The sequence below is a fragment of the Haliotis rubra genome, unplaced genomic scaffold (assembly GCF_003918875.1).
Source record: "Haliotis rubra isolate DU_JTF1 unplaced genomic scaffold, ASM391887v1 Scf209, whole genome shotgun sequence".
Lineage (NCBI taxonomy): Eukaryota > Metazoa > Mollusca > Gastropoda > Lepetellida > Haliotidae > Haliotis > Haliotis rubra.
Genome location: NW_025766103.1, coordinates 1,043,421 through 1,187,599, shown reverse-complemented (window position 1 = coordinate 1,187,599; position 144,179 = coordinate 1,043,421). Strand labels below are relative to the sequence as shown.

At 40.1% G+C, this 144,179-nt stretch overlaps 1 protein-coding gene across 1 annotated transcript; it reads left to right on the top strand.

Moving 5' to 3' along the window:
- Positions 1–44,026: 44,026 nt before the first annotated feature.
- Positions 44,027–114,042, top strand: LOC124276408 (pyrokinin-1 receptor-like). Its single transcript, XM_046712049.1, has 4 exons — positions 44,027–44,608; positions 101,571–102,104; positions 112,026–112,157; positions 112,562–114,042. Exons 1-4 carry the CDS (start codon positions 44,266–44,268, stop codon positions 113,128–113,130), a joined length of 1,578 nt encoding a protein of 525 aa, XP_046568005.1. The 5' UTR covers positions 44,027–44,265; the 3' UTR covers positions 113,131–114,042.
- The last annotated feature ends 30,137 nt before the right edge of the window (positions 114,043–144,179 follow it).

Genomic DNA, 144,179 nt, shown 5'->3' with positions numbered 1-144,179 from the left:
TACTTTGTGTATCAGTTTACCTATTCATACCACCAGACAGTACAAAAGAACTACTGCTGGTCTCCTTATTTGCTTCCAGAGAAAAATTAGTTATCTAAATTTGTTTTATACATTCAGCAAATACAGGGCCATGCCATGTACAATTATTTATGTAGTCTAAAAGTATTTTTATATCAAACAATTAATGAAATGTCCTGGGTCAGTTTGTGGGTAAAATATCATATCAATAGGGTGTACAGTTTAGAAATCAAGTAACCGATTTCATTTATCTATCGGATATACGTCAAATATTCATCAATAGGAAGATATGGTACCAAAAATGGCCAAAACAATTTTTCCGTATTAGATCAATAAAGTTTAAAATTCTAAGTTTAAGGTTCACATTCCGGTAAATAGATATTATTTTGTTTTTCATATTTTTAAACAATTATTAAAAATTAGTTTAATATTTTTTTTTCTATCACTATTAACTCTGATTAATTCCTGTACAAAAACAACCGTATTTCTCACCTGTTAGGCATAATATTCCCAAGAGGACGAGGAGAGCCGACACGAGACAGCACATAGCACTCTCCATGAGTAGACTGACCACTGTCACTTGTCCATACGAAGTGACCCGGATCAGGTTAAACGGGGCTGACCTTACGCTGGTCAGGTGACTGAAATCCAAGGAGTGAAGGCTAACGAGATGACCAGTGGACTATGGGAACGCTGGATTGGAGTGGACACACAGATGTCTGAAGTGACGGTAATCCGCGAGTGAGGAAGTGTTACGTGAGAGGCGAGTTTCAAGTGCCAGGCTCTCCCTTGATTTTTTACTATAGGCGATAACGCTTGACTGATTTGCGTCAAGCACTAAACTTGAGCACGCCCTTGTACGTCATCATTTTATCATTTGGTGAGCTAATAATGTTTTTGCATTTTTTTACTCAACTGTTTACTGTTTTTACAGTTATGTAACATCTGTATTTTTCAAATGAAAAGAAAGTTATCACAATTTCGTATTCATCATCTTACAAATGAAGAATTAACTCCATTTCTTAATGATTCAAACAGAGGTGTAATTCTATGTACAAGAAAAACTATTCTTAACCGATTACAATATAATCACATTGTAACACATGTAGTGTACGCGCGTTCTTTCAAACTATATATGGGTATAGGTCATTATAGAGACAATGTATACGGATTACCCTTCCGTACAGCTTATAATATATGTGTTAAATCTAAAGATGACAAAGCCACATTCTTTATTCTGGTTATGGCAAATGTGTTAAACATATATATAGCAACAATATTGTTGGTTATACAGTCTCTTAAAGCCACGAGTCGTACTGAATCACAATCGAAAACAATAATGAATCGATCTTAACTCGCAATCAAAATACATAGTTTGTCTTTTCACAAAATGAAACGAGATTAGAAACTATACTGTGTCATTGTTTTCTTCAGTAATCTCATGCTTAATACCCAGAAAAACTATTTGATTTGTATAACCATTCTGTCAAATATTACATAATAAAAGAACTGTATGCACTCGAGAGATTACTTTGGAATAGAACCATATACTTTAGAAAACTATTATAACTTTAAGGATTACTTATAATTCAACATTTTTAAAAAATAAGGTTATAATTGTTTAAAGGAAATGTAACACGTTGATGACTCTATGACCTAGGCCACGTCTTGACCGTGTCAGACTATCGCTTTATGGATTCGTTAGCACCTGTTGACTTTACTGATGTTCAGTAAATTATGTATATAGCTTTCCCATGTTGTATGTATATCTGTATATAACTCACATATGTTGCTCTATACCTTTCCTTAACACGCAGATTTTTTAAAAGCATTTGTAACCATACAGTGTCTTATCTCCACCCGTATAGAATTATCCAATGTTGCTTGTGCACGCTATATACATATACATGTTGTAACCATCTGAAACAAAACTTCACAGGTTGTCTCTCCACCTCTATAACAACATTTTATGATGTTTCAACGGATGTATATAGACATCCATTTTTATCTTTTTACCTGTATATAAGCCTTCTATATTTTCTTTTCACCTGTATATTCATCCTCGATAATCTCCAGGGTATACGTTACGATCACTCTCCACTATACCCTGGATGCATCCGCGATGATTTCATTACCTCCCTTGGCTGGCTCCGCATTCTCACAGTAGCCAATCAGCTAAGCCGCCGTTACAACCGAGCTTGCCAGTGTCTACAAAGGTAGCGGTCGCAGTCGCGAAGGTTTGTTCGCAGTGCCACTCAGATTTTTTGGGAAATAATAAAGACAAATTCACAGATCTGAAACTTTAAAAAGAATATATGAAAGAACTCCTTCTACTTCTTTCAGAGTACCTCTGCATCAATTGTGTTGCCAAGTTTAAACGGTTAGATAATTTAAGACGCGAAAGTGAGTAGTGATTGGAACGCTCAACTTCCCAGCGTAGGCACCTGACTGGATAAAAAGTCAACCAAGGGAGGTAATAAAACCATCGGGCCAAGCCGTGGATGCATCCAGGGTATAGTGGAGAGTGATCGTAATGTATTCCCAGGAGATTATCGAGGATGCTGTATATTAAGCATCCCATGCCGTTTCTTCACCTGTGCACAACTCTTTCCTCTTATGTTTCGCCAGGACATAACCCTTCTATATTCTCTTTTGCATTGCTCATAATCCTCCCATGTTGTCTCTGTTCATGTACATTTATCTCACATGCTGTCTATATACCTTGTTAACCATCTTTCACATCATATAAAGTCACATATGTTGCATTTTCGCATAGAACCAGCCTATTTTGTCACTTCACCCTCATACAACTCTCCGGTTTTGTCTCTTAACCTGCATATAGAACAACCATGTTGTCTATTCGCTTGCATATATTCACCAGCACGTTGTCTCTTCACCTGCGTACAAACCTCCACTATTGTCTTTTCACCTACATATACCCCCTCCCCATGTAGTTCCTTCAACAACATATAACTCCCCTATGTTGTTTCTTCACCTACATACAACCCTCCTATGTTGTCTCTTCACCTGCATATAACCCTAACATGTTGTCTCGTCACCTACACATAAGCCTCCCATGTTGTCTCGTCACCTACACATAAGCCTCCCATGTTGTCTCGTCACCTACATATAAGCCTCCCATGTTGTCTCGTTACCTACATGTAATCCTCCCATGTTGTCTCGTCACCTACATATAACCCTCCCATGTTGTCTCGTCACCTACATGTAACCAAGCCATGTTGTCTCGTCACCTACATATAACCCTCCCATGTTGATTCGTCACCTACATATAACCCTCCCATGTTGTCTCGTTACCTACATATAACCCTCCCATGTTGTCTCGTCACCTACATATAACCCTCCCATGTTGTCTCGTCACCTACATATAACCCTCCCATGTTGATTCGTCACCTACATATAACCCTCCCATGTTGTCTCGTCACCTACATATAACCCTCCCATGTTTTGAATCGTCACCTACATGTAACCCTCCCATGTTGATTCGTCACCTACATGTAACCCAGCGATGTTGTCCCTTAACCTGCATGTATCACTCCCTTGTTGTCTCGTCACCTACATATAACCCTCCCATGTTGTCTCGTCACCTACATAGAACCCAGCCATGTTGTCTCTTCACCTACATATAACCCACTCATGTTGTCCCTTAACCTGCATATATCACTCCCATGTTGTCTCTTCACCTACATGTAACCCTCCCATATTGTCTCGTCACCTACATATAACCCTCCAATGTTGTCTCGTCACCTACATAGAATCCGGCCATGTTGGCTCTTCACCTACATATAACCCACTCATGTTGTCCCTTAACCTGTATATATCACTCCCATGTTGTCTCGTCACCTACATGTAACCCTCCCATGCTGTCTCGTCACCTACATATAACCTTCCAATGTTGTCTCGTCACCTACATAGAACCCAGCCATGTTGTCATCTCTGTTTGACCTTCATGTTTACCCCATAAGGTCTCTCCAGACCTACATAAACCCCCTGCCTAGTCATCTCTGTTTGACCTGTCCATGTTTGCCCCATAAGGTTCTCCAGAAAACAACCTCCCACCGCTGCAAGTATCTGTATTAATTTGGACAACTCTTAGGTGGCAAAACTTTTTATTCTGTGTCATCTGAATACAACTACATCATTTTCCGACACCATTGCTGCAACTGCTCCTGCTACTGCTGCAAGTTGAAAAACCGTGTTGCCCCACCGTGAGAAACCAACTGAAAAACAGCATGACATTCCATGCCCCTGTCACCCGGTTACCTCCCCTTTCACAGTCATGTGACTCACGCCACGCCGTTTTTAGCTATATCCCAGCAATATCGCGGCGGGGGACACCAGAAATGGGCTTCACACACTATACGCATGTGTGGAATCGAACCCGGGTCTTCGCCGTGAAGAGCGAACTATTAGGCCACTTCACCGCCCCACCAGATCACAATATCTTAATCGAAATTAACCTTGCGAACCTAAGCATTTGACCGCAACACAATGCAAAATTGACCTCAACAACAAAGAGCAGGCCGACAGTGATATATAATATATAATATTTCCCGTAAAGATCCGGGTTAGAATTGATCTTCAGTAACCCATGCTTGTCGTAAGAGGCGACTAACGGGATCGAGTGGTCAGGTTCGCTGACTTGGTTGACACATGTCATCGGTTCCCAATTGCGTAGATCGATGCTCATGCTGTTGATCACTGGATTGTCCGACAGACTAATCCATTGTCTGGTCCAGACTCGATTATTTACATACCGCCGCCATATAGCTGTAATATTGCTGAGTGCGGCGTAAAACTAAACTCAATCAAACAATATATATTTCACCATGTCTCCAACAACATAGGAAAACACGCAACGTGCGTCGCCTTTCCGTTCCCTTAATCCGTGGTCCTTGAGATCACTATCTGTCAGCCTCAAGGTCACAAAAAAGGACAGTATGCCTGATTATTTTGTCGGCGCACTTCAAAGGATTGCCGCTCGTCTCTGAGGTCATCAGCCGGAAGACTGACCGGAGGTGACCGATCACTCGTGATTGATGCTTCTTTCACGCTCTTTGTTATCTGAGACGCTACATCTATTTTCAGAAATACGGGAATCGTAATCTTTATGGATTACCTATTTTGAGGTTTGGGGACTTATTATTATTACTTACTACACGTTATTAAAGCATGTACATCTTTCTGGTTTTCCTGTTTTGAACAATCAATCATATTACGTTAGTGAGACGGTTTTATGTGTGTTTGTTTGTTCGTGTCAAGCGAAATAACAGCATATAAGTGACTGATATCTAGAACATTTGTTTTCGCTGTAAAACACCACATAAAATTATGTTCAGATTATATTCCTTTGGTATTTTTTTCTACTGTAATAAACAGTTGGGATTATGACTGATATTAATTTGAAAACGAAATTGGAAATCTTTCAAACGCAATATATATGTTACTGTTTATTTTTCCAAGAATATAGATACTGTGATAAAACAATGCTGAAGGTATTTTCCAAATATTATAATCAAGTTTAACTTTTACGAATTGTTTTTGCACGTTTCATTCCAAGTAAATATTCCAAGTATTGCTGGTATTTGTCATGCGATTAAAGACTCAAGCCCGAAACGATGGTGTATACACTTTCAATTCACAGTGAATCGACGCATACTACTAACGTATACAAACCGTGAAGATCCGGGTTAGAATTGATCTTCAGCAAAAAATACTTGTCGTTTGAGATGACTCACGGGATCGGGATAACATGTCATTATATCCCAGTTGCGCAAATCGATGCTCATGCTGTTGATCACTGGGTTATCTGGTCCAGACTGGAATATTTGCAGACCGCCGCCATATACCTGGAATATTGCTGAGTGCGGCGTAAAACAATAAGCCAACCAACCAAAGGGTGCACGTGTGAGACTGTGACACAGCCATACATCTGATTGAGGCTTTTGTGGTGCGTTATATAGTCTGTCTCACAGTCCCTGAACCACATTATTTTCCCTACTGCCAATCCCTCTCTGCAGTGCTAAAGCCCTAAATAAAGCAAGACTAGATTCCCTCTGGTTCTCAATCTCTGGTCTCCCTAGGGCTCTTTTTCAATTTAAATGGGCTTGTTTGTTACTATCCAAATTATATATTTTCAGAGACTAACCATTAGTCTATGCGTTACATTACTGCACGGGGTATGCCACGTCAATACGGGACCGAAGTACGATAGGGAAATCATCACATTTTTGCACCAACGATAGCTATTTCTTCAAGGGTTTGTTATATTAGTTCATATATAATCCTTCCAGACATCACCAGATGTACCACGCAACCCTTGGCAGCACTTCATTAAGTCAATCGTCATAACAAAAAGTGAAACGCGGCATTTCAAAGTGTGGACTTAATCATCAATGAGGCTTCAACCTTGGCAGTATGTTTTCCATCATTCAGACGTTTATATGTCTGAGTATATTTCTGATCACGAACGATCAAAGAGGTGATGAGAAATAATCTATTTCAGTGACCCAAGTGAAGTACAGTTATTAATTGCCAGGATATGTACACTCAACTCCACAAGAGTTTGGGGCTACCTGTCGTAACATAACGTCACAACCCTATCACTTCAAACAGCGATGATATACATAATTATAATTGTTTGATCGGCATTCTGGGAGTTCAACTCTTTTCAACTCTATTTTTTCTGTTTTGTTTTCTCTTCTTTTTTGAACAGAGAAGTAGTCCATAGAGTCGTATTCTTCATTATTAATATATACTCTATAAGTAGGGGACATTCATATTTAATTTACGATTGAAACGATTGAGAGATATATCGGAGTCAATCAATGGTATTATGATAATAATGAATGTTTTGAGAGTGCAACACCTCCTGCACTTCCTTATGACCACAGTAATCGCTCTTGAAATATCATTGGTGTATGACGTGAAATTTGCATGTGGACGATTTTCATTTTGAAACTAACAAACAAACGGTAAGAAACAAACACTAAGAACTGTGTGATCAACAGGTGCAAGATGATTGTCAAAATTAATGGTCCACAGTGATTTATCGACCTTCTTGAAAAGCGTCAACACCAAGAATGACACTCCATGCACGTGTCGTGCGTCCATAAGATGTCTGTCTTTGAAAAGTTTGTTATCCTATCCAAATTGAAGAGTATACATATATGAAATGACAGTGGACATTTCATGAACAAACGATAATTCACGATATTCATGACAATACAAAATGGCATAATCAGTTCCAGTCTGATACATATCTAATGGACAAACACACTCATGCGCCCCCTGTGATATTCCCATAAAATCAACCGACGTAGCCATGCGTGTCCGTAAGCCGAATTATAATTTCATACATATTGCTGCGGCGTCTGGGTAGCCTAGTGGGTAAAGCGTTTGCTCGTCACGCCGACAACCCTGCTTTGATTCCCCACATGGGTACAATGTGTGAAACCCATTTCTGGTGTCCTCCGCCATGTTGGAATATTGCTAAAGCGACGTTAAACTATAACTCACTCACTCATACATATTGTTATGTTCTCTCCGTGTAACCCGAGAAGATCCGGGTAAGAATTGGTCTTCAGCAAACCATGCTTGTCGTAAGAGGCGACTAAAGGGATCGGGTGGTCAGGCTCGCTGACTTGGTTAATACATGTCATCGTATCCCAATTGCGTAGATCGATGATCATGCTGTTGGATTGTCTGGTACAGACTCGATTGTTTACAGACCAAGTTCACACAGCTGGAATATTGCTGTGTACGGAGTTAAACAACCAATCAACCAACCAACCAACAATCCATCCTCGATATTCTCCTGGGTATACGTTACAATCACTCTCCACTATACCCTGGATGCATCCACGGCTTGGCCCGATGGTTTTATTACCTCCCTTGGCTGGCTTTTTATCCAATTAGTTGTCTACGCTGGGAAGTTGAGCGAACCAATCACAACTCACTTTCGCTTCTTAAATTGTCTAACCGTTTAAACTTAGCAACACAATTGATGCAGAGGTACTCTGAAAGAGGTAGAAGGAGTTCTTTCAGATATTTTTTTGAAGTTTCAGATCTGTCAATTTGTCTGTATGATTTCCCAAAAAATCTGAGTGGCACTGCGAACAAACCTTCGCGACTGCAACCGCTATCTTTGTCGACGCTTGCAAGCTCGGATGTAACGGCGGCTTAGCGGATTGGCTACTGTGAGAATGCGGAGCCAGCCAAGGGAGGTAATAAAATCATCGCCGTGGATGCATCCAGGGTATAGTGGAGATTGATCGTAACGTATACCCTGGAGATTATCGAGCATGCCAACAATCCTCTCCGTGTGGGAAGGTGCATGAACCTGAAGCGCTCGTAAAATGGTGGTAATGGCGCACTAAAGCGTGAGTGAGTTGGCTTTAAAGCCAGATTCACATGGAGGGAAGTCTGACGTTGTACAGGTTCAGGTGTTTACTATTTTTGCGAGACCTGCATGAAAGGCTATGATGCTTATCATCACGATGAACCGGGCTTGTGGCGTGACCAAGGGACGCAACTCTGAATTTCGGCCTTCGACAATTGGGTCGACGGTTTGGTTGTTGCTTATTCCAGCTTTACGACGGTGATCTGTAAATGAGCAGCTAAGGTCAGATGCCTCATTAAACTTGATGGCTCGATGATTCATGATTTTATTCCATTGTTTCTGAACACTTATTGAAAACGCAATGAAGACCTTGTCTTTTGTAAGGATCGTCTATTCGAGACAGGTCGAGATAGCTACAGCTCATACGGCATTGTGTACCAGTTTATACACTCCTTGAATATACTGCTTCTACGGAAAATACAGTTAATACATAGCGGGGAGGCAAGAAGCTGTAGTATTTAAGTCGAGATTGGCTTTCGTATCATCTACCCGTGAAGATCAGGGTTAGAGTTGGTCTTCCAGCCTCAGAAAGGCGAATAACGGGATCGGGTGGTCAGGCTCGCTGACTTGGTTGACACATCATATCCCAAATGCGTAGAACGATGCTCATGCTGTTGCTCACTGGATTTTCTGGTCCAGACCCGAGTATTTCCACACCGTCTCCATATAATTGGAATATTTTTGAAAGGGTCGGTGAGGTAGCCTAGTGGTTAAGGCGCCGAAGACCAGGGTTCGATTCCCCACATAGGTACAATGTGTGAAGCCCATTCCTGGTGTCCCCCGCTTCCCCGCCGTGGTATTGCTGGAATATTGCTAAAAGCGGCGTAAAACTAAACTCACTCACACACTCACAAATGCTGTAAAAGATTATACGCGTTGATTGTTACCATTGGTTGCTGTTTCTTGACTTTTAGACGTTAACAGCCGCAGAGCTTTAATGTTTTATTTTTAACTCTTTAAACTTAACCGTCTCTTTGGCCATATTGACTTATATGCACTCTGTGTTATCCTCTGGAGCGCTCGTATACTTCCCCTCCCATATTTTATGTTAGGGAGAGTGTTCAACTGACTTTAATGCGTTGATTGGAGCTCGTTGATGCTACTCGCCATTAAGGTCTTTCACATTTATTGACTGACAGGCTGACTGAGTTTAGTTTTACGCCGCTTTTAGCAATACTCCAGCAATTCCACTGCGGGGGACACCAGAATGGGCTTCACACATTGCGCCCATGTGGGGAATCCAACCCAGGTCTTCCACTAGACTACCCTACCGCAAACCCCCACCCCCCCTCCCCCCATTTGTTGATATGCACCGACATATTAGGACGTCCTCTTAACGACCGTAGTTTTGTATGTATGACGCGTTACTGTATTTTGATTTTCATTGACATGTTAAAAGTACGAAAAATATATATTTTTTATTCCAACCTGATACACGGAATATACAAAAGACTTGAAATAATGCTTCTGTAGAGCACGTCCTGCTCATGATATTAATTAGTGATATCAATTTGCACCTTGTTTATGAAATGTCTCACATACAGAACCTCTCTACGGCAGGTGACAAGCATAATCCTGTTTTCCTAAGATATTGTGACCGCCTCGTGGTGTACTGGTTAGAGCGTCCGCCCGGAGAGCGGAAAGACGCGGGTTCGATCCCCGGCCGCGTCATACCAAAAGACGTTAAAATATGGTACTTGTTGGTCCCTGCCTGGCGCTCGGCATTAATGGGTACAACAAGAACTGGTCGGTCGGCTCGGAGTCAGTATAATGTGTCTGAGTGGGGTATTCATGCTTCACTGCGGCATGGTATCTCAGTGGGCTAGCACTATAAAACCAGCTTCAGTCTGGGCTAGTACAAGCAGCTGCACATACGCATACACACGCATGCACGTCGTCATATGAGCGAAATATTCTCAAGCACGACGTTAAACCCAATTTCACCTCACCTAAGATATTGTAGCGCGATGTCTTTTGAAACTTCTCTATCCACAGAGTACATTTTGGTTGGTAAGTTTGTTGTTTAACGTGGTACTCAGCAATATTCAAGCTTAATGACGTTGGTCTGTAAATAATCGAGTCTGGACCAGACAGTCCAGTGATCATGAACATCATTCTGCGCAATTGGGATTCACCCAAGTCAGCGAGTCCGACCACCCGATCCTGTCAGTTGCCTCTTACGACAAGCATGGGTTACTGAAGACCAATTCTAACCCGGATCTTCACGGGTCAATACACACATAACACTCGTCTAAGTGCGAAGACAGCTTTGAAGATAGATGTCCTGCATGACACGTTTGTTCATTCACAAAAGGGATTGCCAACGATCAACGTACGGAATGCCATGCATGCAATAACTTAAATTAACTTTCCGCTATGATACCGTTCACAACTGAAAGATCTGGGTTAGAATTGGTGTAACGGTATGGAGGCGACTAATGGGATCGGGAGGTGAGGCTTACTGACTTGATTGCCACATGTCATGACATCCCAGTTGCGTAGATCGATGCTCATTATGCTGATCACTGGATTGTTTTGTTCAGACTGGACTATTTACAGACCGCCTGCACATGGCTGGAACGTTGCTGAGTGCGGCGCTAAACAGGAAACAGAGCAAATCCTTACTTCTGCGTTGACATTACAGGTTTGTCGACAAAGCACCTGTCTGAAGAGCTGCGACAAAAGCAAAATACCCAAAGAGATGGTACTTGTTATTTCCTTGCCTGATGCTGGAGCACTAAGGGCACTAAGGAGCACTAAGGGCTGGAACAAGGGCTGTAAGTATATTGTTTCTGACTGATATGCACGTTATATATTGATGGCATCGTTCACTTCCTCCGCAACCGCATGAACGACTGTAAGAGCACCGACTTGAGTCTGTCGAACTTACTGACAGATTCCTCCTCGGGTGTAATTCCCAGTGTGACTGTGTGCAGAAAGCTTATGTCATTAACGGTTGTATCTAACGAAACCTCGTCATAGCTACCGGAAACCACGGCATTTCTCGCGGTATAACCACGTGATGTATGGACAGGCATGATATAGTCATTAGCATAATTTGAGGCTTCGGACTCCTCTGGTATCGTGACGTCAATCACGGCAGGTGAGGTAGTATTTCTCGCAGCTGTTTCACATGTGACGTCATTTGTTGCTGTGTTGACGTCATTGGTATTGGTGTCAAGGTATACCTGTGTACCGGTATCTTGATAACGCCTGCGTGGCACTCGAGGCTTTACCTTTTGTCGTTTAGGTGGTATACTTACAACCTGTGTGTATACATCGCTCACGGTTCGTAGTGCAGCACGGAGCGACCTCCTTGGGGGACGAGGCCGTGGGGGCAGACGGGGAGGGGGTTTCGGCGGCGCTGTGGAGGGTATAGAACTTGGCGGCGGAATGCCAGGCATCAATGCCCGACTTGGAGGTGTAGGGAGAGCTGGTAGCGGCAGGACGGAAGGGGAAGTACCTGTCGTATTGATAATGTCATTAGCACTGACTTCTTGCTTCTTAGTAAACTTCTTTGAATTGTCATCTTTCGGTATTTCTGGCAATTTTCTTACCTCATTTTTAGATTTTTTCAACCAGTTCCATATTCTATTCGTATTTGAGATATTGTCCTTGATCTTTTTCGTGTTATGGACTACATACATGGGATTATTAGCATCAAGGCACTGAGATATTATCGGAATGTTTCTCTTCTTCCGTGTCGGTAAGACGGGCACCTCGGCTATCTCCGGTAAAGGATCGGTTACTTCCGGCAAAGGATCGCCATATATCTGTGTCCCTACGCTGGCCTGACTGGCCACGGAGTTCAGTCGACCGTGACGTAACTGAGTCTCGTGGCCACAACATGCGTTGCTTTGCACGTGTCTGTGGTTACATGTACTGTTGCCATGGTTACAAGTGTCCCCTTGGCACCAAATATTATTTCGATGGTGGCGACAGCAGCTATTCCTTTGGAGAGCATTCAGCTCTTCGCAAACCGACTGTAGAGCTGCACGTGAATCTAAAACCACATCTGGTGGTCCTCCAGGCGCGACATTTGGCTGACCGCGCGAGCTGCACGTGCACGTGCTTCTCATGCTCTCATTCCGAGAAGGACTCGACACAATGATGATATTCGCATCGTTTTGGGCATTGCGATGAATATTTCGGAGGTGAGACACCTGTTGAACAACGTTGTTTAGATGCGCCGCGTTGTGTGTAGCAGGTGACGATGTTGTAGATGACTTCGAAGACGTGTCGCTGCTGGAGTCGTCTTTGGCATCCTTGTTGTCTGTGTGGACTCGGCGTAACCCGATCTTCTGGGATCCGACCCTCGACAAGCCGGATCTGATTTGTTGTTTCGGGGAGCTATGGACCTTTGGGAGAACTTTCACAGACTTGATCTTCTTCAAATGCCTCCTGAAAAAGGTCAGCACATTAGGCTAGACATGTTGTTGTAAATTAATCTGTGTGATCATTACTCACGATGCTTCCATTACATAGTGGAGATAGAAAGGGTACATAACCCTTATAAATCCGCCGTTAAGCATTAAGAAAATAACAAAGTTCAGAGACTGTCATTAATATATATAATTATGTCGTCTCCACAGAAATAATGATTTGGCCTCAACGTAGAAATTAATAGATTTTAGTTTAGTTTTTAATTCTTAAAAAATAGTACATTTATTTTTAACTTTCTTCCTTCAACTTTATAATTATAAGCATCATCAATACACACCGTTTATACATCACAGCGCCGAAAACCAGACACGATAGAACAGTCAGAACTGCAGCTATGCCTGCTCCTATGATAGGAGTTTTCTCAAAAACTGGAAAATAATGAGATTTAGAACTCATATCAAGGACGTTCCCAACAATATATTGTTGCTAATGGCTGTGATCAAAGGATATCAAAGACAATGATAGTGAAATGATGGATCACTTATAAGTATTGGTGGAACGCATCATGAAGATGATATAAAATCTAGGAAAGGCTTAAACGGAAATCAGAATGATACAGATTGGAGTTATGAGATAAGTACTGATTTCCTGTCTCTGACTAACATACTTATTGAACTTATTATTTCTAGTAAGTTATATAAGGGAAATGGCGGGTCTCTCTCTCTCTCTCTGTCTGTCTGTCTGTCTGTCTCTCTGTCTCTCTCTCTCTCTCTCTCTCTCTCTCTCTCTCTCTCTGTCTGTCTCTGTCTCTCTCTCTCTCTCTCTCTCTCTCCTAACGTTATTCTCTCCTTCCATCCACTCTCCCCCTCTACTTAACTCAAAAGTACTCCCAATAGCAGATACTTACACAGAATTCTCATCATTTCGACCATCACACCGACGATCCGGGGGTAGCGCTTAACGGGTTTGGGGTTGAAGTGGTCAGGCGAGGGGACGTCTGGGACAAGATCTGTATCATGACAAGTCACATACCTTTATGAACCTACAAACGCGGACGACCATGTCATTGGTTACATAGTACTATAGGCACATATGACACAGTGCTGACTGTACCACATCCTCGATAATCTCCATGTGACACATGGTTTGCATGTTGTTTAACCCCGCACAATGTCCCAGCTATAAGACGGTTTAACCCCGCACAATGTCCCAGCTATAAGACGGCCACATCCTCGATAATCTCCATGTGACACATGGTTTGCATGTTGTTTAACCCCGCACAATGTCCCAGCTATAAGACGGCCACATCCTCGATAATCTCCATGTGACACATGGTTTGCATGTTGTTTAACCCCGCACAATGACCCAGCTATAAGACGGCCACATCCTCGATAATCTCCATGTGACACATGGTTTGCATGTTGTTTAACCCCGCACAATGTCCCAGCTATAAGACGGCCACATCCTCGATAATCTCCATGTGACACATGGTTTGCATGTTGTTTAACCCCGCACAATGTCCCAGCTATAAGACGGCCACATCCTCGATAATCTCCATGTGACACATGGTTTGCATGTTGTTTAACCCCGCACAATGTCCCAGCTATAAGACGGCCACATCCTCGATAATCTCCATGTGACACATGGTTTGCATGTTGTTTAACCCCGCACAATGTCCCAGCTATAAGACGGCCACATCCTCGATAATCTCCATGTGACATGTGGTTTGCATGTTGTTTAACCCCGCACAATGTCCCAGCTATAAGACGGCCACATCCTCGATAATCTCCATGTGACACATGGTTTGCATGTTGTTTAACCCCGCACAATGTCCCAGCTATAAGACGGCCACATCCTGGATAATGTCCATGTGACACATGGTTTGCATGTTGTTTAACCCCGCACAATGTCCCAGCTATAAGACGGCCACATCCTCGATAATCTCCATGTGACATGTGGTTTGCATGTTGTTTAACCCCGCACAATGTCCCAGCTATAAGACGGCCACATCCTCGATAATCTCCATGTGACACATGGTTTGCATGTTGTTTAACCCCGCACAATGTCCCAGCTATAAGACGGCCACATCCTCGATAATCTCCATGTGACATGTGGTTTGCATGTTGTTTAACCCCGCACAATGTCCGAGCTATAAGACGGCCACATCCTCGATAATCTCCATGTGACATGTGGTTTGCATGTTGTTTAACCCCGCACAATGTCCCAGCTATAAGACGGCCACATCCTCGATAATCTCCATGTGACATGTGGTTTGCATGTTGTTTAACCCCGCACAATGTCCCAGCCATAAGACGGCGGTCTGTGAATAATCGAGTCTGGACGAGACAGTCCAATGAGCATCGATCTACGCAACTTGGATACAATATGTGTCAACCAAGTCAGCGAGCGACACATAATATAGGGCGAGTGAGTGAGTTAAGATTTAAAGTAACATCGGCATTATTTGAGCCTTATCGTGGCTATGAGAGTTGAATACATGAAAATAAAATTAAACAATATAAATATCTGTCGACAAAGGACTGTAAAATAACTGTACTATCACGTAAAACTAGCAATTTATCATAAAACAATAATTATATACATGAAATAATACAATATAAAAATGGGCTATACATCACCAATAACTGAAGACTGATCACCATACCAGGGACCATAGGGACTTACAGTACCTTTGCTACCAGCATGGACCCTAGCTGGATTTACATCATCCCTACAGCCGTTTGCGATTGAAGTCATATTTAGCCAAACATTAAAATGACACATTTTCTGCAAATACGTAGTATAACAATACTTTCAATGAAATTAGACTTACATATTACCCTCCCAGGGGCACAATCAGTTTACGCAGCACATTATATATGGCTAAACGTAACAGTGCCATATGGGATCACAGCAATACAGACAGATATAGTATAGGGATGACATGTACCAGAGACGACACAGGGGTCATAACACATGGAAGGTACAGGGATGATAGTAATCTAGACATCTACAACGGAGGCGCAAAAAGCATGGCATCACAAGGCTCACAGGGATTTACATGATGCCTAATTCCTACGTATTTGACTCTACAATTTTGTAAAATTCCCCCAAAATATTTTCATACCAGTCACAGCTGACGCAATGTGTTGTGTGTTTTATTTGAATAGTGTACATTGAAACTTGAATTCGTTGTAACACGTTAAATTATTGTCAATATAGTATTAATCAATGGGGTATTTTTCCATTTCACTGTATTCATGTTTGTTATGAATTAATTGATTAATTGATATAGGTAAGTGCACTGCTTCAGATACTTACAACAGAGAACAGCTTCGCAAAACATGCTTTCACAGCCCTGCGTTATTGAGGATTAATAATTGACTATGTTATGCCCTCGCAAATTTAGAAATTTAGACTCCCAAAGACAGTAACTGTTACTGTCACCAAGACTCATATTTGTGCAAGTATATGTAAAACCATGGGTTCATATTCACTGTCCATATTTTACAGGCAGTACCTTCATATTTCAGAAACGAGACTGATATGTCAAACAGCATAGTATTTGTTTGCACCACTGTGTTGTCTATAACATGCAGTAACATATTACCTTCCATACATGATGGTGGGCTTCTATCCTCGTCAAGGCCACACTTCAGCCGTAGATTCCCTTGAGAAGCTGCAACGGATGAAATGCATCCCGATATTTACCATATGATCGGTACAAACATATTTGTTCACAAACCAGGGTATAGTTAAAAATCCAACTTAACATTCTCGATAATGAATGTTTCCAAGAGATATTGTCTGGAAGCCTTTCTTGGTGCACATTATTTTTAATCTTACTAACGATTCGTTAATTTGGAAACAAACGTATGATTCGGTCGTTTTTACTGAGAGCTTTATCGGTACAGAACGCTTGAGGCTTCGTTGAGGAGCTTCGTTTGCTGCTTCAGCTATTTGTTTGTTTCTCAATAATCACCAGCGATTGCACAGAGACCTTGAATCTAAAGTTGTGATCTATTGAGAGCAATTCATGTTTACAACCTGGGATATTTCAATTAAGAATGTATAAGACTGTTAAGAGCTGTAGCATAAACCGCGATAGGTTTTATACATCTCTTAATATTTTTAAGAAGTAACAGATTATGGATAATTGTGTTGGAAGCTTGAAAATGTCATAATTAGTCGTAAAAGTTATTTTATGTTATTGGAGACCAGATAATGGAATTCAGGTGGAATTATATAAATGACATGATTCGGTGTACCGTTCCACAAGCGGTTGATTAAATTAACTGACAGAAGCTGACTCTATAGTTTCCAGAACTGAATTAAAATGTATCACTCTTTGAGTACTTACACTCAAAATGTAACCAAATATAATCAGGGAGGGAGAACTTGTTGAGCATGAGACGGGTGAGGATGGGTGTGGTCAGGTTGACGAGGGGTATGAAGGAATGAATGAACCCCTCTCCCGGGATCGTGGGAGTAGAGACGGTGCCATGAGTCTCGCGACCCTTGGTGATCGACAGCTGAGAACATCTGTTGTTGGTGCTGCGCCTGAACCGGACGTCGATGGCGTACACCTGCACGTCAATGACGTCCAAGGAAGCCGACTCGACGCGACAGTAGCAGTTCTTGTCGTACAGCACGTTGAGTCCATTAGGCTTGAAGACTGCCGAGACGGAAGGTCCGGTTATCACATCACGTTGACAGAAGTTCCCGATGACGGATTCTGAAATGAAGCAATGGTAGGTTTATAACAATTGCATTTGTTGATGTTATGCCTTTTAAAACTGATACCTTTCTGCATGCCATATTCACAACCACCCGACCCCGTTAGTTGCCTCAGTTACGACAAGCATGGGTTGCTGAAGACCAATTCTAATCCGGATCTTCACGGGTGAAAGAAGTGTGAATAGCAGTGGTACAGGTCGTAATTGATTAACACTTTGGGGGCAACCTTGAAGAAGACTACGCTCACAGATTAGAAACTTATGTATGGTACTTCTTGTGCTCAAGCGGGTAGAGGATCTTTGAGTGGACAAGGGAAGCAACTCCGCATAAAGCGGTGTCTCCTAAACCATTGGACCACGTCACAAAGGCTTCGTTACGTACCACTAACACATCCATAAGCCAGCGTTGAAAAGCTAGCTGGTTCGCTCTTGGACATTGAATAGCAGGCATCTGTGACACTTATTGGTGCAATTTTGCACGTGGATCTTCCCGAACATTGTTCAAAGATCCTGTGTAGATGCTGTTCCCTGTAGGACAAGACACAGTCCCGATCTCTTTCCTCCGAGCAGCAGAATGAGGTGTTAAGGCTAAGGCAGTCAATACCGGGTCCCTCGTGGAAGCACATGTCGGAGTAGGGCTTGAACCCGTGTGCGGCACTGTGGAGAGCTATGCGGTGGTTTTTGGGGCAGCTCAGCCAGTGTAACCCACACTCGCCCTTCAGGTAGCAGGCGTTGGATTCATAAACTTGAAGAGCACCGCTTTCTGAAAATATTCAATGATTATTAATAATGATTATTTTGTTGTTTAACACGGCACTTAGCAATTCTCCAGCCATATGACGGCGGTGTGGAAATGATTGAGTCTTGGCCAGACAATCCAGTCATCAACAGCATGGGCATCTATCTACGCAATTGGGATACGATGGCATGTGTCAACCAAGTTAACAGAACAGAACAGAACAGAACATTTTATTCTCTAAAACCCACCCACGGTGGTACATGAGAATATAATGATGTACAATTTAACATAAATATACAATCAATATGGCGGGTACTAGAATAGTTAGATAAATTAGTATTATCACAATTCGTTTACAATTTCAGTGCGTTTGACAAGGCATTTAGAAATTTAGCGAGGTTTTTCAAATGTTTTGTTTTCTTTATTGAAAAGAGCCGTTTAAGTTTAAACGGATTAGGCCATTCATAGAAATAATTTGGAATATACATATATAACGAGCTTGACCTCCCAGTAGTCACCTCTTAAGATAAGCATGGATTGCTGATTACTAATTCTAATCTGGATCTTCATGGCCCTCTTATAGTGCAATTTAAGTTCAGGTAAATAGGTAGTTAAGATTAATCGCAATCCCTGAACTGAGTGAGTAGTTTGGCTGAATATTCGACAAGAAACGGTGGCATTCGTATTGAGTATAATACCCGTTAGCACGGTATGACACTGTGGAACCAACGGTTATAACTGGAATCTGCGACGAGTATGTGGAAAATGCCAATGGCTATCTCTGCAGCTTATTCCTAATGTGTTAAATAAAACGTTTAACCCTGAATGCACCTTAAATAGAATTTTTTTATATTCAAATTGAAAGCCGTAAATATAAAACATTTGCTGTCATATACTTCAAACGTGCAAACTCATTGAGGAATGAACAACACAATGAACCAAATTATATTTTACATCCATTTAAAACATCCCCTACTATCAACATGTCATTGACTTACTGCTCACTACAACATAATGGCCATTCTAAGCTTTCATGCTGAACCTACAAATTGACGTACGGGGACTGCTGACTGCATGTAGCTGCCTCCCGAGAAATGTCTGGTGCCATGGGACAAATAAAAGAGCATGAGAATCGCTGCCGGATGAGTGATCACAGCTTCTGCACAACAAAGTGGGAACCTTAGGAAAATACCTCCAGCTTCTTGATGACACCCCATGGTCTCATTGTGACGTGGTTATGTTCTGTCCAACATGATTTAAGTGAACACTTATAACATTAGGTTCCGAGTGTTGAACTGAAATACCATTTTCCCATCTCTTCGCATTTTCTTGTAAATAACACCATAATTTGTGATCAATATTTCATCATACAAAAACATGCCCATATCATGCAACAGGTGACACAGAGACACCACACAAGGAGGTGTGGTTCAACAGCTCAATAAAAAAAATCAGTATCGTTCGCGACCACCAGTTGCGTAGGTTGAGGATAGACACTTCAGTCTTGTATGATCATTGGAGGCACTAGGTGATTGAAAACTTCCTGGAAGATGTTTTTCAATTGTCAACCAAACATGGGCCAAAATGATCGAGCTGCTTCATATCCTATCGTAGGCGTCGTTCCATTTAGACAGACATGTTCTACTGGGAAAGGTCTGGAGGAAAAGATGGTTCGTCATTTACATCGTCATTATCAATAACGTTTAATACACTTAATACTTTTAATACACTTTCAACGATATTCCGTAACTGCAACAACCGAATATGGAAGTCTGGTTGACTTCACGTCATACGTGGACTGATTTATAAAGTATTTATACATTTATAAATTGTATGACGCGTACAAACACCATAATTTTTAAAGAAAATAAAACACCGCAAAAGGAGAAGGTTTTTGCAAACTATGAACTTCCACACTGTTTGATGGTATGCGGGAGCATACGCCCATATTATGCATACGTCCCTTCAACTATACATGATGCAGAAAACGAGATTAGAGAATCGTTAAAATGGTGGTAATTGTGAATTGTTTCAGCGAAGATAATGTAGTTATTTTAATAACACTAGTGTTTCGACGTGCAATGCATGGAACACAAAACATGTTTTGATTTTGATCCGGACCATGTCGCATGATGGAACAAAATATAACGTTGCATCAACACAAGATCAAGATACGAGATGTCCCACTAGGAAATCATATAATTTTAAAAGCTGTCTGTTTGTATGAATGCTACACAAAGAATTACGCAAACAAATATATAAAATACTTTCTTCCAATTGTAAGAAGTTTAAAAGTACATGATATAAACTAGATGGAAACTTATGTTGGTCATATTCAAGATCACCCAGACCACATCATCCTTTGTGCATCAAACTAGTCTATTGCGAATACATCGTCAACATCATCCGTCATTACGTCAGCTGTATCAACATAACATTACTCTTATATATAAATGCTTTACCTAATAGTACTGGTCATCACTTGCCTCATAACGGTGTTACCATCTACACCGAAATATTCGCGTATAATGTAGAAGTATCCCCCGTGAAGGTCCGGGTTAGAATTGGTCTTCCGCAACCAAGGCTTGTCGTAAGAGGCGACTAACGGGATCGGATGGGCAGGTTCGCTGACTTGGTTGACATATGTTATCGTATCCTAATTACGTAGACTGGTATTCATGACGTTGCCCACTGGATTTTCAGGTCCAGACTCGATAATTTACAGACCTCCGCCATATAAACTGGAATATTGCTGAGTGCGGCGTTAAACATTGAGCTATCCCCCTTGTCATTTAACTGACTTCTAAATGCCACTGAAGCAAGCTCTACAATAAATACTTTGCTAATAAGAATTTTTCACGTAAATAAGATACTGGAATATAAACTGATATGTGAGCAAAAGATATAGCTGATTCAAACAACTTCGTGTGAAAAGTCATCTGGAAAAATGTCCATAACGATATCAGGGGCGGTGGGGTAGGTTAGTGGTTAAAACGTTTGCTCGTCACGCCGAAAACCTGGGTTCGATTCTCCACACGGATACAATGTGTGAAGCCCATTTCTGGTGTCTCCCGCCGTGATAATGCTGGAATATAACTAAACTCACTCACTCGCCCCAAATCGATGTTTAATATATCTGAGAAACTGAACAGACTGACAAGGAGTCTCTCGACAAATACCATGTGCCCACTGACGACTCAACATGATATCATTACTTTCAGGGAATGGTTCATAACTGGTTTTATCAGCATGATGAAATTGTACATCATTGTTGTAGACGACAACCTATGACAAAAAAGTCAGACAGAGCATGTGTTTATCACTGAACACAATAGGACTGTCCAGGTGTTTTTACCAACTCTAAGCCTGAAGCCAAACGTATGCCAATCCATTATCTGATGGTATAAGACGCATATATCAGTTTCTATACAATAACCTAATCAGTTGCTATGGCAACAGTTTGTATCTTTCGCAAAAGTCATCACGGAATGCCTGTAAGGGGCGTAAAATACTAAACCTGAAATAAATCCTAATCAAGGTTCTGGAATTTTAAAGATTTTCTTTGCGACTATACATTAAAAAGTTTATTGTTGATGATGTTTGGAGAGAATATTAGTTCCCTTAAGGAATATTCAGTTTTTTAAATATGCGTGTTTTCGGAACGAGCTTACATTATGTCCAATATGTCTGAGAAACATATTGAACAGACTTACAAGAAATCTCTCGACAAATGCCATGTATAGCACTGAGCCCCTTCACGATTCAACATGCAACCATTACTTTCACGCAAGCTGGTATTATCATAATGATGAAATTGTATATAATCTTCGTGGACTATAGCCTATGACAAAACACATGTCGTCATATCCCAAATATGTAGATCGATGCTCATGCTGTTGATCACTGGATTGTCATGTCCAGACTCGATTATTTACAAACCGCCTCCATGTTTCTATCATTAACGATACCGCTGGCATGAATTAAAATTATCAATGATGTATTGATATCTCCGCATGAAAAAAACAGTTTTTAAATTTCACAACTTACTCCGGTTGGTTATGGGGTACGTCTGCTTGATTTGTCCTGATATCTGAAAATCTAAAAATTAGATTTTTGTGTTAAAAGTGTTAAGACAATTTGAAATTCAATGATAATACTACCTTGTTTTTTATTACATATACAAACGATGGCCATTGAAAATATTTTCTTTACATTAATGATGTTTTTTTTCAGGTTTTAACCCAAAGATATTACTGAACAACTGATACTCTTAATATGCGTCACGACATCCATATCGTTAATTAATAATCATTCCCGTTTAACGAGCTTTGACAATGGCAGTCGTATTATACTGTGGCATACTAATTACAAAAAAAGTTAATCGTCTTTGTGGGGAAGGGTTTTAAAACCATCCAAACACACGGATGGGTATCGTAGTCCGGTTATTGTAATAGTTTCGCAAAAGGTGTTAAAACATTTTTTCAAATATATTGCGGGTTTCGCTGCTGTCAATAGTCATTCACAACGCGTTACCAGTTGATGTAACATCTCCTTCTAATATCATCCCTAACACAAATAATACATCGGGGGTTATTTTCTCTCCTCTCATCTTTTCACCGTCGATTTAGTATTTAGCGTCATGTCCCCGGGATAGATCACGTGACCCGCCGGGGACAACAGCGAAGGAAAGCGGGAACACTTCCTGGAGCCTCCACCGTCGTGAACAGGTGAGAAGGTCATACCAGCGATTACGTGAGATTACCTGGCTCCAGGTGTGCTGCGTAGGAGTGCATGCGCACTCATATAATTGTGTTTCTGAAAGGTTAATGTGTGGGCAAATTGGTTTTCGACACACGTGGATAAATGACATTGTGGACTTTTATTGAAAACAGTGTTTTAGCTTATACAAAGCAGTAACTCCGCTTATATGATAACATAACTATCACGTAATAAAACATAATATTCAAATGGTATTTCAATGGGATTATGTAATCGGTGATACTCGGGTTCGTCCATATATCAACTGACTTCATTGCAAATACGTCACAACATGTTACCATATATAAAATATTTGTGTTTTTTGACAGACTCTTAGGGAAGGAAATTTAATTTGAACTAGGTTTAAGGGGAGACCAGATCTACGAAAACCAGGACCTTTGGTCTAATTTAAACCGATTTACAGAAAACTATAATTTTGCTAAACGTAAGTTTAGGCCAGTTCTGGAATTTGAAGACATTACCTTGTTCGTTTCGTTGTGAAAATAATTTCGAAATTTCAACCTACACATGCTCACTTTAGTTGCACACGTGTTCCGGTTCACATCGTATATGTGTTTACATTTCAGCAGGTGAGATCGCATGTAAATGTGAAATGGGTGGTCACAACAGAGTGAATAACTGGACAAGTGAGCAAAAGGTCTTTCTCTTAGACAGTACAGAGGAAAATATCCGTGTTATTGATGGGAAACGGTGTGATGTCACCGCAAGAGGCATGGTGTAGCGTTGGACTTACTTACCATGCTCGATATGGAGTTATGAATAACACAGATCAACTAAAGCTTTGTGGAAAAGACTGACATTATCAGCTAAAAGGGAAATGCGTGATGATGAAAAAGACCTAAAGAAAACTGGCGGAGGTTCCTCCGAAGGATGTCAGCATGTCATGAGCATGGTACCAAAGGAATTTGAGCAACTAACTAACCCATATGATGACGATGCCGAGGATGTCGAAGCGCCGAGTCAACTAAGCATGTTAGTTGATTAAGTATTCCATAGCATGTAGTACAATGTACCTTGTAAATCTTAGCTCACCCGCCAGACGTCAAGCGAGTTTATGCCGTCATCTCTTAATTGGCAACTTGAAGAACGGCAGGGAATCCGACAGCGTCAACAAGTCATTCTTCACAATTTCAGTCACTGATTCAAAATATAATTGATCCGCTTAACATACTTTCAACATCCTCTTTCTTAAGATTTTGTGGTGTGAGACTGTTCTCATTTTGTCTAAATTGTCTCACAATTTGTTTCAGCATACAGTGAATGGACACACGCAGGTTGTAGAAATAAATGTTGTGTATCTGCGTTAATGGTAGCTGCTAGTCACTGAAAGAGTAAGGTGTGCTTTTACTTTCACAATAAATCATCATAGTGTTCCATGCATCTGAATTTTGGCTTATGTTTCTACAGTTAAACCAGGTGAAAACCACCCCTAACAGGTCTGCAAATTGGACGATAAACCATCTCGTCTGAACCAGGTTTATGGCTAAACCTGTTTCGAAAATAGCAGAATTGGAAAATCAACGGTTTGGTGTGTGATCCAATCTTGGTTTAAACTCGCGTTCGTACACGATCCCGACGATTTCTGAAGTTTGCCGACGATATTAAACCTTTTTCGAAATACCAAAATCGTCAGACCTGGTCTCTACACCATGGTTTAAACTACTATCATTGACAAACCTGCTTCTGTAATACGAGCCGTAGTTTAAACTCACGCTAAACTGGGACTTGGTATAAAACTAGGTCTAAACCGTCTTCGTAAATATGGCCCTTAGTGTAGTGTATTAAGCCGAGAGAAAGGTCGCTGATTTAGTCCTCGGTCCTAATGTTCAGACGTTTAAAGGCAGGTTTCCCTGTCTGGTGACATTAATGCAATAAAGAAGATTGTTCTGCTTGGACTCAGAGGCAAGGTTCAAATGTCCGGAAGGCGGTGGCGTAGCCTAGTGGTGAAATCGTGCCCTCCTCACGTCGAAGATTCGGGTTCGATACCACTCGTGGGTACAATGTTTGGAGTCTATTTTTGCTGTTCCCCTCTATTATTGCTGGAACATTGCTAAAACGCGGCCTGAAACAATATTCACTCATTTACTTCAGACGGACATGTATATAGCTTCAACAGTAGTTTAGACTAGTAAACGCGATGTCAAGACAACTGCACACACGCACACGCACATGCATGTGCACATGCATGTGCACCTGTACGTACACAAACATGCACATGGAAGAGAGCAAACTCGTTGCAATGGTTGTTAAACCCCATTTTATTTCATCTCATTGTCACTCAAAGGTATTGCTGGATGTTGTTGGTTTTTTTTTATATAAAAACGATGTAAAACAGATTCACGCACACTCTCACTCTGATACTGTTTTTTAATTAACCACGTACGTGTCACGATGTTTTCAATTCAGAGAAAATGCTTCTCATCAAATGGTTACATACCTGTAAGTGCGTACTCCCACATCACAGACAATGTAATCCATAACATCGCACGAGAGGCCAGCATTTTACATGATAGTGTGTTCACAACACATATGACTGTAAAGGTTCGCTGACAATATCTAATCTCGTCACTGTTTCCTTGGGGAAGACAAAAGAGGAAGAGAGAAAACAGGATGTCGCAGGTGCTGTAGATGTTGTTGAAGTTCACCACACAGCTGGGAGCGTTTAGATCAAAGACCGGTTTACAATTAAACGAGTTAATCATAATCGTGTGTGTGTGTCACTGTTGCTAAGCCGATAGTATGTTTGTACTGTAGCTGTTATAATTCAACTAGTATTGTCGGTATGCTGGCACTGGATGTATCATGATTCAGCTGGTAGTGTTGTAATGCTTTACCTAGATATGTCATTATCCAGATAGTAGTTTCGTTATGCTAGCACTGGATCTGTCATCATTCAGCTGGCAGTGTTGTAATGCTTTAACTAAATCTGTCATTATCCGGGTGGTAGTTTCGTTATGCTGGCACTGGATGTATCATGATTCAGCTGGCAGTGTTGTAATGCTTTAACTAGATCTGTCATTATCCGGGTGGTAGTTTCGTTATGCTGGCACTGGATGTATCATGATTCAGGTGGCAGCGTTGTAATGCTTTAACTAGATCTGTCATTATCCAGGTAGTAGTTTCGTTATGCTTGCACTGGATGTATCATGATTCAGCTGGTCAGTGTTGTATTGCTTTAACTAGATCTGTCATTATCCTTAGAGTAGTCTCGTTATGCTTGCACTGGATGTATCATGATTCAGCTGGCAGCGTTGTAATGCTTTAACTAGATCTGTCATTATCCGGGTGGTAGTTTCGTTATGCTGGCACAGGATGTATCATGATTCAGGTGGCAGCGTTGTAATGCTTTAACTAGATCTGTCATTATCCAGGTAGTAGTTTCGTTATGCTAGCACTGGATCTGTCATCATTCAGCTGGCAGTGTTGTAATGCTTTAACTAGATCTGTCATTATTCAGAGAGTAGTTTCGTTATGCTTGCACTGGATGTATCATGATTCAGCTGGTAGTGTTGTAATGCTTTAACTAGATATGTCATTATCCAGAGAGTAGTTTCGTTATGCTTGCACTGGATGTATCATGATTCAGCTGGCAGTGTTGTATTGCTTTAACTAGATATGTCATTATCCAGATAGTAGTTTCGTTATGCTTGCACTGGATGTATCATGATTCAGCTGGCAGTGTTGTATTGCTTTAACTAGATATGTCATTATCCAGATAGTAGTTTCGTTATGCATGCAGTGGATCTGTCATCATTCAGCTGGCAGTGTTGTAATGCTTTAACTAGACCTGTCATTGACTCATTATTCAGATAGTAGCTTCGTTATGCTAGCACTGGATGTATCATGATTCAGCTGGCAGTGTTGTTTTGCTTTAACTAGATATGTCATTATCCAGAGAGTAGTTTCGTTATGCTTGCACTGGATGTATCATGATTCAGCTGGCAGTGTTGTATTGCTTTAACTAGATATGTCATTATTCAGATAGTAGTTTCGTTATGCTTGCACTGGATGTATCATGATTCAGCCGACAGTGTTGTAATACTTTAACCAGATCTGTCATTATTCAGGTAGTAGTTTCGTTATACTTGCACTGGATGTATCATGATTCAGCGAGGAGTGTCGACATGCTTTTACTAGATCCGTCATGATTCAGGATGTGGTGTCGTTATATTTGCACTGAACCTATAATCTTTCAGCTAAATGACGTGATGTCCTTGCTATGATATGGCAATGATAAAACCGTATTCGTTGCCATGGGGATATTTGTACGAGCGTCTAATTTTATGGTTGCTGCTAGCGACTACACGTTGATACGAGCTGTTGGCGAGATAAGTTTGTGAGTGAGTGAGTGGAAGGTGCCCCGCTAACAATCGAGCATAGAAGTAATCAACCAATGATAGAAATCCCACAAAGTGTGACGTCAAAGTAAATGGAGAGTAGTAGGAAGATAATAGATATCCAGGTAAATTTGTTTACTATATATTTATTTCCCTTTAATTTGTTTAGCGCAGAACTCAGAAATATCACAGCTATATGACGGCGGTCTGTGAATACACAAATCTGGAGCAGAATCCCCGTGACCGATAGTGTGAGCATAGATCCTCATAGCTGGGTAACGTTGACATGTAATTCACGAAGTCAAGGAGCATGACCACCCAATCAATTCAGTCGCCACTGAAGACCAACATAGGTTTCCCATTTGTATTATTTTCAAAAGATTTGGATTTGTTACAAATATCTATGCAAAGAGAAATCGACTACTAGAATATACAAAATACAGAAGGATACCATATGCTTTCCCAGGATACACCATACGAGACACGGATACTCGGGTAGGGATGTTCCTTAGCAGTGCCAGAATCGTTTGGACGTGAATTCAGATCCCTGTATATAACAATATTTAATTTATGTTTACATTGTACCCTCCTATTCTCTCGTTAGCACTCTCTAATATAACAAGCACTATCAAAGGCAACTATAACCCCAATTCATAACCAGGGAAATATATTTTTCCGAATTATTTTAATTCAATAATATCACATTGTCACAATTCAATACGTCAACTTTGATATTTCAGCATACATAACTCAGATAACTTGAAATCAGAAACGGTAGTCATAACATGCACCAGACTTGGAAACCCACGTGACACCACCACGAGTACAAAGAGGTGCCCTACTGTCTAGTGGACACTTTCAATTTCTGTAATTCGTCACCTGATTGGACAGGGTGATTACACGCTGCTTGGAATTACCTAGTCTAGTCTAGCCGTTGGTGTCAATGTGCCAGACTTTATACATCCCACTTGCCATTGTAATATAATGTAAGTTTTGCCATCTAATACTCTCCGAACAAAACTACAACCTGCAGAATGTCCCAGCCGGAATGTGGTCTGATACACTTCAGATACATTTAAATAACTATCAGTTGTATGTCAAATGGATGATATTCAGCCCGTTTCCTTACTCTTCTGTACAACCAATCCATCAAATATTGTTCTTTGATTATACAAGCTGTCTTCTGTAGTTCCTAAGAGACGTTATGTTTTTGTCACCTGACGATTCACGTCTATTCATTGTTTGATGCTAATTACTGTAATAAGGTCTATGCGTTTGATGAAAATTTGGTTTATGCATTTGATATGAAGCAAATTGTTTGTTCCAGAAATTACTGGAAATTATGTAAAATTCTGTTTTTTGAAGAAAAACACATTGTTCTGTGACAACGCCGTGACACGGCAATACTTTGTGGGAGAAAATAGTTATGGCGCCTCATTGCAGTGTGATTGACATGATCGGATTGAAACGGGATTCGAACACACGATCAAAGATCCAAGTCCTGTCCCAAGGGCGCAGCTACCAAAGGGAACTTATACCACAGGGCCACAGGGGCGGTGGGGTAGCCTAGTGTTCGATTCCCCACATGCACGTGGAGCCCATTTCTGGTGGTACCCCCCTTCCCCAGCCCCCGTGATATTGCTGGAATATTGCTAAAAGCCTCGTAAACGCAAACCTAAACTCACTCACTACAGAGCCACCTATTGTCCCCTGTCCTCATCAAACAGTAAAACCTCGCCGCTGAACCCTTTCCAAGACCATTCACCCGAGATATCACAGGAACATACCGTACAAATAGGAAGTAGGAGGGTTTATTGGGCATCTTTTGTATGATAGTTCAGGTAAACGGCTCATGTCAGCGAAAGCTTCTGTGACACGACTGTCTTCTATTCAAAAACATAAATGATTATTATCGTTAGCCAGTAAAATCCATCCTTGTTTATATATTTTTATGTTTTGCGCATCTGTGTAAACATGTTGCATTGCCATAATAACAAAACAAGGACCTGCTGGTATTAATGGTCTAACTATCATTTATACAAAAGATAACTTTCATGTACGTTTCATAAACGGTTTGTTAATTTCTGAAACTGTATATGTATATCAGGATTTCACCTGTGTGTAATCCTGCAATGTTAAACACAAGCAACATCATTTATCATCTTAATACTTAAGTTTCAGTTTTGTTGTTACAAGCTTACGATAGACATCCCTGAGGATTCCTGAATGGTTATGCGAGACAAAAGAGGCGACTTCATGGATTTACTCAGAGGTCAGACGCATTGGCTTGGAATCCTGTCACGGGAGTTTTTCTTATGATATCAATCACTGGTTTGTCTGCTCTAGGTTTGATAACGTGCTAGCGCCTGTCACATACTTAGTATACGCACATTCTTTTAGTGGGGCCTTATAACAGCCAAATGTGTATTTGTGTGTGTGCGTGTGTGTGTATGTGTGTGTGTGTGTATGACGTATGTATGTATGTATGACGTATGTATGTATGTATGTATGTATGTATGTATGTATGTATGTATGTATGTATGTATGTATGTATGTATGTATGTGTGTGTGTATGTATGTATGATGTATGTATGTATGTATGTATGTATGTATGTATGTATGTGTGTGTGTGTGTATGTATGTATGACGTATGTATGTATGTATGTATGTATGTATGTATGTATGTATGTATGTATGTATGTATGTATGTATGTATGTATGTATGTATGTATGTATGTATGTATGTATGTGTGTGTGTATGTATGTATGTATGTATGTATGTATGTATGTATGTATGTATGTATGTATGTATGTATGTATGACTGTATGTATGTATGACTGTATGTATGTATGTATGTATGTATGTATGTATGTATGTATGTATGTATGTATGTATGTATGTATGTATGTATGTATGTATGTATGTATGTATGTATGTATGTATGTATGTATGTATGTATGTATGTATGTATGTATGTATGTATGTATGTGTATGTACGTATGTGCCTTTCTGTGTGCGTACGTGCGAACCCTACACAAGCTTTCTCCAGTTTCCACCTGACCCAATGGGGCAAGAAATAGCTCGGGAAAGAAAGTTGATGTCCATTACAATGTCTCATTTATTCGGATTACCTTATCCGTGTTCACGAACGTTCATTAAAACAGACGTGGACATGATATATATTTTAACATGCTACACTGCTATTTATTTGTGTACCCCCTGTGACGCATGAGTGCCAAGCACGGCATGCCAGTAACCGGATAACGTACAAGTGCCCGTACAAGTCCGTGCTTCCACTCTCCATCAGAAGAACATATTGCTAAGACGTGGAATAGCATCCCTCTAGTATTGTGATATTGATTACAATGAAATGGGATGATATTGAACAGACTACGAAGAAAGATGAGATATTGTTGGTGATGTATGCAATATGAATGCAGGAATTGCTAATGCTCATGGCTAATGTATACAAAAGAGACATGGTTATTTTTGCAAGTCAAATCAGCATTAATAAAGCATCAGGACAGATAGATAAAGTCTGGTTATCCTGACCTGTTGTCTTGGATATTCAGGGATATCACAGAAATTGATTGATCATCGTTTGGATGAAGGTTATCAAGTCATCTTGGGGCTGTGAAAACTCAAAATGTTGATCCGGCTAATGCTAATGAAAGCCAAAGAAGAACGTTGAGGCTGGTCGGCGTAGAAATGTGTGCAGGTGCTGGAGAGAAACCTAAATACCATCCTGTGTCTATTAATGAGGGATTGGACAAGGGATTGGATTCTTTATCCACCGGGTCTTAAGGCGCATATCCCCATTTTGAAATGTCGAAAGCCAAGCGTGGGGCAGGTTGTCTTTTACAAGTTAGCAAGGGGAGCACAAATCTGTTGCAGGCACACACAGGAATATAATCATTTGTAATCCAACCCAACCTTCAGTTGGTACCGAACATATATGGCATAATCCGGGAAGATTCAATCTAGAATTCAACAACCCAATGGCATGCTTCTCGAAGATGCGATTAACGTGTTGTCGGACTAAGTAACGTGGCTGCTACATATCATGGTACTCTAATATCGTAGATCGTTGGTCATGACGTCAGTCACTGGCTTATCACGTGATTATTTAAAGATCAAGTCATGTACCTGGAATATCGTTGACAATATATACGTCTGGGAGTAGTTACAACGAGCTGCGACATGCCAATCGGTAGTATGGTGGGGATCAGATCATAGATGCCGCCAGTAAACACTGGCTTCATGAAACGTGTCTGCAACTTGCAGGCACCATTGTCACTTACTGTGTCTTCACGAATGAAGAACGACATGCATTACACCTCGAGATACCGTAAACAGCAATACATAGGATCACTAATTTACTCATCCACGTGAAGGTATACCTTATAACCCATAGTACCTTAAAATTTCCAATACACAATCCGTCATATATGTTTAGAAATCATTACTTTTCTTCACGCTTGCTTGGATAGTGATCGGTGATTTATATACAACTCCTAATGAAACACGACGTTCTAGTTTTATCGCTGTGTCGATGTGTGCACGATCAATGAAGAAAGTGAGTGAGTGAGTTAATATTTAACGTCACATCTGCAATATTGCAGCCATATCGTGACGAAAAAAAGCCATACAATAAAAAGTAGAAACATTTTGAAGATTAAAACCTGTCGACGATGGACAGTAAAAAGACTAGAGAATCACAGTTATAAATATAAAACTAGCGCAAAGTTAAAATATTCCAATTAAAGAAGACAATATAAAACACGGGCTATAGATCGCCAACAACCGAAGGTAGATCACTATACTAAGGCCCATGGGGACTTACATTACTTTTGCTACCTGCATGGACCCTAGCTGGATTTACACCATCCCTTCAGCCATTGGCGTTGATGCTGAAATTTAGCCATACATTAAAAACACAAAAATACTACGATTAAAAAACCTGGTACACTTAAACTTGAAATGTTTTGGGACTTACGTACCCTCGCAGGAGGACAATAATTTTACGCTACTTCAACAATGAAGAAAGAGGACGCTTTTGGACTTTGTCTATTCTGGCATCAACCGCACTATCCTTGTTCTTCACGTTCCTCTATGAATTACGACGTGTAATGAAGGGAGAACCTTAGACTGTTCAACATATTGATTCTTCCTATTTCCCCAAGGACGCACGATTTTTCTTTACTCTGCCCTTTTCATACTCACTTCTTCAAATTTGTTAATTATTTTCTAAACGGTTCCGTGTCATTAAAATATTAAAAATGTAAAACATGTATCCCCAGGGAGCCCCACAAGCACTTTGTAAAGGTAGTCATCAGAAGAAATTCCTTCAATCATGTCTTTAAATGCGTAGCCACTGTCCTGTAAAATCAAGGTGCTGATGTCGTGAGGCCTGGAGCAGTCATTGCATTGTCCGCCTTAATGAGCCAGTGGCGTGGCAAATGATCATAGTTTCACTGTGCGCTAGTTTTCACAACCTGGTGAGTAAGTTTGGTTTACGACGTTTTTACATACCTTCCCAGTCCCCAGTTATGGAACTTTCTGCCATCTGACCTAAGAAACACTAAATCCAAAGACCTTATCAAGTCTCTCCTGAAAACGTACGTCTTGCAGGATTGTGTGTATATGCGCATGGATTTGGTTTTAACTCAGTCACACAACCAGAGAGCACCTGTAGATGAATACTGGGCCCTTAAGAAATCAATTATTTTTATTAATATTTTTTATTATTAGCATAGCAATATTTCAACAATATCACAACGGTATTCATCAGAAATGGGTTTCACATATTGTAACCATGTGGGGAATCGAACCCGGGTCTTCGGTTCGATAAGCGAACGCTTTAACGACTAGGTTTAAAGTACATGTGTCTACCAAGTTTACTTCCTGATACGATATATACTAACATGGCCCGGACAGGAGGAGGACGTGCCTGAGGTCGACCGCATTGTATTTCCTCCATTTGCAGTTGACCACGGTGACAGGACATTTAAGACGTGCATGTCATCTACTATGTGTTCTATCACTTCTCGGCCGCCTCCGTGGTGTAGTGGTTAGAGGGCCTGCCCGGAGAGCGGAAGGTCGCGGGATAAATCTCCGACCGCGTCATACCAAAAAGACGTTAAAATATGGTACTTCTTGGTCCCTGCCTGGCGCTCGGCATTAATGGGTACAACAAGGACTGGTCGGCTCGGAGTCAGTATAAGTGTCTGAGTGGGGTATTCATGCTTCACTGCGGCACGGTATCTTAGCTCTATAAAACCAGCTTAAGTCTGGGCTAGTTATACAAGCAGCCGCACATACACATACACACGCATGCACGTCGTCATATGAGCGAAATATTCTCAAGCACGACGTTAAACCCAATTTCACCTTACCTCACTTCGATCACTTCTATTTCGGTCTTTATGACTGAAGGACCTCAACTGCATGACTAATTCAGCTTTCATGTTGGAGAGGAAAGGATCGGATAAGAGTTTGTCCATAATTGTCTTTCTGTGATTAAGTGGGTACATATATCCTGTATTTTTATAAGTATTATTTTCTTTTTATTTAACAAAACAATATATCAGTACGTTTCGACGGAAGAAGCATTAGACCATATTTAATATAAGGCGATTGTGCTTCCAAAGAGAGACTTGCCGAAAGGTTGTAAACTTATATGGATGTGTGCTAAAATGTTTTACCGAAATCACTATAGGGTGAGATTCTATATATCATTCAAAATCATTCCTCCCAATGTTTCAGCAACAACCACTGTCTTGGATGGGAAAAAAGGGCGGTTATCAAGCTTTACTGACTGAGATTACTGACTCATCTTAACGGTTAGGTCATTATGACGTCACAATTGTCTGAGAGGCAATTTTCTAGAGTGAACTATCCGTTGGGTACAGCATTTGGGTGATACGTAGAGGATATTTCATATGACTGCTGAAATACGTTTCTGCCATCGAGTGACGTGACAAAGGTTTCTCACGTCACATGACTACAGATGAAATATATACTGACTGTTTACTTCATTGTTCAGGCACACAGATATGCCACAGATTGGTATTCGAAAATATAATAATAGAAATCGAGAGAATACATAAGTGAAATTGGACGAGTACTTACGATTTGATAATGAGAAAGGCGACAACTTTATGGAATGCCAATAAAACATAACGATTTGGTTATTCCTAATTAAAGTGATCTTTACCTCCTAACGGAAACCTACAAGCTCTGGCAGGGTCTTAATCATGAAACACAACAATCCGAATAAATCCTCAAACGACATGCAAACCCATCAGATGCCAATGTGCCTGCACAGTATTGTGACGCCTGGAAACTCATTCGTGGCATGTTTATTTGCAGTTGAAGTGTACGACAGGATTAGAGGTTTTCACTAATGGAAACTGATGGGATACTCCACCATAATGGGAGGTAGGCGATGCATCCGTGATGTTTTGTCCATGTAACATATTCCTCCAATGGCACACAATGATGCCACTTTAACGATGACCCCTTCACAATACCATGATATGTCGAAATGACGATAGTATCCTCAACGTGTCTGTGATTCCCTCTGTGGAGTTTATGATGATTATCATCATGGTCGTAGAGACAAATTTCGTGAACGCACGTGCAGTCGTAGGAAGGCGTTTCCTATTCTCGCGGTACTTACGGATATCGGCTGAAAAAAATAACACGAACAATTTTTATCGTATTCATGCTTGTTGTTTTTAAATGAAGGGTGTTCTACTCTATCATCTGCATCCATCAGCTGCTAGATCCATCAGGTGAATTACCACTCGCGAGCCCGGTGATAAACAATGCCATCCGCCATTGATGAAACGAGGCTTCTCCCATTCTCGCGGTATTACCAGGAATTAACGTTATTGGGTGTATGTAAGAGCAATCCTGCTGGAAAGGGCGGGAAAAAGTAATGATATGTCCAAGTTGGTATAAACTCCCCAATATTCGTGACACTGCAAGATTTTGATCACTCGCAGACTTGGTCCACTTCCCTAGTTACCAGTCGGTGATGTAAACAACCGGTAAGTGTCGCGCATCGGCGATTTCGGCAGAAAACGTGTTTATTGCGAGAATAGGAAACCCGTGAGAATAGGAGACGGACCTATACTTATTAACAACCCTTTTCAAAGTACATCCAACCGCTGAGTGCAATGGCGTTAATGGTGGCAAACAACAACGCTACAACAGTCATCCGTGGAAGATAATTCAAAAGGATTTTCCACTCCTGTCACTACACGCCATTTCAAGATTAATATATTGTGCAAAAGCGTATAAATGTCAAACTGCGTCTTTCATACGCTCACGAACTTCATTTTTGCAGTCATGTGAACTGTCTTCCGTCTAATGGAAAGACTGAACAGCGTATAAAATGCACATTGAAAATATATGGACAAATGATATGTATCATGGTATCAATATGTTTCCATTAACCTTATTAAAAGAAACTTTTCAAAACTTCAATTCAACTTACTCTCTGAATGAATTGACCCTCAAGGAATAATAATTAAAAGGCAAATCTAAACGCAAAAAGAAACAAAAACTGTAGTTTATTCAGCAAAGCCAACATGGCACGAAATTACTCTTTTGGCAGTCCTGATAACTATAGTGGTATGGCGTTATGAAGTAGCAGTCAGTTTCAAGATTCTGGCATACAGTCAAAATAGGTATCATTAACCAAGAACAATGTCAATATCTGGTGTAACCTCTGCAAACAGCAATGGCACCAATGACGCCACTCCTCATTGACTGTATCAGACTTTGAATTTGACGTTGAGTGAATTTAGTTTTACGCCGCACAGCAATATCCCAGCTACATGGCGGCGGTCTGTAAATAATCGAGTCTGGACCAGACAATCCAGTGATCAACAGCATGAGCATCGATCTGCGCAATTGGGAAACGATGACATGGGCCTATTGGGGGGGGGGGGGGACTCAGCAACGACATGTGTACTATCATTGTCGTCCATAGGGACTTGTGTTCAGTGGATGGTCATAGAATGTGGTATAACAACAGTTCTGTCTATGATCCTAGTAATCTACCATTGTCGATTCAGAGTATGTCTGTCATACAAGGTCAAGTTTACAGTCAAGTGAGAGGCACTCCATATCATGAATGATCAACCCCTGCCAATCGGTACTTGCTCCAAGATGTTCCTTTTGTGCATGTGTACTGTTTCTGCGGGCGCCAAACACGAGCCCGCCCATCAGTTATGAACAAAAGAAATATACTTTTGTCTGAAAAGTGGAACCTTTACCATAACTTCAAAGTCCAGTGAAGTGTCGAGCTTGACACCAAGTTAGGCTTGGTGCTTTGTACTCGGGGGATAACAACAGACGTCTGATAGGTAGTCTGGCTCTATACCCGGGCGAATTTACTCGATTTCGGACCGTTCTGTTTGACAATCGACGATGTGGTGGTCACGCTTTTTTCAACGCCACTTTACATGAACCGGTGAAGTCTTGCTATTCTAAGAATGGGTGTATCCTCCCACTGAACGCTTACGGTCCTTAGTTTGCCTATATTTTCTAACCTACCAACTGATAGTCGATGAATGACTTGGATGGTTTGTTGCAATGGCCCTCAATGATATACCAGCATTCCGCATACCTATAACTTGCCATCTATGAGCAGTTGTCAGTTGAGGATGCCTATTTGATTATCAGCAACAAAATCAATTGATTTGTGTTAGAACAGCTTAATGTAAGTTGATACTTGCTTCATGGCGGATAAACGTATTGCACGTGATGCTCGCCTTTGATCCTAAAATCAATGTATGGTGCGCCCGAAGGGTCAGTATAATCACAAATAACAACAAAATTCTGATATGAAAATAAGTGGCTATATGGGGGTTAAAAGTCATATGTGCCGCCATATTTTCTCCATGTGTATATATTGTAAGATGACCTCTGATACACTTCACATTCTATTTACTGCACACAATGCGCGTTGTTACCGTCAACAATTACCGTTCACATTATTCCTGATACTTAATACTCATGGATGGATTGATCTTATAAATGCTTGTGTGTTTCAAACAGGATGCCAACTTCCGAGCGATGATCAGGAACCTCCATCGTTCAAACAATCCCTTGTCACCAGGAACGTTAAAACGTCCACACCGAGAATTGTTTCTCAGTTCATCGTCGGTTCGTTGTGCTTATACGTGTGTGTTATTGCATTCACTCCATTCTCAGCCTTGTCTGGCACTACTCTGACAGGCCACTAGACCGACGTTATCTCCTTGAGGGATGGAGAAAGTAAATTAACCCTTGTCCCGTGTAACCCAGTTTCTTGACCTTGACGGTGCCCCTAATAACAGTATTGACACGTCCTGTAGCGATGAGAACCTGCCCCGAATATTATATCAGCCCAAAAAGGTCAATAAACGATTGCATGGATTGATCCGAGAAGGCCCGCACCAACCATCGTCAAAAATGATAGACGGCGAATTTGCCCCGGGAAATGCCACTTGAGTAAATAGATGATGTAGGTGCTAGGATCCCGTCTCCAGGAGACATAGCATGGAGAATAAAAACTATACCAATAATTGTGGTTATCATGGCTGTCCGGAAGCGGGCACTTTCAGGACATTTTAGTATTAAGAATGTAGTGCAATTTGTATGTCAGGTCTACGGAGGAACTGGTTTGGGCAGATCATTTAAAGAAACATCACAACATTGACAGAAGAGGGCTTGTCAGAAGGATCGGTTCAGCTTCTTCTGAATGTGTACTGCTGCCAGAAAACACACCATCAGTACACTCTACTGACAGATCGTGCTATAAGCACATGGATGTGTTGTTTTGGACCAGCGTTTCAGTTGGTAGATACAGAACCTGACATGTCCGTGTAACTGCAAGATTGGGTATCCTATTTGGACATATTTCTGCATGCAAAGAAATCGGGACTAGAGTGGGTGCCGGAATCTTAATGGTTGCAAAACGATGTTATATAAGATCTGAAACTTGAAAATCCACTTTGGGGAAGGCGTATGAAAACATTCTTGATGAAGCTCGTTTTTTCCAATTTTTTAGAAAAAACGTATTTGTCATGTTGGCGTGAACTTCGTATACATTTCTAACATATGTGGATCAATGCTGGGGATAAAAACTCGTTCTTTTAATGATCTAAAACATATTTTTAACCGGTTTCTGTTTTCCTTAAGCATAAGACCAGTGCCTGCAATCCACGACATTGTCAAAGCGAGGTTCAACGAATAACTGCGCACACAACCACCGATTGTGTTGCCTGTTCGTGCTTATGTCAAAGTAACACAGTTAATACTTGGCTCCAACAAAATTTGTTTAAACCATTACTCTAACACTTTGCTGTTGCTGTCATATTAACACTGATTTCGCAAAAGCCGAATGGGTATTCTTGTAGATTCGAAGAGTTTAATGTGTGACCTTTAATCACCAATATGTTTCTGGGTTATAAGATGAAACTTTCGTACGTATAAACATGTGTTTTATCAGTCAATCCTAACATTGATAGTCCATTTGAGGCATGAAGACATTAGGGTTTATCTCTTGAAATATTTATGACATAAAAGTGGACTGTCCATTAAATTGTCGTTTTACAAAGTAGGCCTTTGTTATATTTTTCAAATATCATAGAAAACGACCATTTGGCGTTTGAGAGGATGGGGTATTGTATTCAGCGGCAGCTGCAAAACCAGGCGTTGCTTTTTCAATAAACAATGAACCTTGAAAATTTGATCCAATCGAAAACATTTTGCAAATGCTTTTGAACTGACTGAACCGGATCTTAATGAACAAATACATTGCCGACTTAAACCATTCATAAAGCCATCTACCGTATACAGTTCCTTATCGTCTCCAAAATGGGCTTCTAGATTAAATGTTTGGTATACTTACTTATTGGTTTTTACAAACACTCACCTTTCCTGATCACATGTGAGGTTTTAGAAACAAAAGAATATGGATTTTAACCAACAAAACAATGATGATTAACTCGTCAAAAGCATTGCAACTTTCACATATGCTGTTTTTTTTCATATATGTCTGGCGATATTCCAACATGATTCAGTATAGACAGTCATGTACATTAAAAGACTAGCTTTAGTTTTAAATGCAACACAACGGAATATATAGTATGTGTGAACTGAACGTTCGTTTGTATCATGCATGCATTGAAGTATCACAGTTACCATGTTATATATGACAATTATTTAGCGGATGAAAACTGGCGGCCATTTTGAAATCCTTGATGGCCGCCGCAAAATTTGTTCGAATGGCTGATAATAACAGTTTCCTTATTCAGTGATGATTTTGGATGCTTTTAACCCTTGTTGACAATATTCTACTTATAAATGCTGTTTGATAACCACAGCCAATTTACTAACTTGAATGTCGAATAAAGCATTTGTCCCAACCAGGGCTTCTTCTGAGACCCGCGAGGATCCGGATTAGAATTGGCCTTCAGCACCCCATGGGGCCATGCTTGTTGTATATGGGATTAAAGGGATCGGGTGGTCAGGCTCGCTAACTTGGTTGACGCATGATGATATCAAAATTGCATCGATTGATGTTCATGCTGTTGATCACTGGATTGGCTGGTCCAAACTCAATTATTTACAGACCACTGTCATGTAGCTGGAATATTGTTCTATGTGGCGTTAAACAACAAACACCACCAACAACAACAAACTAAAACATTATACAACAAGAGTTAGTACCTCCCCTGTCACTGAGGGTCGTCTCGAAATGACGGATAAGGTTCGTCATATTCTTTTGGACTACATTATCACTTTTACCTTTGAATACAATTGTTATTTCTAAACAGATTTATTACAAGACTGCTTCGGTTATCTGTAAGCTTAAAGCGATACATTACTCACGGTACACAGAATGACGGAATTCGAACGGATCAATTTTTCTGTTTACAAATACAGTTGCTAAATTAACAGGGATTACCAGCTCATACCAAGATTTAAGATGCACATAACGGTCGATGGTTCTAATTAAGTAGACATTGTAGTCTACCGAGGCTGATATATGACGATCTATAGATTGCCAGGATGCACGGTAACTGAAACTTTGAGCAGTATATCAGTTTTAATATCCGCAGTTGCACCTACAAGACAGACGCTGCCCTAATCTCTGTAACAGGAGGAAGACAAATCTTGTTTTTTTTCGAAATTGGAAGTTGCAGTCGTAATACACGTACAGTGTGTTTGTTTGTCTGCTTCTTGTTTAACGTTACATTCAGCACTATTCTAGCTGCATGGCGTCGGTCTGCAAATGATCGAGTCTGGACCAGACAATCCAGTGATCCGTTGGGATACCTGATCCAGTTAGTTGCCTTTTACGGTAAGCATGGGTTGTTGAAGACCAATTCTAATCCGCATCTTCACGGATTGATACATATATATTGGTGGGTGTGTTATTATTTCATGAGCGGTATTTGAACAGCCGTGTCATCTATTCTTCAAAGAAACGTTGTTTATGTTTACCACTTAAGAAAACAACCAAAAACACCGAATATGGGCATAGCTAGATGCATCATATATATATATACTGCCGACTGGGCTGTAGATAATTAAATTTGAATTTACCTCAACAAAAGGTATGGCAAAGAACGTCCCCTCCAGAGACCATTCGCAGTTGACTTATACGTGATATACTAGTAAACATGTAACCATTAAGCTTGCGCAATGGCATCAACTCTTCATATTGTAAAAAAGTCTGTTTGCCTTTCTGTTGCAATATGAGTGTCATTTTCTCTAAATGCCACCTGATATTACACGAACGAGACGACAGTAACTGCGGAATAACACCGCCTACGGTCCTTCCACAACGGACAGACCGCCTCCGTGGTGTAGTGGCTAGAGCGTCCGCCCGGAGTGCGGAAGGTCGCGGGTTCGATCCCCGACCGCGTCATACCAAAAGACGTTAAAATATGGTACTTGTTGGTCCCTGCCTGGCGCTCGGCATTAATGGGTACAACAAGGATTGGTCGGCTCGGAGTCAGTATACTGTGTCTGAGTGGGGTATTCATGCTTCACTGCGGTATGGTATCTCAGTGGGCTAGCACTATAAAACCAGCTTAAGTCTGGGCTAGTACAAGCAGCCGCACATACATATACACACGCATGCACGTCGTCATATGAGCGAAATATTCTCAAGCACGACGTTAAACCCAATTTCACCTCACCTCACCTCATGTAACCATTAAGCTTGCGCAATGGCATCAACTCTTCATATTGTAAAGACGTCAGTCTGCCTTTCTGTTGCAATATCAGTGTCATTTTCTCTAAATTCTGCCTGAACGAGAAGTAACTGCGGAATAACACGTAGTTTTCAAATATTTACCTCAAACCGCCTACGGTCCTTCCACAACGGACAGCCTTATTATATTACTGTCATAATTAACAAAAGTCTGCAACCCGTAGCGCATGACCCAAGTCTGACCCGAACGAGACAACAACTTTCGAGGTGCCCGACGTCACAGTAATTCAATCATATGACATCTCGATTGTCCTTTTACCGCCGATGTTGGTCTGTGTCCGGTGTCCTCCCAAAAGTTAGACGCGTTAAAACAACAAAGGTTATGTACTAATCCAAACCCAAAGAGAGAGATTATGGATAATAATAATTTGACATAAAGGTAATTAATAATAAGATAATTTAAATGATCAATGAATGACTTTGTAATGACTTTATTTGGCATAAAAACAAAATAAGTTAATTTAACAAGATAATTTAAATGGTCATTCAAACCATTCAACATTTAAGATTTCACATCTTTCACATCATTCACTATACAGGCAAATGCCCAACTGTATCGAGGATCTCCATGTTTGTCATCCCTCCTGCACGCAGTCTCTCTTACAGACGCCTCAGCCTGTTCTCAGTTTCCCTGTAGACCCTCGTCTACTTTGTGGGAGCAGCACCAACGTTGATCTGCTGCAGTTTGGCTCTTTCTGCGATCTCAATCTTCTGGATGATCTCTACAAATCGGTAGATGTTAGGACGGTGATGTGGGAGTGCCTTGTTTAATCTACCGTGGAAGCTTTCAAGGTTGTTGTTCGTGCGAGGGCCGATAGTCTGGTTATAGTTCCATATAGATGTAGTGGCCAGATGAGAACTGAAGCTGATGTCCCTCGTAAATTTCATTGAAATATTAAGAATATACCCCATGAGTGGACTGACCGGTATAATGGTAATCGTCACTTATTGTGTTTTGATACATGGTGAGTGACGTGGTATTGATTGAGTGCGTGCGTGAGTGAGTCGGTTGGTCGGGTGAGTGAGTAAGTTGGTTGGTTGGGTGGGGTGAGTGAGTGAGTGAGTGAGTGAGTGAGTGGGTGAGTGAGTGAGTGAGTGAGTGAGCGAGCGAGCGAGCGTAGGGTTTCCACCACCGTATCAGCAACTTTATGTCCATACAAAATCAATAAGAAAATATTACTAACTGAAAAAAGAAAATAAATACAAAAACATCGATTCACACCTCGCCATCCTTGCAGTGGCAAGATGATTAGTAATTATTAATTGATCATTTACCACAGTTATAGATTTCTTATAGTCAGAACAGAACAGAACTAATAGCTTAATGATAGGCAGTAAAAGACAAATTATGCTGGTCTAAAATTACATAAACAGAACCTGATAAGTTTGAAGAAACAACTAACCCTACCGTCGTATCGCCATACCCTTTGTGTTATAACAGCTGTCAACAGCTGATTTGTCGTCACAATCAGTTACGTAATTATTAGGCAGATATTACCTGGCAAATATTCCACTCAAAATGACTCACGATCGATGCAGTTAATAGCATTACAATTAAAGCATCACGTAAATTAACATAAACATGGCCTTCATATCGTATAACAATCTCATCCTAACCTTGAACACCATCCTAACCTTGAACACAACACCACCAGAGTGTTAGATATTTCCCAACACTGCGTGACTCCAACTATTTGTTTCAGAATTATTTCCGTTTTATTACAGCCCGTATATCCCTCGAGATAAGACATTACCTAACACTCTCTTGAGTCTGGCTCCAATAAGCCGTGACGTCCCGCTCTGTGCAGGATATTACCCTCGCAATTCATCGTAAAAGCTAAGGGTTACCTGTGAAGGCATTGACGAATTTTGTTCCCAACTACGAACATATTGTACGGAACTCCATTCACACCCCTGTCGATAGGTTTAACAGATACACCTTGCCCTAAAGACCAGCAATTATTTCAGGATTGACAATAGATAGCGAGCGAGGTACATACTCATTTGATCAATCAGCGCTCACTGTACGACGGCAGAGAAGCCCGATGCTCCTGCTATGTGACTACTCGGAGTATTGACACTTGGACGGGCGGCCGCGCGCTCGTCTCTCGGCTCACGTACTTCACAATGGTAGGCGATGTTGCAGTGTGGTCTTCTACTGGACTTGTTGCGTTGAAACGACACGTGTGGGTGTTGTAGCCGAAGTCTGTCAGAGCAGGCACAGAAGCTTTGATTTGCTTTGTGCAGGATACACAAGTTCTCACAGAAGGGATTGAAGTGTGTTTGCGAGCGGATGGGGTAAAAAGATGGATTTGCGCTTCACAAGGGAACATCACTTCCCTCATCAATTTAAAGGAATATCGTTAAACAGTTAAACTGATGCGTTCCTATGTGTGGATACCGCTATAGTGGAAAACAAACTAAAACTTTCCTAGCCATTTAAAGCGTCAAACTACATCCGATTCAAATAATAAATTGTGAATATTTTTCGGGAAAATTGTCAACCAAAGGTTAATACGTTAGGTGTTATACCGTTTTTGAATGTGTATTCGTCCACGAAATCTGCTTTGAAATGGTCTCAAATTATGTAATCAACGGATCAAAATTCCACATTGTAGCAACTGTTTTGATTAACGATTCCACGAAGGTGTTGCCCGGCGCTGTCGGTGGGGATGTCAGGACCAACACGAGCAACTTTGACGTGGAGGACTTCCTGGTGGAGAGTTTTGGTGAAAGACGGAAGGATTTGGCATCTGTGATAACGCTCACGATCGTGTACAGTGTGATCTTTCTGACAGGGGTGATAGGGAATATGTCAACCTGTATTGTCATAACAAAGAACTCGTATCTCCACTCAGCAACCAACTACTACCTGTTCAGTCTTGCCGTGTCGGATATGCTCACACTTCTTCTAGGTAAGTGCACGAGTTTTTCGAAACTCTACTTTGTTCTTTTCATACAGGATTGAAAGTACGATGTAGACCCCCAGGCGGAACAAACAGGTCTCTGTGCCACGTTTTACAAAGGGATCGTAGCGCTAAGGTGATCGTAACTCTCACACTTTAACATAGACTTACGACAGTAGTAGCGCTACGATCGCTTTGTGACACGGGCCCCCAGGTAGTCTAACCTGGTCGTAAGAGACCGCGGAAACGTATAGGGTTGTTAAGATCAATAGATTCAGGTCAGTGTAACCTTGGTCAGGAGGTGATGCTCCTAATGTCACTCACATGTTTACCTGGTCAAATGATTGTTTCAAGCTGCATTAAGATAAAATACCTCATCCTCAGCCACTTACATAGTTCATTATACGTGTGAACTATGGTAGATATCTAACCTATGAAAACGGAGCAAAATGCCTGACACATGATTATTAGGATTGTGTGTTGGTGGTTGCCGATTACAATATTATGCATTACTATGTCGACAAGCAGATTAATGAAAACTTCAGTAAAAATGCACACACTAATTGTGTTTTGTGCGCTCAAGCCTTGCTAATACGTGTCCTGAAGGTGACAATATTATCCCTTACCAATTACAAATACCATCACACGATATACGTATCTCTATCTTCATCTGTACACCGTAGACAGTTAATACGTTCTGCATAATGGAATGTGTACACGTTTGCAACGACAGGGGGATTTCAGTTGAAGTCCAAGTAGTCCTTTCATTAGAAGAGAAATCCATATGTTTGAAATTGATGTTGCATGTATCTTCCAGTTAAACAACATCTAATTGCTAATTAACAGCGATTCTCTTTGGGTTTACCATCATTTGTTTTATTCAGTGCATGAAAAAAAACCCAGGTCTTCAAAGTGTTCCCTGTGTAGCTGATATTATATTGTATGCAATCTCTACGGTCGAGAGAAATGAAATTTAGTAAATCAATAATTTAGAACTATTAATATGTTACATGCTTTATGAGATGGATGTTTGAAAGATTGGTATTAAAATTTATGGTCAGTTTTTATTTCATTTAAATATCGAGATATCAAATTTGGTAATGTTTGAAGCAAAATTTGATATATAGCAATCTTTCTTTCCTTTCTCCTTGAAAGGTGTATTTAAGTAGCATTACCTGGAAAAATGAATTGTAAGGAACAATCGATATCTAGTGTACTGAGTGAGGAGTTAGAATAGCACCACGGAGTATGCTGTGATTTTTTAAAAGCAAAATCACTTATGTACAAAACGATTGTTAGAATAACTTATTGATATGCCCAACAGCAGCTTGTGTTTATGAAAGGACCGTCTACTGTTACACGGCATGGGTCGATAGAGAATGTGTCGTTGAGACTATTGGGAAATATAAATGCTGAATAGGGGGCGGAAATTGTATATCTGCAGAGATTTCCATCGATCAATATATTTACCATACAACAGTTGGAGAAGTGTGTTATGGGACTGTTAAAAGCATTACACCGAGAATATATACTTGTTTATTAAGCTGTGAAATGTAACTTCGGGAAATAATTATACAATTACCCACAGCATTTGAAAACCTACCTCTATACCATGAAGAGGTAGCAGTAACACCTTTTTGCTGGTTTTCGCAGAGGTGGAGTTACATTCAGGGATATCTACGAGAACTGAGAACCTACCATTAAACCGTTAGACTAAGACCTATGTTGGTGATACAGTTCTGCAATAACCTCCAAGAACCTGGTACCTACCCTCCCTCTCTCCCCTCAATTAAACCGTTACACTAAGATCCTATGTTGGTAAATGCTGGAACAGAAATAATTCAGGGGTATAGTTCTGCAATAACCTACTACAGCCAAGTATCTACCCTGTCCATGTAGGTAGCAAAGGTACTGTAAGTCCCTATTATCCCTAGTATGGTGATCAACCTTCAGTTGTTGGTGATCTATAGCTCGTTGTTTATATTGTATTGTTGTATCTAGTGATTTATTTTTATGATAGCGTACTAGTTTTAATTAAGAGCTGTGATCGTCTAGTATTATTACTGTCCTTCGATGACAGGTGTTAACGTTCTAAATTTATTGATATTAATATTGATATAAAATAAATTGTTCTCGTCACGATATGGCTGCAGTATTGCCGATGTGAACTTAAATATGAACTCACACACTCACCTATGCTGGTGAATGCTGCAAAAGAATTATTTTAGGGGTATAGTTCTACAATGACCTACAACAGCCTAGTACCTTCCATTAAAGCGTTACACTAAGATCCTATGCTGGTGAATGAAGGATAGAGTACTATCATAACCAGCATCAACCTAGAACATTTATCTTTATCACTAACCCGTGCTGGTTTACGTAAAGGATATAACTCGAGTACAGAGTTAGACCCAGCATATGTATTGTACATTGTGTTATATGGTGAACTACTCTTATTTGATCTCAGTGAAATGTGACTAGTTCCTTAATTTGCAAATGAAATCCAAAACACTATTAATTTGCGAAAGTTTCAAATATATCTTTAATTCAAGCGCATACTAATAAAGAACACATGTTAAATCATGCATGAGGTGGTTAAATCGGCTTGATTCTAATCGACCAACACCGCTGACAATAGGGGATGAATTTACTTAATGTTATGATATTGTGCGAACGACTACAAAACATGTCACGTCACTGGCATACGTCAATGCCACACTTTCATTGGTAAATACATTCTTCTGATCTACATCCTCCATTCTACTGTGATACAAAGTCCTTGATCTGTTAAAAAGAAATAATAAGAAAAAGGATTTCCGCATATCCTACATGAAGCTATTAAAATTCCTGACCATGAGGCACTGATATTTGCAAAAAATACACAGCACCTGAGAACGCCATCGGGTAATCCACAGGAAGAAAGCACACAATGCTTCTGTTATTACTGATAATGTAGCTCTAATTATGTATCTAATAGCCAGTATTCATAATTGCTGAGAACATATCACGAAGCAGCTAGATAAAAACATTTGCAGCGCTAAAAGGCACCTCGAACTTCATTTTCACTTGTCCGAGTTCCATGTACTTCAACATGTTAATTTTTCAAGAATATGTAGTTTTCCCTTCTCTTCGCTGGTTTGCAGCAAGATCCCCTGTGGCCATGTACATGAACTTTAGACATGGTTCTGATAATTGTGCAATTACCTTTAATTTTCAGAAAGTGTCAATTTAAGCTAGTTGCATAACATGGCTTTCCTAAAAATATGTTTAAAGGTTTGGTACAGAATATGCTTATTATTACCTTCAGATGCATTTGTGTTATACAAACTGATGTTTAGTTAATGCCATTGACTTGTACGTGCCAGAGGGGCGGTGGGGTAGCCCAGTGGTTAAAGCGTTGGCTCGTCACGCCGAAGACCCGGGTTCGAATCCTCACATGGGCACAATGTGTGAAGCCCATTTCTGGTGTCCCCCGCCGTGATGTTGCTGGAATATTGCTAAAAGCGGCGTAACACCAAACTCAGTCAGTGAACGTGCCAGAACAGGTTATGCTGACTTTCGTGAGACAGCTTGTTAATAATCTGACGGTCTAGACGTTCTTGTAGTAAGGGATGCCCAAACCTGGATGTAATACCCCTGCATGCCCACATACGCCAAAGGCAGTAATAATGTGTCAATTCCATAACCATCAAGAAATGCGTTCATGGGCATTAACAGGACCAAGGTTCTGATTAGTCTTATAAATTCGTCGTGGTTCGAGACGTCACAGGGCAGTAGCGTAGCTAGTTGGTTAAAGTGTTAAACGTTGAAGTACTGGGTCGTTTTTCCCCCCTTGGATGTAAGTCGGAAGCCATGTGCTGGTGTCCTATGCCTTGATATTAAATGGATATGCCCAGAGGTGGCTTTAGATCCGACTGACTTGAAAAGTCGGGTTGCGGAACTTATGGACTCACCATTCTTTAGACCTTGTATATTATTTGGACGTTGAGGAAGCCTGGTGGTAGCGAGTCCGGAAGTCATGGGTTCGATTCCGCACAAAGGGTGGATTGTGTTGTACCTACTTTTGTTGTCAACGTGATGTCATATGCAGAGTGGAACCATATCAGATGCGCACGCACTGTTACTCAAGTCGTCAGTTTATTTGTGTTGGGCAGAGTTCGACAATACTTTCGCAATGCTCAGTTCAAAGCACGAGTATCTGATTGAAGGCACGAAACCTTATTTCTTTTGATCTGGCGCACAGGAATACAGTAAACATCTTTGACTAGAATGTGTTGTTGAACATTACACTCTTACAAATAAAATCATCACATCATTGATTCCACCAGTACTTTCCAATTGTTACATTAGTACCAACATACAGGAAATAACTATGATGTGACCTGTGTTCTCATAAGAATACATAACCTTAATAGAAAAACATAGACAGTATTGGCTATCCCCAGATTCCAGTTGATGTTAAGGGCAATTAAAACGATGTGAAAAGACAACTGAAAATCAGGTTTTAGCGAAGAAGAGTAAGCATATCCTAAGGGTAGGACTTTCGCATAAACATAAAAGGTGTGCATTGCCAGACACCCCAGCAGTGTTTCTGTCATGCGGCAGTAGCCTGATTGCAACATGCAAGGTCTCAGTAATGCTTTTTGTAAATTATTCCATTGCAGTCACGTCGAATTGCCCTTTCAAATGAGTTATCATTTGATTTACCAAACGGTACTCAGGTTACATTTGACATAAGGTTGATGTCTGATCCCTCCAGTATAGGATAGGCTGAGAACTGATCCCTCCAGTATGGGATAGGCTGACTGATACCACCAGTATGGGATAGGCTGAGGACTGATCCCTCCAGTATGTGATAGGCTGACTGATACCACTAGTATGGGATAGGCTGAGGATTGATACCGCTAGTATGGGATAGGCTGAGAACTGATACCATTAGTATGGGATAGGCTGACTGATACCACTAGTATGGGATAGACTGAGAACTGATACCACCAGTATGGCATAGGTTGACTGATACCACCAGTATGGGATAGGCTGAGGACTGATCCTTCCAGTATGTGATAGACTGACTGATACCACCAGTATGGGATAGGCTGAGGACTGATACCACTAGTATGGGATAGGCTGAGGACTGATACCACCAGCATGGGATAGGCTGAGGACTGATACCACCAGTATGGGATAGGCTGAGGACTGATACCACCAGTATGGGATAGGCTGAGGACTGATACCACTAGTATGGGATTGGCTGAGGACTGATACCACTAGTATGGGATAGGCTGACTGATACCACCAGTATGGGATAGGCTGAGGACTGATACCACAAGCATTGGATAGGCTGAGGACTGATACCACCAGTATGGGAGAGGCTGAGAACTGATACCACTAGTATGGGATAGGCTGAGGAGTGATGCCACCAGTATGGGATAGGCTGAGGACTGATCCCACTAGTATGGGATAGGCTGAGGACTGATACCACCAATATGGGATAGGCTGAGGAGTGATCCCACTAGTATGGGATAGGCTGAGGACTGATCCCACCAGTATGCGATCACAAGCGGTATGTTACTGGTACTGATTTTTTGTTTCACCTGTATGCTTCATTAGGAACGAATGCCAACGTCAACTTCTTGCAAACGCCATGCCAAATGCTGGCCGTTTGGGGGCCAAGTCATTATAAAGTCTCCGTTCGTCCCGTCAAGCTTGGTTTCGATTCCAACCGTTATGTGACAGTGTTGTGCATTGTGTAACATTGTTCAAAGTGCATGTGGGATTGAGGGGAAGTGGTATGCTATATACATATACTACCCATCAAAAGTTTAGACTCACTTGTGAAAATATAGCCACTTACTACAGTCAACTGTTCTAAGCTAGATTTTGCAAAATAATCCATACTGTTTCAAGGTATTGTTTACACATGAACTGATCTTTTATAAAACAAATTCGTAACGATCAAAAGATTATTGTCATGAGACTATTAAATGATGAAACTTAGAGAAAATTGGCGAATTCTTAACCAAACTTTACATGATAACGCAGCCGTTCACACGTACGATATTTGCACATGGTTTTCAGCAATTTGATGCTTGAGCTTCATGCAATTCATCTGCATAAGGTTTGCAGCTGATTCCCCCAAGTTAGTGGATAAAATTTTCGATGTTACCATATATATATATACATAAAATAATAGTGAGTGTTTTAAGTGAGTCTAAACTTTGATGGGTAGTATATATATATACATAGTTCTGGAAGGTACTACAAGGTATCTCAACGCTCCTCTTTATTCTGACCAGGGGAGTTGGCGATTCTTCTGGAATCATTTTCTAAGGTACATCCGAAGTTTCATGAAGACCAATAACTGTGTTGATCTTACCCTGGACCCTGGAAAGTTTTACCATTGTTTCAGTGAAGTGCCATCTCTGTCTCTGTTGCAGTATTTACTGCCATTGTAGTACATTCGTAGTGATTTATAAACGAAGATAATTTTATAATACATTGGTCAATAACATTACGGGCCTATTCCTGCTTGCTTGTGATTTCAAATCGAGATTCAACATCGAACAACGGGTACCATCTGAGATACTCACTTCTGTCAGCTAACTCGCCGTGAACTTTAAAAAAACCCAGCCTAAAACATCACTCATTCGCCAAACCAACCCACTCACTGATTCACTCACTCTGCTGATGCCACTATTAGCTGCCGGCCCAAGGACAAGCAATAATCCTGTCAACAAACAATAGGTCATCCCACCAGACGTGTATCATAACTTAGGATCCCTCTCCTCCTGAAAGTACCGAGAAGAGCGGCATTACTGTGGCTGGAGGTGTTGATGCAGGAGATGGCCTTTCATAGACCCGCACTGAGAGCGTCACTGACGACTTGAGGAGGCTTGACTTGGATCCCTGGTAAAACATAATGGTAATTACCACAGGAGACTGTTGTCGACGGTCAACCTTCACAGAGCGCTGAGGGATATGCAATGACCATTCTCAGTTACTATTCTGAATGGTTACCTTCAAGAGTGAGTGAGTTTAGTTTTACGCCGCACTCAGCAATATTCCCGCTATATGGCGGCGGTCTGTAAATAATGGAGTCTGGACCAGGCAATCCAGTGATCAACAGCATGAGCATCGATCTGCGCAATTGGGAATTTATGACATGTGTCAAGCAAGTCAGCGAGCCTGACCACCCGATGCCGTTAGTCGCCTCTTACGACAAGCGAGGTTACTGACGATCAATATTCTAACCCGGACCTTCACGGGTCTTACCTTCAAGACATTCTACATGCATATACGAAAAACATTGTTATAATGATGATGATTACCCTGGTCCTGACATGGTGTTGATTGAACTACGTAATTCTAACACATTAAAGTTTCTGTCTTTTTTAAATAGAAGCGACAAAACCCTTTCCACATCCATAAGAAATATCTGCTAAAACCAGAGTCGATTATACAATTGTGACTATATCATGTCATAGGGTATATATTTGTTTCAGCAGTATTACAGCAGTGCGGTGTTATTTGTAAACAAATCGAGTCTGGACCAGACAATGCTGTGATTGTCACCATGCTATACGATGACAGAGCATGTGTTTATGAATCACTATGAAAATGTGACGATACTAGGTGTTTGCGAAAAGGTGAGCTTATCCTGCCCCACCGGTGACACCCGTCATACAATGAGGCATATTGTACATGTTAAAGCCGTAAGAGAATCGTTGTCGTGATGGACGGGTTGTAGAAAATAAATACGGTACGACTTTTCGTGGTTCGCAACATCCGAATCGGGCTAAATACATTTCATCTGTGTGTGCAGCACTTGTAAATGCTAGAAACAATATGCGTCAACATAGATGGTTCATGGTTGACTCTATGAGACAATCCACAAAGGCACCATACTGTTATACTGTCCGTGTTGAAGATCCGGTTTATATTTGGTCTTCAGCATCCCATGCTTGTGAGAGGCGACTAACAGGATTGGATAGACAGGTTCGCTGACTTGATTGATCGATGACTTGGTTGGTACATGCCATCATATCAACAAATGCGTAGATCGATGCTCAGCATATAGTTAGAATATTGCTGAGTGCGGCGTTAAACAACAAACAGTTATTTAATCAATCATCAGTATCACCCCAGAAAATACCCTTTCTTCTAATGTTATGAACATATATAACTCCAATAATTATGCAGGCATATTTTTCCGGCTACCTGATTGGTCTAGAGGCGGTCACGTGACCGTCGATAGAAAAGCATATTGACTCCAACCCAGGTCCAACAAAAAGTCATATTGACCTGAGTTACTATGACGTCAAGCTATGACGTCATTCGCGTCAAGCTATTACGTCATTCTATTGTTTACATGTCACAGTATTGTTGGCATAACGTTACTGGCTTGTAGTGAAAATAAAATGACTTTTCTTGACTAAATGGACATGTTTTGAATTTTAGGAGCTTTTTTTCGGTAATAACATAATAAAACAATTACAGACTGGCGAATTCGGTCAATACCTGTTTTTATGGACCCGCGAAAAGCAATACTGACCGAGGACGAATATTGCTTTCCGCGGGTCCAGTCTATAATTGTATAAAATTGCATCGACCCCTTTTGATCGTATTTTGTGTCCCCTGTGAATATTTATACACTTTGCTTTCAAATGTGGTTTGAAATGTACTGATGTCCATGTATCTTAATAGAGTGCGCTTTGAATAATTGTCGGTTCTTTTTGAGTAAAAATGACTGGAACTCCTATTGAAACAAACATAAACTAAATATCATATATTATTACTCAACTTCTGGTGACATTTAATTTCGACATTTTATTCCGAAACACTAACAATGAGATCAAGAAAATGAGCAAACGCCTTGCAGTGTGGACAGCGTGTTCTCACTCAGTTAACAAAGGAACTGTTCAGTTTCCAGTATTGAAGGAGACACGCCAACCAATAATTGCATCTTAGGTAAGACATTCACGTTTACCGAAAATTCGTGCATGAAAAGACAGAAATTGATCGCATGATATCCCCATTTGAATATAGGATTAGAGCATTATTCAGTCAACAAGACCGATAGCACTCCCCTAATGCTTCCTAAACCCTCCCATATTGAACGTGCTTTGCCGAACTTCCCAGTATATCTCCCTCGCCATTCAATAGATAATCTGCCCATACCACATGGGAATTGATGTATTTAACCCCCATCCAAAACTCATCATCAGTTGATAAAACATATTCGCAGCTTCAGAGGCGAGACGTATTGATATCAGCCCTATACAGCTCCTCGGTGTGAATCAAGTGCGCCCTTCATCACTCTGGACAAGATGTACTGTGAGATGCAAGCGACCGGATCGCTGACGAGGTGTAGAAGACGTTTCACTAAATCTTGAAGTGGGGAGCTATTGGATTTTCGAAACGAATCACCGACGTTGACGGAACTTGTTTCGTTTCCAATACCAATCAGTATTTGTCGATGTTATAACGGCTGTTGTCTAGACACAAGTTGATATGAATAGAGATTACCTGACAATTACTATTAAGGATTAGGAAAAAGAATTAATTCATTGTTTGAAACTTCTGAGACAGAGCCTAATAACGTCTTTTGATATTTTAGAAAGCAATTTTGTTATGGAATGCTGATTAAAACACACTGTGGATTTGGGTACTGAGTCGACATACGATGTTATCGGTTTACAGCAAATTATAATTAAAAGCAAAACGACAGATCTATGTAATTAGAGAAACCATGAACGAGCAAATCGCAGTAAGCGACTGTCATCAACTGGCATTGATGACTATCCATTGATGACTTCCCTGCTCTTTGTACACACCACCAGTCGCTATCACTGGAGAAGAGACTGTCAAACCTGATCATTTACAGGAAGTAAAAGTCACAAGGTATCTGTAAGTGAGTCTGGAGAAGGAACATTGACGATATCGGAACCATCGTTGTCATTCACGGCAACTTAGAGGCTGTTGACGTTTCCAAACTACTTAAAGGGAATGAAAGCACGCGCTTCTCCTCGATCGTTCCTCGTCTCAGCCGTATTGCTCTCACCGATTTCGCTCACAAACCCACTCTTCATTTCTTGTTTATGTCTGACACAATGTGAACAATGTGTGATACCTAAACATATCACAATTAACCCCACAATTATCCATACTCAGTAGTCAAGCTGGCTCCAGCAGTCTCTTGTAAGAGAACTACGTCAATATACTTTATGATCCATTATTGAATGCGTTGTACTAACAACCGACTATGAAAAAGCACGATCGAGTTATGTATGCTTCATGTTTTTCGCTAACACCTGGTGTCATCACTGATTTTCAAAGATATATTCATACAATGTTCGTTTCTAATGTTCCTTTACTCCAAACAGAATATATTTCTGAAGATAGTCAAGATAGGGTATTCTGTATTATATTGTATCTTGTTGAATCTTATTCTTGCTCAAGATTATTACGTAAATAAGACATGATAATATTATTGCGTTTGTATATGAAAACCAATGCACTCTAAAAAATTTGTTCGCGTTCAAGCAGGCAATGGGCTTTCAGTGTAGCCGTAATGATCTTCTCACAAAATTGCTTTAGGTTAACGTAGTCTTTGTACTTGCGTTATGACTTTATCAAAACCCATTATAAATATTTTATCGACCTCTAGTTGAAAGCAATTTGTGATATATCTTATTGACAATAAATACTTTGCATCGTTTAATATGTCGAATATATTATGTGTATACCTCTGTCGGGGATTCGTAGCATTGCGCATTTTGAATAATATTATGTGTCTGTTCCATCGTTCCATTTCACAATGTTCAGTTTACGCAGGTGTTTATTTTCACTGGGTGATCGGATAATCTACGGGTTTAGCAACGTTGTCACTTGAATCAGATTTCTACCTAAATGATACCCGTGAAGATCCTGGTTACAGCTGATCTTCAGCAGCCCATGCGTGTCGTTAGGGGCAACTAACAGGATCGGGTGGCCAGGCTCCCTGAATATACATGCATCGTATCCCAACTGCGTAGGTCGATGCTCATACTGTTGATATCTGGATTGGGTCCATATTCGATTATTCACAGACCACCGCCATAAAAATGGGATATTGTTAAACAACAAACAAGCAATGAATGATGGCAAATATCTACTGTCTACAAGAAAATATAAGGAAAGTTCGCTGATGCTCTGAATGGTGTTACCTTGATCAAGCATTTGTCAGATATCAGAGAAATGACTGAGATTGTGAAAGCAGTGTGATGGGAAGGGATCGCGACTCAAAGTATGTCTCATGATATTTTCTACCAATCGCCGACAAATGAAAAGTGATCTATAGGTCCAACATTTGCTCTGCACAAGTCTTGATAATGATCCTTATCTGTCAGTGCCTCTTCCAGGGCAGAATGGACCTCACTAACATTACCCAAGTTACTTGAACAGAAGACAAATATTTTTAGTAGTAACAATATAGACATTGTATTGTGTAGATCAAGTGACCAAATCAGAAAACTCTCAACCATACTTGAAGTAGTATACGTGATGGGGCTACGGCATCACTCCTCCTACGTATACTACTCTTGAACAGAAGACAAATATTGCTAGTATTAAAATATAGACATCTGATCGTATAGATCAAGAGACCAAATCAGAAAACCTTCAACCATACTTGAACAGAAGACCAATATTGCTAGTATTAAAATATAGACATCTGATAGTATAGATCAAGTGACCAAATCAGAAAATTCTCAACAATAATTCTGGTGAATTATATCTTTCATTGCTTAAGCTTGGGGGCCGTTGACAACTTGACATTAAGAATATCATTCCTAATCAGGTCAGGTGGCTGATAAAGGTGACACTATTTCTGCCAACGCAATAAAACTGGTGACAGCTATCACTGAACAAACTACATATACTTTGCTGGTGATTCTTCAAGGGAACGGAAGACAAGCAATGATAGCCCACAGTCTAAATTGCGCAGTTTGGGCTGTATTGTACCACTCTCCGACATGGGAAGTATAAATACATGTAAACTTTGCAGAGAAGTATTTCATTAGTCCTTGGGCTCCAAAGTGTTTTGTACATTTAATCTTGAATGGTTGTTTAGATGTTGCTAGTTGATGCCCAGGTGATTGACCACACTACCTATATTATACAATTATTATCAGTGTTTTCTATTGTTTTGATATCTTTTGGCACTACGACTTTGCTTGAAATCTTTTGCCGTCCCCTTGCTTAAACTGTCGCTTGTCTGAACGTGATGGTTTGTCACATGTATAAACAAGTCATGATCTTTACTTAACAACATGGTGAATAAATAAATTTCTGACAAATAAAAGACCAAGATCCTCCAACTTGTCAACAGGATTACATCAGATCCAGAGTGGGCGGAGTGCGTGATGTGTTTGTTTGAGGGACACAGAATGATTGACTTAGAAGGATGAGTCACCGCTTGGTGAGATAGGAAGGGACAGGGCCCTCGTGATTTCGCTTTGAACATTTGCATTCATGCTTAACAATCTGTGTAAATGTTGTGTCAAACAACTGCTTTGCTCAGAATGGCCATATACCAAATCAACGCATGCAGCTACCGAGACGTTTCGACTAGGCCTAATCCGGTTGTAGATGAAGCAAGCAACGTCTTTTTAACGGAATGTACACCGCGTCACTCGGAAGCTGAAGGAATTGCCGTTAGTCTTAAGTTATTACTTTACCGGCATTTTTACCGGTGTACCGAAACCTCTCTAATATTTGTCAATCGATTGCTCGGAACATATTGAAGAGGAATGTTGTCAGAGATGGAAAAAGTCATTCATTAAGAACCAAATTTCAACATATAACCATCGATCGAAGTTCCCTGTAGGATTAAGTGGCATTCGCCTTGTGGCTTCCTAAGATCCGGTATAAAGAACACCTAAGTCCGATGGTCCTGTGGTTAGAGACAACTGTGGTTTAGATAGTAGTTGTTACATTCCTTGACAAAACCAGGAACGTACAGATGTATGAAAATGTTTACCATTTCTGGAGGTTCATGGTGATTAGTAAAGCATTTTTGACATTTATTAATTAATATGGAAAAAGTCCAGTTGTATGACTGGACGAGAGAATTTCTGCACCAGTATATACTGACGTTTGTGGATTTCACCGGGGCTGGACTTCGAACTTCGTTATGGACACACGCACAAGCTCCGTCGAATAAAGTAGCACAGATATTCGTGAAATGTTTCAGGTTGTATATGTGACCTTGCAATTACTTGAACACAATCATGAAGACAACTATAATTAGGAACTCAACGGAACATGGTCAGACCAGAGACATGTTTGTCGGGATGTATGTATGCAGTGAAGGATTAAGTCACTATATTTACGTATGTCACAGCTCGTTCGTTTTGTTCCACAAATGTTTTCCGTTACCCTTTCATTGACATTCATTTGTATCCTTCTGTTCATTTCTAATGGAATAAGCAGATATTAGATTCATCTCCGTTGCAGTGAATGTCCAAAGGTATGAGACCAGTCATACCTACAGTCCGCTTGAGTCAGAAACGGACCGATGAATTGCAAATGTTATCATTGTACAAAATTGCCACATAAATATAAATAGTACACATGTTTATCATTTATTAATACCCAACAGCTTTCTTATATTTGAAAATTTTCTTTAATATACATTCTTTAGACCTGCAATAGTTCGCGGTTTCTCCAATATTAAACTGTTAGAAATAGTTCAGTATTCTTCTTGGGGAACAGACGTTAAGAAAGACGGGCATCCGTGCACGTCATCCATATTCAAGACCTGCAATAGTTCGGGGTTCCAATATTAAACTGCTAGAAATATTTCAGTATTCTTCTTGGGGAACAAACATTAAGAAGGAAGGGCATTCCTGCAGGGCATACATATTTAGGACCTGCAATAGTTAGGGGTTCATCCAATATTAAACTGACTCGACATGATACAACTGTTGTGTTATTGCTGTTAAAACCACGCACGCTCACTACGCCATGGCTCTACATATCATTACGATCTTTAGAGCTATTGCCAAATTCCAATCCTTCTCCTCCAGACCTTTTTAAATTATTGCCTAATTATTACAAACAGGAATTGGATGCATGGTTGATTAATATCCTCGCCATCCCTTCAGCGACGTCTGAGAGGTATGTTCCGTTCATTCCCTGGACAGGTTTCGCAATAGATACAGAGATATGGTCATTGATTAGACTTGTAAGATTGAACTCAGTCAAACGAAGAATACGATTTTCTGTCAGCTTAAACCTGCTTGAGTTGCACATGTCAATTTAACGGTACAGTTTCATTATGTACACGCTTCCAACATCGACTCTGTAGGATTGCTGAACAAGAAAAGATGCTATTATTTGACACAATAGTGTGATTCAAATTAGAGCTAATGTACACGCTAACAGATGACTGAACTTTGCCTGAGTCCCTTATTTCTACTCCAATATATAGGTTTCAAGTTCTCAACTCTAGTCAACTATAAAATGAAAATCTCTCCTCAATATTTCACCAGACACATTGATTGATGCATCCTTTATAAGTCTTGAAAGAGTATGTTTGACCAAGTTTGAAAACATTATTGATATGTTTTTACACAATAATGATTACGTTTTATGGTATTTATAATCAAAATCCCTTTGAATAAACTCAGTGAACCGACTGTGCCTTTGCTGTCTAAGATATACAGAATTGTCTACTTTCACTACATTAGTTCGAACTTTTGATGCGAGAGATTTACAAATGTCCCATAATGTGTAATGTAAAATAACATTTTTAAAGAATCTCCGCTGATGTTGTTTCCGTAGTTGTTGTTCACGCTCGTTGCATATCGGTATTAGAATTCGAATTCTATTCTTTTAATTAAATGAGTTTCTAACTTATAATGCCATATAATGTCAGTGCAGGCAACGGTTCACAGGACGAAGTGGATATGCTTATTTTGTTCATAAGGCAGGAGTAGCCATCACCTCGTGGTGAACGTAATAGAGATCCATAGTTTGGAGTTAGTTTGTGTTTGTTATGTACCATGAAATAGCTGAAAGACTGGATAACTGATGTCTGCCATTCCATGTAATGGGCTATTTAAAACTTTGGGTCATTGCATAACATGCAGCTTAAGTGAGTCGGGTGACATTTGGTTTTGAGGTCGCTTTCAGGATCACTGCATTCGTACATGAGATATCCACATTTTCATCTGCTTATTCATGAGTTCAATGCATATGGTAACAAAAAGGAACATTATTTAACGGCCTTTAGTAATGATGCAATCAGGGATTCGAGTCATCAGCCTTCTGCTCTGTCCACTAGGCCCAGGAAGAGTGAGTATGGCTTCATGCCGCTACTATCAATATTCCAGCAATATCACGGAGGGGGACACTAGAAATGTGCTTCACTCATCGCACCCATATTGGGCATCGAACGATCACTTTAACCACTAGACTACCCCACCACCCCACGCCCAAGAGGATGTCTGTGTACAAAAGTCATGTTGTACCGTGTCATGATGTGCTTGTTGGAAGTCAGTCATTTGTAACAGCGTAGGTATAGATTTTTCCTTGTGTCCTGTGGCAGGGACATTGCGATTGCATCTGTTTATGTAAAAACGACATGTTGGAACTACCCCATAACACTGTGTCGAAATGAAATTAAAAGGTGTTTTGAAGTGTTTCCATAAAACTAGCTGGAACCGCCAGTTTGCTCTAATTAATATGGTCACACTTTAATGAAATACTGCATGCTGTTGTCATCGGCATAAATAACTGGCATTGATTGTTCAACTTCAGAGGACCGCCTCCGTGGTGTAGTGGTTAGAGCGTCCGCCCGGAGAGCGGAAGGTCGCGGGTTCGATCCCCGACCGCGTCATACCAAAATACGTTAAAATATGGTACTTGTTGGTCCCTGCCTGGCGTTCGGCATTATTGGGTACAACAAGGACTGGTCGGCTCGGAGTCAGTATAATGTGTCTGAGTGGGGTATTCATGCTTCACTGCGGCATGGTATCTCAGTGGGCTAGCATTATAAAACCAGCTTCAGTCTGGGCTAGTACAAGCAGCCGCACATACACATACACACGCATGTACGTCGTCATATGAGCTAAATATACTCAAGCACGACGTTAAACCCAATTTCACCTCACCTCACCTCAACTTCAGAGACACAGGCATCTCGTTTCCACAAACTCCTGTACCGTCATTGCACCCACAACTTCGCTAAAGTTGACGTTAGTAGCGATTTTTCCAGCGCAGTGTGTGGTGTCGGTAGGGATCGATCTAAACGATTTAGCTGAGGGTGGTAGGTTTGGTGTTGGAAAAAGGTTCGTACTCAGACCCACATACTCACATCTTACAGAGATGATCCACTTTTCCCAAAATGTGGATTATTAGAAGCGCAGAAGTAGAGTGAGTGAGTTAAAATTTAACGTCAACTCGGCAATAGTTCAGCCATATAGTGACGGGAAAGGTTTTAGATATACCTTCCTGAATAAGAAAGTATTACAAAAACTTTGTCACATTGGAGTGTTATTCCTGTATTGGTCTTAAAACATAAGATACATTTTACCCGTGAACAAATCGCTTTAGCCGTTTTAATATGATTTCGAGAGGATTGAACAAAGTTGTTTACAGTGTGTTCAATTGCTGTGCCATTTGATGGTCGGATTTCAATCTAAGATTACATCTTTCCTCATGAAATAGTTATCCCAATTATTATGTTAAAAACGATGAACGTCAAAATGTGATTCGATATTCAATCACTAAACACATCAGCGTTTGGTTTGACATCATCATTTATAAATAATCCTCTTTGAAGTTAACAATCTGAATTCTTAAACAGGTTTTAATCGGATCCAGTGTGGGCGGAATGTGTGATGTGGTTATTTGCCGGACACCGATTGACTGAACTGAGCAGAATCATGATGAGTCACCGTTGATGAGACTGGGTGTTTTTGCTTTGAATATTTGTATTGGCGCTTAACGGTCTGTGTAAATGTTGTGTCAAACAACACACGCTTTGCTCAGAATGACTTATACCAGAACGTCAGCCCATATAAAAACTACTGGAACGACCAGACAAAACTGATCCGATTGTGGCTGAAGCAAGCAACGTCTCCTTCACCTAATGCATGACATACCTCGACAGCAAGAGGGCTTTACATGTTGGCGTGACGTTATTACTTCACCGGGATGTTTCTAGTGTAAATTAAACCTCTGTGTTACTTGACAATCGATTGCACAGGCAATATCTTTGAAGACTTTTGTAAGATATGGAAAAGGGCCATTCATTAATGAAAAAAACGTTTGTATGTAGCCATTATCAAAGTTCCTGAAAACTGAATTGGCATTCGGCGTTGTAATGAGTTCTCTTCCCGAACAGCACCACTTAACTCCGATTCTTGTGGTCTGTCTGTTGAGACAAAACCGAATACAGGGAACCCGTTTATACCAGACACCCATTGGTGCGGAAGATCGGCAACGCACCTATGATGACTAATTTACGGAATGTTCCCAATATGAACATAAACTATGTGTTACTATTACATGGCAATGCAGATCTGACTGTTAGCATAAATCAAAACATATTTAAAATTGTTCAAACACATATAATTTGTCAATCAAAAACAATTTTTTAATTATTGCATTTGTGCCACTGTTTCCCAACTTTCTGTTCTTGTCTTTCCATCTTGTATAATGAATTAAAAATATTTATGTAAATACTACGGAGAGGGCGTTCTAATTTGTAGGACGTGTACCCAATCTTTTTCTCATGAATAAAGTATGTTTAAAACAAACACATATGTCGGTATTTTAGTACTAAGTGTTCTGGCGATTTGGAATTCACTGACAGTGCGGGTGCCAATCCCTAAAACGTACGTAATCTAACTTTACTGGGAAAGCCTAATCCCAAATATAGCACCTATTACATGCATTATATATTCGTTAGTTCACATGCATCCGGACAATGTTACATGGTACCTTAAAGAAGGTGCATAACTATATTCACATATGGCACAGCGTCCCTTTCTCAAATGTTACATGTACATTGCTAATAATTGCTGGTCATTTGCATTAATCTTCCCGGATCGGATCAGACACGATGATATAGATTACCCTCCATTGAAGATGCAAGGATGACATGTTCGAAACCTCTAAAGGCATGACTACTATTGAATCACATTTGTGGTAATTACTGGTAACTGTACGGGGCTTTCCATTTTAGATAAAAGTGCATGTTTGCTTTTGTTCTAAAAAGTCCTGCACACATCCCACCCTGTCAGCTATATGTTTCGTCTACAGTTATGAGGTTATCAAGTGAGGCAGATGCAGAACCGCCTTGGACAGACAAATATAGTACTAACACAAGCGATAGTTCAGATGAAACTAGTGCAAACACAAGCATTTTTTCAGATAAATATAGAAAAAAACACAAGCAGTAGTACAAATAAAAATAGTACGAACTCAAGCAGTAGCTCAAATAAAAATAGTACAAACACATGCGGAAGTTCATATGAACCTAGTATAAAAACAAGCAGTACTTCAGATAACACTGGTACAAACAGAAGCATTAGTTAAGGTAAAAATAATACAAACACCAGAAGTAGTCGTTGTGTTCTTCTTGTTTATCGCCGCACTTACATTCTCGGTACAATCCTCCATATCTGAATGGACGTCACAAATTTTACTCAAGTTCCTTTTGAAGAAGACGAATGTTGCTGGCAATAACAATTCAGATGCAAGAAAGAATGGAATATTGTACTTCTGTTCAAAGGATTTTATCTTTCGTCGTTCCAAGACGGTGGGCTATCAAATTATAAAATACCAGTCAATGGTTCGAAGTGTTTGTGTTTTTTCAACATCAAAGCAGCTGTTGGTTAAGTACACTTTTTATTTCTTTGCGACCGATATCTGTAATGAACGGGGATGGGATAATACATGATATGTGCAATCTGCTTATTGTCTTTCTTTCCCGAATTAGAAAAACCTTGTCACATTGGAGTATAATTCCTGTATTTATGTTTCATTTTTAAAAATGAGATACATTTTCCCCGTGAACAAATCGGTTTAACTGTTTTATATGATTGAGAGAGGATGGAACAAAATTGTTGACAGTGTGTCCAATTGCTTTTCTGTTTGATGGTCGGATTTCAATCTAAGATTACATCTTTCCTCATGAAATAGTCATCGCAGTTCTCATGTTAAGAACGAGGAACGTCAAAATGTGATTATATATTCAACCACTAAACACATCAGCGTTTAGTTTGACTTCATCTATTATGAATAAACCTCTTTGAAGTTAACAATCTGAAATCTTAAACGCGTCAACAGGGTTTAATCGGATCCAGTGTGGGCGGAATGTGTGATGTGGTTATTTGCCGGACACCGATTGACTGAACTGAGCAGAATTATGATGAGTCAGCGAGTGATGAGACTGGGTGTTTTTGCTTTGAATATTTGTACTGGCGCTTAACGGTCTGTGTAAATGTTGTGTCAAACAACACACGCTTTGCTCAGAATGACTTATACCAGAACGTCAGCCCATGTAAAAACGACCAGACAAAACTGATCCGATTGTGGCTGAAGCAAGCAACGTCTCCTTCACGGAATGCATGCCAGACCTCGACAGCAAGAGGGCTTTACATGTTGGCGTTAAGTTATTACTTCACCGGAATATTTACCAGTGTTAATTAAACCTCTGTGATATTTGTCAATCGATTGCACAGGCAATATCTTTGAAGACTTTTGTAGGAGATGGAAAAAGGCAATTCATTAATGACAAAAACTTTTATGTGTAGCCATTATCAAAGTTCCTGAAAACTGAATTTGGCATTCGGCGTTGTAATGAGTTCTCTTCCCGAACAGCACCACTTAACTCCGATTCTTGCGGTCTGTCTGTTGAGACAAAACCGAATACAGGGAACCCGTTTATACCAGACACCTATTGGTGCAGAAGATCGGCAACGCACCTATGATGACTAATTTACGGAATGTTCCCAATATGAACATAAACTATGTGTTACTATTACATGGCAATGCAGGTCTGACTGTTCGCATAAACCAAAACATATTTAAAAATTGTTCAAACATATATTTGTCAATCAAAATGATTCTTTTTTAAATTATTGCATTTGTGCCACTTTTTTCTAACCTTTCTGCTCTTGCCTGTCCATCTTCTTTAATGAATATAAAGAATATTTATGTAAATACTACGGGGAGGGTGTTCTAAGTTGTGTAACTTATACCCTATACTTTTCTCATGAATAAAATTTGCTTAAAACATAATATGTCGGTATCTTAGTACTAAGTGTCCTGGCGATTTGTAACTCACTGACAGTGCGGAAGCCAATCCCGGTAGGGGCTCAACCCCTAAAACGTACGTATTCTAACTTTACTGGGAAAGCCTAATCCCAAATATAGCACCTATTACATGCATTATATATTTGTAAGTTCACATGCATCCGGACAATGTTACAGGGTACGTTAAAGAAGATGCATGACTGTATTCACATATGGCACTGCGCCCCTCTCTCAAATGATACATGTGCATTGCTAATAATTGCTGGTCACTTGCATTAATCTTCCCGGATCGGATCAGACACGATGATATAGATTACCCTCCATTGAAGATGCAAGGAACACATGTTCGAAACCTCCAAAGGCATGACTACTATTGAATCAAATGTGTAGTAATTAACTGTATGGGCTTACAATTTTACATCAAAGTAGTTGTTCGTTTTCGTGCACACATTCACTCTGCCCGCTATATATTTCGTATACAGGCGAGAGGCAGATGCAGTATTATCCTGGTCAGATAAAAAAGTGCGAACAGCAGCTCCGATAGAAATAGTATGATCCGTGGGCTGTTAGAACTATACCCGTGATCGCGAATTTCACCTTTGAGTAAAAGGTTTAAGACCTAATCATTCGGATTGTATGTTTCAATCTCGTGACATTTGATGTACATGTATGTTTAAATACATGTTTAAATGTTCAAGACCTGCATCCTGATCTATCTAGCATGTCAATAACATTCAAAACGTCAGTACACAACGCTGACTCGCCCATTCGGAGTGAGTGAGTTAAAATCTTAAATCACATCGGCAGTATTTAAGCCATATCGTGATTATGTCAAGTTATATTTTTATAATAATGACAGGTAAATTATAAAAAAAGATGTCATCGAAGGACAGTAAAACAACTACTTCATCACAGATATAAATTTAAAAACTATAATTAATTTTAAAACATTTTAACTATACAATACGATACAATATAAAATCAGGCTATAGATTGCCAACAACTTAAGATAGATCTCCATATTACGGACCATGGTACTTACAGTACATTTGCTTCCTGCATGGACCCTAGCTGGATTTACACCATCCCTTCGGCTATTAGCAATTTTACATAATCTAGCCATAAATTAAAATACCATATATGCTACGGTGAAAAATAGAAGTAGGTTTAAATTGTTTTGGGATTTACGTACGCTCTCAGGAGGACAATAGTTTTACAGTACTTCAACCCCTTTGGGGATACAGCCACTAACACTATCAGTTACTAATCTAAACTACCAATCATAAAATTACATCTACAAAACATATCAATCAAAATGTTTCAATTAACCTATCTCTTTTAAAAATCCAATAATAAAATTGCAATTAACGTTACTAAAAAGATCCTTCAAAGTTTTTACATCGAAATATTTTTCCCTTGTGATGGAAATATCAATACAGCCAAGCTCAGTATGAGACGACGTCTACATATATACAGACGTTTACAGTATTACAACATGCCATTAGTGCATGATGTTCACCAAATCTAATCCTCCTTGTTCTCAGTCCCTTTAATCCTATTGCCCAAATATAACAGGAATCGGATGAACGATTTATTGATATACTCTCCTTGTTACGTCTCTGAGGAATGTTCCTGCCATTTCAGTGGCAGGTTTCGATGTAGATATAGGATTAATGCCCGTAAATAGAGTTGTAGGACGGAAATCACTCAGTCGAAGAATACGATCTTCTGTCCGTTTAATCTTTTCTGAGCTGTACATGTCGATTTGACCACACAGTTTCCTTATGTGATCGCTTCCAACATCGACTTCTCTGGAATTGTCATTAAGAATAGTTGTTTTTGACACGAAGGAGTGACTCAGATAAATTGTAATGAACACACAAAGTCAGATCTGAATTAAATATGTGGTGTTGCTAACGTGTACCGTTTTTACTCAAAGATTGCCGATGTGTAGATTTTTAGGTCTTTCAGCTATTACCATCTTTATGTCCGAGAGACACAGGTGTCTAGTCTAGTCTTGGGGTATCTTTATTTCGTCGACGGTAATAAGGTATCTAGCTAACAGTTATTAATATTGAAAAAGTTCCTTTGAACGACTATAAACACATTGTTGAGAGGGTTTTCTCATGGATATGGGTTTATATGGATAAGCCAGGGTGTGGGCGATGTCTTTAATATGTTTTTAAAAGAATCTCGCGATCGAGCGGTAAATATGTCTCATCAGGAATGGCATTTCACTCTAGAAAGTAGCTCTCGTTACGAATTATAGAACATTTAAAAACCTATTACAACCTGAACTGTATTTTTCTAAACTTACTTTTAAGTGTAACAGAAATATATTTGTCAAATATAGGACAGGTTTGTTGGACTTAATGGTAAATAGAGGCAGAAAACTGTCCATCCCAAAATCTGAAAGATCTTGTCCTTTATGTAATTCTTCAGTAGAAGATGAATTACATTTGACCCTTGACTGTCCATTTTATGAAGATTTACGTTACATGTATATCCCAGAACGTTATCTGTCGGAACCACCACTGATAGCTTTTACCAGTTTATTAACAACTAATAATGAATCCACCCTACGCAATCCAGCTCTCTATGTTAAATATGCATATATTCGTCGTAACGAGCACTTACAATTGACCATGTCTTAATGTATGTAACTCGCTTGTATAAGGGCCGGTGGCCTAAAATACAATAAACGATTGTCTTGTCTTGTACTCGTCCGTTCTACCTAAGTCTATGCAATCCAACCGACATGCCGTGCTACTTATTTCACATTCAACAAAGCAATACTGACTCAGACCAGGCCCTGTTTTCCTATCTTAATAGAAAACCGATGGCGGGTTAAGAACGTCTTTCGGTATGACAAAACCAACGCCTTGAACCCGAACCTGTATGTTTTTGAGATACTCAGTGACTGCTTTGCTTGATAAAATTGAAAAGATGTTTGGAATGACTCGACTAAAACTAGCAAGAAACTATTAACAAATGCCACTATCATTCAGTATCTGCCTGATCACAGTCACTTTAACAGAGGCTATTTAACTGTTAGCCTATTCGACTACGCATCAACACACTAGAAAGTATGCCAGAATTGTCGCGTTTGAATAAACGACCAGTTTTTGCGATTGATCAGTATAATGGATTATTGGGAATAATACGTATTATGTATGTTTCAAAAGTGCAGTTGGTTGTATTTCTTCATTCCTTACATTGGACAGAATATGCAGAATCATACTCAAATGGTGGAGTATTATTCACAACAAAATATACTTTTGACACGATTTCAGTATTGCTTTTCGAGGTGATGGAACAACACAGCTTGTGTTATATTAGAGAAGAGTTCATCTGCCTTGGCTACTGATCTCTGCAGTCAGACCTAACGCTGGACACCGCCATCCCCATGTTGGAAATGACGCACTCTAGGACGAGATGCTTTATTAAAAGAGTTGACGAAAGTATGTCACCCAACAGCATGATGTATGAATAACTGCCTCTCACATTAATAGCCAGAATCTTCAATCTTGTCAACAGGGTTAACTCAGATCCAGTTTGGGCGGAATGTGTGATGTGTCTATTTGCAGGACACGACATCAGCGATTGGAGCGGAATACTAATGAGACAGTGCGTGATGAGGCGGGACGGAACATGGTCAACATGTTTGTAGTGTGAATATTTGTATTAATGTCTGTGTTAATATTGTAACAACCAACGCATGCTTTGCTCATAGTAACATACACAAGTTCTAAGTTCATGAAACAACTGTCAGGACTCCAAGACAAGGTCCAGACCGATTGCGGATGTGGCTTACAACGTCTCCGTCACAGAATGCACAACAGACCTCGAAGCAAGAGAAATTACGTGTTGGCGTCAAGTTATTAGGTTACTGGGATTTTACAAGTGTACCAAACACTTTCTAATATTTGTCAATCAATGGCGCAGACCATATTGAAGAAGCATGTTGCCTGAGAAGGAAACAGTCATTCATTAAGAACCAAATAGAAACCACATAAGCATCGATCGAAGTTCTCTGAAAGATAGAGTGGCGTTTTGTCTTGTAAGTTGTTAAGATCCGTTATAAAGAACACGTAACTCCGACAGTTATGCCGTGTTAGCAAGATGTGACAAGCAAGTCGTCAGCTGTAGTCGTGATTCCTTTATAAAACAAGAATGTACAAACGAAGATTTGTTACTTTTTTAAGTGCTCTGTGAAGTGTCTCATGGACATTTTCTAATCATTTTTATGAATCCATACAGCAATAAGACCAAGTCCTGTTGTATGATTGAATTAGAGATAATATATAACCGCTTACTAAGGATATTAGATTCTATGTGTTTGCGCTGGGACCAAACTTTGTTTTTCGTCATGGATACGCACAAGCTCTGTTGAATTATTTCACATTGATTTTCATGCATGTGGCACTCCAAAAAGTACAGGTTATATGTATGAGAATTGAACACTATCAGGCCATCATTCACAAAGATGACTTGGACCAGACCAGACATTCCTTTAGAATAGACCAGAGCAGACCAAACCAGACACCGGTTAGTCCTGATGATGCTACCTGGAACCTTACAGATGAAGTATCACATATACACTGGTTGTTCGTTCCACAAAAGCCATACAGCACGATGTAACTTCTGTAGCTGCGTACTTGAGCCACTCTATCCCAAGCAAAATGATATACATGTACGTACATTTTCATTGTACGTGCACTGAACCAATATTCAAGACTGCATAATAACCTCGTGATGAGCAAACGTTTGGACCACTAGGCTTGCTACCGCCCCGGAGCCTGCAAACGGTGTTTTTCGTCTACAGTTCCGCTGACTATCCCCTTAGATAGATGCATAGGAGCTCTAGATAAACGAAATAAGAACATATTCAAATAGGTGTGTTCTGTCTTTTTATTCCATGTCTTCTCCACCGCTGCACTCAGGAATGCAGCGTTGAAAAGGAATGTTTCGGAATATCAAGAGAATGTTCTGAGTAGATGATCGAGACCGGACTAGACAATCCCGCCATTGAATTCATGAGCACTGATAGACGCAGTTTGGATCGATGACATATGCACCAATGAATTCAGTAACACTAACCAAACAATCTCGTTAGGCTCCATTACGACAGATCTTCGCGGGAAGGCAAACAGTTGCAAGATGGTGTTTGATGAGACAACAGTTATGCCAATGGTTATTCACAATTTACTGATGCAGTGTACTGTTATAAAGTGCACATGATCTCATTCAGACAGCACGCTCTGTTTTCAGTTCACTATCGTCACAGATATCAGCAGATATGTGTATTATTCATTTGAGAAAAGCAACTATGGTGATCGCAACTTGAGACACCTTTGAATGGCACAAGATATCCCGTTTTGAGCTGATATAACTATAGTGTTAATACTGCTCCAAGCGTCACTAGAGTCATTCCAACATTGTCTCCAGGTATACAGAACGTTGCAGCATTACAATAGGGTATTAGTGCATAATATTGCCCAAATCTGATCCCCTCGGCTTCTTTAACCGATTACCTAATCATTAAAAACATGACTTGGATGTATAGTTAATCAATGTATCCCTCGTGCCTGAAGGTATGTGTAAGAGGTATGGTCTATTCACATCCTGGACAGATTTCCCAATAGATTCCTGGATATGATCATTGATTAGCCCTGTAAGACGGAATGCAGTCAATTGGAGAATACGATTTTCTGTCAGTTTAAACCCACTTGAGTTGTACATGTCGATTTACCGTTAACGTTACAAACAGCTTCCTTATGTGCACGCTTCCAAAATCGGCTTTTGTAGAAGTGCTAGTCAAGTGTTTCAACTTCACTCGTAAAATAATTTGAAAAACCTCCTCAATATTTCCGCTAGACACATTGATCAGTACAGCACCTAATAATCTTGAAGTTTTTCGTTTGATCAATTTTAAACACATTATTGATATGGTGTTACACAAGTTAAGAGCAGGTTTCATGGCAGCTGACAAGAAAGGTTAATCGAAATCACTTAAAGGGAAGTCAGTGAGGCTGCTTTGTCCTTTGTTGTCTATAATATATAGAGTTTACTATTTTCACGACATTAACCCGATCTTTGATGCGAGAGATTTACAAAGGTATCGCCATGTCTAATGTAAAATAATTCTTGTAAAGAGTAACTGCTGATGGTATTTCAGTAGCAGAGGTTCACAACCGTTGCACATCTTCAATGTAATTCGTGGATTTATTTGGGTTTTTAACCAGTCGGATATATACTCAAAGGCAAAAGTAGTGTGATCAACACATCTGTTTATATAAGTGAGAAACGTTATAAGTCATTTTCATATTCTTTATTATACACTTAATCCATAACCCAAACTTTGCATGCCTATTTCGTGCTTTCAAGAAGGCCGTTGAAAAGAGGCATAAAACGTACCTTTTAAAAAGTGTGGCTCTAAACTTCGAATCACTGTCATTGTTTAGACGTCGACGGGTCCGAAAACTGCAAACGTTGCACGGCAATTAACGTGCACACTTGACGCTTGGTTTGTGGAGACGTTATCAACAAAACGTTGTTGTGGACAGTCCGCAAAGTGGCCGTCCACCTGTAACCACGCCATGCAACGGTCGTTGGATTCGAACCATCCATCTCCGCCAAAGACCCAACCAGCCACACTGACAGCCCGAACAGTTACTGGTTTCAACAGGATATCGCCAAAGACCATTCGCCGGCGTCTGGTTGCACACGGGATACGTGTTAAACGTCCTGCCAGGCAACAACAATTTACGTCACCATCGCCTACGACTACAGTGGTGCTGACAATATCTGCCGTGGAGAACACGTGAGTGGAGACATGTTCTCTTCACTGACGAGTCCAGATTCCTCTTGCGCGGCGCTTATGGCTGCGTTAACTGGACGCGCGTTAACTGCTTGTTAAGACAACAGCAAAAAATTGAGTGTGAAAGTATTTAGAAAATGTTTTTTGAATTACTTAAAGAAATAGCTGAATCTGTCAAGTTTGCCGTTTGTCACTCTTCACTGATATAAACGTTCGTTTGGAGACACTGGTTGTGATTATTGTTGAGCAGGCTTTCACAACTTATGTTTTCGAATACTCTCTGGCTTTCGAGGACTATCGTATTTCCACTCGCCCAAAACGGTCAGGTCGAGTTCGTAGCGACCGTGCAAGTAAAGTGCCACTGATGATCATTCCAAACGGATTAACATGGGATTGTGCTTTTGTGTTGGAAAACGATTGTCACACAGATATTTTTTTAAAAATGTGGATTTCTGAAAATGTTTCAGAAGAGTTGAGCTTGAATGGTCGTCGTTGTACATAAATTCATAAGTGTGGGCGTCCAGGCAGTTGGCAGTAGAACTGGATGCAAAGTATGCCTCACATGATTTCTTTACTATATTGAATGTGTGTATGGGACATCGATTGTAGAGAGATTACACACTTTGCTCTGTTAAGTCTGTCACGATTGTGAACCTTGTTTGTCAGTGCCAAGTGCCATATGAACAGACGTCACAAATTGTAAGGCAAATGCTTTTAGCAATAACGATACTGATATCAGGTAATTAGAAATATGTGATCAAATAAAAAAACCTCATAAATGGTTGGATTCTATGCTTCTGAGATCGGGCATATTCAGGCAAAGTAGATGTAATTAAATTAATAAAATACATGTATATATAAGTATATCTGACTAAGTACTAAAACCACTGACAGGCATTACTATGTCGTCGTTTTAGAATGTTATGATGGTCCTTTGTGATTGATAATTACAAAGAAAGCTAAGAATTATTTTGGATAATATAATATAACATTTTAAGAGTTAATTTCTATATATTCTCAAATTCATTATATTTGATTTTTTTTTACAAAACATCAAGTTGGAGTATTTGTCAGAAACATGTATTTTCAATTTGTAATCAGGCCGTTTCATTTGTTTTTAGATTTCGAGGTGATTGAACGAAACTGCTTGTATTATCGGTTTTTATCAGTAATTGTATGATTTGTGTTCCAATGCTTTTGGGATTGATCTTCGCCGTCAGTTTGAACTAGATAATGTTTTAGCTCAGGAGGTAGCCAACGGACTCACACAAGAACGATATTCGTTTTTATAAATAGAAGCAAAGACATAAATCAAGTGCTTCACTTGACATCATGATTTATGAAACAATCACTTTCAAATTGATAGTAAAAGTCTTCAAACGTGTCAACAGCTTAAATCAGATCCAACGTGAGCGGAATGTGTGAAGTGTCTATTTGCAGAACACGACTTGAGCGACCTGAGTAGAATTATGAGTAGTCACAGCGTGATGCGAGTGGAAGCGAAATGGCCCAAATGTTTAAACTGTAAAATGTTATTAATGCCAATGTGTCTGTGTAGACAGTTATCGAACAACACATGATTTTGATGAAAATGTTTACATAAGCAGGCCATTCCGTGTAATCACTGAGAACGGCCAGAGTACATCTGAAAAACTTAACCTTTCGATGGTGGATGCATCATGGAACGTCTACTTCACAGATTACATAGCGGACCTCTGAAGCTATAGGAACTACTTGATGTCATTTAGTTATTACCTTACCGGATATTTTACATGAAGTATATACATTGCTTCTACTATTACAAATTTTGTCTGTCGATAGCACAGGTGAGGTGAGGTGAAATTGGGTTTTACGTCGTGCTTGAGGATATTTCGCTCATATGACGACGTGCATGCATGTGTATGTGTATGTGCGGCTGTTTGTACTAGCCCAGACTTTATTTGTACTAGCTGGTTTTATAGTGCTAGCCCACTGAGATACCATGCGGCAGTGAAGCATGAATACCCCACTCAGACACATTATACTGAGTCCGAGCCGACCAGTCCTTGTTGTACCCATTAATGCCGAGCGCCAGGCAGGACCAACAAGTACCATATTTTAACGTCTTTTTGGGCGGCCGCTCTAACCACTACACCACGGAGGCGGTCGTCTATAGCACAGACCGTATTGTGGAATACATGTGTCATAGGTCGAAACCCTCGTTCATTACGAACAAACTACTTCACCATTGATCAACCCTCCCTGAGTTTTGCCTTAGAGTTTGTTTAGAACCAGTTAAAAGAACAAATAACTCTGTCAATTATGATGTCGGTGAGATGTGTCACAAGCAAGTCATCAGTTGTTATAAAAAGTGAAATATACTAAATTAAGATGTGCATGATTTATGGGTTGTATAGGTTTTATGTGCTCTGTGGAATTTCTCTTGGACATTTGTGCAGCATTGATTTCATTCCGCTTTGAAAATGCACCAACACCTGCGGTATGGAACCCCACTAGACCAGACACCTGTTGGTCTGGACGCTAAACATTCTCAGTACAAACTACTTGGGATGTTTTCATTCGTTATATAGCTCCGGACAATGTTACTGGAACCGGTACGAAGGGGGGCATCACTGTAGTTATATATATCACTACGTCTCGTTCAAGAAATTATATCCAGCGCGTATTATTGCTTTACCTATGCACTTGCGTCACTCTATTCCTTTCGAATGGATCAAGACAAATGATACAGATGTAGATCCATTAACGGTACAAGGAACATGCGTATGTTTCCAGTAATTACATGTCTGCTTTATATCCGGTTTGAGGTAAACTCTGGCTTAGGTCTTTCCTTTTCTATAAACGGCAATTTAGAAGTTGGGAAGTACAACATGGACAAACTTTATGGATCAAAAGATTCAAGCAAGGACAACAGAACAATAATCTGTACCCAATTGTCCTTCTCAAGAAATAAAAGAAGTTGTTATCCATAAAGTTTGTCAATATTGTATTTCCTTTTGACATTAAAATAGGTGTCATCATATGGGTGCCACCAGGGTCCCCAACCAACTACGTATTTACCTACAGCAATGCCCTTTTGACATAAATATAGGTGTCAGCATCTCTGTGTTAGTCTTTCTTCCAAGGTTCTCATTTGTGTCTTACTGAGTGTGTACGTATACAAGTGCACAAATCCCACCAGAGTCTCCCACCAACGATGTCTACAGCCCTGCCCTTTTTGACATAAATATAGGTGTCAGCATCTCTGTGTTAGTCTTTCTTCCAAGGTTCTCATTTGTGTCTTACTGAGTGTGTACGTATACAAGTGCACAAATCCCACCAGGGTCTCCTACCAACTATGTATTTTCCTCCAGTCCTGCTAAAGGATTATCCCCTGACATACATCCAAAATGGCGCTGGAGAGGTGACAATAGTGTAGACACAAGCAGTGGGTTTTGTTTTGTTTGTTTAACGCTACACAATGTTTTGGATTTATGACCACGGTCTGGACCTGACGTTCCGGTGATAGACATCCTGAGCATCTTTCTAAGCATTTTGGATCGACGACGTTCATCAAGCATGTCAGAAAAGCTAACCAACCGATCTCGTTGGTCGCGTCTTGCGACAAACACGGGGCGCTGAACATCAAATCAACACGGATCTTCAGGGAGCATGACAAACACCTGAAAGACATTGGGATGAAGGATGAAACAACACGTTACTCCTTGCCATATATATATATATATGAGGTCTTAACTGACAGAGCATTGCCTTATGATGTACGCATGACATGTTGCATTTTTTCCTTTTCACACGAAACACACGCTGCTTTCATGGTTCTTTACATTACAAATATACGCCGAGCTCAATATTATGTAAATACATGTCATCTGATACAACTATGTTTATTATGATAATTCCAACTTGTGATGCTTGTTGGGTGCATGGGATGTGTGCAGATGTGCTGTTTTGAAAAAAGTACTAAATTATTCTACTTGGAGAACGAAAGAAGACCTTTTGTCTAATGCGCTGTTATTTGCTGTGCAGAGTTGCGTCCCTTACATGTGCCTGGAACATATGATCGAGAGTATGAATCCTAGAGTACCCGGTTTAAGGTCCGTGGTTCGTCAGCAGTTTACCCATGCTTGTACATATGTGCTTAAGGTTTAAGACTCGCATCATTCCTCTCAAATTGAGCTGAAACCGAAAAACAACGAAAATGGTAATACCATTAAAATCGTTAATCAACCACACTAATTCGTTCACACATTATTGTTCTACGTTGTCGACATAATATACAGAGTGAGTGACACACGATTTATAGTCACATCGGCAATATTTCAGCCATATCGTTACTAAAACAAGTTTTACATTCACCATATTACATGTAAATTGTAAAAACCGGTCAACGAAGGACAGTAAAACCAACTAGAATCACAGTATCAAGAATTAAAACTAGCATCTCCCTTTTAACTTGGATTTCAAACTAGGACAATACAGTATACAAATGGGATATAGATCGCCAACAACTGAAGGTAGATCACCATACTAAGGACACATAATATACAGAAATGTGCACTATTGTATCATGACACGTTAGTATAGTATTGCCATAGCCTGATCCCATAACTTCATTTATTCATTGCCCAATTGGTACAGCCAGGAATTGGATGAATGGTTGATTAATATACCTCTCATGTCTGAAAGTAGGTCTAAGAGGTATCTTCCGTTCAACTTATGGGCAGGTTCCGCAACAGATATAGGGATATGATAATTGGTTAGTGTTGTAAGATGAAACTCAGTCAATCGGGGAATCCGATTTTCTGTCAGTTTAAACAAACTTGAGTTGTACATGTCGATTTCACGTTAAGGTTCCCTTATGTGCACTCTTCCAAAATCGACTTCTGTAGAACCGCTAGTCAAGACAAAACGCCGATATTTGACACAATAGGGTGATTTCAATTAGAGCTAATGTACAAGCAAACTGACGACTGAGTTAAGCTTCGGGCACTGCTAATGTGCCCTGTATTTACTCAAGTATCACCGATGTATAGAACTTCAAGTCTTTCAACTTCCTCGGAAACAAATCTCAGAAAAGTCATCAATATTTCCGCTGGACACATGATCAATGCATCACCTAATAATCTCGATGGTGTTCGTTTGAACGATTTTAAACACATTATTGCGTTACACAGGTTAAGAGCAGGTTTCATGGCATCTAACATGAAAGGTTAATCGAAAACACTTAAAGTGAAGCCAACGAGGCTGCCTTGCATTTGCTGTCTACAATATATAGTGTTGTGTGCTTTCACAACATTGACTCGACCTTTGATGCGAGAGATTTATAAAGCTATCGCCAGGTGTAATGTAAAATAAGTCTTGTAAAGAGTTATTATAGTAGATTCAGTTCACACCCGTTGCACATCTTATTAGAATTCGATAATTTGGTTCTGTTTTAAAAACCACTGGTACTCTACCGTGTGGTCTAACATGCAATACCGGGCCTGATAACTGTTCACAACACGTCCATTGGCGGAATTGATAGACCATTATTTTTCTTCGGATCTGAGCAGTGTTGAGCACTGTGCAATACCAGGCAGTAGGTTGAAGCTTTGTCGTGTAGTTACTTGTACATAGAAAGAGACGTATTCTACATTCTGTCTTTATAACCCGTGAAGATCCGGGTCCAATAACCCATCCTTGTCGTAACGGGGTTGGGTGGTCTGACTCGTTGAGGGGCGATGGGGTGGTCTAGTGACGTGGTTAAAGCATTCGCTGGTCACGCCGAAGACCCGGGTTCGATTCCCCACATGGGTACAATGTGTGAAGCCCATTTCTGGTGTCATCCGCCGTGATTTTGCTGGAATATTGCTAACAGCCGCGTGAAACTATACTTACTCACTCACTCCCTCTGACTCGTTGACATGGTTACCACATGTCATCGTGCTGAGTGCGGCGTTAAACAACAACAAACCTAAATTATAACTCTGCATTTTTCCGGAATAATCTCCGGGATGTCCATCTTCATTATAACGACTTCAGGGCGATAATAAATAACTGATATGTCATTACTATACATAACGTCAATAAACCACGCTGACATGCTGACATATTGTTCTATGGTGTCTATGGGTATACAGAAAGTTGTAGCATTACATCATGGTATTAGTGCATGACATTGCCAAAGTCTGATCCTATAACTTCAGAATTCTTACTTATTTCCCTGTTATTACAGACAGGAATGTCATGCTTGGTTGACAGATATCCCTCATGCCTGGAGCTGCACCTAAGACATATGTTCTGTTCATATCCTGGACGTTTCCAACTGCATACAGTGATAAGGTCATTGATTATTGTTGAAAGATGGAGAATCCGATTTTCTGTCAGTTTAAACACATTTGAGTTGTACATGTCGATTTCACGTTAAGGTTACGAACAGTTTCCTTATGTGCACTCTTCCAAAATCGACTTCTGTAGAACCGCTAGTCAAGAAGAAACGCCGATATTTGACACAATACGGTGATTTCAATTAGAGCTAATGTACAAGCTAACCGACGACTGACTTGAGCCTTGATCACTGCTAATGTGCCCTGTTTTTACTCAAGTATCACCGATGTATGGATTTTCAAGTCTTTCAACTTCTCTCGTCAAGAAATTGAAAAAACCTCCTCAGTATTTCCGCTAGACACATTGATCAATGCATCACCTAATAATCTCGATGGTGTTCGTTTGAACGATTTTAAACACATTATTGATATGGTGTTACACAAGTTAAGAGCAGGTTTCATGGCATCTGACAAGAAAGGTTAATCGAAATCACTTAAAGTGAAGTCAGCGAGGCTGCTTTGTCCTTTGTTGTCTACAATATATAGAGTTATCCATTATCACAACATTGGCTCGATCTTTGATGCGACAGATTTTTAGTTTTTTTAATAGTTTAGCAGAAGAAGTTCACACCCGTTGCACATCTTCACTGAAGTTCGATAATCTGTTGGAATGTTGAACGGGGACTCTACTTGATGGTCCAACGTGCATTTTCTGGGCAGGTAACTGTTCACAACACGTGTATTGGCGGAGTTGATAGACCATTTGTTATCACAAGTATTCCGTAACTTTTGGATCAAAGCATGTTCAACACTGAAAAGGATTATGACGCAGGATAGTGCTATTTTGTATAACTACTTGACCATAACGTAAAAGTCGACTTTTTGACTCCGAATATGAGATACATTTTCGTTATTTGTTAATCTGCGTTTTGGATCTATGGAAACTATGTAAAATGATTTAGAATGTGTGTTTTGAATGACTGAAAGACACAGCCAAGTTTGACAGTTTGACCTGCCTTGGTACTCTTTGGTGATATAAGTGTTCGTTTTGAGTGAGTGAGTGAAACATGTTTTACGCCGCATCAACAATTTAGCAGCTATTCGCTGCGAGAAATACTTTTTGTTCGTTTTGAGACACTGTTCTTGAATCTTGTCGGGATGAATTACGTCGCATTGATTGTTCAGCGTCAGCCGAGCAGGCTTAAGCCAAATGTTTTCACGAACTATCGTATCTCAACTGCACCAGCATCTTTGCTGACGGTGACGTTGGTGACGACTGTTCTTTATTTTGTTTAACCATGCACCCAGCAGTATTCCATCTATGGGGTTGCAGTCTGTAAATAACTAAATCTGTACCAGGCAGTCTTGTGATCAAAAGCATGAGCATCAGTATACACAACTGGGACACGATGACCTGTGCCAACCAAGTCAGCCAGCCTGACAACTAATCCCGCCACTTGCCCCTAATGACAAGCATGGGTTTTTGAAGATCAATTCTGACTGGCATCTTCATAGGTGACGCCTCTTCTAGTGTAATGTATGGCACCAATGGCAATAATTCCAAACGGCTTTGGGTGGTTGTTAATGTGTTGGAAGAAGGTTCGTGCTCAGACACAAATGTCAGGAAGATTATCCGTTTTCAGTAAATGTGGAATCCGTTGTGAAGATCGTTGTAAATGAATTGATAATGTGTAACCACCAACTGGCGGGTTGGCAGGGAATGGGAATGCGTCATATATATTCCTGTTGACAAAGATTCCGCATGTTGCACATTGACGGTAAATTACACCTGATCAGTTGTCCGCCTTTCTGCTGTGTCTTGGTCCTTCCATGATTATGACCCCTGTCTGTTGGGCATCGGACGGCACGAAAGACTGTTGTTGTGAACACACCTCCATCTCCTTAACTCCGGGATGATGGAATAGCTGGTGATGCAACGAACCGCATTTAAAAATGCAGACACTGAAACTTAACGTCCAAGATAGCTCTGATGGTGAGCCTTGGTTCGTCCATACAAGACAAGTAATCGCGTGTTTCTGAAGTTGTTATATTTCCAATACTGTCATCAGTTTGAACTCCGAAGATCCGGGTTCGAATCCCCACATGGGTACAATGTGTGAAGCCCATTTCTGGTGTTGATGTTGCTGGAATATTGCTAAAAGCGGCGTAAAACCATACTCAGTCAGTCAGTCAGTCAATCATCAGTTTGATAAACTGAAATGTGTACGTAAGTATCGTTCAAGATGGTGGCAATCCCAGTCACTAGCTCGTCTTTGAATAGTGCATAAAAAGATAATGATATACATATATCACTTAGCTATGCCGTATAGTACTGTGTCGTTACAAACTAGTGATTGATAGAGTGAGTAACGACAGTTTGGGTTTTATGAAAAATTGCGTCACGCCGAAGACACAGGTTCGAGTCCCAACATGGGTACAATGTGTGAAGCTCATTTCTGATGTCCCCCGCAGCAGTATTTCTGAAATATAGTAAAGTCGGTGTATAACCAAACTCACTCACTCATTCATATTTATCCAATTCTCCATACACCGTCTATACTTATGGACACATACAAAGCGGACATTTCCTTGTATTATAAGGACGAAGATACGCTCTTTATCCCCTTGGGGTAATTAATCCAGAAAAAGTGTCCGTCGTAATTGTATCCTCCCACACACACTGCACAATCGAATAACAGTTAATTTGTTTTACAGGAGCATCGATAATCCCCTCCTCCACACGTCAGCTTAAAGACGTCAGTGGACTCTGACATTTGCCAATACCTTGAATTTGAAGGTGAAATGACAGTAATTCTGGAATTATTTCACTCTAATCGGATTATTTTCGCTTGAGAGACTGGAATAGTTAACCCTTTCTGTGTTAGCAATTTGTTTAGTATGCTCGGAGGCTATAAATATAACAAAATATTTGTACTGTGTGCTCCTGGTGTAAATAGTTACTATCCATTTCATAAAATGTTGACTTCAAAAGGAAGCAATGGTAAAAGTAATCCTTATGTTCATCAGTTATATTTACTACGTTTCATAGGTAACATTATATACTTCCAATGTTTATGTGACTATTGTTTGTAAGCCTGGGTCGTCTTGTATCAAACAGTACATCGTAGTTACACGCTGCGAGGAACATTGATTTCCTGATATGCACGCAAGAAAGAAAGTTCCCTTTGGCCTGAAATACATATGCTTGATCTTTAGGGGATCATACCATCAAAGACTATACAAAGGAACTGGAGTTCCTGTAAACCTATATATGCAAATTGCAATCTTTGCAGTGAACTTCAGTCGAATCCCTGTCACGAAATGATGTTATGTTTATATATTTAGATATGACGGAATTGTAAGTACTCAGTTCGGTGCCTCCTGGAATATCTGAAACAATATATCCAGTATCAACTCTTTCGGGATCGGGTGGTCAGGCTCGCTGACTGGGTTGACAAATGTCATCGTATCCCAATTGCGTAGATCGATGCTAATGCTGTTGATCCCTGGATTGTCTGGTCCAGACTCGATTATTTACAGACCGCCGCCATATAGCTGGAATATTGCTGAGTGCGGCGTAAAACTAAACTCGCTCACTAAATCAACTCTTTATCAAATAGTCTTTCATATAGAACCATTGCTACGTTCGGCGTAAAACTAAACCCACTCACTCACTCATACAGAACTAGTGTTACTAGCAGAGTGCATTCTATATATACGGACTGAACGATAAAAAAGATAATTTATATTCAGATATTCCTACATTCTTCTGGCAAGTATGTGACTAAAACATTGAGGTAGAGACCTCAGTATTACGAGAGCACAATATATTAATTGTGTCACCTGTTTTTTCATGTGCGTCAGTCCACCTAACGGTGCTATCTAAATGTTTAATTTCCAATCAATACTACAGAGCCAATGCCCCTTATTTCCTTTGTCATATTCCAAAGAACTGAGGGCATGGCAAGACCTAAATGTAAAGTTGCTATTTTAAGCAGCATTTATAGCGTTGATTATAAACGAACATGCATGTCCCATACTGGCATGGGATAGATTGTAATCAGTATAATTAAGTGGCCGTTCCTTGCTGTATTTTTTGTGGTGACTGCCCTGTGAGATCCTGTAAGATTAGGTACGACAGCGTGCAATAGGTGCAATGCCAGACTGCGGATACTGCCAGTGCTCGTATCAGTCATCTTGATGTGGGTGCGTCTAGATCTGACTCTGGAGCCATCAGACGGTTATTGTTTCTGCTTCCTTCCCTGCGCAAATAGAAACACTATACCTACTTTAATAATTCTATAGCATGAGCGAGTTAATGTCGTCTTAATGGATTAACACTGAATACGGTGTAATTCCTTTGCCTAATGAGGAATGTTGCATTTATCTGTGCATAACGTATCAATTCGTTAACATTTAATGAAAATCCAGGGAGCTTTACATGTAATAGGTTTAAACACTGATCCTTGGCTGGGGTAATGATGCGTAATGTTTTTGTCTACGCACCTTAGAAATAGACTCATATGGGATTAAGACGAACATTTCAGACTTCACCACGAAAGGGTGCCGGAATACGGAATTCGGCGTTGTGTCTCTCAGGCAGTCTAGAATATAATTATCTTTGGATTTGAATACCGGTTAATGAATCTTGTTTCATCAGAACCATCCCAAGCTACTGGTTTTCACACACACAAGTTGAAACCACAAAAACATGTATCAGACCAGACCGTTTCTCTGCACAAGCGCAATATACATGCTACGGAATTAAGCCTCAACTCGTTTATGGTGCAAATCCATTCATTAGTAGTCAGTATCCTGATTTAGACGTATATAAACGTAATCCTGCAGATTGGTTGAGTTGAGGCTCACTGTGGCCGTGTTTCCGGCTGGGTTCAAATGAATTGCTTGTTTTAGAATGGTATCAAACGTAAGTGGAATTCTAATGTGTTATCTCTAAATACGGGAAGCACACAATACTCACAAGCCTAGGTCACCTGAGAGTGAATGAGTGAGTTGTGTTTTAGGCCACTGTTAGCAATATTCCAGCAATATCACGAAGGGGGGACACCAGAAATGAGCTTCACACATTATACCCATATGGGGAATCGAACCTGGGCCTTTGGCGTGACGAGCGAACGCTTTAACTACTAGACTACCCCGCCGCCCTTATTGACAAGAAAAACAACCCAGTCTCACAACATGAGAAGACACATACAAGTGTGAGTGAGATAGCCTTTTACGCTGCTTTTAGCAATATTCCAGCAATTTCACGAAGGGGGACACCATGCTCGTAATCGGACTCAGGTCTTAGGCGTGACCAGCGAACGCTTTAACCACTAGGCTGACCCAGGTGTCCTGGATCACCTAACGCAACGTGCATCTCATACAGTGTAGAGATATGTTCCAAGTTAAAATTCTCTACCAACTCTTTTAATAGGGTAATTTTTTTAGCAGTCTGAAATTTCGATTTAGTGAATATAGGTAGATATATCCACCTATTTCTCTTTGAAGGAATGTAAAAGGTTTTTGGGTAATACTATGACATAAATTCGACTAAACACGAGGAGCTGAAAAATTAATCTTTTGGCGCACATATTTTCAGAAAGGTCTGTCTTCTCATTCACGTTTGTCCATCATCTGTCGTTAATACTGCCCACAGGACGCGAACGTTCATGATACAAAACAAATATGAATTTTGTCGCCCCGAGATTGAATTGATTATTGATGTTCCTCGGTGTGTCTACGCAGGATAACTTAAACGGAGATGCTGATGGGCAGCCTTGGACCCTATTGACCAAGGCACTCAGATCCAGTCTGCCCCGGATAAAGGCCTCAAGGACAAAGTGGATTTGGCAATTATTCCATCTAGATAATGAGTGAAGGAAGGAAAGTCCTTCTAAACATCTAACCGTGTGGACGTTAAGGCAACATCGATCGATCCACTACTGTATTCTAATCTAACATTCATCTGATGACATAAATATACTGTTTCAGTTAGTGCCGGTGATTGATAATAGTTATAACACTTTCCTTTAACTGGTCATTCTGGTCGGAAAAAAGAACATTGGTGCATCCGTACCAAGTGGTTATTTGATATGAGTGAAATATTGCCGAGAACGGAGTTAGCCTAAATGCAAAAGAATTATTGACGACATAGCCATGGTTGTGTTAGTTGCAGTAGTCTTGTAAAGCTATCGTCTGTGGACGGTGAATAGACGTTAGACTTAATCTGACTTATCAGAGAAGCTATACATGTTTGGACAGTCAACACTACGAGACTCTTGTAGAAAGCCGCCATGTTAGTACCTACATGGGATATGCTCCTGGCAAAATTCTGAAAGTATAACTGGGAAAAAATATTGTTTCTGACCGACGATTATGATAATTTATATGTAGGATTAAGGTCTTTGGTGGGCTTCCAGAAAATTACGAGCGTCGATTGTCAAATCCCATTGGGCGTAAGAGCTAAACCAGCTATGGGAATGATATGAATGGAACCATGAAAATCAACGATGACACAATGCGATGCCATTCCTTCTAAAATACAAGGGATACTGCCCTTCGTATTCTTGTGTCGCTATTCAAATCCCCGTCTCACACAAAAAAATGTAGAACTGTTTGAACTCTCTCACGGACGTCGAGTACAGGATGGAGGTCACCAAGGGCATCAATAAGCAGTCATCTTGTTGACGGTGCCAGGGGCCGTCTACACACCATTTGTTTGATCTAGGCACCGGGGCTAAAGTTTGCCGTCCAATATCACCTCTTTGATGTCCCCTTATGCTTTGGTCAGATAATTATTTCTTTGCCTTGCACAATATTGTCTGGGGTGTTTTTTGTGAAGCTTACGAGGGATATGTCTATTGCATGTGTGGCATAGCATTTTCATAACCTTGAGGTTACAATGTTTGTTTTATGTTAAAATCATATCAGTAAATATGCCTTTGGTAATAGTTAGGTTGTGTTATTCTTAAAACCTAACCTTACTGAGACTATTGCAGCCTGAAGGAGGCCAGGTTTTCATTGTGTTCTTAAATCAGAAGGAAACTTATTATCATCTGTGCATTCTAAAGACTACCTGATGGCTTAGCATGAATGCTTGGAAAAGTATGGTGACTTTCTTCCAAATGATCGTACCACAGATCGATGGGCTTCACACAAGTTGATCTGAAAACATCCACCGCCCCCAAATTGATCGGAAAACATCCTTGATTGTTACAGGTGGCAAACGCCCATCGTCATCCTTCCAAATTTCGTATGTAATATCAAATACACGAACGTCCTTGTAATTCAGCATAGTGACATTTCAGTGAAAGTTGTAACGAACAAGCCATGACGTTGCCGTAATATGTATCATAATGAAACCAGTGCACTTCGGCGACAACATTCATCAAACGGATGTTACGATATGCAACGTTACATTCCACTAAACCGACAGCGGATGTTATTATTACTTCGTAACACGACATTACTGTTAGTTCAACACAGCCATTGATCCATCTGAATATACCTGTGGCGATGTTCAGACACCGTGTCTTTTGAATAATTTAAAAAGATGACAAATGGATTATTGCTCTGAGTTGTGAGAAGGAATCAATCATGTGTAAATCCTTGGTCGGTTTTGTGGCTATTCATTGGAGTTCGTAACCCATATTTTACAATAGCAATGAAATTATCGTGACTGATTTCCAGGTTCCGTATGATTAGGAGACACCCTTTGTCAATCAGTTAATTTGTTCGTATGTATCTTCTCATGTTGTGAGACTGGGCTGCTTTTCTTGTCAATAAGGGAAGTGGGGTAGTCCAGTGGTTAAATCATTCGCTCGTCACGACGAAGGCCCGGGTTCGATTCCCCATCTGGGTATAATGTTTTTTAGCCAATTTTTTGTGTCCCCTGTCGTAATGTTGCTGGAATATTACTAAAAGCAGCGTAAAACCCAACTCACTCACTCCCTCACTCACACTTGTCAATATCGTAAAGACACTTCTCCAATGTAGAGTCCATAAACTGTGAGTATACTTTTACGCCGCACTCCAATTTCCAGCTATATGGCGGCGGTCTGTAAATAATCGAGTCTGGACCAGACAATCCAGTGATCAACAGCATGAGCATCGATCTAGGCAATTGGGAACCGATGACACGTGTCAACCAAGTCAACGAGCCTGACCACCCGATCCCGTTAGTCGCCTCTTACGACAAGCATGGGTTACTGAAGATCAATTCTATCCCGGATCTTCACGGGTTCATAAACTGTGAGGCAATGACAATTACTGCTGCCTTTTGTTGCTACCAGGTTCAATGAAATATGTTATATTTCCCTATGTCGGTCATTATAACCTTTCTGTATTTTCATGTTCGATAAGTGAGCGCTGCATGTGACTTCATGTTCTAATCCGAACAAAAATAGGTTTGGGTCCATGGTTTTTCCCAATTTATTTACGATTCGAACTTCAAGGTAGATCACACGGAGAAAGGAAGTAACAAGTTTACTTTACACGCAGACATATTTTTCATTCAAGGCACATTCGTTTTTTACGTTTATAGAATATCGTCCAAAGTACTTGAAATAGAAAGTTTGTCATGATTTCAGTTCCTCTCTGCAGCTGACCAAACTGCAATGCTTCCAAGAGATGGGATCATACGAAACGTGATCTGAATCACTGTCTTTTTGTTCTTTCAACAAATAAAACAGAAAGTATTATTCATAACAATTGGTGGTGCAACATATCTTAAACATCATACTCCTATAATACAACTATCTGAGCAGTTAGAACTTTGGGGGATTAGTAATTACGTCTTGGCTAAATTAAGTGTATGTTCCAGCCAGCTTATGAGGGATGTACATGAATGTACTTGAGTGAGGTACATATTTGCACTTGAAGTGTTCAATGACTGGTCTTCAGTGTTTGATCTTCAGTGTTTGAAACAAAACTGACTGAAAGGAATCAGGATAGTGCCTTGACATGATCAGGATAGGCCTGATATTGCGGCATCGGAATAGCTACACATAACGCGCGACTTAACCCCGAGATGCAACCGTTAGTCATTTACAGGAAACTATTCATATTCTTATCTTGATTTTATTCTTATTGTCGTAAACATGATCAAGGGAAGTAATTATGCTTATGACTTGAGGTTTGATCATTTCAGCCATGTTAATACCTTCGACAGTCCAAGTATCTAGCCTGATTGGACATTATGCATTTCCATCACAGAGGTTTGGGATGGTTTGTTGGTTAACGCCGCACTCAACAATAAAAGCTATAAGGCGGGAGTCTGTAAATAATCGAGTCTGGACTAGACATTCCAGTGATCAACAACATGAGCATTGATCTATTTGTGTCAACCAAGTCAGCGAACCTAACCACCCGATCCCGTTAGTCGCCTCCTAAGACAGGCATGGGTTGCTGAAGATCAATTCTATCCCGGATCGTCACGGGTACCATCACAGAGTCATTGGAAATTGAGAAAAGATTCGATTTATGCTACTTTCTGAGAGTTAAGTCCGGGTAACACAAACAGTCTCATCGCATCCTGCAAAAGAAGAATTATTTAAGTTAGGTTCTGTTTGTTAATCCATAAAAGTCCTTTGAGTGGCATTTAGGAGTTGGTGTGATGAACAACGGGGAGCTTTCTATGGATATACAAGTTGAACTTATCTATTATCAATGTGAGCGACGTTTCGGTGTAACTGCGAACTCCGCTTTGAAGCAAATGCGTGATAACGGTGTTTGCACCTGCACCGAAACGCCGCTCACAGCATTAAACTTGCTTGATAACGGTGTTGGTAGCTACACCGAAACGTCGCTCACATCATTAAACTTGCTTGATAACGGTGTTAGTAGCTACACCGAAACGTCGCTCACATCATTAAACTTGTTCGATAACGGTGTTGGTAGCTACACCGAAACGTCGCTCACATCATTAAACTTGCTTGATAACGGTGTTGGTAGCTACACCGAAACGCCGCTCACATCATTAAACTTGCTTGATAACGGTGTTGGTAGCTACACCGAAACGTCGCTCACATTAATAATAAAGAACTTGTATATCAATAGAACAATCCCCGTTGTTTAATTCTATAAGGCCATGTCATAAACTGCACATCAAACATCACGATTGCAAAGGGGTATAGATCATCCTGTCTGAGTACACTCAATGTTTTATTTTCCTGTTGTGGAGGTACCTCTATGCGAATCATTATCATGAGAACAAAGCATTGGAACAAATATTGTCGTCATTACCTCATCTTCTGAGGAAGCATCTCCTCTGTAGTCACGTGACGTACTGCTCCTGAGTTACACAGCTGATGCAGATGCATCCCTAAAATCAAAGTCCACAGTTATCTAGTTCCCCTTTTTCTCTCTGCACCATTCCAAAGCTGATCCCTTGATATAAATAGCAAAAAAGCGTCTCGATGTTCTTGTGTAATTGAAATATCAAATGATTTGTGGCAATAACTCGACGGGATTAAGTTTATGCGCTACTGAAATATCCCGCATTGCCTTTTATCATTGTCTATTTATCAACTCTTAGCATCTGCCTGCCTCGTTTAGGATTTCTCCCAGACTACTTTCGGCAATAACGGCGCACCAAGGATCAAGTGAAGGCGATTTGCAAACGGACTGTGTCATTGTATTGTCGTATTTCAGACGGGAGCTTTCTGGCAGAGCATTTCCGAATCCTCCACATAACCTTTGCTGTGGTGGAGGGGTCACAATCACTCTCCGTCTCGGCGTACATCAAGCGTAAAGTTTAGACATACATGTTCCATGATATAGTTCGATGATATATTGACAAATATATGATTCTTGATTCCTGGCAAATCATATCACACGTCAAGTGCATGTGTGATGCAACAATGACTGAAAGTTTATTCCAGGGAGCTAAGGACAATTGTGTATGCCAGAGATGCATTATACAGACCAACGGATTCCTGCAGAGACGTACTTCCTTTCATGTTGTGGTGTAGGCCATGTGCATGGAGCCCAGGTCACCAAATCAGTTGAAGTTAAGCAACGTTGGTCACGGAGAGTCCTTGGATGGGTGGCTGTGTTTGGCAGCTTGGCTCCTGAGAGTTTCTAGGACTCCAGTCCTGCCCCACAACGAAGCACATGTGGCACATTTGATCTCACTCTAGGCAAATAAATTTGTTAAAAAATTGTCTCTGTACACCCAGCAGTGAATGGGCATCCGGAGGGAGAATGTATATGTCCATTAACCTTCTAGCGCCTCACAGCTGTCTGCTTGGATTAACCGCGATAATAATGTGTTAGAGCCTTGAGCATGCACAAGTGCGTGGATACAGGCGCCTTATAAATAGCCATTAGTAGTAGTAGTAGTGATATTATTATCATGTTAAATGGTACCTACGACTGCTATGGTATGGTGGGGACAGTCATATTCATCCACTCCCAATCTATTTTGTAGTTTGATGCGTATTCTAGTTTTCGCTATTCTTCTACAACCTTCTTTGGACTCTTATCAATTATGCGGCAACGCCATTACCTGCTTGCACGTAGTTTAATCACTTGCTCCAAGGAGCCAGTTCAGTTGAAAGGCAACTGGCATTTTGAACAAACAGTTTACTGGTTTGTTTTGAGTGTTCGACCTCGTTTACAGCTCCCATCTTCTGATAATTGATTGTTTATATTTGCATTGAAACATTTAATAGCTAACTTTCAGAATCAATTAAAGTTTGATCTTGTGCCTAGAGGGCAGCTCAGTGCGGAAACATGTTATAAAGACACTGATAGATGCTGTTATTCTGCTTGGACGAATTTTATTGCATTCTCAGACTACGGCAGTAAATTATAGCTTAAACAGGACACGAGCTCATGAGACATGAAATAACACAGGAATTGCTGTATTTGGTGTTACGATAAGGTGATGAGCACAATTTGTTATTGGTTATGAATGTTATTTTACACCGTATACAGATTTTAACCTCGTTTCCGTTTCATTTTACTCATATGTATACCGACTCTCACATTACAAATAAAATATGATCACTTATGTGTGTTTGTTTGAGAACATCTTACAGTAATACATGGATGGGTTATCTTCAGCAGTGCTCAACGTGGAAGATAAAAGTTGTATGTGTATCATGCATGGGAAAGATGGGAGCGTTTCATGTCATAAGTACTGTCAGTGTTGTCCATGAATAAACATTAAGTTTGATAACCATGCATTCGACTCATCATTTGCGTGCTGCGACAACTCCTCAGTCGACAGTGGGGAAATACTGTCTGTTGCGAACTGGCTCAAGCAATGGTCACAACCGTTGTTGCAGATGTGGCTAGTAATAATAAAAATAAGTGTTTGTTCTATTTCCTCCGGTGTTAAGATATATTCTTCTTCTATCGTTACATGCCTACTCAAACTCCAAATATTCTTATTCATTCTGTCATTTGGATGTGTCTCCTGTAACAGATGATGGCATTTGTCAATGATCAGGACCAGACAAATTACTACCATCCAGAGATTTCATGCTGTACCTTCTACTCATGATCGAAAGCTAAAGGACAAGTGATAAAAGCGTTAAATATGAACCGTTAGATGACTTCTATTCTTGAACATGTATCACTTCGGACTCAGATAACTCTTGTCCAAGGTAGAAACCCTGATTCGCTACAGGGAAGAGAGTCGAACAATTTTTCCAGTGAAGCAAAACGTTAGCGCCCCAAGTGGTGCCATTAATTTATAAATGAGACATGATTCTATGCACACTTTTAGAAATCCATGAATGTAAACTACATACATGTGGAAGGATCTTCAGCAACCCATGCTTGTCGTAAGAGGGGACTAACAGGATCGGGTGGTAAGGCTCGCTGACTTGGTTGACCCTCATGTCGTCGTATCTCAATTGCGTTGATTGATGTTAGTGGTGTTGATCACTGGTTTGTCTTGTCTTGATAGGTCTTCAGCAACCCATGCTTGCCACAAAAGGCGACTATGATTGTCGTCGTAAGAGGCGACTAACGGGATCGGGTGATCAGGCTCGCTGACTTGGTTGACACATGTCATCGGTTCCCAGTTGCGCAGATCGATGCTCATGCTGTTGATAACTGGATTAACTGGTCCAGACTCGATTATTTACAGACCACCGCCATATAGCTTGAATATTCCTGAGTACTCAGTGAAACAACAAACAAACAAATAGGCGGGCAGGCATATCGACAACGGAAGCAAGATACTCACGTAGCTATCTCAGGGACGTAATTAAAGATAGCAGTAAGATTTGGAGTGTACCTTGAACAATGATTTATGTGCGAAACGCATTTCCAAAGGTCAGCAACGGGTGCACGTTGATTTATTGTTTAAACAACTTAAATACCCAGTGTATATACCCGTGAAGATCCGGGTTAGAATAATGATCTTCAGTATCCCAGGCTCGCTGACTTGGTTAACACATGTCATCGGTTCCCAATTGTGCAGATCCAAGGTCATGTCTTTCATTACTGGCTTGTCTGGTCCATACTCGATTATTTACAGACCGCCGCAATATAGCTGGAATATTGTTGAGTGCGGCGTAAAACTAAACTCACTCACTCACTCACTCAGTGAATATATTCCTAGTGCAGGAAACGCGTGTATCAAATAGGTTCTTCTTAAATCAGCGGAAGATCGGGTTCAAATTCCCGTATAGGTAGAAGGGTTGAAGATCGTTTCGTGTTCGTGGTATTTCTTGAATATTGCTAAAAGGGGCAATCAACAAAACTCGAAAACCATGATTGTTCATTTATTCAAATCTGTAAACTCCTCTCACCGACCACAACATATAAATATTTAGGTTCTTAAAACATCAAGGTCCGGGGTTGTATTTATTTTGCATCCGAATATATGTTGTTTTACCAGATAGCAGACCCGTGAAGACCAGGGTCAGACTTAGTCTTCAGCTACCCATGCTTGTCTTAAGAGGCGACTAAAGGGATCAGGTGATTTGGGTGACACAAATAGATCGATAGTGTCGCTATCGCGTTCACCTCCTTTGTTCTTCCTGGCCCCATTAATCGATATTGTTCACAGTGCATGATACCAACTTACCTGTTCTTGTCAAGTTGTCAGGGCTGACAAAATGTTAATTGACACTTTTATTATTATTATAGGATATTTATATAGCGCACATATCCAGGCAACTGTTACATGCTCAAGGTGCGTGGTATTTTGGGTTTTTTTTCACTTTTTGTATTTAGATCCGAATTTAGCAAATATCCCCCGTAGGTGTTTCTATGCTCTCTTTTTTTCTCGGTGCCATCGCAAAGTAGGGCTATCTGTTCTGTCGTTTAGGGTCACCAGATATCGGTATTCTGTGGCATGTTGGGACAACTTGAAAAATCACATATTTGTATTCTGTTGGTCATAAAATATATGATTTTGGCTTTTTTTAAACAACAGCAAAACACCCAAGTGCAAAGCTTCTCTATGTTTGTTGTGATAAATATGTTTTTGTCAATGTTGTCTTCGCAAAGTGTATTCGGGAAGGAGTGACAATTATGTTTAGTATACTAGTATATATTGTCACAAAAGAATATTCGAGTTGGGAGTATTTTTTGTGGTCGAAATGCTGCCTTTTACAATCTGGAATTCATTTGTCAAAAGGTTAAAACCGACATTTGTTCGTGTTTCGGTACATTATTTTCATAAAAGAATTACTATCTTAAATAAAAAAAGCGTTTTTGATGATAATGGAAGTGTGGGCATAGACAGATTCTATGAAGGCTGCTTAAGGCATGGTGGTGCCATATCCTGCGGAATATTCTTCCAATATCTTTACAAAAAAACGAACTTTCATGTTTTGGCGGCATTTTGACGTCTTAAAACCATAGGCTTATAACCTTAGTCTGAACACACTTTGTGATAGCACTATCAGACATGAGTCAGTTGGATTCCTTGATCTTTCCAACTTTACTCACAATGTGAAGGCTCTCTTAAAATCCATTGATAAAGCTTTTTTAAATACACTTATAAAATTATCATTAAAGTCATGAAATGATCTCAAGTTACATCCTTCCACAGGCACACGCCTATCTTGTGATGTTCTGTGATGTTCAGATACTGCAGAGACTAATTAGCTCCTTTTGTAAAGTAAATCCCATCCATCGATATATGATAAGCTTGATGAAACGTGTATAATAAAATACATTTTGGGAAGAGCGATGTATTGTTACCAGGTTTCATACTATCTGTAGAGCTTTTCACTTGTTGAAAACAGGTATTCTTTAAAGGTAGGATATAAAAGTTCCATTACATTTTCTGTTCCTTGGTAACCTTATATTTCGTTTTAAAACTCTGTTTGGTTGTCCATTGAAGACGTCAAACTAGAGCTATGAAACACTGATAATGTTTGATTGCTGTGAATTTGTTCAACTTTTGGAATCAATTAAAGGGCTTTTACAACCTGAAGGGGAAATAAGAACGGGGAAATTTTACAGAGATGACGCAGAACATGGGTATCATCTATATCGGATGTATTGTACACATCTCGATGTAGTTAAAAGGAAATAATATAAAGTCTTTCTTCCCCAACTAGATGACTCCAGGCGTCGCTGTCCCTTCATGAACCTATCGTGTATGGTGCAATTTGTTTGTTTTTCATTCAAGGAATCTCTGCAAAATAAGTGACCAATCTACCTGCTCTTTTTCGTGAACTTTTATCATTAACGCTAAAGAGGGGAAATTGACGAAAAGATGTCCTCCGAGTTATTGTAAGCTTTACATGTGCCTTAGACTTAACAAATGTGTTCTTTGATCTTTTGAAAAATACTCAAGAAGAAAAATCCTTTATTGTTAGCGTCACTAGATATTTGTTCACCTCTTGTGGAGTCTCATACATATAAAATGCATCTAATATCTCGAATAATGTCACACTAAGCACAACAAATAAGGTTATTTCCTGAAATTGATTTTTCAATGTCTTGTACATGTCATTTACTCATTCTCCATGGGCGTTTCACGGCTTTTTGTGTTGACATGTTTTATGCATGAACCAGATATACGAACGTGAAATGTGGGGTTTTGAGGTTACGGCGTCTACAAAGAAATGGGTTATTTCTGTGCGGGAGAGTTAGATCTTGGACAGCCTTCATTGTGCAATTGAAAAACGTGATGAATGTGAAAGTCATGTTATCATGGGTGAATATTTGGTATAAACAGAGCAGACTGTGTCGTGAACGTGTCGCAAAACTATGGTCAGAATATACTTGTAAGTAACGATTTTTGTAGACAGCTGCAAAACACAGTAGAAACAGTAAAGACTGGGGGCGGCGGGTAGCCTAGTGGTTAAAGCGTTCGCTCGTCACGCCGAAGACCCGGGTTCGATTCCCTACATGGGTATGATGTGTGAAGCCCATTTCTGGTGTCCCCCGCCGTGATATTGCTGGAATATTGCTAAAAGTGGCGTAAACCCATACTCACTCACTCACTCAGTAAAGACTGGATTTTAAACCAACCTTTATTCCTACCCGTGAATATCCTGTTTCAAATTTATCTGCTGCGGGGGCGCGGTGGGCGAGCTGGCTAAGGCGCCAGGCTAGTGATCCAGCGAGGTTGAGGTGTTTGGATCGAGCCCACCTGTGACCGGGTATAAAAACTTTGGAGTCAACTTTGTGTGCAGACTCTTTCCAGTGTTGTCACAACCCCTAGTGTGCAGTACACAAACCTGTGCACTTAAAAGAACCCACGAATCCGTTGGTATATGACCAGATGGTGACCACATGAATACGTGCAAACACCTAGTTGCGGGTAAAGCAACGTGCAGTGAACTTGGACAAAGTACTGTGACTATGTGTCCCAGTCCAAACCACAATGACTCGGAGCGCCAAGTGACTGCAAGAGTTGTATACTCCCCAGGGAGTTGAGATTGATAACACGATGTGCCGTTGAGATTGACATCCAGTGATCGAGGGGGAAAATACACCAGCGCCTTGAGCATGCACTAGTTGCCTGGATATGTGCGCTATATAAATATCATATATATATATATATATATATATATGCTTATGAACGTAAGAGGCGACTAAAGGGATTGGGTGGCCATGCTAGCTGACCTAGTTAACACATGTCATTGTATCCAAATTGCTTACATCGATGCCCATGCCATTGATCACTGGATTGTCTGCTCCAGATTCGATTATTTACAGACCGCCGCCAAATAGCTTGAATATTGCCGAAGGCGACGTTAAAAACATCAAACAAGATAGCACAATGTCTTCGACTTTTTGTACCAAAACATAAAAACCTTCGTGTCGCTAACCTCCTTTGTTCAGTTGCCTGCCTGGCCCCATTCACTGAGATTGTCTTTGTTCACAATGCTTGATACTCGTGTGCCTGTTGTTGTCAAGTTGTCAGGGGTGACAAAACATGAAGTCACTATTTGAAATTTTATATATATACTAGCCACATAAAGAAACTGTGCATTGTCAAAATATTATCCCAGTTGATAAGTACGATAACAATGTCAAAGGTACATATAAACTTTAATGGAGGGATCATGAGACCATAACAAGTTGGGAGAATTTCAATTTAAAAGTCAATCACAATGACGTCACGAGTCCACAAGCGGGACAGGGGTCAAACGACCATATCACAAGCTCAATAACGGGTATGTCCACCATCGGCATTGAGAACAGCAGTGCATCGACGACGCATAGAGCCTATCAAACGTGCAAGGAAGGCTTGTGGGATGTCACGCCAGATTCTCTCAAGTTCTGTTGCAAGGTCAAGGACGTTATCTGGCGGATGAGGAAGACGGCGTAGACGTCGATCCATCTCGTCCCAAACATGCTCTATCGGGGAGAGATCCGGTGAATGTGCAGGCCAAGGCAGTAAGTCAACGTTGTGGTGTTGCAAGAAATCCATAGCAACCCTTGCCGTATGAGGGCGGGCATTGTCCTGTTGGGATGTTAACCCAGGGCCATGACGTTGAAGAAAAAGGAATTGCCACAGGTCGAAGAATCTGATCCCTGTAGCCCACACCAGTTAAGTTGCCCTGAACAATCACCAAAGGAGTTCTTTGGCGTGCTGTTATTCCACCCCAAATCATCACGGAACCACCACCAAAGCGATTCCTCTCCAAGACACAGGCTTGTGCATAACGTTCTCCCACGCGTCTATAGGCATGTTGACGTCCATCACTATGGGAAATGTTAAACCTGGACTCATCTGTAAAAACAACATTTATCGACCAAAACAAGGGTCTGCGGACATGATTTCGGCACACCTTTCGGCGAGCTTGTGGATGACGTTGTGTCAGGATAGGCCGTATGGCGGGACGTCGTGGTCTGATCCCGTGATGACGTAAACGTTGTCGAACTGTGTTGGGGTGGATACGGCGAAGTCCTGGGATGGTTCGGGCAGTCATCACTGCAGTCTGAAACCTGTGGCGCAGATGGGTCACCCTTATCCATCTGTCCTGTCTTGGCGTTGTTACACGTGGACGTCCAGAACGTGGCCGATCGATGACGTCATTTGTGTTCTGGTAGCGTCTCACCAGTGCAGAAATGGTGTTCCGGTGGCAGTGGAAATGTGCAGCCACTTGTCGTTGAGACATTCCGCCACGGACCATCCCAATGGCCTCATGACGTTGTGCAGACGTGAGCCTTGGCATGCTATGCGTTTCAATAGCCGTTTAAATTTTTGAACGATCGCAAGGGCAGGGGTTGAGCTTTCCAAAGTGACAGTATTGTGTGGCATTCATTTGCTCTGTTTCTCTTTCCCGGAATGCACGCGCAGCAACGTATTGCACGTCTCAAGGACGAACCCACTGATGTCACGGAACGTGGCACGTGCATGCATTTTGGATGCAACGTAGGCCTATTTGTCTGTCGTTTAAGGTCACCAGATATCGATATCTGTGGCATGTGACAAAAAATATAAAATAAAACATATTTGTATTTTGTTGACCATAAAACATATGAGTTTGTTTTTGAAACAACAGCAAAAACGCAAGTGCAAAATTTCTCAATGTTTGATGCGACAAAGATTTGTTTGTATCTTATTTTTTGTAAAGTGTATTCGGGAAAATGTTGGGAGCGTTGTATTTATGGTCAAAATGGGGCCTTTTGCAACCTGGAATTCATTTGCCAAACAGAAAAAAGATTCCTTTGTTCGTGTCTCGGTACATTATTTTCATAAATGATTTTCTCTGAAATCGAAATAAAAAGCGTTTTGGATGGTAATGGAAGTGTGAGGTTTCCCGTGGTTTCCCATTGTGTGGTTTCCCATTGCAGATTCTATGAAGGTAAATTAGTTACACTTGTGTCATATACTGCAGAATTTATCTTCGAATATCTCTACAAAAAACGAACTTTCATGTTTTGGCGTTACTTTGTCTCACTGTTTGATGTTGTAAGACCAGAGGTATATAACTTAAGTCTGCACACTCTTTGTGATAACACTGTCAGACATGAGTCAGCTGGAATCCTTAATCTTTCCTACTGAACTCAACAATATGAAAGCTCTCTTGAAATTCATTGATAAAGCATTTTAAAAACACTCTTAAAATGATCCTTAAAGTCATGAAAGTTCTTTTGAATGATAATTCTCATGAAACGGTTTTAAGATTTCACAGCCCGGATCTCAGGGTACATCCTTCCACAGAAACACGCCTCTTCTGCTATGTCCTGTGATGTTTTGTGATGTTCTGTGATTCTGTATCAGTTCCGGACTACTGCAGAGACTGATTAGCTTCTGTTGCAAAGTAGATTCCTTCCATCGATATATGATAAGCTGAATGAAACAGGTTCTGTGAGGAGGGACGTATTGTTAACAGGTTTGATATTCTCTGTTGAGCTTTCCACTTGTTGAAAACAGGTAATCCTTTAAGGTAGGATATAAAAGTTCCATTACATGTTCATTTTCAACCTTTTATTACGTTTTAAAACACTCTTTGGTTGTCCATTGCCTACGCCAAACACCGACGTATTCGTTTTAGCCAGGAGCTATGAAACTCTGATCACGTTTGATTGCTATGAACTTTTGGAATCAATTAAAGTTTGGGGTTTTACAACCTGAAGGGGAAATGAGACCGGTGATATGTTACAAAGATGACGAAGGACATTGATATCATCTAAATCGGATTTATTGTACACATTACGATGTAGTTTAAAAGGAAATAATCTAAAGTCTTTTTCCCAACCAGATGACTCCAGGCGTCGCTGTCCCTTCGTGAACCTACTGTTTATAGTGCAGTTTGTTTGTTTTTCATTCAAGGAATCTCTGCAAAATAAGTGACTCATCTTCCTGCTCAACTTTTATCAGAGATAAGGATATCCTCGATGAGTTATGAGCTCCGAGATGTTGTGAGCTTCATACATGACTTAGCCAGTTCTTTTATCTTTTGAATATAACTCCAGAAGAAAATATTTATTATTAGCGTCACTGGATATTTTGTTCATCTCTATTGTGGAGTCTCATACATATAAAATGCATCTAATATCCCGAATAATGTCACACTAAACAAAACAAATGAGGTTTTTCCTGAAATTGATTTTTCAATGTCTTGTATATGTCATTTATTCATCCTCCATTGGCGTTTCATGACTTTTTGTACTAACATGTTTAATGCATAAGCCAGATATACGAAAGTGAAATGTGGAGTTTTGAGGTTACCGCGTCTACAAAGATGTGTGTTAACGTATATTTCTTCTGAACATAGGAGTTAGGCTTGGGGCAACCTTCATTTTGAAATTGAAAAACATGATGAATGTGAAAGTCATGTAATTATCGTTGAATATTTAGCAGAGCAGATTGTGTCATAAGCGTGTCGCAAAACTAATTTTGTAAAGTTACGATTTCCATAGCCACCTGGTTAAACACATCAGTGTTGTGTATTTGGTAAAGACTGCGTTTTAAACTAACCTTATTTTACCCGTGAATATCCGGGTTAGAATGAATCTTCTGCAACCCATGTTTGTCTTTAGAAGCGACTAGCCGGATCGGGCTCACTGACTTGATAGGCATATGTCATCGTATCCCAATTGCGTAGATGGATGCGCATGATGTTGAATACTGTATGTTGTGGTTCAGACTGGAGTATTTATATATTTGTTTTGTGTGCGGTGTCAAAGAACATATAATACAAACAACAACTTTTTTTGGTTTGGTCGCCAGAGTGTCTGTCTTCGTAGACCCGGGTTCGATTCCCTACATGGGTACGATGTGTGAAGCCCATTCCTGTTGTCCCCCGCCGTTACATTGTTTGAATAGTGCTACAAGCGGCGTAACCCAACTCACTCACAAGGCTGGATGTTCAACCCTCTTGTCACGTCAAACCGAATGAGGTTAAACACAGGACTTGGTGTTAACCTGTGTGGCGTTCGGCATGGATGGAATAAAACAAGGACAGGTAGACTTAATGTGGGACATTAATGTTAAACTGCTTACTGCGATGTCAGTGGGCCCTTAACTGTTTACTTAGGCTACTCCAAACAACACACCCACCCACTGAACAGTGTATAAATCTTGAATTTGACCTTAAACCGTTAAATCATCTCTCCTCAACCCTTTTCTTTCGCTATACATCGAAAGCCAAGGAACACGTTTTTGTTAAAATTGAAACTAAAAAATTGATAACAACTATTTAAAAAATATGAACTATTAAACTATGAAATACTGTTTAAGCATTTTTGTACTATCAGCACGTCAAAGTATTGCTTTGGTTATGTTTTATCAAAGTATGAGGAAACTCATAACTGCTTTCGGGCTGACGCTTTGAGGTGGTTTTTCAAAGATATGACACATTTGAAGTGTAAAATAAATTCAATCTACAAAACGGTATTCCTTTTGACTTCTATTCAGAACATTTCGTTTTCTTTATTTTGACTCACAGAGGGAATTCAATGTGCTTCTCGGAGATGTCAATGTCACCTAGAAAGAATCACAGAAGTATGAACACTGCCACCCCTGATTACGAGCAAAAGAATTGAATCTGCTTTTCCATAATAATACTTTGATGTTCACAGCCGAGCTACTTGATTGAAACCTCTAACGTTATCACGTCCATCACGACCATTTGGATAAATGCCATAGTTAAACATAATTTTATAGATGCACATTTGATAATATTAATTAAGGATTAATTCTTAGTTTCAAGATAAGTATGCATGACTGGCAGACATAATAATCATTCTCCGGTCTTCACCTAAGACTAGACGCTTAATAACTGCTTGTCAAAGGTGAACCACTCAACGAAATAACGTTATCGAAAATTGTGCATCCCATCTTCCGAGAACTATTATTTCATCGACTAGACTATCTTGGTTATGTCTTACCCAATTTGCAGCCCTGATTTAGAGCGTCCTTAAGATGTTTATTGGCTATCACCTCTTGTCGTTCTTGCTTATGGTAATAGCCAAACACATTAAGAGGTCCGAATACTCAGACAGGAAGTGTTCCATAGTAATATGATCGCTCTTTCCTTTCATCTCTTCAAAGGATTATCTCACATATTTTGTATACGGTCCATCTAAACCAATGTAGCTCAAAGAAAAAAGCTTTTGTCGCAACGTTGATGTTATCTATTTAAGTGGCTCTAGAGAAGTGCTTTTTGTACTTGGAACAGATTTTAATCATCGATATTAGATCTGATTGTCAGACTGTCGATTATAGTGAGTGAGTGAGTGAGTTTAGTTTTACGCCGCTTTTAGTAATATTCCAGCAATATCACGGCTTGGGACCCCAGAAATGGGTTTCACTGTCCATTATAAGCTGCAGTAGTATTTAGTGTTATCACACTCCAAATACATGCTTCAGATTTAATTTAAAAAGTTAAATTGTCAGCAAGACTTGTAGATTTTATATGCATTTCAAATCAGATCTTGGATGGATCTGGAGAATATGTGACAATTATATTTGCTTGCATTTTCAAACCAAATGCAGAAATAAAAGGCATATTCATATGTCGCGTGTCCTGATTACTTTTCTCAGCAAGACTGGAAACAATAAATTTCATTTCTGAAACAGATGTACCAAATGATTTGCCAGGAAATTAGGAGTTGGTACTTGAGATGTATGCACAAACAGATACTTTGTAAAGAAGAAGAGAACAAGTAACCGATGTTCATTTTTTTAAATGTAAATAGTATACTTACACATAATACTATATGAAGAGTGACATAGCCTGTAGTATGGGTAATTGATAAAGGGTTTAACTTCACCTTCGTGATGATTGCACCTCTAAATGGGCATGTATATTGTTTCTAGTTTGTACAAATACCGATTTTATAGTGCCAAACCAACGAGATTCTATGCAACAGTTTAACATGCATACGCACCAGTACACCCATTTAGCGCCTACCAGCCCCTGTGTATCGAAAACCGAGTCACAGACAGGTTTCCAACACGTTCCTTATTTAAACAATATAATATGATTTGGGGCCGAACCAGCGACCTTCCGGACTCCATTTGCAGAGAAACCCTAAAACACGGATAACACGTTCGCTCTTGTGACATCACATTTTAGATCTTCTGACAGTGTTTCAGTTTGTGTTCGTTGTATATTCTTGCACGTGAGGTAACTATTTACCCTTGTACTTTCAGGTCTTCCGCCGGAACTATACAGCATCTGGGAAGCGTACCCATGGCGATTCGGGGAAGTGTTTTGCATTTTCAAATCCTTTCTATCTGAAATGACATCCTACGCGTCAGTGTTGACGATAACTGCCTTCACAGTGGAACGATACGTCGCAATCTGTCATCCTATAAAAGCTCAGACCCTCTCCAACCTCTCCCGTGCTATCCGGATTATAGTCATTATATGGATAGTGGCCTGTGCCAGTGCAATGCCGTACCCCATCCACACCCGAGTGTTCTATTATCTCAAGTACCCCAACACAACCAAACCAATAGAGGACTCAAAGCAGTGCAACATCCCATTGGCTTGGATTGATTTCATGAAGCACATGTTTCAAGTGTCTTTCTTTGTGTTCTTCGTATTGCCCATGGGAATCATAAGCATCATGTACATACTGATAGGGATCACCCTGAAGAAGTCGCAGTTTGGAGGATCTGCTGAAGCTGGCTTTAAGAACTCGGCCAAGGCCACGGCCCGGAAGGCTGTTATTAAGATGTTAGGTGAGAGGTCGTTTAATTCTATTTAAGTTTCAGAGTAATTATGTTAAATGAGATGAATTAGTCGGCTTGTAAGTTTCATGGGGTAGCGTATAGAGAAGTATTTACCGTTGAAACTAATGTGCAGCGGAAACGTGGTAAAAATAATAAGGACCATCAAGGTACTTTACTCTGTACAGCGAAGTGTGACTCTAAATAATCACTTGTTTATGCAAATTGTGAGAATGGAGGGTGGAGGGTGCCAGCGAAAGGTATGCTTACCCTTTTTGCGGAAACATTATCACAGTATTTAGTAATCCGTTAACATTATTTTCGCCATTTCCCCCAATGGAATCTGTACTGTAACTGGATGTACTCTGTCATTGAAGTTACATGTTTCCAAACGTTTGGACGATGGCAAACTGGGTTTCATTTTGCGTCACTTTCAAATGTTTTGGGTTCTTTTATAATCGTTGTTGTTGTTGGTGTTGTTGTTCTTGCAATCTAAAAGAATTTGGCATTTTTTCACAGATATTATCTCATTTGATGGAGGGTCATGTTGAGATACTAGATTTACAGATGTTTTTGCCCATCTCCTGAGTACCAACGACAAAAGTGACATGCCCATTTGTCATCGGCAAATTGAAAGCAAACTATTTAAATGGATACTTCCAAGTCATGACATGTCCCTAAACACGAAAGTAAGGAGTCAACCTTTACTTCAGAAGTTTAGAAGAGCATCAGTGATCCATGCTTATAATTCATGCCAGTTTCACCGTTATTCTTCACTTTACACGCAAATGAATCAGTTTGAGCAGAACACCAACACTTATTAGTCTCTGGAGATGCCGTTATATATGTACAAGGAGCATGTTGATGCCAACCCACACCAGCAGGTTAGGCGTGCTGTATTAATTACAGGCACACACTGTGTAGATGCCATGCGGATTCTATTCAGATCCAATCAGTATGATTCTTAATCTGAAAGGTCATCCAGTATTCAAAAAGTTTTCTAATCAACTGTCCATTATTACTGTCCTGCCACAACGGTAAAATGAGTCGTTGCTTTGCCACCTTGAAGGATCAAATTATCTGTCTTATTCAGGTATAGAAGTCCACTCGGAGACTGCAGAGCGGTCAGAATGACCTGTAGCTGTAGCTGGACCACATTCAGGTTTAAAGAAATTGGGTTCAAAATAAATATCATTATTTTGGAGTTGTTTCATTTACGGGACATCATCCATGTAGAAATATAACTTACTGATACAACGCTGTTTACATTAAAAGTCTTAAAACATTATTGTTTTATAAAATGTGAATTTTTCATTGTTAAATCTTACGCTATTATACGTAACTTTATGTTCAGTTTATTTCAAGGCGTGATTAAAATCCCACGTATAAATGAAAATATATAAAATATGTATAATATAGCAGTAATTAAGGTGGAAATCATGAGGAATCTCTTTATTTCAGTATGACGGCCTGCTATTATATTGAAATCATGCGCAATTAGCAACCTGCGTAAATAATGAGTGATTGCGTCATAACGTTACAAGACGTCATCCAGTCAGAGGTCACTGTGACATCATGCATGTAGTAACAATGTTTTGGCTCAAGCACCCAATGTGCTGCCAAAAGTGTACAATTTAAGGGATTTCTTTGAAAATTGGACGGAATGGTTCTCAGATGAGGGAAACAGAGTAAGTAGGTAACCAGCTTAAAACAACAACATATCTGGTTCAGTGAACAACTAATCCTCAAGCTGATACCTATTTCTTATAATGGATCAGTCCAGTAGAATCAATTAGACAAGACGTTATGTTGATTCAGCATATTTATTATAAGTTCAACAGAGATAATCCGCCGCCATATAGCTGGAATATTGCTGAGTGCGGTGTAAAACTAAACTCACTCAACAGAGATAAAAAATAAATAGTAAATATTGAATATGGTACTATGTTGATCATGTCCACTGCATTTCCACAAAATTTCTCTAAAATATAATATTTGTACATAACATAACATTTAATTTGCACATAGCATGTAATGCTTACTGGTCATTATCATGACATCCTTGGCACATTAAGCACAGCATTTATCTGATACAAAATTTCCCTAACCAAGATGAAGCAAATGTCCAACTGCATCAAGGAACTGCATGTGTGTTTTCTCGGCTTGCTGAAGTTGCTGCTTGAGTCTTTCCAATCTGTTGTCAATCACTTTGTTTCTGTTGTAATGATACCCATCAAGAAGAACTTGAGGTGTACCCTTCTGTGAAGTAGCAAATTCTACCTTTTGAAGTCCAGCCATATTGCCATACTGACCTAATCTGGGGCAAGACGTTTTATATCTGACATTAATGTAATGAGATTTACACATACCTTACACTTTCAATTGTTCTACATGTATTTATTTCAGAGGTACTCCACTTAAGGTATCAGAACAGTTGACCCCTTTCATCTTGTGAGGAGATATTCAAATGAAAACATAGCATGCATCTTTAAACTTAATCCCGCTTGTACAGTTCATATAATTTACTTCTGAATACAAGCTAGGTCTACTCAGCAGGGAACACTAATTAGGACTGTTTCATTTCAGCCATGAGTGTTGTCTTAATTAATTCCCTTCATTAGTGTCTAAGTTATGGCTGTCTAAGATATGGCGGTATAAGTTTTGGGAGATGACCAGTAAGGAGGTTGTTTAGTTTGACGCCAATTATAATGAGGCCTCGGCTCATACACATCCACAATATGGACTGAACCAAATACGGAATATGTATTTATAAACGACGTAGGGTACACAGGGCGGCCCAGTGGCAAAAACGTTCACTCTTCACGCCGAATTGTCCATTTCCCTTCAAGACCGACTCACTCATTGACTCAGCCACTGACTCACCGTGAGTTAAAAAGCACAAACTGTGTAACATCTGTATAGTGTACATACTGATTAAGATGATTCGGAGATTCGCAAATATATTTTGGAATACTGTTCTGATATTATGTGCACAGTCTAGGAATCGTAAAATTTCACAGTTTGACTATCAGCAACTAATAGTAATTAAAGACACGGAAGCTAAAGTATCAAAGCCCCAACATCGATCACTGACAATGTTCGCTGATTAACAAACCGTGAGTAAATATACAAACTGATTAGCTAACCGCTCTTCCCAGGGATAGCTGAAACCCCTCTCTGCTCTCTGACAGGACTACCGACAAGATCCATTGACAGCCAATTAAGTCGGCTGCGACCAATTATCACCTGGGAGTTAATTAATTAGTTCGACATAGTGAGTGAGTGAGTCAATATTTAAAGTCACATCGGCAGTTTTTCAGCCATATCGTGACTAAGAAAGTTGTAAATTTATCAATGAATAAAAATAAAATTATATATTATACTTACCTGTCTGCAAAGGACAGTAAAACAACTAGATTGTCACAGAAATAAATTTAAAACTAGTAATTAAATCTAAAATATTTTAACTATAAATGACAATACAATATAACTGGCTATATATTGTCAACAACCGAAGGTAGATCTCCATACTAGGGACCATGGAGACTTACAGTACATTTGCTACCTGCATGAACCCAAGCTTGATTTATACCATCCCTTCAGCCGTTGGCGATTGAAGGAAAGTTAAGCCAAAATTTAAAATCACAAATATAAAACGTTTAAAAATTCTGGTAAGATGAAATGAACTTTGAAGGTTTGGGGACTTACGTATCATGGGGAAGTCAGTTAACAACAAATTGCTCAAGGTACCGGTACCTAAGCAAAAAAGTTAGCTGACTGTCTGCAAATGAAATGGTACTTTTTTCTAAACTGAGAAATGCCGACACACATTACTAAAAATATATGTATAAAATATATAATACCCCAAACCAGTAAGTTCAGCTCAGCAATACCAGCAACTAAGTCAGTACAAGATAAAATTCGACTCTCAAATGCTTACAAGCGAAAACGGACGTGAAGAGCCTTGGTGCTTTGCCTGTGGTTATTAGTCATCATGATTGTTCCTCTCAACAAAGTACCCTTTTTGTCAACACTCTATTCTTCATTTTCCAAACCAGTTGGATGAGCTATTCCACGCTATATTTTCTAATAATTATATGCCTGTCATTCTGAAAGATGACGGAGCAGGTTTCTTGTTATATTAGATAACATTTTGTAATATTTGCCAGTGTTTTTGCTGGCTTTCCAGAAAAACATGAAAGAAATCTCGATAAAGAGCTTGCTAAAAGAGTTTACTTTTGCCTTGTTGGACGTCAGAGGATGAAACACAGATTCTAAAAGAATCTATCAGTTCGCATGGTTTAATTAAACCATCTTTCTTAGATGTCGGAGATGATTAATCAGTCCTTACCTTTTTAGAATGGTGTTTTCTTGAGGTTGAATGGCTTCAAAAGATTATGAAACAGGTAAACATTGTCCTGATGGCAAGATAAAGAGATGGGTTTCCATGTTAGTTCTCAGGTTTGATTTCACACTTGCTCTGTTGGATGTTTTTGACTGTATAGTCCTGGAATATTACGAAGGTCCCATTGACACCATATTCATTATTTACGAAGACAGGCTTAATGATAACATTGTGAAACTTCATCAGTGCTTCAACACGGATTCACTCATACCTAACGCTTGGAATCCGTATCAGCCAAAATCCGTGACCAAAATGTGTCACAATGAAATTCACGTTTTGCGTACGACTTTCTTATTTTGTCATATATTAGTTCATCGTCATTGTAACAAATTTAGAAGTCGAATTTGTGAACTTGTAGGACCGCTCTGCAATTTTAAGCGCTTCGAGAAAGTACTGATGAGTAGAACATCCCCTCACACTAAATATAACGCGGAAATGTAAGCCTCGTCCCAGGTTCCAGCACCGCGGTACACCTTTCACCTTGGATGTTACTTTAAGTTAATATAATGACGCTAGGCTATATATATTTCGATTACGCAATACATCATACTTCTCGGTAAATGACTTGTCTGGTACAAACATGTTTGTATGTGTTTGTTTCAATTATCGGTAAATGTACAACTGACCAGAAGTATCAGTTTATTCGGTGACCCGTGTAGTAATCGGGTTTGAAAGTAACAACCCACCCATCGACCCTCAGAACAACGTAAAAGTATTTCTATGTTGTGATTTACTTGTCTGTTCCAGTTCAATCAGTCTCCCGTGTCATTAGTCGTGACTCCCTCAGCCTGAAGTAACCCACTATAACACGATCCATGGATGTATAAACACCTCTATCAATACATCGATGTTAGTAGCTTGGTATTCCTTAAAGATCACTATAGGCGAGATGTGGAATGATCTAATTTTACGCTAGGTTAGGCTCACTACGCTTGACCAGCATAAGACTTTTGGGGAGAAGTGTTACTTTTGTGTTTCATGTATATCACCAGTTAATACTGGCCGACGTCAATACTCGTGCCATGTTTCTTTCGTTACTGTTTAATGTGTGATAAAGAAACGTTATTCTAACGCTGGCACTGTAATGTCCAGATAAAAACAACCATTGTGAAATATTGCGGTTACAAATGTGACTTCATCAATACTGTATTCCTTGTGACACCAGACAAAGCAAGAAAAGCCTTTAAAAGGGCAACGTAAATTACGAAATTTAGTGAAATGGACGTGAGATGATTTTTTTTTTTTTTTTTTTTTTGGGGGGAGGGGATTTGAAGCTGCAAGAGCATCATGATGACTATGCCTCCGTCTATTAGTAACATGCTTATATTGCAGATCGGTACTCTCATCGCAAATACGGTACTCTCATCTCCAGTATGTGACATTTCATATCAAAGGTCTTTGTCATGTCTAACCATGTCTGGAAATGAAGTACTAGTGGCGGACGGATGAAACATGGTTCTATATTTTGCTTCTATTTTATGGCGGATAGTAACGAGTCATCAAAAGATGACATATCCCCCCCCCGGTCCCCTCTTTTTTGCAAAGGTCATGTGAATCCTACCTCTTCAAAGAAATTCACCCATCTCAGCATTTGCGGTATTGTTACTGAACACGCCTCTCGAACCGATGATAGGAAACCAGTCGGCCCTTCGCTAATTCCAGGAAAAGCTACTGGGTGCTACCAAAATGAAATGGATTTTCCGATTCTGCCAAATCGAAATTATGCAATGAACAAGTACAAGTGTAACATTGAAACTGTATACGTTTATTAAACTGTCCCTTCCTTATTAACGTTTTTGATCAGTTAAAACACAAAATGTGTTTGAATTAGAGATTTATAGACAATTTATAGTAAAGCGGGACAATTATTTCGGATTACCCACATGGTCACGCGGCTCCTAGTTTGCAACAGGTATGATCATAGGTCATTTGGAATGCCAATATATTTAAAATAATAATAATAATGCTTAATAATATATATTCACGCAGGTGAATATACTAAATTTGCTATTTTTCGGTCCCTGACACTTGTATATTTTTGGTGCAAATGCTTTTATCACATATCGTAGTAAGATTGTTCGAAGACAGTTCAGTTTTGAACGGACAAACATCTCTCAATGGTGAGGTGAGGAGCAACACAGACACCAACACAACCGAGGGAAGTGTGTTAACAGTCGCTGTCTGCCTTCGGGCTATGCCATCTGCCATCTCGTTTAACCTCCTACTGCAATACCTTTCATGTTTCGAAGTACATATGTAACAATTAGAGGGGGCAGCGGTCTAAGCCAACTCCATTAAGGATACGTCCCGCAAATGATCTTTGCGTAGTAAACAACCAAGTCTCATACATGCGTGTGACTGAAAGGTACGATCTCGTTAGTTCCCACCCAACCCCCTTGCTACGCCAACCCATAACCTGCTCCACCCAACACGCCGAAACAAACAAAACACACACACACACACGCACGCACGCACGCACGCACGCACACGCACGCACGCACACACACACACATGCGTGCTCTGACAGCTACTCATGCTGGAGTGAGTTCAACATCAAACTCCCAAGAGCATTCAATGACAAAACACGTTTTATATTCAATCTACATGGAAATGAAGCCATTAACTCTACCAGTATCCACAGAAGAGTGTAATTTGTATGATTATATCAGAAACTTAATATTCTGAAATAACTATTTCAGTTAAACGTTTCCATCAAAACATAATGATGGTGTCGTTTTTAAGTCAACATTTTTTGTGTTACGTCAATGTGCTATATCGTTTTGCAGATATGATAAAAGCTTTACCTAACAGTGGGTAATGTATCGGATTAGGTTACCGCAACACGTGTTGTATTTATTAACAGTTCTTTCATGTCAACCTACCAGAATAGTTAAATAACTAAATCAGGGTTACATAAAAGTGTTATTATCTGCATTCTCAGTTTGTGGGAAAGTAGTACATCTATCATGCAATCATGCCAGTGACAGTGGGTGATTTAAAAACACACAATCGAAATGTCGGAATCGTACACTCGTCTCGTCTCCTCTTTCCGGTTTTAGCAGATTTCATGTGAAAATGAAAAAGCAAAATATTTCGGTGACTTGCGTTGGTGTGATACCCGTGAATGACACTTGGTCACTGATAATATCAGTTAACCCTCTTGTATCAAAGATGGGTCGTACAAACCTACCAGAGAATGTTGAAGTCTTTGACGGGATGGTACAACCAATCTGGAGGGCTTAATGTGATGAAGGAAACTATTCTGGTCCAGTCGTAATGGCGAATTAGGAGCTGGAAGAGTGCTGTGATATGAAGCATCGAAGTGTTTAGTAGTTCCGTTCGTTCTTATCAGATTACGGGACATAGATTCCTGAATGTTCAAGTGTCATTTATGCTATTTTAGGTTTATACTTTCGTGTGTGATGTTTCCGTCTAAACTAGTTTTTAAATGGTTTTAGATCAGCAGACTTCAGAGATTGTTATGAAAGCACTACAATATATTGTGATGGTGGTATTCACAGGTAACACAACAGCCTTAATTCGCTATGTAGATTTGCATCTTTACGCGTTCAAGAAACAGCTTATCAGGGATTCGAAGAAAAATGTCCCCAATAAATTATTTGTATCTGTTAAATGTCACTAAATGTTCTTGCTAATGGATGGGAACTTTAAAGGACTGCGTTTTAACCATTCACGAATGACATTTAAGCAACATTATGGAGTTAAAAAACAATTTCAGTTTAGATCCAAAAACTGATGTTTTTAGAATCTGGTGTTAAACTTTGCTGCATATGGATTTAGTCCAGAAACATCAAATATTTACTTCAAAACCATGTCAATAACTTTTCCACGATGAATATTTAATGAAGAATACCTGTGCACATTATATTTAAAGGAGGTGCTTAAACAAGGTATTTGATTCGTAATTTCAACATTGAAGAATTTGACGCCAAATGGATTTGGAAAATCCGCCTGTATATAGGGACTGATAGCTTCAAGGAAAAAGGAAACCTCGACGAACACGAAGTTGAGAACTAAACCTGATTTATATAGGCTTCAGCCCATTATGCCATCATTGTAGAAAAGCAGAACGAACTATTTCCTATTTCTTGTGCAAGCAGCCACGAATATTTGCAATATTTTACCGGTTCCATCTCAAGCAGAGCTGTTGCATTCAAATGGATTTCGAATGAAATGGTAATATGTTTTGTGCCATTTTTAACATGGTGGAACAGATTTACGCCACGAGCAAAGGAGGTAATCTTGTTAGTTTAAATTCATGCTGCATATGAAAATCCTCGTTTAGGTTTAAAGCCACTCATCATTTCAGTTTCATTCCCGCAATCCTCTAGCATAACATTCACCGTCATCATCCGACAGTGTCAATAGAATTTGTTCCATAATTCTCTCCAATCACAAACCCTAATGACTTACAATCAGTTTGTTGCTTCCACTTAAGTCCGCACTCATCGACGCCCTCGTTCAGCCCGCTGAAGGCCCATAAGCCGCTTCAGGTGTAATGTGGAATAATGTGTGGAAAATCATCTTGGACACAAGTGATAATTAAATTTAAAATCACTTCCAGTGAAAACAGAACGATTTAAATAACTGACCCACTTCACCAACCAGACTTTATATAGTTTCATGTAAATATCTTCCCTTGCTTTCAAAATACGCTGCATTCTTGTCTTGATCCTTACATGTGTCGTCTCATCACCAGAATATGTATTGACTTCTTACATTATCCAAAGGATAACTATCTCTTTGTGGGTTTTAATAAGCTATTTCATATATTTTACATCGGAATACGCTTTAAAATTGAATATATTCAATGATCATGAATTTTTTCCAAGTGTTGAAAGAAAGTTTATTTGTATCAAACCGATTCAATCAGGACTGAGAAAAGAGGAAGTAGTAGTAGAAGAGAAATAAAGCTATTTTCTGATATCAAGATCGCTGCTTCTTGCACAATATCAAATTTATCCTGGCATGAAATAAAGATTACTTTTTGCCGACCTTGTGATACAAAGAAACAATTGAAACACAAGTACAGCTTCCAAATATCTTGGAAGATATCGATGCATTTTAAGGACACGACGATGATTCTTTTGTGCCCAATCGCGACCTTATATTTGAATATCTATTTTCGAGAGGGGAAGAGGAAGCGTCTACAAAGAATCCTCATCCACATCAAAGCTCCATCCTGTTTCATCCCACCTCCCAGGGGAGACCACTCACATAATTACTGGTCAAATGACATAACCCAATACAACTGGACCATTGTAAAACCACAGATTGACATCTATTTTCAATTCGAATGATTCATTCTAGACAGGCCGCAAGGCAAAGCACCAATCGCAGTGGCCAAGATGTACAGGATGTGTACTAATTAGAAAACACGCTTCATTCATCATCGCGGTACAGAGACACTTCAAGCTGTCAAGTATTCTAGATCTTTAATTTGCGTACCCAACTAAAAAACAGACCCATCAATCTAATTGACTTTAATGAAATGCCTTCTGTTTCAGTTGCTGTTGTTGTGGCGTTCTTCGTCTGCTGGGCCCCTTTCCACTCTCAACGCCTGATGACGTCATACTTGTCACGTAATCAATGGACACTGGAGCTCCTGGACTTTCAGAGTCACCTATTCTACATATCTGGTACTTATATAGAAACAACTTCATTGTTACCCGTCTGTTACCCATGATGAGTGAGTCAGTTCAGTTTTAGCAATAATGCAGCAATATCACGGCGGGGCACACCGGAAATGGGCTTCACACATTGTACCCATGTGGAGACTCGAACCCGGGTCTTCCGCGTGACGAGCGAACGCTTTAACCATTAGGCTACCCCACCGCATCCCCTTATGAGGAGAATTGATGAAAACAATTGGGGGAGGGCACTTAAGGATATCTGATTGTCTGACGCCGCACTTATTTTTTTAGATTCCAAATTGTCAAATGGATAGTGACGAAAGATCACCGATACTAGATAAATGGATGAAAAAATAGTTTGTGTGTGTGAAAAGTAATATTTTTTCCGTTGATTTTCTATTTTGTTCCAGGTGTGCTATATTTCTTCAACTCGACTGTAAATCCCCTCCTTTACAACATGATGTCCCGCAAGTTTCGGCGGGCATTCAAAAGGACATTATGCAGGTGCTGCTTCAGCCGGGAGGAACTAGCAGAGCTGAAAGGAACTTCCAGATCGGTGCTATATTCGGAGCGAACGCAGTGTGTCAGCCGGTTCAAGGATAGTTCGCCCATCCACTTGAAAGGTATAAACGGGAGCATAAGAAGAACAAAGTCGGGGAATATCTTAACCCCCGGGCCTTCGCCCCGTGCTGTACGGCTTCTGCTGAATGGCTACACACAGGATCGTAGGCCACAGAGTATGGTTCAAAATGGCCGTCGTGTTGTGTCATCGGTCGCGGGGCCTCCACCACTGAGCCCGTCAATTCCACCCTCTCCAAACATTTCCCCTGCAGCAAGTGTGGGTAGCTTTGACGGGGTGGAAATGGAGTGTCGTAAATTGGATGAGGACAGTCGGTCAGTGTCACGGTCTGGTTCCTCGTCAGTGGCGTTGCTGGTCCGATGCACTAACGTCAAGCAGAGAGACACTACATTTGTGTAAGGCTGTTATCTCCGGAACAGTTTGTGCTGTCGCTATTTGAGGAGTAAAAACATTATTTGTGGTGTAGTGAGTAAGTTGTATTCCAGCTATTATTGTAAGCCTGATAAGGGAGGAGAGCTCACAGTGATGCATGTCTGAGACGTTCACCACTTTGATGAAACGAGCATGGTCCTGACGAACGTAGAAACGTAATGGTGCCGAACAGGGATTCATAGATGTCTTGCGTACCGAGGGGATGCAACTCTACACCGGAAGCTGCGGTGCTTAAGACAACGGCACCAGTTCATGCTATAAGAACAAATGAATCTGGTTTTCCAATCACTGGTATGGTAAACGTATGTGGCTCCTAAGGAGATTCGATGACAGCGACAGGCCAGCGACTGTGCTGTCTGTTAAAGATTGGGATTTGGAGACTTGCCTCACACAAGAATTGTTTGCTCAAAGCAGAACCTTCACATCTTACTACATGCTGCTTCAGTATTCATATCATACCATATTCAAGTAAATAATAGGTTTCTTCTAACTCTCTTATATATTCTCGACTTCTACTCCATTGTACTTTTGTGTTGCTAAGTGTACTGTGTTTGTGTTAAGGCCGTATCTAAATCCTTGTTATTGTATCAGGAGATGTTGCTTGGCAGTTAAAAAGCATTGCGTGTTCTATTTGTTGTATGATTATCGATGCTTTTTAAAGAAACATTTTTCAGTAATGATATCAATCTCAGGAAGACGGTCATTTATTGTTAACCACTGGATACATCATATGTACAAAAATATACACGAATATTAGTGTTTTCAAAGATATTTCAAACCATAGAATCCTTAACTAAATGAGATGTCAAGATGTGTTATATGGTACAATAATGAGCATTAATTTGCTGCTCTCCACACGAGAAAATAAAGAATATATGTAACAAACTCTTCTCAAGTAATTTCAATGACGCTAACACACCAGTGAGTAATATATAATCTTTATTCATAAGCTAACATATCCAGTCTTTGTGAGACGTCTGTGACGTTCCTCGATGACTGACCTCATTCCATCTTGGCAAGACGTTAGCTGCACGCTTGGAATATTCTCACCACGTCTTGGTGAGATGCCTCAACCATTTAACACCATCCTAGCTCAGTGAGACGTCTGCTGGATACCTTGAACAGCATCGTCATCCCATCTTGGTGAGAACTCGTCTGGACGCCTCGACTGACATCATCCAGTCTCAATGCCCATATGTCTGAACGCCTCGACCAACTTCATCCCATCTTGGTGAGAACCCGTCTAGACGCCTCGACTGACAACATCCAGCTCAGGATGTCTGAACCTTCGAACTTGGTGAGAAGCATCGTCATCCCATCTTGGTGAGACTCGACCAACTTCATCCCATCTGGAATCCGCCTCGACTGACATCCATCCAGTCTCAATGCCAACTTCATCCCATGTCTGAACGTGAGAACTCATCCCATCTTGGTGAGAACCCGTCTGGACGCCTCGACTGACATCATCCAGTCTCAATGCCCATATGTCTGAACGCCTCGAACAACTTCATCCCATCTTGGTAAGAACTCGTCGGGACGCCTCCACTGACATCATCCCATCACATTGCAAAACGTGTAAACGCTTCGACCAACATCATCCCAATCTTGGTTCAACGTCTGCTTTACGACTCGACTAAACTCATCCCACCCTGGTAAGATGACGACCAACATCATGCAGTCTAATACAGTATGAACCTATGTTCCTCAACTCGTTCGGAACGCTTCGATAATCGTAAACCTGATATGCTATAGAGCTACGACAGGCCTTAACGTTACAAACTTTTTACGCGCGTAAAAACATGGTTTATTCATATCCATTCACCTGGTGCTTTGTATACATATGCGAGGTGACCTCGAGACGTGAGTTCAAGTTGTTGGGGTTTTTTTGGGGGGTTGTTGTGTTGTTTTATTTATATATATTTGGGGGTGGTGGTTGCTGTTGCTTTTTTACAGTGCGTGTCGTAATGACATGTAAACGACTTTAATTCTTTGCTACAAGTTTGGGCAAAAGGAGTTCCCCTTTGAATCTTTACAAAATACCCCACAGGCTTATTGTTTGAGATGTTCACAGTTTAATCATCTCAACCATAGGAAGCCTGGTGCTCGAAAGCGACTTTTTATTTGACAGATCACCAAAGAAGTAGGTGTTAGGTAGCATAGCTTCAAAAAGATTAGGGAAGAAGAATCGAACCAAAAAACGTAACGTTTTTATACCGCCCTCAATCATTCCAAATCACTTTGTAAGTTCAGCTAGAGAATGTCAACAACCCTACGGACGTTTACCATACAACTTCAAATTACTATTGTTACGATTGCAGGGGACAGATCTGAACGAGAACGCTTTTGGCATACGGGGGTTGTGTCTCAATGTCACAAGGAATAAATGCCTGAGATAGAAAGGGGATTAGCTGTCAGGAAGGGAAGAAAGTGAAAAAGGGCAATTCGCGAGAGCAGGTGAAATGAAGTTTTCAAACGTTTTTTAGAACTCATGACTAATGCATTATATTTGGACCGTTTGACATGTTCACCGTAAAACCGTTTGAAAACTTTACTGAGACTTTTAATGTTGTAAAATTGATCATGACACGTTTGACCAAGTGGCACACAAGTTTTCAACCTGCTGGCATGGAGTATAAGACACAATAAATATCGTTTTATATCACTAACAGTTTAGTGGCATATCTCTGGAACGTAATGAATGTTCAGATACATTAATGTATTTCTGTCTACAAAACTAAAGAAGTTGCAAAACAACAGCATACAGTCGTGGTCTTCATTTGGCCAGATATTTGATGTTTCTATCTGATGTTGCTTTTTATCACTTTACAATTGAACATATGCACACATATAGTTGCCTTACAGTTACAGTAGTGTAAATAAGTGTACAGTAGCTTGACTAATACATGTTGAAATACCCAGTATCCGTACTTTACATTAATTTTGCAACGTATATCGTCAGTAGATATTTAAGGAATCGTCAGAAAACAATCAATGGCATAGTATGAGTGAGTGAAAATGGTTTTACACCGCATTTAGCATTTTTTTCAGCTACATCACGACTTGAGTCACCAGAAATGGGTTTCGCCCATTTTACCATGTGGGTAATCGAATCAGGACCTTAAATATGAGAAATCCCTGGCACAGTTCGCGCAAAATGGAAACAGCATAACCACTGTTACGTTTAAAAAACATAGCTATATTCTCACACTCATTCCCTATTCAGTGAAACGTAAGCCAAGTCAAGAGGACACTGCTGTCTTTCCATCGATCTGTGGCCTTGTTATCTATGCAACATGATGCACACTGCAGGGAGAACACTGGTACCATGTGCAGCATGACCATACAAAATAGAAGCCGGGGGTATTGATGTCAGCTTCTGTATTTTCAGGAACAAGGCATTTCGGAGGATATTCTTGGTCCTTCATTAGGTGAAGAAAACACTCCGAAAAAGTGTGTTCCTCAAAATACAGTAGCTGATATCTGTAAATCCTCCTTTATGTGCATGAATTCTAAATGCCACTGAAGGGTTTTATGACGACACAAATTCTCATTGCAAGGACCACACGCAGTGCAAGCAGAATGTTGCTCTCTGAGGCTTTGTTGATCAGCATCTTCTTTTCATGTTCGTCTGTGTACATAAAAGTACATCACGTTTGTCTTGCTTGAAAGCTGTAATGGGAACACTAACGGGCATTGTCGACCACGCTAAATCTGGTTTCACCATCGGCATAATCAGCCGACATGCATATGTGTGATATTTCCGATCTCCATTTCAGAAGCATTACTACTCTGCAAAGTGACGCCTTTCGCCGTCCTGACTGCGATTAAACAAGAACAGCGGTCAGCATTAGCTCGAAGCAGCATGTTCCTGACCAATTAGACTCCGTAGAACAGTCCGATGACATAGTATGCTGTGTGTCGTGATACACCGACGGCATATTCCTCATCATTTGTCATTCGTTTATCTGGGTCGACCTCTGAATATGGGATTGTGGATGGCTGGGCAGAATGTATACTCCCAGGGAAGTCCAGAATAGGATATACCTTCAATGAAATATACAATTTGCAGAGAACTTTCCGTCGTAGGGTACACATGTGAAGGGATGACGTTTATTCAAGATTGTCTTCTATTCGTCATTATGAGAGAGAGAAAATTAGAAACAAACTGAAACTTAAAATGATCGCTGTTGACAGTCATTTTACATAAATGCTGATACATATAAACTATGGGTCCATGAAAAGGTATCTGTTTCAACTACTCCGTTTCAAAGGCAAGTATCAGGTTGTTTTATTCAGTACGTTGTTGGATCAATCTATTTACGTCAACTTTGTAATTAATTGTCTGTCTACATAGATGTATCACCACAGTCGTTGACTAATCATTTTCAGAAAACGATCGCTAGTAGTTCGCAGCCAGTATGCCATTGCATAAAACCAAGTAGCAAGTTCTTCCCCATTTCTCCCTACAGTCATAGTCTCTTTTGATCCAAGCCAAGTGAAAATGATTAAATGACACAGTGCGTTATGTCTGGGGATGTGCAGATCACCATCATCGTGGAGCTGCTTCCACACCGATATTTCACAGTTATTGAACAGGTGTTCATCACGACATCCAGAGCTGTACATCACAGACATTGACCCAACGAAGTCTCATTTTAAATGTCTGCTTTATGTTCTACGTTTAAACCGTCTCATATGCGGATTTGGATATTCTCAATTCGCTCTTAAACAAACGTGGTATGAATTAAGGCTACTGAGGCAATACAGGAACTATCTACAGTAACTTTAGATATCTAAATAGAGTGGGACCTTGTTATTCCAGCTATCTTCACTGACATCATTGGCACACGTAAATGCTATACTGTATAAGTTTAACAATTGAGGTTATTGTTCAAAAAGGGAAATTTAAGTGGGTTTCGTTTTTTACACTATTTCACTCTTCAGTGTACATATTAATAATTACCCGGAGGTTTGTCAATGCTTTCAAATAAGATTATCACCTGGTGTTTAACAGCTGATTTTACTGACACACCATATTGTAGCTATTTAGAGCTAGCTATCATCATCATCATCATCGCCTTCCATTTCAATAACTTGGTCCATCGATGCTCCATTTTTGTTATCCCTGTCATATTGAAGTTTTCATTTCGCAATTGGTTTCAGAAAAAGTCTCCGACATTGGCAATCATTTCCTGTTACCACTCAGGTGTGGTTTGGGTTTTACTGAAGACATAAATGTCACAGAGTGACGGTAACAAGAATAGTGCGGGGAACTTATTTAAAGCAATATCCTGGAGACGCAGCCACCTGACTTGATTCGTATCCACATTGTCGTGAAGTGGTAGCACACCTCGATCTATGTCCACGCATTTCCTGTACAACTTTACAACTCATATTGTGACATAGTTGTGTAGTATAGAATTTCAATTTCAGTTTATGGCATGAACCAGTTTCAGATTGTGAGTAATGATTAGCCCTTACTCAGAAACCGAAGCCGTGAGTATTCGAACAGTTGCCTTCTAATTTGTAGCACCCACGGTTAAAATTCGTAATTTGTCGAATTCTTCTAATCGCTGAGTGAACAATTCCGCGATGCTATGCCAGACCTTTCAGGTGAGGAGCTTGCTTCTGTGAGGGTGTTAGACAAAACATAAAAATAACTGTCAGATCCATACATTTGTTCTTCAGTTTTATCATCAGACGACAATGCATTGGGTCATCTCCTGTGCTGCACCTGATTGCTTAAATCCAGGTGTCCATTTAGGCATTTATGATCAAATGAATCTGTCTTGTATTCTCTAACGTTTCTGTTTCGTGTACCTTTCGTGACATGCTCTGTTATGCATGTACGCACGCAAATCGTGTTTTCTGAAGTTAATATTTTCTCACACTAACGATAAGATCACAATCTGCGATTGTTAATTAGTTTAAGACTTTTATCTCACAAAACAGTAATATTCGTGTTGAAATCGACTATGGCATTAAACTGTTTCTTCACCAAGAACCTAACCTACTTTAGTAAATATCTTCGCTATCAACCTCTTCACTGCAGAGCTTCCTACTTACATGTAACATTTGTCATGTCAGCCTGCCTGCCTGGTTCAAAATTATAATTAGCGCCACACTGAAGTCATGTTATGTTTTTGTGGGCATTCGTCTCCAATATGTTTACGAAAGGAAGATAAATGAAACATAAACCCATGCATTACATCTGTGCCTACTTATGTGGGTATACAAAAGGCGAATAACGCCTGACGAACATGTATTTAGTCACTCTGTGGTGATGATCTTTGGGACCAAGGTGTAACATTGACGTATTGCTTCAGTCGATGTCAGTGATGTCCTACTGTTGTTGTAGTTTTAGACAGGCATCCAGTCTTGGCGTGGGCAGCAACTCGTCTGTATCACATGCCTGACATTTGCACATTTTCAAGACTTCTTTTTCACTTTAAGTGCACTGAAGGAACGGCGTCCGTTTAGATACGTTCACAGAGCTGATACGTTCCTTGGTTTTATGCAGTGACATATTTGATGGCAACTTTTGCAAGTGATTACCCATATATTGTGGTGATATATCTTTGGTGACAGACAATTAATTACACGGTGGATAGAGATGGATTGATCCAGTCACGCACTGAAAAACAACATGCTAACTGTCTTTGTAACAGAATAGTGGAGAAGTCAATTTGTCTTTTAAATAGTTGAACTATTTATCATGTTTCCACGCCAAATGCAGCTCCACATGTCCCTTAGTGCTCTGTACCACGATGAATCAGCGCGGCCACTACCTGACGTATTGCTTTACGCCTTCTGTTCTAAATGATAAATGAGACAACTATTAATCATTAAGGTGTGTGCAGAAACGACGCCCCTCTTTAAACAGTGTTTAAAAGGACGTTGTCGCAAGTATGTAAGCCTTGTGCTTTCGGCACAGTGGTAAAATAACCGAAATGTGAATACGTGAGTGAGTTAAAACTATAGTCACACCGGCAACATTTCAGCCACATTGTGACTAAAACAAGTCATTTATTGATAATAGATAAATGACTGTAAAATAACTAGATTTTCACACTCAGATATTTAAAACTAGCATAGAACTTAACTATGAAACCTCTACTATGGACAACACAATGTAAAATCGGGTTGGTGATCACCAGCAACTTACAGTACTTTTGACCCGTCAAGATCCGGGTTCGAATATTGATATTCAGTAACCCATGCTTGTCGTAAGAGACGACTAACGGGATCGGGTGGTCAGGCTCGCTGATTTGGTTGACACATGTCATCGGTTCCCAAATTGCGCAGATAGATGCTCATGCTGTTGAACACTGGATTGTCTGGTCCGGACTCGATAATTTACAGACCGCCGCCATATAGCTAGGATATTGCTGAGTGCGGCGTAAAACTAAACTCCCTTACTCACTACAGTACTTTTGCTACCTGTATGGGGAATGCGAATAAATTGAGAATAAATGTGACTTGTGACATTGCTGCAGTATAACCCGAGCACATGGTAAGAACAAAGACACTGTGTCAAAGTCAATGCAGATGGATTTCTGAACAACGAATGTGCTGGTTTCAATGCTTATAATTCATTGCGTACATTTCATGTGACGCTGTACTTGTCGTAAGAGGCGAAACACCCACAGGAAGTCTGTATCCTCAGAGGGAAATGTAATGGTGTTCGCTTGTTTCCTGTCCAAAGGGAGATCACATGGCATGTTAGGCCTAGCGTCTAAAGGAAACCCGTAGTTAAATGTACACTATATCGAACAATAATACCAAGTTAAACTGAGTCTGGGGAAAAAGGGGAGGGCAGATAAAGAGAAACAAGAAAATGACACTGTCACGTGAAAAATGACAATTATTTTAACACAAACAGACAAAATGGATACTGGATATTAGAATCGGGTGCTGACCAAAGCCATCAGCTGTTTTTACCTGCCACGTCTTGATTCATTAATATCCAATCCATAATTGTAATCCATAACAGAGTGTTTCTTTGTCCTGGTTATAAATGGATGACTTACGGAAACCGACTGTCTTTCTTCATCTCTGCCCTGGCCTGTTACTTTCTCTTCGGTGATGATGGATGTGCATCTGATATCTTTGATGTCATATCGTCTTCGAAACGACTAACGTTTGGTATCATAGAAGTGATGAATTGTTATCTGGTATTTTTGTTCAATGCTATCCCGTGTTTCACCAGTTCTTAATTGTATGTCAAACGTGCAGGGTATGGGATCGGGCTAAACATTCTGAGCTTAACCACAAAGGATGTTTTGGGCACACTTAAAAAATTGCATTTTGAAGAAAAATATTTCCACCGTAACATGCTGCATTTGTTCAGTGCAGGAAAAGTAGAGAGCTATATTTGCATACCCGACAGTGACTCAGCATACCCAGTTGATGATAATGGACAGTATTGGCCGCAGCACCATCATCATGCATCCAACTGAAAGGGATGACTGCAACAACATGGTGCCAACTTTTGTTAATGATGCTTTTTTATTTCCCACTGTTGAGGTGGGCAGAAGAATTCAAGAAAGGAATAAGGAAAGATCAGAAAGACAGTCAACTACCAGTACGTGAATATCATAAATATTAATGATAAATGACAAAAATATAATACATGATATGATTATAGTTGACCAAGGACTCTACACACGCTGCATAAACAATATACTGCACTCGTATAGGAGTTCAGAACGTTTACGAATCTCGCTTCACTGGATTCCAAATTCCGATGTCATCGTAAACTGCTTCGGTAATTTCGTGAGAATATCAATGCTAAATGTCCTCGAGGATTCATTCAACGTGTGTTGTTGCACGAGGACAGGTGCATTATTGTGGCTTAGAATTTATCGTATATCACCCGTTGACACCAGCTTTTAACCTATTTCTATACTTGAAGAAAGAAATAGCTGGCAAGCTGCTCAATCTGCAGGCGGAAGGTCGCCAGGAAAAGAAATGTCTTCTTCCGCGCCATCGTGACAGAAGTGTGTGGACCTCGGTAGGGGTTTTAGTTGAAAATCACATTGCTAAGTACTCTTCACCTACATCTCGTACTTTGATTCCAGTAATTTATTTCTTTTACAACCAAAGCGATCTCTTTAACGATATCCTCTAACATCATTCAAAGCCTCTAGAACTCGGGCAGTAGCACATAGAGAGTCACGATAGCCATGGCGCAGTCTGTGACACCTCTTCTGGTGCTGATGACTGGGAGATTTCATTACCTGATCTAATCATTCTGACCTTATTCCACGACCTAAACCACTTAAACACCAACAACACGTATCTGCCTTAACTTACTTTGTGTTGCGTTCGATATAATGCTTAATACAGTTAGTACCAAATCTTTATATCAATGAAGATTTCAACGGTGATCAGGATATATGATCAGGATATATGGTTGTTACTGGGTTTTTATTCCGTCTTTCAGTAGCCACTGAGGTTTGAAGAAAATATCACTTTGTACTGAAAACTATATGTTATTTCCATCCAAAAATATGCCGTTTTGGTTCAAATACTTTACGGATCAGCATAAAATATACAAATATAAATACAATTTTTTTCAAACCATTCTGTTTTCTTCCAGGCGAGTCAAACATTAAGCCCATTATTCGAAAAGGACAGATTTTACCTTCACTACTGCATTCAGAAAAGGACAGCAGCAGGGATGCCAACAGTGCAGTGTCTACACCAGAATGCCGAGACTGATCAGGCCTCTAATAGCTACGTCGTTACTCAGTACGCTCCTTAGTGCAAAATCGTAATTACTTGATTTACCGGTAGGCGCTGGGTCATCTCAGTAGGCAGCTATTAGAATATATATCATAAACAGGTATATATGGTCAGCTTCTATGGTGGTATTGCCACATAACCTCTGACGTCTTACTAATTAACTATAAGGCAATATAAGGGATGTTTTCCATTACCCTAGCACTCGAAGATCCGGGTTCGAACTGGTTTTCAGTAAACCATGCTTGTCTTAAGGGGAACTGAGTTGAGGGTTAAGGCTCGCTGGCTTGTTCGATGCATGTCATCGTATCCCAATTTATTACCTACGAGGGCGAAAATATCGTGGTTCATATTTTTCATACGAAGCCCTAGAGCAAAATATCACTTTGTCATGGTGACGTGACGTCATGAACAATGCTATAATGTCACGTTTCTTCTGTGACGTTATGTTGTTCTACATGGGGCGACGGTGGGTAGCTAGCCTATGTTTGAAAGTAGTATTGACGACTTCGGTAATAAATAGAATATTATATTCGTGCCCATATCATACTATGTTTACGACACTCGTGCCTATATATCGGTATATTCCTCGCTCTTGCTCGGGAAATACCAACATTTAGGCACTCGTGTCGTAAACATAGTATAACATTGGCACTCATATAATACCCTCTATATAGTTGAATGATGCGCATGGTTTTAATCACTGGGTTGTCTGGTCCAGACATATTTACAGAGAGTAGCCCTATATCTGAACAACTGGGTTCCTTTCACGAAGCAACCTTTACTAAGGTTAACCTTAACTCCCATTCTTTAACATTGCACTAAGGTTACCTTAGTGACTTACGAATACATTAGTGCTTTGTGAAAGGGGGGCCCTGGTGGGCCACGTTCAACAACAAGTAAACAGTACGTTTGCGATGCTCATATGACACGCCCATACTGTATTATGACAACATGTTTACAACTGAACTCGGAGGTAGATCCGAGTGAGTAACCGGTCAAAATATTTTTAATAGAAACAGTACCTGGATACAAGCACTACCAGGTTCGAAGAACACGGCATCAGTCCAAACATAATACCGAGTTGAATATCTTGATGGATTTTGGTTTCAACATGGAATCACAATTTGATCATAATATTCTTGTAAATGCTATTTTGGTATTATGTTTAAAGGGTATACAAATAAAGTTAAATTGGACGGTTTACATTAGCCTGAAAATCACTTTACCATTATTTATAACTATAAAACATTATTTTGGAAGGAGACTTCAGAAGAAAAAAGGTTCACTGAAGGCGGCTTCTCGTTAGGCTGGAAGGCAGATTTGATTAATTGTATTTTCAGTCGACAATCACAGCTCTGTTCTTCTGCCGTTGTCCTATCATTCACTGTCCTTTTCGTAATTAATAGTCTCCAGAAAATATATCGGGGATTCATCTGTGATTCATCTGAAGTACACTGAACCAGGAACTGAATTATCTCTTGTCCACAGTAATGGTTTTCAATAGGTTTCAGCAAAACAGTTGCAGTTATATCACGAAGGAAGTACTTGATGCAGATCTTGAAAGTGGACCAGTTTGGTGAAGACCGGATTCGAAAACACGACTAACCGATCCTTGCACTCGTGTTGGGCGTACCTCCGCACAGCACCTGATGTAACGACCATAGGTGTTCAATCAGAGGCCAAACATGGATTCCATAATGCACAAATATATCATGAACATCTATGATGCTATTTAATTACATTTCTTCAAATTCCATTCATAATGTGCTTAAGTTGACATTTAGGCTGATAGGCTTTTTAAGTATAACTCGTTTATAGAGGTATTGTTTTTAAGAAACTTAACTTGAGCCCACGACTCGTGAACAAAACACTCTATCCCCTTAGACGTTTCCTTAAAATATTCCACTGACAAATATCAGCAATCGAGGATCGGTTGAATGCACAGAAGTCATCAGTTACAGCAATGAGACCATTAAGTCAAAGACAAGGAAATCAGCCACTTTCTTGGCACTCACACATTCATTATCTGTAAATATATTGTTGGGACACCAGGTCATCTGTAAGTCGAAGCCAGTACGTTTATGTTTCTACTCGTATTCGAGGTGTTTCCCTGGTGAACGAGCATATGTGAGTGATGGTGGAAGCTGGGAGGACATATATGCGAATTTGGGTTGGAAGGATGCTGTGATTTGAAGCATCAGAGTGTTTTGTACTTCCGTTCTGCTTACAGGACATGCGATTACTGATTGTTCAAGTGTTGCTATTTTGGGCTCATACTTTCGTGTCTTTTATTTCCTTTTAAGCAATTGTTTAAATGGTGTTAGATCCACAGACTTAAGGAATCTTATAGAATTTTACAATATATTTTGACAATGGTGAAACAAAACTGTTAAGTGCTAGAATTGCGTTTGGAAAACAGTTTTCATTATCGAATCTAAATTGTCCCAAGTATAATTGTGTCCTTGAAATGTTATTAAATGTTCCTGAAAAACTGCTTTTTAACTATTCACATTTAACCATCATTAAGGTATTAAAAACAATATCAATTAAGACCCAATGAAAAAGGTTTTTGAATCTGGTGTGTAATTTAGCTGCATATTGATTGAGTCCATGGAGATTACATATCTATTCTAAAAGGATTTTCTATTACGTTTTAACGAAAAACTATGCGCACTTTATATTAATAGGAGCTGCAATAAAAGGGTATTTGATTCGTAATTCCAACATTGTAGAACTTGACACCAAGTCGATTTTTAAAATACTGTCTGTATGCACATTGAAGTGGGACTGATACCGTCAAAGACGAACGAAACCTAAATGAACACAACATTGAAAACAAACCTGACATTTATAAGCTTTAGCAAATTAGCCAACCATTGTAGAAAAGCTAAATGAACTAATTTGTTCTTGCTTCTACACGATACCACGAATATTTACAATATCTTACACGTACCATTTCAAGCAAAGCAGCTGTGTTCAAATGGATTTCGAATGAAATGATAATATGTTTTATTCCGTTCTTTACACGGTGGAACAGATTGTACGCCAGGAGCGAGGAGGTAATCTTGTTAGATTAAATTCATGCTGCATATGAAAATCCTCGTTTAGGTTTCAAGGCACTTGTCACTTCAGTTTCATCCTTGCAATCCTCTAACATAGTAGTCACCGACAGTGTCAATAGAATTTGTCCCACAATTCTCTCCAATCACAAACCCTAATGACTTACAATCAGTTTGTTGCTTCCACTTAATTTCGCACTCATCGACGCCCTCGTTCAGCCCGCTGAAGGCCCATAAGCCGCTTCAGGTGTAATGTGGAATAACGTGTGGAAAATCATCTTGGACACAAGTGATAATTAAATTTAAAATCACTTCCAGTGAAAACAGAACGATTTCAATAAATGACCCACCTCACCAACCGGTTACTTTTTATGTAAATATATTGAGGTTAATTTCCTGCCTTGCTTTCAACATACGCTGCATTCCTGTCTTGGGTCTTACATTTGTCGTATCTTTACGAGGAACTGTATTGACATCTAATATTATACAAAGAATAACTAGGTCTCTGAGGGTTTGAATATGGAATGTGTTCCTTTTGGCTTAATTCTATTAATATCTTTTACACTGAAATATTCTTTCAAATTTGAATAGATTCAATGATCATTAATCATAACAGATTTTTCCAACTGATTCCATCAGGAGTGAAAAACTGCAGAAAAAAGGGGAAAGGAAGTATTGGAGGGTGAAGAAGATTTGTACTTCTTGCAGAAATCAGTCTTATCATGACATGGGATAAAAATTACTTTGTGATACAAGGAAACACATGAAATACAAGTAAAGCTTCCAAATGCCATGAAATATATGGATGCATTTTAGGACTTCGATTTTACGTAAGCTCTGTTGTTCCGACTCACGACCTTATTTTTGAATATCTATTTTGAGAGAGGAAGAGGGAAGCGTCTACAAAGAATCCTCATCCACATCAAAGCTTCATCCTGTTTTATCCCGCCACACAGGGGAGACCACTCACATAATTACTGGTCAAATGACATAGCCCAATACAACTGGACTATTGTAAATCTTTTTTCGCTTCGATTGATTCATCCTGGACAGGCCGCAAGGCAAAGCACCAATCTCGGTGACCAGGATGTACGGGATGTATACTAATTAGAAAACAAGCTTCATTCATCATCGTGACACAGAGACACTTCGAACAGTCACACTTTCTAGATCTTTCATCTGCGTACGTAAGTAGAAACAGACTCATCAATCTAATTGACTTTAATGAAATGCCTTCTGTTTCAGTTGCTGTTGTGGAGTTCTTCGTCTGCTGGGCCCCTTTCCACATCCAACGCCTGATGACGTCATACTTGTCACGTGACCAATGGACGCTGGATCTCCTGAGTGAGTGAGTTTAGCTTTTCACCGCACCCAGCAATATTCCAGCTATATGGCGGCGGTCTGTAAATAATCAAGTCTGGACGAGACAATCAAGTGATCAACAGCATGAGCATCGGTCTGCGCAATTGTGATACGATGACATGTGTCAACCAAGTCAGCGAGCCTGACCATCCGATCCCGTTAGTCGCCTCTTACGACACACATGGGTTACTGAAGATCAATTCTAACCCGGATCTTCACAGGTGCTGTCCCAGATCTCCTGGACTTTCAGTCATTCATAGTATGTATTAGGTAATCATATACAGACAGCTTCAGTGCCTCTCTGGTACGCATGAAGAGAATCGATGAAAACAATAATCTAGAGGGAGGGAGGACACTTGAGGTTATTTGGTTGTCTGTTCCTTGTTCAGGACAGCACTCAGTTGTTTTACAACTATATGACGGCGGTCTATCAATAATCACGTCTGAAACAAACAATCCAATGATTTATATCATGTGCATCTACCTACGCTAATGGGATACGATGAACACCATGATCGACAGCCTGACCAACCAATCCCGGTTTTCGTTAGCTGCTGTCGACCAAATCTAACCACTGTACTCAGGTTAGACATCAAAGAAGTCACTGTACTCAGGGTTCAATGGTTATACTAAATATATTGTCTGATATAAGCAAGGATTCCACTAAGATGCTATTAAGTCGAACAAAAATTCATTTTGGCAAAGCAGAGGACCACTTGATACATATGACATATCAATCAAAACTGCAATTCCCAGACGTTAAATGGTTAGCCAGGAAAGATGAGCAATCAGGAAAAAATCGAAAAAATATTTTCCATTGATATTCTGATGCATGATGTAATGTAGAATACAATGTATGTACGTATCAAGCATAGCTTTTTTATTCCAGTTTGAAAATGGATGATCTCGAAATATCAGATTCAACGATCAGATTTAAATCAATAAAAATAAGTTTTGTGTGTGAAAAACAACATGTTTACAATGATATTCTGATGATTGATGCAAGGAAAACTGTGTATGTTTCACCCATCTTTCCAGGCGAGCTATATTTCTACAATTTGACTGTGAATCTCATCCTTTACAACATGATGTCCCGTAGGTTTCGGTAGGCATTGTGAAGGACATGATGCAGGTGCTGCAGCTGCCGGGAGGAACTAGCACAGCTGAAAGGAACTTCCAGATACGTGTTATATTCGGAGCGAAAGCAGTGTGTCAGCCGTTTCAAGGACAGATGGTGCAACGTCTGCTTGACGACTCGACTAACGTCATCCCACCCTGGTAAGATGGCAACCAACATCTTTCAGGTATATACAGTACGATGAATACTTTTTGCTTGAGCTTTGGTAACAGTTTTTTCAGTTACTGTCGTGATGCCAAGCAAACGACTTTCTGTTTGCTTTGTCAAAGATGTGTGTCCTTTAATTCTTTCTTACAAGTCGGACAAAAAAAGAGTTCCCATTTGAATCCTTACAAAATACCCCATAGGCTTATTGTTTGACACGTTCAAAGTATAACCATCTTTCCCGTAGGGAGCCTGGCACACGAAAGCGATTTTTATTATTTGACAGATCAACAAAGAAGTAGGTGTAGGATATGGCTTCAAAAGGATTAGGGAATCACAGAAAAACCATAACCTTTTCCTACCGCCCCTAGTCATACCAGAAACACTTTGCGAGTTCAGTTGGAGAATATAAACAACCCTACGGCCATTTACAATGCAACTACTAATTATTTTTTGTCAATATTGCAAGGGGCAAAGCTGAAAGAGAATGATTTTGGCAATATCACAAGGAATAAATGACTGACATAGGAGAGGGGACTAGGTTTGAGGAAGGAACAGTAGTAAAATGGGGTTTAAAAACGCGTCTCAGAACTCAGTTGTCTCCGGTGTGTCAATTTTGGAAATGTCCTCGACATGTTCACCATAACACCGTTTGAAAATTTGACTGAGATCTTTAATGTTGTAACCTTGATCAAATAGCTTTTGACCAAATGTTGCGCCAGGCTCTTAGAAATCTTGGCAGAAAGAACATGCTCGATTGTTAAGATTTCCCCCCAGCGGACGGGCAGTCAGAGAGACACTTGAAACTATGAACGCTGATGTCAGCAATACTGACTGACTGACTGACTGAGTTTAGTTTAACGCCGCTTTTAGCAATATTCCAGCAACATCACGGCGGGGGACACCAGAAATGGGCTTCACACATTGTACCCATGTGGGGATTCGAACCCGGGTGTTCGGCGTGACGAGCCAACGCTTTAACCACTAGGCTACCCCACCGCCCCGTCAGCAATACTGTCACAATAGACCTAGTATTCATAGTGTACAAATTATAGGAAAGGTAATAGGGTTTATAGTTAAGACTTCCTTTTCAGTGATGACATGAGCATGAGTTATGATAAGAATTGGAAAATAATATTGATATGAGTTTGTGTGTATGTTTATACACATTCGTTTTAGGAAACTCCAATGAATCTCCAGTTTTGAGGAGCAGTATGTATACATTATCCATAGAAATGATGGAACTGCTTTTTCATTGCCAAGGTTCGATTTGGATGTCTCTGGGAAACGATGTAAAAAGAATATTCACATAAAGGACATACGAGCCTGAATACGCCGTATATTGGAGTCCAGAATTACATGATACATACAACCCATGGCAACACACATTGTCCTGTTATATCACGAACAGTTAAGTTGTAAGTCTCCGGAAAGTATAGTCTGCATGGAAACATGGATGCAAATTTCAACTAAAGAAGTTGCAAAAAGCAGCATACAATATTGATTGGTGAGGTATTTGATATGTTAATGCATTATCATTTCTGGATTTCAGCATATGTACAAATATAGTTGATTGACAGTAATAGTAGTGTAAATGATCACTTCACCAATACATGTGGAGATAGCCAGCTTCATAAGTTACATTTGCAATGACTATTGTCAGTAACTATTGAAAAGCGTCATCAGAATACAATCTATGGCACAGTATGAGTGAGTGAGTCTGGTTTTAGCCACTTTTAGCAATATTTCAACATGGCAGGGAACACCAAAAATGAGTTCCACCCATTTTACCGTGTGGGAAATCGAATCCGGGTCACAGCGTGACGGATGACCGCTTTAATCACCAGGCTGCCCAATTGTCTCTGGCATAGTGTGTGAGAACACTGATGTCCTTTGATTTATCTATGACATGCCTATCTATGCAGCAAGATGCACTTGCAGGGAGAAAACTCATATCAGTTGCAGCATGATCATGCAAAATAATAATGGGGTTATGGATATCAACTTCTGTGTTTTGAGAAACATGACATTTCGGAGTATATTCTTGGCCCTTCATTATTTGAATGAGACTACTCCAAAACGACGTGTTCCTCTAATACAGTAGTTGACACAAATCCCTACCCTTCAACACCTCATGTGTATCAGTTCTCACTGCAAAGAACACACGCAGTGAAAGCAGAAAGTTGCTCTCTGAGGTGTTGTTGATCAGCATCTTCTTTTCGCGTATGTCTGTGGATATAAAAGTACATCCCGTTGGACGTACTTGAAAACTGTAATGAGAAATGCTCACGGGCATTGTCGACCACGGTTAATCTGGTTTCCCCGTCGGCATAATCAGCTGACATGTATACGTGTGACATTTCCGATCTCATATTCACAATCACAATTTCCATTTCTATTCCTTCTCTCCTCCGCATATTTTCTTCAATGCCCTTCCCTTAGGTCATGCTGCTTCCATTTCAAAAGCATAACTCCTCTGCAAAGTGACGCGTTTTGCCGTCCTGGCTGCGACCAAACAATAGAAACGGTCAGTATTGTTTGAAAGAAGCACGTGCCTGAGGAGTCTCGGTGGCTTAGTATTCTGAGTGTCGTAATACTCCAATGGCTTGAGTTAGTCGTTATCATTTGTCGGTCGTTTATCTGGTGCGATCACTGAATATGGAATTATGGATGGTTGTGCAGAATGTATTAGTAAAAAATATGTACCTACAATGAAAGATACAATTTGTAACATATTCAAAGCAAGTAGTTGCAACGATCTCCTTCTACGTCTTGCAACTTGTGGCACAGTTCTGTGGTATAGTATTTCAATTCATGGCATGGTCAGTTCAAGATTGTCAGTAATGTCTAGCCCTTACCAAAGCCATGATTATGTGAACATCAACCTTCTATTTGCTTCACCCACGGTTAAAATTCAAAATTTGTCGAATTCTGGTGATTCCATGATGATATGTTCAGACCATGACCTGGATCTATTGTGGTACCTTTCTAGCGTAGACTTTGCTCTTGGGATGGTGTGAGGCACAAAACTGGTTAAAAAATCACACTGTCAGCAAGAACCATATGGTGGACACACTTTACTTTAGTTTTAACGCCAAAAGACTGGTCTCTGGGTCAATGTCTGATGTACACATCATTCTTTAAATTCAAGCGTCCGTTTGGCCATTTATGAGCAAAGGAATCCTTCTCGCCACAAAATTGATACTGGGTTTTGATACTGAAGACTATGGACTTGCAATGTGTTACTGCACGTGCAGCCTGTGCAACTGCACACAGCATGTGAAACTCAGAAATTGATGTCACTGTCGAAAGCTTGATCTTTGGTCATTCAAACGTTCACAAATTCACATGAAAAGTCACATGCACATCATGCCAAGATTAACATGTGCTCAACGTCATGAAGCCATTGGAATGGTTCGAGCAGGCATGAGCCAACAACAGGTGGCAGCACATTTCCAATGCCATCGTAACACGATATCTGCATTGGTCAGGCGTTAGGGAAACAGTAATGACGTCGCCGACCACCCACGTTCTGGGCGTCCCCGAGTAACGACGCCAAGACAGGACAGATGGATTCGATTGACTCATATAAGACACAGGTTCCAGACGGCAGTGACCACGTCCAAAACCATTCCCCAGGCCTTCATTTGGAAAATTTGGTAGCCTCTATGTGTCGTCGATGCACTGCTGTGCTTCACGCGCATGATGGCCATACCCGTTATTGACTTTGTAAAATCGACGTGTGACCCCCGACTCAATTTTGAACTTCTGACGTCATCGTTACGGATATTGTTCATGTTCTTTTGACATGTTGTTGAGGCCCGATACTTCAGCTTATAAAGTGTCTACATCATGTCGTATTTTCTGTGTTGTATTCCAATTCTGAAGGAATTTTCTGTGTGCACAGTTTCTTTATGTGGCTAGTATATATTGGACAGACAAATGCTTATAAATATTATGAATGCATGTGGTCTTCAAATGTGGAAATGAGGATAGGGTGCATAAAACGTGAGAATTTGCAGTTTCTGTGTCATTCTATCCTGATCAAATGGACCGATGATTGTAAACGGAACCACTGGAACATTTCTATAAATTACACATCATTTCTATAATATCTTTCCCAAAGAGACATATTGGAATTATAGATATCTAATTATTAAGAATATTATGTATATCCAATCATAGCATTAAAATCCACTGGTAACAGCGTCTGTTTGCGTGTTTGGTTAAAACTGCATGCGCGTTTGATACATCTATACAGAGATCTACGGCGAGTGAAAGATGCTTCAAAGAATAATCATTAGGTCGTTTATTACAAATGAGCGCATTATCCAGCCATATCGGCATTGATCTGATAGTGACAACCTTAGAGCCAAATGAGGACTCGGTGCCACTCAGTGCCTGTCCTCAGACGCGACAAATGCGGCTAACCGATGGCGAGGCATGACTTACTTGTCTGGGAGGGTAGGTGCATACGTCTGTGTATGAGTACTTGATATCAGTGAATTTGGTTTTATCCCGATTTTAGAAATAGTCCATCACAATATAAACGGGGTATAATGAATGGGCCCAGACACTGAAGCTATGTAGCCGGCGCGACCAGACAATGCTTTGATACATCAGGCTCCCCTTCACAACGTACCTTTTGTTTCCTTCAGGTTTATAACGATTTCTGGACATATTTGACTACAGGTTGAAAGAAAACCGGGCCTAAGGGCAAAGGCAGCTTTGAAAATGCTATTTCTGATTTGATAGATTACCTAGGACTTCACTGAAGGGATTGAATGGACTCAGTATTTAGGTAACAAAACATTCACAGGAATCCATCTGCTCAGAGGGACATGTAATGGTGCACGCTTCTTTCCTGTCACAGGGGAGATTATATGGCAATGTATGCATATATTAGGCCTTGTATCTAATGAAAGGAGAGGATAAATGTATCCTATATCGCACACTTAGACCACGTAACATTGAGCCTGAGGGAAACTGGGGGACAAAAGAAGAAAAACAAGGAAATAACATTGTCAAGTACAAATCATATTTATTTTGAGCAGACACAGACAAAATGGACACTTGATATCAAAATATGACGTTGCCAAAAACATTATCTGTTTTTAGTTGCCACGTCTTGGTTCATTCAAACCAAATCTATAACTCTAATCCATGACAGTGTTTCTTTGTCCCGGTTATAAATGGATGATTTACGGAAACCGACAGTCTTTCTTCATCTCTGTCCTTGCCTCTTACTTTCTCTTTGGGGAAGATGAATGTGCATCACATATCTTTGATGTCATATCGTCTTCGAAAATATTATCTTTTGACAAAACAGACGTGATAAATTGTTATCCCATATTTTTGTACAAAATTGTCACGTGTTTCACCAGTTCATAATGATATCTCAAACAGACAGGGTGGGAATCGGGCAAAACAGCCTGAGCTGAACCATAAAGGATGTATTCTGCACACTTGAAAGTCTGCATTATAAAGGAATTATAAGGCTGCATCTGTTCCATGCAGGATAAGGAGAGAGCTATTTTTGCATACACGAAAGTGACAAGGCATACTCAGTTGATGATAATATTGACCACGGCACCATATTCAAGTATCCAACAATTCAATGACTTGTGTTGGCATAATATCCATCTCTGACACTAAGTTTTGGTCACAAAAAATGCCAATTGACCCGCATGTAACAAAGATGGGTCGCAGAAACTTACCAGATAATGTTGAGGTATTAGGCTGAATAGTACAACCAGACTGGAGGGCTTAATGTGATGAAGAAAGCTATTCTAGTCCGGTTGTTATGCGAATTAGGAGCTGGAAGGATGCTGCGATTTGAAGCATCGGAGTGTTAAGTACTTCCGTTCGCTGTTATCAGATTACAGGACAAACGGTTACTGATTAAGTGTCACTTTGGCTATTTGGTTTGCTTAAACTTTCAAGCCTTATATTTCCCTTTATTTTTTAAATGGTGTTAAATCAGCAGACTTTCAAGAATGTTTGTGAATTTTTACAATATTTTGTGTCAGAGTGGTGCCAGCATAGTGTTCTCCATTGCAAAACAGCTTATCACAGGTTTGAATCCAGAATGTCCTCAATATATGATTATGAAATTTTACTTAATGTTCTGTCTAATTGGATGGAACCTTTTAAAAAATGGTTTTAACTAGTTCAGGAATGACATTTAATCAGTATTATGAACTTCAAAAGCAATATCAGTTAAAATCCACTCACAGAGGATTTGTGTCTAAATTAGCTACAAATGGATTAAGTCCGTGGACATTAAATATTTATTTCAAAACAATTTCAATTACGTTTCCAAGATGAATGTTTAAAGAAACCTGTGCACGGTATATTAATAACAGATGCATTAACATGGTATTTGATTCGTACTTTCAACATTGTAGAATTTGACACCAAAGGGATTTAGAAAACACCGTTTGTATATAGGGGGCTCATAGATTCAAAGAAGAATGAACCCTCGACGAACATAAAGTTGAGAACTTAACCTGATTTATATAGGCTTTAACCCATTACGTCATCATTGTAGAAAAGAAAAATGGATTATTTGCTATTTCTTCTACAAGAGGCCACGAGTATTTTTAAAATTTTACACATGCCATCAAGCAGAACCGTCATGTTCAAATAGGTTTCGAATGAAATGGTAATATGTTTTTCCCGTTCTTAACACGGTGGAACAGATTGTACGCCAGCAGCGAAGAGATAATCTTGTTAGTTTAAGCTACATATGAAAATCCTCGTTTAGGTTTCAAGCCAGTTATCACTCCAGTTTCATCCCTGCAACCCTCCAGCATAATGGTCACCGCCACCATCCGGCAGTGTCAATAGAATTTATCCCATAATTCTCTCCAATCACAAACCCTAATGACTCACAATCAGTGTGTTGCTTCCGCACTCATCGACGCCCTCGTTCAACCCGCTGCAGGCCCATAAGCCGCTTCAGGTGTAATGTGGTATAATGTGTGGATAATCATGTTGGACATAAGTGATAATGAAATATTTATAAATCACTTCCAGTGAAAACAGAACGATTTAAATAACTGACCCACTTCACCAACCCGACTTTTTATAGTTTCATGTAAATATCTTCGGGTTAAGTTCCTGTCTTGCTTTCAACATACGCTGCATGCTTGTCTTGGTTTTTACATTTGTTGGCTCTTTACGAGGAAACTTTTAATATTATACAAAGGATAACTATATCTATGTGGGTTTGAATATGGAATGTGTCCCTTTGTGTTAATGCTATTTCATATATTTTACTGGAAACATTCTTTTACATTTGAATAGATTTAATAATCATTAATCATAACAGATTATTCCAAGTGTTGGAAGAATGTATATTTTATATATTGATTCCATCAGGGATGAAAAACTGTAGAAAAACGGGGAAGATGGTAAATGAAGAAGAAAACGGAGGAGAATTTCTGATAACAAGATTGCTGCTTTTGCACAATATCAATCTTATCACTTATTGGCAACATCGTGATACAGGGAAACGCATGAAATACAAGTAAAGCTCCCAGATGTCATGGTACACTCACTCACTCACTCCAGTTGCGTATGTAAGTAGAAAACAGACTCATAAAAAAATGGACTTTAAAAAATCTGCCAGAAATGTCTGCGGGAAAAAATAATTCTGCCAGAATTTTCTGCGGAAAAACATAATTCTGACAGAAATTTCTGCAGAAATGCATTTTCAGAGCCAATTTGTGAGCTTATGACCACTTGAACACACTGGCACTGTTTGGGATGAACTTTTTGGGTTCATCTCCAGTGATATAAAATATATCTTTGTAGCTCGCTTCCTTCTGTGTGTCAAGTTAGGGGTCGCTGGCCATTCCTAAGTTGTCCCACCCGGCCTTCTTTACAACATGATGTCCCGTAGGTTTCGGTAGGCATTGTGAAGGACATGATACAGGTGCTGCTTCAGCCGCGAGGAACAAGCACAGCTGAAAGGAACTTCCAGATACGTGTTATATTCGGAGCGAAAGCAGTGTGTCAGCCGGTTCAAGGACAGATGGTGCAACGTCTGCTTGACGACTCGACTAACGTCATCCCACCCTGGTAAGATGGCGACCAACATCCTTCAGTTATATACAGTACGAACCCTTGACAACTGAACGGACCAGGTTCCCGATCCACAAAACGTTCGTAGTGATACGCCGTTCGTCAGTCTATGATATACTATAGAGTTACAAACCGGATTGTAGACTGGGCCCCATGCAGGCGTAAAAATGGGTTCATTCATATCCATTTCCTGGCCGTGAGTGTGCAATCATACACATGCGAGGTGAGCCCGATATGCGAGTTCAAGTTTATGAGAGAAATACTCAAACAGTACAAAAGATGAACAGTTTGGCTTCAGCTTTGGAAACATTTTTTTGAGTTGGTGTCGTGATGACAAATAAACGACTTTCTTTTTGCTGTGTCAAAGATGTGTGTCCTTCAATTCTTTCTTACAAGTCGGACAAAAGTTATTCACCTTTGAATCCTTACAAAATACCCCCAGGCGTATTGTTTGACACGTTCACAGTATAATCATGTTACCCGTAGGGAGCCTGGCACACGAAAGCGATTTTTTTTATTTGACAGATCACCAAAGAAGTAGGTGTTGGGTATTGTGGCTTCAAAAAGATTAGGGAATCACAGGAAAAACCTTAACCTTTTCCTACCGCCCCTAGTCATACCAGAAACACTTTGCGAGTTCAGTTGGATAATGTAAACAACCCTACGGCCGTTTACCATGCAACCACGGCCGTGGCAATATTGCAAGGGACAAAGCTGAGCGAGGATGATTTTGGCATACAGAGGTTGTGTTTCAATATCACAAGGAATAAATGACTGAGTTAGGAGAGGAGGCTATGTTTGAGGATGGGAAGGTAGTAAAATGGGGTTTAAAAACGCGTTTTGGAACTGATTTGTTTCAGGCGTGTCACTTTTGGAGGTGTCACTTTACAGTGAGTGCGCCGCACCCTGCAATATTCCAGCTATATGGCGGCACTTTTCAGTGATCATGACATGAGCATGAGGTATGATAATAATTGGAAAATAATATTTATATGAGTTTGTGTGTATGTTTAAACACGGGTAAAATTATCACATTCGTTTTAGGAATTTCCAATGAATCTCTAGGTTTGAGGAGCAGTATGTATACGTTATCCATAGAAATGATGGAACTGCTTTTACATTGCCATGGTTCGATTTGGATGTCTCTTGGAAAAGATGTAAAAACAATTTTTACATAAAAGACATACAAGCATGAATACACCGTATATTGGAGTCCAGAATTACCTGATTCATTTTTTCAACTTGCTAGCATACAACATATATATATGGAAAACACATTGACTGTTATATCACGAACAGTTAACTCGTATGTCTCCGGAAAGTGTAGTCTGCATGAAAACATGCATGGATGCAAATTTAAACTAAAGAAGTTGCCAAAAGCAGCATACAATATTGATTGGTGAGATATTTGATATGTTTATGTGATAGTTCTGCATTATCATTTTTTGAATTGAACATGTGTACAAATATAGTTGATTTATAGTAATAGTAGTGTAAATAATCACTTGACTAATGCATGTGGAGTACCCAGAGCCATAAGTTACATTTGCAATAAATATTGTCAGTAAATATGTAAAATCGTCATCAGAATACAATCTATAGCAAAGAAGGAGTGAGTGATCTGGTTAGAACCCCTTCTTGCAATACTCCAGCATGGCAGAGAACACCAGAAATGGGTGCCACCCATTTTAGCGTTTGGTTCCGGGCTTCGGCGTGACTGGTTGACCACTAGGCTACCAAACTGTCTCTGGCACTGTGTCTGAGGACATTGTTGTCTTTTGATTAATCTATGGCCTGGTTATTTATGCAGCAGGATACACTTTGCAGGGAGAACACTAATATTAGTTGCAACATAAAAGTGGGGGTTATGAATGTCACCTTTTGTATTTTGAGGAACATGACATTTCGGAGTATATTCGTTTTCCATCATTAGATTAATGAAAATACACCAAAACGTGACACAAATCCCCATCCCTCACCCCTAATATTTAACGAATCCTCACATCTAGGAACACAAGAAGTGTAAGCAGAACCTTGCTCTCTGGTTCGCTGCTGATCAACATCATCTGTTCTCGAACGTCTGTGGACATAAAAGTACATTCCGTTTGTCGTACTTGAAAATTGGTATGAGAAATGCTCACGGGCATTGTCGACCATGGTAAATCTGGTTTCCCCGTCGGCATAATCAGCCGACATGTATATGTGTGATATTTCCGATCTCATATTCAGCATCTTTCCATTTTTCATCCTTATCTCCTCCGCATATTTTCTTCAAAGGCCTTCCCTCAGGTCATGCTGCTTCCATTTCAGACGCATAGCCCCTCTGCAAAGTGAGGCGTTCAAACATTAGCAAGTGATCAGTCCTGGCTCCAAGCAGCATGCCCCTGACCAAGGGGACTAAGTGGAACAGGTAGTGAGTCTCGGTGACTTGGTATGCAGCAAGTCTTCATACCCCAACGGCTTGTGATATTCCTTTTTTTACGCCATTAGTTTATCTGGTTTATCCTCTAAAAATGCAGTTAGAGATTGTTTCTGATAGTTTGTACTCACCAAGTGAACTAAAAAACTGATATGCCCACAATAAGACGTAAACTTTGCAATTCAATTGCACACTTTTCGTTGAAGCATACGCGACATGCCAAGTTATGATATTTATACACCACCTTTAACAAGGAAAAATGAAGACGATTGCCTTCATTAATTCCAGTTTGTTTTCTGTACGCCATTTTATAGAGAGAGACACACAACTGAAACTGACCATGATCGCCGTTATCAATCATTGTATATAAATGCAACAACATAGACACTATAGGTACTTGAAGAGTAAACGCCATAGACAATTACATGACAGTTATCTTTTCAACTACTCTGTTACAAAGGCAAGTGTCAGGTTGTTTTTCAGTGTATGATGGGATCAATCTATTTACGTCAACGTTGTAATTAGTTACCTGTCTACATAGATATACCACCACATTCGTTGACTAATCATTTTCAGAAGAAGTTCCTAGCCAATACGCCATTACATTTTAACCAAGTAGCAAGTCAGCAGCCATTTTCTCTTTCATCCAAGACAAGTGGAAACTGCTTAAATGACACCATGCGTTATGTATGGAGCAGATCACCATCATCGTCAATAATAGTCAGTGTTCACTTAGTACAATGTATGATCGATTGCTTTTATTAAGCTCAAGTCAGAAAAGTACTCCAATTGAGAATTGGCCTGTGCCAATCGAGCAGAAAAATGCGACTTTTCACAGACGTAGTTTCAAAATTTATTTACTGATAAATTCAGTTATATTTTTCATACATCCACTCTGGATACTGAAGTTTACATTTATGCAAGTCAATAGTCTGTTAGTCCACCGTTTCTCTCGATGCACTGCTGAATACGGCGTCCCATGCTGTCAATCAAATTGTCTATGTAGTCCTGGGGTAGGTCCACCCATATTTGACTGATGAGATTAGACCACTCAACGACACTCTTCGGTTCCAACTTTTCTAATTTGTCCTTCATAATCTGCCACACATTTTCAATTGGGTTCAGGTCTGGTGATGCCGCTGGAAATTTCTGTAAGGTCACGTGACTCGTTTCAAACCAGTTACAGGTGTGTCTTGACTTGTGTACAGGTGCATTGTCCTGTAAAAGTTTGAAAGGTATTCCACTCTGTCCTATATGGGATTCCACTATGCCTTCTTGTATAAGTTGACAGTACTTGCGTGAATCCATCCTTCCTGTAATAGTTAGCAGCGGCGTTACCCCGAGTTTGCCTATACCACCCCAAACCATGACACTGGGTGAGAACTTCGGAACCATTTTGCAGCTACGTCCACCTCTTGACCACCTCTTTCTTGTGATCCTATAAAACTGAAACTTTGATTCGTCCGTAAAAATCACATTTGAAAAGTCTGTACCCTGCATTTCCCTGCACCACTCGAGCCTTTTCTCCATATGTGCTGTTGTCATCAATGGAACTTTCTTCGGCACTCGCTTGACATATCCAGATTGCTTTAAAGATCTTCTGATTGTCCATTCTGATACCTTAGGGGTTCCTTGACTTGACGCCTTCACGGCAAGCTGTTTTGCAGACCAGTTTGGGTACGCCGCCGCGAGACGCGCGATATGTCGTCTGTCATTTGCCCCAAGAGTAGCACGACGTCCCGATCCAGCCTGTCGCTCTGTCCCTAACCCTGCGTCAAATTTCTTCAAATTTCGGTAAACAGAGGCCCGATGCAGTCCCGTCAGTTTCACAAGTCTAGTTACGGATGTAATACCTGCTTCATAATATGCCAAGAGTCGATTTCTGTTGTTTTGTAACGTCATGGCAAAGCTTCGGTATCGTCTGCTAGCAACGAGGTCACGTGATCAAGCCATCCCTGAACCCAAGGGAGATAATTCCATACCAACGAGGCAAGCTACTGGCGGCTAGAAACAATGTATTTCGGCTTTTTTGATAGTAGGATCGAGTCTACAGAAAAGTTTTTGTTTTGTCGCATATTTTTCTGCTCGTTACTATATAGGTACCTAGGACTTCACTGAAGGGATTAGGTGGGCTCCACATTTAGGTAACAAAACATTCACAGGAAATCCATATGCTCAGAGGGACATGTAATGGTGAGCGGTTGTTTCCTGTCATAAGGGAGATCAAATGGCGATGCGTGACATGTAAGGTTTTGTTTCTAAAGAAAGCAGTGAATAAGTGTACCCTACATCGCACAATAACACCACATAAAACTGAGCCTGAGGGAAATGGGGAGGGAAAAAAAAGAGAAACTAGAACATGTCATTGTCAAAAACCGTAATTATTATGAACACAAACAGACACAATGGATACTTGATATTAAAAGTGGACGTTGACAAATGCCATTAGCTGTTTTTACTTGCCACGTCTTGGTTCGTTATAATCAAATCTATAACTCTAATCCATGACAGTGTTTCTTTGTCCAGTTTATAAATGGATGACGTTCAGAAACCGACTGTCTTTCTTCATCTCTATTCTGTTCTCTTACTTTCTCTTTGGAGATGATGATGTGCATCTGATATCTTTGATGTCATATCATCTTCACGAATACTAAACTGTCATACATTAGATGTGGTGAATTGTTATCTCGTATTTGTTCGAAGCTATTACGTGTTTCACCGTTTCTTATGGTATATCAAAATCAGGGTTTGGACCGAGCAAACCGTTCTGAGATAAGCCACAAAGGACGTAACAGTTTGCATTACGAAGAAAAGTATTTCCACGCCCATGGGCTGCATTTGTTCAAGATACACAACCATGCAGGAGAAGGTGCCTGGTTTTCCTCAGCTGATGATAATAGACAATGTTGGCCACAGCATCATCATCATCAAGTATCCAACTAATTACAATCTTGAAGAAAGAAATAGCTGACAAGCTGCTCTGTATGACGATTACGGCATTACTGCTGGTGAGGGCTGGCGGGCGACGTGTAGGTCACTAGGAAAAAAATCATACCGCCGCGCCATCGCGACAGAAGTATGTGGATCTCGGTGGGGGTTATGTTGAAAATCACACAGACAACCAGATCCATCCATTAGCGAAGCTAAGTACTCTTCACCTACCTCTCAAACTTTGATCTGGGTAATTGATTTATTTTGCTTCCAAAGCTTTCTCTTAAAGGATATTCTCTGACATCATTTAAGGCCTTTAAAACTTGGGTAGTAGCACGTGGACAGTCAAGATAGCCACGGCGCAGTCTGTGTTACCATCTTTCTGGTACTGACGACCGTGAGATTCCATTACCCGTTCCAATTAGTCTGACCTGACCTAAACCACTTAAACACCAACAACATGTATCTGCCTTAACGTATTTTGTGTTGCGGTTGGTAAAATACTCAAATACAGTTAGTACCATACCTCCAGATCAATGCGGTTTTCAACGATGACCAGGATTCGTGATATCCCGTGTGGCTGTCCTTTATCAAACTTGTGGGAGTTTTTATTCAGTCCTTCAGTAATAAATATAGTTCGAAGAATATATCATTATGTAATGAAAACTATAGTTCATTTTAATCCACTCGGCAAAATATGACGTGTGGCTTCAAGTACTTGAATACACGGATCCATGTAAGATACAAAAATGGGAAAAGAGTTTTCGTTCCAGCCACGAGTCAAATTATTGGTTTATGTAGTTATGTCGAACTTCAAGGCAGGTCAGAAGGACAGAGGCAGCATCTTTTGAGTGGTAGGGGCTTAATCCATTCATTTCACTCCACTGGTAATGCATTTACTCGTGTTTTTGCTTTTATATAAAATATAACTTCTTTTAAATAAAGGGCAAAATATGATCTCGTTTCGTAACCATATTATGAAGATGGACATATACCAAGTGAAGATACATGAACACAGTCATATGATCTTTCTCGGGAATCAACACGCTCACATTTTAACCTCGCTTCTGCATTCTCCTGAGAGGGTACGTAAGTCCCAAAAACTTTCAAAGTCAATTTTGCTCAACCTCCTCTTTGTATGTTTGTTATTTTAAATTTCGGCTAAATCTTCCTGCAATCGCCAGCGGCTGAAGGGATGGCGTAAATCCAACTAAGGTCCATGCAGGTAGCAAAGACACTGTAAGTCCCCATGGACCCTCGTATGGTGATCTACCTTCAGTTGTTGGCGATCTATAGCCCATGTTTTATATTGTACTGTCTTCCTCAATCAAAATGTTTTAGATTTACATTCTAGTTTTATATTCATATCTGTGATACTCTAGGATTTATCTGCCCATCGTCGACAGGTTTAGCACTTCACAATGTTTTAATTTTTATTTGTATAAATTGTTTTCGTCACGATATGGCTGAAATATTGCCGATGTGACGTTAAATATTCACTCACTCACTCACTCACTTCTGCATTCAGACAAGAATCACAGCAGAGTGAATGTCAATATGCAGCAATGAATGTATCCGTATGCCGAGACGGACAAGGTCTCTGATAGCTTCGCCGAATACTCAGTAAGCTCCTTAGTGCAAACTCGTAATTACTTGATTCGGCGGTAGGCTCTTTCAGTCATCTTGGCAGACTGCTGTTTAAGAACATTTATCACAAGCTGGCGAAGATGTTCAGCTGTTGTGGGTGTCTTACTTACACTTGAGTTCATTAGAGTTTTGCTAATTAACTATAAGGCAATACCAGATATGTTTTCCATTACCCATGCCCTCGACGATCTGGCTTCGAATCGGTCTTCAGTAACCCATGAAGTTTTAAGAGGCACGGAATCGGGTGGTCAGGCTTGATTAATGCATAGACCAATAGTGTTAATCGATGCTTTTGGAGAGTCTTGTCCAGACTCGATTATTTACAGATCTATACCTGAACAAGGGGAGTGGCACGTTAAACAACACGCAAACAGAACGTTTCCTATCCTGTGTGACACGCCAATATCGTGTTATTAGAACATGTTTACGACTGAACTCTAATGAAATGTCCCGAGTTAGACCCGAATGAGTGAGATTTGGA

Excerpts from the sequence above, each read along its gene's own strand:
- LOC124276408 (XM_046712049.1), top strand. The coding sequence starts at position 44,266 with ATGGTCTCAAATTATGTAATCAACGGATCAAAATTCCACATTGTAGCA. Across the intron at positions 44,609-101,570 it reads TATGCTCACACTTCTTCTAG|GTCTTCCGCCGGAACTATAC; the intron begins GTAAGTGCACGA and ends TTGTACTTTCAG. Across the intron at positions 112,158-112,561 it reads TCACCTATTCTACATATCTG|GTGTGCTATATTTCTTCAAC; the intron begins GTACTTATATAG and ends ATTTTGTTCCAG.